This window comes from Notamacropus eugenii, chromosome 3 (genome assembly GCF_028372415.1).
Source record: "Notamacropus eugenii isolate mMacEug1 chromosome 3, mMacEug1.pri_v2, whole genome shotgun sequence".
NCBI lineage: Eukaryota > Metazoa > Chordata > Mammalia > Diprotodontia > Macropodidae > Notamacropus > Notamacropus eugenii.
The window spans coordinates 40,625,596-40,734,686 of NC_092874.1; the positions used below are offsets into that span (position 1 = coordinate 40,625,596).

Below are 109,091 nucleotides of genomic sequence, written 5' to 3' on the forward strand. Positions count from 1 at the left end.
CTGTTCCAAAAAAAAGAAAAAAAAAGGTTAATGCGTAATTCAAGGTTCACAGGATCTTAGATCCTGTACCTTCTGGTACATTTTGTACTGTGGAGCAGCAGGTCACTCCAATTCCCTAAACAAGTATTTTTAAACTCCAGCAAAGTTCAGACTCTCTGGAACCTGAGTTAGGATGAACATGTTGTGTTAACCAGTGGAATTTCTTCTTTCCATGTGGGCAGGAGGGCTAATGTGGAGGTTTTTCTTGTTATTATTGGTTAATAGGCACAAGGATTAGACCTGGGAAATCCATACTACAATTTATTGCTAGAACACAAGGAGGTTAAGTGATTCATCTGAGGTCATACAGAAGTGAGACTCAAACCCAGGTCTTCTTGGTTCATGCCTCTCTTTCTCTTGGAACAGCCATCATCAAACCATGCGAGCAACACTTCTGGGAAAAGGTGGGCCAGTTAACTTCTCTATGGTCCAGTCTATCACTGTGAATTTGGGGGTACAAAACACCCTGACCTGGCTATTGTTCCCCCTGTGTGTTCCAAACCCTTCTTCCAACTGAAATGTAAGCTTCTCAAGAGCAAACTCACTCACTTTTACATTTTTAATCTCAGCACTTAGAGCAATGCTAGGCAATGTTTAATAAATGTGTTTCACTCATGCATCCTCAAAAAAAATTGGTTTGGCTTTCAAAATGGGTTTCACATATTTCATTATTATAAGAAGAGTTTCATGACTCTTTTGTCCATGTATTACCCCTGGTAACAGAGGAAGAGCTGAAATAGGAGAGCAGACTTATGGACCATCCATTGTCCCCAACTCCACATAATTTCTCTTTTCTCTTTGACAATCTCTGATTTTTTATTTCTTTCTCCTTACATGAAGTGGTGGAATTGGGTGGAGTAGAGAGAGAGACTCCTATAAATATGGAGAACCAGGGGACAGTGGGAAGGGGAGAAAAGTCACAATTCTATTTAACACCTGTTATCACATGGAGTAATTCTTCCCCTCCCCTTCCATACAGTCAGAAAGAGGCAACACCAACAGCAAGAACTGCATTCCATGATGTCCCATCATCACACAATGAGCAGGCCAATGGGAGACTCTTCATCTCTACCTGCTTACTCAAGCATCAAAGCTTAGAAAGAAAGCTTCTGTCTTCACATAGCCTCACCTCCAGGAAGATCTGCACAAAAATTCTGCTACCACCCCTACTTTTCAGGCAATGGAAGTATGTTGTAGTTTCTTAAAATAATTACATTACCTCAAGGGTCAAGTTTCATTATTCTGGATTCTCCCCTTTCAAAGTCTCTCTTCTGAAATCATAGCTAGGGAAGGGAAACCTGACACACCCAGAGTGTGAGAATTGATAACTTGACAAGCTAAACCTTTGGCAGTTTCAGCCTCTCCAAAAACCTTTCCTTTCATGGAAGGAAAATGGCTCCCAATCTGTTTTTTGCAGTTGAGGGGATGTCCCCAGTTATTAACCTGGAGTCTGTGACCTTATTTTTAAAAACTATTTTGATGACTATTTCAATATACTTGCTTTCCTTCATAATCCCATGTGTTTTATTTTATGTATTTAAAAATATGATCCTAAGAAGGGGTTTGTAGGTTTCACCAAACTGCCAAAGGAGTCCATGATACAAAAATGGTTAGGAACTTCTGAACTACAGATGTCACAAAATCCTTAAAATCAAAGTAACTGAGATTCATTTGCATTTTAAAATAAATCAATAAACAGATCCATAAATAAGAATTCCAACACCTGGAGTAAATTATTTGAGGATGAAGTAGGGAGTATCAAATGAGAAGTTGCACTGGGGCAAAAGCAACCTGTACCCCACCCCCATTGTGTTTAAGTGGTCCCATGAGGGTGGGGAACCTGTGGCCTTGAGGGCACATAGGTCCTTGGATGCAGCCTTTTGATTGAGTCCAAGTTTTACAGAACAAATTCTTTTATTAAGGGATTTGCTCTGTGAAGTTTGGATTCAGTCAAAGGGCTGCTCTTGAGGACCTAGAGGGCAGAAGTTTCCCCACCCAGGGCTAGCCTGTCAAGACTATAGACCTGTTTATTGCATAGTAGCCTGGGACTTGCAACCACTCCAGTATCTCTGACAAGATAACCCCAAAAAGGGTCACAAAAAGTTGGACATGATTGATATGACTCAACCACCACATCTTCATGCCCCATGGTAAACTGGACAGCTTCTGGCATCATTCAATTGTTCATTCAACACTTTTCTAGCTGAGTTCCTACTATATTCAAAGTACTGTTCTAGGAACTGTGGAAAATAAACACAATGTAGCATTGCCCTTGAAGACTTTCTAATCCAGTAGGGGATTTGACTTTCTAAGATAAAGCAATACCGTGGAATGACTGATGGATCTAGAGTGGGGACATTGGGGCTGAGCACTGAGTTGGCCATACAGTATTGAGTTAAATTCTATAAAATAAAAGGGTTCAATTAGATGACTGCTGAAGTGCCTTCCAGTCCTAAATCTATGATCCTATGAATGCAGCCCATGTTGGCACCCCAGGGCCAAGCAGGCCCTGTTCAGGCTGAGCTAGTTACAGTTCCAGAAAGAAACAGAGATCATGTCCTTTCTGAATAAACTCCAATGGTTCCATCCTGATGCTAAGATTAAACAGCTTCTTTAGTTAGTTAGCATTTAAAGCCCTTCCTAATTTGGCCTGAATTTCCCTTTCTAATCATATTACTTGACTCCCCTTTCTCATATTCCAGGGTCCAGCAAAACTGGCCTCCTTGCTAATCCTCTCCCACAGCACCCCCCATGCCTTTGTCACTATGCCCTTGCACTGACTGTCCCCTCTGCCCAGAATGCACTCCTCCTCACCACCCCCTCTAAGAATCCTTTCTTTCTTTCTTTCAGAACTCTGCTCAAGCTCCATCTTCTATAGGAAGCTTTTCCAAAATCTGTTCCACCCTCATCTTCCATGGCCTCTCAGTAAAAAAATGTACCATCCATTTATTCTGGACACATTTTGAGTATACTTAATTATAGTTTTTTCCTTCTAAAGGAAGTCTTTCCAAGTCCCTCTTCATTCTAGTGCATTCTCTCCCTTAATTAATTTTTTCCAATTTTTCTGGTACACAGCTCATGTGTACATATTTGCTCCTTTGTAGTCTCCTCCATGATTAAGATTGTGAGCTCTATTAGAGGCGGGACCATCTTTTGCCTTTCAAAAAAAAATTTAATCTCCAGTGCTCAGGACAGTGCCTGTGGCAAGATATGCTCTTCAAGGTTTACTGATTGATTAACCCATAATACAAAAGCCTCTTGAGGGTAGGGATCTCAGCCTAGAACTTAATTAAAACTTGTTAAGTGAATATTGGATGTGACTTTCTCTTTTGAAATTAAACCAGTACGTGCGGCCAGTATGATGGAGTGGAGGGACACATATGCTCTGGTGCTTCCCCCATGGCCCACAAAGTGCCTGTGGAGGGTGACTCTCAGCAAATTCTGGAGCGGCAGAAGTCACAGAACAACAGAGTGAAGGAGGTTTCCGACCAGGGGTGACCTGGAAGGCCGACAGGAAAGGTCTATCCCATGGGACACTGAGCAGAGCAGAGCCCAGCCCTGGCCGCACAGCACTGGGAGGAACAGAACCTGACCAGACTTCCAGGGCAAAATTCTTAGCAGAGAAGGTCCCAGATCCCTCAACCCACAAGCAACAAAGAAAGCTCCAAAGGTCAGTGTGGGAGGGCTTTCCCAACTGGGTGAGAGGGGAACAGGGTTCCCCCAGCACTAGCCCCAGGAAGCGGCAGTAGCAGGAGGCAGGCAGCTACAGAGGCTGGTGGCTGAGGAAGCAGCCTGGGTCCATTGTCCAGACAGCTCAGCTTAAGGCCTCTGGCAGAATTGAGGAGCTGATCTGAACCTCAGCCCTCAATGGCAGCCCCACCTCCACCCAAAGCTCTGGGGAGCAGCTGATCTGAATCTCAGCCTTGTACTGGGGAGAGGAGAAGCACCAGGACCCTCCTCTTGACAAAGGATTCAAAAGTCAGGAAACTGGCTGGGAAAATGCCCAAAAAAGGGGAAAAAAATGAGACCATTGAAGGTTACTTTCTTGGTGAACAGGTGTCTCCTTCCATGCTTTCTGATGAGGAAGAACAAGGTATATCGTCAGAGGAAGTCAAGGCCTCTGCCTCCAGTATCCCCAAAATGAATATGAAATGGGCTCAGGCCATAGAAGAGCTTGAAAAGTGAGTCAGTAGCCTACTAAAGGAGAATCAAGGAAATGCTGAGGATAATAACACCTTTAAAACGAGGCTAACTCAATTGAAAAAAGAGGTCCAGGAGCTCAATGAGGAGAAGGAGGCTTTGGAAAGCAGAATTAGCCAAATGGAAAACAAGGTTCAGGAGCTCATTGAACAAAATAGTTCTTTAAAAGAGAGAATCAAGTTCAGGGAAGCTAATGACTATGAGATAAACCAAGCAGTTAGAAAACAAGACCAAAGGTTTGAGAAAGTGAAGATGATGTGAGACATCTCATGGGAAGAGCAACTGACCTGGAGAATAGATCCAGGAGAAACAATTTAGGGATTGTGGGACTGCCCGAAGGCCATGATCAGGAAAAGAGCCTGGACATTATATTCCATGAAATTGTCAAGGAGGGCTGCCCTAATGTTCTAGAATCAGAGGGCAAAATGAATATTGAAGGAATCCACCAATCACCTCCTGAGGGAGACCCAAAAGGAGAAACTCCTAGGAATATTGTGGTCAGATTTCAGAGTTCCCAGGTTGAGAAGAAGATACTGCAGGCAGCTAGAGAGAAACAGATTGAGTATTATGGAAATACAGTCAGGATGGCACGGGATCTGTCAGCTTCTACATTAAGGAAGTGAAGGGCTTGGAATGGGATGTTCCAGAGGTCAAAGGAACTGGAACTGAAACCAGGAGTGACCTACCAGCAAGGCTGAGTGTAATACTTCAAGGGAATAAGTGGTCATTCAGTGATATAGAGGACTTTCAGGCATTCATGATGGGAAGACCAGAGCTGAATGGAGGATTTGACTTTCAAGTGCAAGAATCAGGAGAGGCATGAGAGGGTAGACAGGAAAGAGAAAAGGCTGAACTGTTTGTATTCCTGCATGGAAGGAAAATATTTGTAACTCTTGAGACTTTTCTCTGTATTTGGGTAAGTGAAGGGATTGCGCACACACACACATACACATATATATAGGCAGAGAGTACAGGTTGAGTTGAATCAGAAGAGATGACATCCATAAAAAATAATAATAAAGTAAAAATCAAGGGGTGGGGAGTAGGATGCTGGGAGGAGAGGGGAGAAATGGAATGAGACAGGCTATAACTCATAAAAGTGATAAGAAAAATCCTGTGCAATGGAGGAAAAAGGGGAGAAGAAGATGAGAGAGGAAAAGTGAAGCTTATTCTCTTCACATTTGGCTTAAGGAGGGAATAACATGAAAATCTGTCGTGCACTGCAAGAGAGTGGGGGAAGAGGGGATTTGTGGGGTAGGGAGGGATGATGGAAGGGAGGGCAGATGGGAAAAGGGAGTAACTAGAGGTAAACACTTTTGGGAAGGGACAGGGTCAAATGAGAGAACAAAAAAAGGTGGGGATAGGGTAGGATAGAGGTCAATGTGGTTGGTATTACACAACATGATAATTATGGAGGTCTTTTGCAAGGCGACACATATATGGCCGGTATTGAGTTGCTTGCCTTCTCAGTGGGGATGGATGGGGAGGGAGAGAGGGAGAGAAGTTGGAATTCAAAATATTAGAAATGAAAGTTGGGAATTGTTGTTACATATAACTGAGAAATGAAGAAGGCAGGTGGTGGGGTATGGAAATTTGTCTTGCCCTGCAGGAAAAGAGAGAGAATGGGGATAGGGGAAGGGTGGAGTGTGATAGAAGGGAGTGTACGTTGAGGGAAGGGGTAATCTGAACGCAAGGTCTTGTGGGGAGAGGGGAGAGGAGAGATGGGGAGAGAAATTGGAGCTCGGAATTTTGTGGAAATGAGTGTCGGAATCTAAATAAATTAATTAAAAAAAAAAAAAAGTTAAACCAGTAGCAATCGTGTCCCCATGGCCCCTAAGAGTTGAGTAAGCTCTTGGTAAACGTTGATTGATTCATTCATTCATTGTCTTGTCCAACTCGGAAATGAAGGATCCTATGAAATTGTGCCTCTCCCAAATTCCAACATGCTTAGGAGACCTTAGTCAAGGGCTAACTCAAGAACTTCTTTCTCAGGGGACTGTTCACCAGGGAAAGAGAATGGAAGGGCGAGGTGGTGATGCTATTTCAGTTCAAGATTAGCAGGCTCCAACTGAATTCAAGGATCTCAAATTGGAAGATTCCAAAGCAAGGCCGGTGGGAGCCCTGGCTCCTCCCCCTGTTTAATATCCATGCCCCTGGCCCCGCCCCTTGCCATCTTCTCATTAAACAGCTCCCTAGCCAAGGCGGCTTGGTGCTCTAGAAGCTGCCGCGCACAGGTACTTTCCAGGATGAAGATGTCGGGCCTGGGACCCTGCCCTTCTCTGTTTGCCTTCGCGTCCTTACTTCTTGTCTGGCCCGGCCACGTCGCAGCAGCCAAGGAGCTAAAGTTCGCCTTAGTTGTGAGTAGATTTACCTCCCCATTTTACACCTTTGTCCCCGTGGGAGGGAGGGCAGGTGGGCCGCGGCGTCAGGTTTCATCTCTCGCTTGGATGGCCCTGGGACTCCCCCACGGCCCACGCCGCACACTCAATTTACCGCCGAAGTGAATGAGCAAGTTTCGCAAGTTTTTGTGCATGAAGGCCAAAACAAGTCCCGACACACTCGCAGACAGAAAGGTTTCTTCGACTCCCCACCCTCAGTTTTGCCCCCTCTTTGTTCCCCTCATCCCCTTTGCATCAAACCCGGGGGACCCCTGGTGGGTCACTTTTGACTACAGTGATTGGTTCTGAGAAGCACCCTGGTGGGGAGGCGGGAAAGCAGCCACCTAACTTCGGGGTCCTGCCCTGTTCAAAACCCCAGCTGGCTGAATGCAGGGACCTGGCCGTCTCAGGTAGCCAGGGGCAGTCCATAAACAAAGACCCATTTGGAATTCACCATCGAACCTTAAAATTCAATGGTTCAAGGATGCCATTCAAAACTTCAGGATTCCTTTGCCTTTGGAATAATTCACTTATTTTCCTGCATGAAGCATGTGAAAATATAAAGAAAATGAGTCATGGAATGAAAAGGTATAGAAAGTATATTACTTAAGGGATAGAGATCTCTGTGTCACCTGGATTAATACATGATAGGTACAGGAAACTCTTTCTTTACATATGGATCCTAATATAATCTCTCCTCTCCTTTCTTCCTCCCCTCTTCTTCCCTACCTATTAGAATCACTTTTTTTCTCCTTATGCTTTCCCTTTTCCTTTTCTCTCTCTCTCTCCTCTTTTTCTTCTTTCTCTTCTCTCTCCTCCATTCCTATCCTTTCTTCTCTTCCTCTCCTCCTTTCTTGTTGGGTTCTATCTCTCGCTTCTCACAGAGGCACAGCTGGTGCCTTACAGCTGATTGGAGCTTCTGTGGCTATCTCATCTAACTCCCCTCTCTCCCTTTTCAATTTTCTTCTCTTCACTCCACTCCTTTGCTTTCTTCTCTCTTTACCTCTCCTTCCTTGTTTTCATTTCCCCTCTTCTCCTCTCCCTCCACTCTTTTCTCTTTTCCCTCCTCTTCTCTTTTCTCCCTCCTACCTCCTCTTCTCTCCTTTTCTGTCTTCTCCCATCTCTCCTTCTTTACCTGGCCTCTCTCTGTGTTACCTGGTTTAATACATAACAGTCTTTTAATGCCATCTTTCTTTCTGCAAATGCTCCTTTTAAGAGTTTTCTCATTTAAAGGAGGTCAAAGATTTCATTTTACTTACAATGAAGCTCTTATTTTCTCACCTTACTAGATCATTGGTTCACTTCCTTCTGTAATATGACATAGTCAGGCACAATGTTTTGGTACAATGACCAGGTATGTAAATCTTGCTCCCTATTCCAGTAAGCCACCACTAGACCACAAGTTAACAATGTAGAGACACAGGCCAAAGTTCAAGTGTTCAAACATAATTTCTTGGCAACTTCCAGGCTTCCATTCCATAAACCTCTCTGATGCTAAGGTTGTGATATATGTAAGTTGGACTTTTTATTTAAAGCCTTTGAGTTTCTTAATTATAGTATATCCTCAGGTTGGCATTTGGACGGCACTTTTAAAAAAAGTTTTGTATTTGTATTTCTTAAGATTTCACAGTACTCACATCACCAACTGTGCGGAATCGGTTCATTCTTAGTTAACTGCATGTGGATTCTCCAGTTTGTGAATTATTTTTAGTAAATTTCTTATCCCAGACTGGTTTTCCCCTTATTTTTAAATCAGGTTAAGGTACTTTTCCCTATTGATTCATGTGGACATATGTTCAGGAAATGTAAAATAATGTGAATGTTACACAGATATTCAAATGGATGGCTGATCTCCTCAAAGTACATATTCACTCCAATGAAGATGATCAGTGTCTACACATGGTCGCATATCCTGGATGATTTTTAGCTGTTGCCTTACATAAGTTTAGCACAGGAGGCCCATCCAACATACTAGGGGGAAGAGGAACCCTTGCAAATTGGCCTGACCTGGCAAGGATACTACTGTTGGAACACAAAGACATCCATCAGGCTTTTCTCACTCTTGTTATATGACTAACTCCTTTTCCAGTCTTTTAAAATGGTATCTTCCTTTTATTACTCTACTTCTCCTTAGAAATTCATTTTCTTTAATGTTTTGCAACCTGCTTATGCCCACGCTATGCCATTCCATTGCCCTTTGGGTAATTTTCAATTTGGATAAATATCTATGCAAAATCACTGGGTCAGGGGACAGTAGATTTCTCTACTTAATTTTTGACTATGTTAACAAAAAGATGCCCCTGTTTGGATGTGACATGGTGCTGATTATAGATCCAGGATTGTGTTTGCCCTTCATTGCTGAAGAAGATCATGCCATCAGAGAAATGATGACATGAGTTGTACTTGACTTTGTTTTGAGTGAGGGAGGGCTGTGCAAGGTCACCAGCCTCACTTCTTCTCCAGAGCCATCTGAATCCAGTGACCAGATATTCATCAGGATGACTGGAGATGACCCAGGTTGCACTCAACATCTGATCATACTTCAAAGTAATAATACCTAACACTTATAGAGCTCTTTAAGGTTTGCAAAGCATTTTACTTACTGGAGTTAACAACCCTGTAAGACACTATAGATCCATCACACCATGAAAGATGGATAAGATTCTTGGATGAGATTCATAATGATTCAACGGAGCTTGATCCAACAGAAGAAAAACCAAGTAAATGAAGAAAGCTGTTGCACAGATTGTGATATACAACTAGATGGATGGACAGCCTATATTAGAGATACATAGATACAAAGAGATGTATAAAAATATCTTAGATGCCGAAAATAGAGAATGAGCCAGGTCTGGAATTCTTCGGATAGAGAATGTCCTGGATTGGTTTTGGGAAATTGCAAAGTTCTCTTAATGATGCCATATTTTTCCCTGAAACAAAGGTCCATCTTTTCAAAACCAATTTCTTTCTATGCTGTTGCATGACTAAAAGTCATGGAACACTACAGTTTCCCAAGAGTGGAAATGGAGGCAAGCCAAGAAAAATAAGTCTATACCACTATTCTTGGTAGGAAGAACAGAGAAACTTTTGCAGACCTGATTTTATATTGTAATCAGTCTTCACATTCTCATTAAAATATTTTCCTTAAAAGGACTAAGTGGGAAGCCAATCAATCACACCATTAGCAAGCATTTATTAATTGCCTACTATGTGTCAGGTACTATGGTAAGTACTGAGATATTAAGACAAAAATAACATTGTCCTTGTCCCTGAGTTTACATTCTTCAGAGATCTTTGGCGCATGTAAAGAATTCCCTGGTATCCCACTGTGGTTCTAAGATAACAAATCAAGCTGATGAACTAAGATATATACTTTAGTATAAGTTAGCCAGGTTAACTTCCACGATCTGCTGCAACTCTTAAGATTTTATAATTTATTCAGGTTTTCAATCTTGTTGGTGCAGAATTTCCATTTAAGGCACTCTTTGACCATAATACCCTCAGGATCTAACAAATCCACAAAACCTCTTGACCAGGTTTAATATACTTACATAAAGTAGCTGGGCAAACCCCAGTGATTCCAAGTCAAGAAGCAGTTTCCAGAGGTAATGAATACCTACCATTGTCTCCCTGTTCCAAGAAAAAACAACCCCCAAACCAAAAGCTCTCCCATTGGTGATGGTCCACAAGAGTAACCCAGTCTTGCTCTGATCCATTTCATTTCTCCATATTGTATTAGCTGACAAGAAAGAATCCAAGACTGCTTCCAAGACAGTCTGGCTGGTTAACTGGAACAACTACTTAACCATTAGGAATAAAAATGGGATCTTTCTCTGCTTTCAGATGAAATCTAAATTGTTACCAGTTATTCCTGGCTGCTATGAAAATAAACTATGTAATGTAACACAGGTGCAGTTTAAAGGGAGATATCAAGAAGAAAGCAAGGGATTATTAATGAAGAATCACCACTACTTTAGGCTAATCAAGCGATTCTTGCATATAATCATAAGGCTGATCAGGCTTTTGTCTCTAAGCCACAGATGCATTAAGTGGCCATATGAAGCACTCACATTTGAAACTTTAGGCAAAGTTTATTGCAAGGATCCATCGGACTCAGAGACCTTGCGTCTGGGTTATCTGTGTCAGGAGCCCTGACCTTTGGGGTATGTGGTATCATTCCTGCAGTAGAGGACAGTAACCTAGAGATGAGTAACCTACATTCTTTAGGTCTAAGATGCTTTGTTCAGGGAGGTATTAATAGAAAAATCCAATATGGACACGATTTTACTTTGTCTGAGACTTCACACATTATAATCAAAATTTAAGGCACTCTATCAATGCTGATTATATGGCAACTAGAAGACATAGTGCATATGGCACTGGACTTGAAATCAGGAAGACTGTGTTCAAACACTGCCTTAAATACTCTCTAGTTGTTTGACCACCCGCAAATCATTTAGCCTCCTGTGCCTCAGTTTCCTTATCTGTAAAATAGAACAAATAATCAATTAGGATAAACCTCTAAAGCACTGTATTAAGGTTTATTATTATTATACTTGTAAAATATACAATCAAATATACAATCAAAATTCAACTTCAGCCATACTTAGCCCTGTTTGGGGCAAACAACAAGTTATCCTCATTGATTTCTGCCTTCATAGAATGACAACAACAGATTATTTTTGGCAAGCCATGGCGTATCCGGCCTCAAAGTTCACATGTGCAGAGTGGAGAAGCAGGCCTCTTCCAGCTGCAAGTCTATGATCCTACAATCCTGTGTAATAATAGCGAATAATCACAATAACTGACATTCATATAGCACTGGCTAGATGCCAGGCACTGTGCCAAGCAGTTTGATTTCCATGCACCTTGTATTGTCTTTGCTGAAATCCATTCTGTCTCCTTCAGTCTAGTTTATACATGGATTTTAAACTTCTTAAGGCCTCCAGTTTTCTTCTGTTTTAGTAAAATTGCCTACCTTGCTCTGCATCTGATTTTTTCTGCATTCAATCTCATTTCTTTAGGCTCTGGCCCACGGAGGTAGAACCCCATTTGTGTAGCTATTTCATTTCCAGCTAAGCCATAGGACAAAAGAAGCTATTTTTACTATTCAAATGGATAAATAAGTCCCTACTATGTACTAGTAGGGGCAACAAAGTGGCGCAGTGGATAAAGCACCAGACCTGGAGGCAGAAAGACCCAAGTTCAAATTTGACCTCAGAAACTTCGGAGCTGTGTGGACCTAGGCAAATCATTTCATGCCTGTTTGCTTCAGTTTCCCCATCTGTAAAATGAGACAAAAATATCACCTATTTTGCAGGGTTGCTGTGAGGATCGAATCAGATCATTGTAAAATGCTAAGCCCAGTGTCTGGCCCGTAGTAAGCACTCTATAAATGTTTGCTGTTCCTGCAGTTACTACCACCAGGCACTATGCCAGGCGCTAGGGTGTAAAGATGAAAAAGAATCATACGTACATTCTGTTTCCATGCGGTCTCCCCGGTAGAGTATAAGTCATTTGGAGGTTGGAGGAGAAAGAAGTAACTTAGATATTAATGCTTTTCCCTCTAAACAAGACTAACTTGTTTGAAGTTCTGGTTGTGAAGATTTGAATTAGCATTTCACTTTGGGCTCTATGTAGTTTAATGTCAAGAAGAGTGTTCTTTCCAGGAAGTCCAGGACATCTCAAGTATTATGGCCCCATGTGAATGCCAGATCAGGAAGTCAATAATAATAAGGTAGCTTGATTGGAATGGGAGTCCAGAAGCTTACTTGCTAGTTCAAAATAAAAAGTAGGGTTGAGAGAAGATGGAGAAAGGTAAAAAATCAGCATATACAAATAAGGATAAAAATAGCCATAACTAACTGTGCCTGTGAAATGAGAATGAAATAGAAAGGAAAGTCATGGACCAGGAGAGGGTTGGCCCAGTTCAGAATGATGTTGACTTAAAGGATTCTGTCTGCGGATATGCATAAGTGATGCTTGACATGCCATTATATAATAGCTAGCTCTGAAACTGGGGTAGGAACAGTGGGGAAAGCAGGGCCTTGTGACTCCGTCCCTGTAACAAATGGAATCCTGCAGAGTCTTCATTTGTAAAGATACGAATCTGGAGTCAGGAGAAAATCCTCTTCAAATCCTGCTTCTCCTACTTATATCCTATGTGACATTGGGTAAGCCAGCTAACCTCTGGGCCTCAGTTTCCTTATCTGTAAAATGAGGGAATTGACCTGTATAGGCTCAGAGTGCTGTTCCACTTCTACAGTTGTGATCCTATAACCTTTACAAAGCCATTGGCTCCCAGTTCATAAGGATGGCTGGGTTTGTGTTTATTAAGTACTTTCTAAAAATGCCACAGCATGTTCAAGAGCTGCCTTTAAAAATCCTTCTAGCTCGCCAAACTCTAGGGTGTATCATTATCGATGCCTACTCATTACATCTGTGTAAAGCCTTCCATTTATATATTGCTTAATAATTTATATCTGGATAATGCTTTACTGTTCATACAGTGCCTAGCACATAGTAGGCATTTAAATATTCATTGGGGCAGCTAGGTAAGACAGTAGATAAAATGCTGGTCCTGAAGTCAGAAAGACTCATCTTCCTGAGTTCAAATCCAGCATCAGATACTTTCTAGCTGCGTCACCCTGGACAAGTCACTTAACACTGTTTACCGTAGTCCCTCATCTGTAAAATAAGCTGAAGAAGGAAATAGCAAACCACTCCAACTATTTTTGCCAAGAAAACCCCAAAGTGGGACCATGGAGAGAGGACCACAGCTGAAACAATGGAACAGATGTTTACTGACTATGGACAAAACATTTAGCATACGTTATCTCATTTGATCCTGTGCCACATCTCTGAAAGAAAGGTGGAGTGACTATGACTATCCCCACTTTACAAGTCAGGAAGTAGAGTCTCCTCAAGCTAAGTCAACTTACTCAAATGATCAGCTTAGGATTCTGATTCCCAAGCTAAGAGAGGTGGATTCTCTAGAATTCCGTGACAGAAACTTCGCCCACCTTTGCTGCCCCACTGTTTAAGCTGAAAATATTTGCATTCTGTCCCAGGGACTTCGGCATATTGTAAAGCCAGGACTTTTCTTTATACACACATGTCCAACCATTTTGGGAACCTACTCCTCATCTAAGGTATTGAGTTTTTTCCAGAACAGGAAAGAGGCAGGCGTCTTCACTGAATCTTCCTTAACTGGACTAATAGAACTCTAAAAGTAATGGTTTAGCCTAGAGGGACCACAACTCTCTAAATGACTAAGAAACAATATGAGCTCTTTTATTTTTATTTATATTTTTAAAATAAGTTCATGATGCTTTTGGTTTTTACATCAGTCATTTCTGGAAACATCCCTTCTCTACCAGTCCTCCCCTCTGAAAAGACATCCTGCCTTTTTGGCAAAGAAAAACACTTAAACAAAAATACCTAATATTGTAACAATGTCTGATAATCTATACATCTGACTGTAGTCCCTCACCCTTTGCCATGAAGGTAGAGATACATTTCACTATCCTTTCTCTGGAACTGTTATTGACTTTTTAATTTTTTTAGTTACTCAGAGCTCGTCTTCCTTACAGGGATCTTTTCGTTTACTCTGCTGCAGCTGTTACAATGTTCTTCTGGCTGTACCTCCTTCCCTTTGCATCTGTTCCAACAAGTTTTCCCATGTTTCTCTGGATTTCTCATAGTCATAGTTTCTTAAGGAACAGTAATATTACATTGTGCTCTTGTACTACAGTTAATATAAGCTATTTTATTAAAATTTCTCTCTTCTAATTTCTTTCCTCTTGTGTGGCAGCCACTTTTTTATTACTAGAACTGTGTAAAATGTCAGCAAGTCAAAGAGTTGGATCCAGGAAATTATTGTAGGAAGTGCCCTGAGATTAAAGGAAACATTCAACCATTTACTTCAATGCAAGTATTAGTTATTAACTAACTAGGAACATGGCAGAGTCTGTCCCACGCCTCAATCATCCATAATAGTCAGCGTTTGGGGAAGGACATATGTTCAGTCATCTAGGTCAGGAGGGGGTCATTTAGGGCCCTGTAGCTCTCATTTACTAAGTTCCCTTGGTAACCTCGAAAGGTTCATTCCAGCCCAGTGATTTCTATCTAACTGCATTGTCTACTGAGATGTAAATTTTGAATAATGCTTGGAAAATAAACAGATGAGTTTTATTTTACAAAGAAGAAACTAGCACAGATATTTCAGGCCCCCTTTCCTGCCCTTGCTACTTTCTTGTGCAGCCATGGGAACAGAGCTTCCAGATGATGAATGGTGAAAATTCTAATCACTTTATTCATGATGATAGTAACATTTGTGACCTAGATCATGTCACTTCACTTTGCTCAACTTTATTTTCCTTATCTATGAAATGAGGAGGCTGGAGATTTCCTCCCAAGTCCCTGCCCAGATTAAATCTATGATTGTGTGAGGCCAAGGTGGGGCTACGTGGTGGACTGATAAGAGTACTGGCTGTGGAGTCCGTAAGACTGTGGGTTCAAGTGCTGTCTCTGATACACATTAGCTGTGTGACCCCTAGCTAAGTCACTTGACAACTTAGAGCCCCGGGCCACTTTCTTGCTGGTCCACATGAAGGGCATTTCCACATTGATAATCACTTAAACTTATGCATCACAGACAAAAAACAAAATCCCATGTTACTTTCCAGTCACTTTTTATTAGGAACTTTCCTTACAACAAGCCTGTGAGGTAAGTGATGTAAATAACTCCATTTTACTGATGAGGAAACTGTGACCCAGAGACGGGATGATTAGATATGACCTGGAGGGTGATTCTGATGGAGCTCCAAAAAGAAGCCGTCCTTGGCCTTCTGCCATTCTGCATTGTAACGAAGGATGCTGATGCCCTAGCGATGTCATGTTTATCAAATTAACAGAATGCACAAAGCGGAGAGAGTTATTCAGAATGCACTGGGTGACAGAATCAGGAAAGATATGGAAGGATGTGCTAAATCTAATCAGATAAAATTTAAGAGAGATAAATCTAAAGTTCTATACTTCCAGTTTTAATGATCAACTGTAAAAGTACTGGTCTAAAGAAGCTTGGCCAAAATAATGATCATAAAAATAACGCGTTAATGTAGTACTTTGAAGTTTGCAAAATGCTTTACACATAACACCTCATTTGATTTTCACAACCATCCTGTAAGCTAGGTGATATTTTTTTAAGAAATTTTTATTTTATCATCAGAATTTCTTCTAGTTTCCTTTTCCTCTTCCCTCCCAGGAAGCCATCCATATAACAAATAATATAAAAAAAGAAGAGAAAAAAGTGGCAAAATATTGAAAAATCTGAAAGTATGTGCAATGGCAGGTGCTATGATACTCATTTTATAGATGAAGACACAGGCAGGCAGAGGTTAAATGCCTTGCCCAAGATGACACAGCTAGTAAGCATCTGGAGTAGGAGTTGGACTCAGGTCTTCCCTGACTCCAAGCCAATACTCAATCCACAACACCACCAAAGTACCTGAGAAAGAAAATGGTTCATGGGAAAAGATCTGACTGAGTTAGTGAACAGAATGCTCCATATAAGCTAATCCTGTTATAAAGCTGTCAAAAAAAAGCTAATGTGCAGTTAGGTGTATTACTACTAATGCAATAAGTCTACTTGCTACTATGCAGACTGCATTGGGAAGACCGTGTTCCATCCTGGGTGCCACTTTTAGGCAAGACACTGACAAGATGACCCTTTTTAGGGGATGACAATAAGACTATGGAATGACTTGGAAATGATCCCAGATGAGGGTCAGCTGTGGGATGGTTAGCCCTGGAGAAGAAAGGTTATAGGGGAGGAACATAAGTAGGTGCAGAACTGTAATGTGAAAGAAGGCTGAGATGGGTTTTATTTGACCCCATAAAACAGAAGTAATAGCAGTGAGTGACGCAGTAGCAAGACAGATTCAAGCTCTATATAGAGACAAACTTACTAGAAATTTATTGTGGTGGTGGTAGTTGTCTAGTCGTTTCAGTTACATTGGACTCTTCCTGACCCCATTTGGGGTTTTCTTGGCAAAGATCTTGGAGTGGTTTGCCATTTCCTTCTCCAGCTCATTTTACAGTTGAGAAAACTGAGGTTAAACAGGGTGAAGTGACTTGCCCAAGTTCACACAGCTATTGAGGAAGTGAAGCTGGATTTGAATTCAGGAAGATGCGTCTTTCTGACTTCAGGTCAGGCAGTATATCCTCTGCACCACATAGCTGCCTAACCTAGCAATTAGAGATGCCCCCAAATCCCAATCAAGTCAATAATTATTTTTTAAGCAGATACTATGTGCCAGGCACTGTGCCTGATAGAGCTCAGTGAAGATTTATCAAGGATGTTGTGTGAGGCATTCCTAGACAGGGATGGGTTGAACTAATTGGCCTCTTATGTCCTTTCCAGCTCTTTTGAGTCTATGATTCTAGGAACTGACTTCTAGGAAAATAACCTAGTGCTTAACACCATGCCTGGAACATAGCAAACAATAAAGGCTTGTTGACTGACTAATGGATGAATTTGCCCATAGTCATATAGCCAGTGAGTGGTGAAGCTGGCCTCAGACCCAAGTCCCCAGTCTTCTGACTCAGAGGCTGGTGTCCTTTCTCTTACATCGAGCTCCTCCCTCACCAACCGTCCTGTCATTTTGCATGATTTTATAAGTACAGTTTGGCACACTTGTCAAATGGGACTTATTCACACACCCAGTTAACACAGCATTTAGAGAAAACAGTCTGCATTGATACTGCATGGGGTATCTGGCATTCTGTTCTAAATAAAAAGCTTCCTTTCACCAGTGTAGACTTCAGCCAATTATCCCCTACTGTCATCTATTGCTTAAGCATATATGCTTCCTCACCTTTGATCATATCAAGCCTCTGTTCCTCATTTATGAGCCTTTGTGGAGTACACAATGGAATCGTGAAATCATGGGACTGTACGTAGCAATCGAAATACTCCCCACAAACACTGATCTCTACCCTGACAATGTTAGCTGGGAGCAACATTCCACCCTGACTTGTAGTGGATCGTTAAGGTACTGTATTGATTTCAGGGCTGTCAAAGTGGTTAACACAGCTTCCCAAAGTGCCTGACTTATTTGCAGAATGATAATAATTTTCATTAAGATGATCCTTTAAGGTTTCCAAAATGCTTTCCTCCAAGCAGACCCAGTTTCAAATCCTGCCTCTGCTGCATCCTAGCTGAGTGGCCACAGGACAGTCTCTTATCCCCTAGGTGACCTCTTCTGTATTCTGAGATTAGTAGAGTTGGTCCACATTGGTGAAGAGAATTTCCACTCGAAGAATTTGTCACATTAAACATCAAATGAAATCACACATCCAGACTCCCTCCTACCAACTAACCACCCTCATCCCCTCAAAGTCTCCATCAGCTTTTTCAACTGCCATGTCACCACAGTTGACATATCAAGCTTGCAGTTCACTGGTTTTCAGACCAACTGAGAGCAAGTCTATTATTTTGGATAGAACACCAGGCCTGGGGTCAGAAAGATCTGAGTTCAAATATGACCTCAGACACTTACCTGGGCAAGTCAGTTAACCCCTATCTGCCTCAGTTTCTGGGGGACACAGTGAAGAAGGAAATGGTAAACCACTCCAGCATCTTTGTCAAGAAAACCCTAAGGACAATGTCTGTGGGGTCATCACCAAATGACTGAACAACAACTAAATCTTTTTCTTTTCTTCCAAGCTATTGTGTTTTTAAACACAGGATGTGGCTTCTTCATTGTTTTCTAATTATAAAGACTTTGACAAGAAGACTCCATTGAAACCTGGAACATTCCAGTGAAGCCTAGTCTTGACAAAGAAGAACCAATCTGTTATTGTAACTTCTGCCAACCTTAGGACCTGTCTTGTCCTTTGCAGTTTTATAGAAGGGGGAAAAGACCTTCACTGATTGGCAGCAACTCCTACATTATGCAATGAGAAACATTTAGGGGATTCAGGTTTGAAGCAGGATCATCTGAGATATGGGATAAAAACTTATTAGCACATCATCCATTCTCACTGGGTTATGCAAAGCACCATACCAATGTAAACTATTCTTTTTATTATCATAAAGAATTTTTCTGACATGATAAATATGCCTACAGCTCCATCTCTGGAAGAAACCAACCATTCAGCTACTACTAGGCCTAACAGCACAAGATACATTGCAATGCATCTTAGAAGGCAGTGAACCTGAAAACATTTTATTAATGATAACAAGGTCCATTACCTATGAACAGATATTGCAAGTTAGCAAATGTGAAAATGTTACATTTCATTCTCAATGGTCCTCTAAGGTGAGTGTCTATGTACAAGAAATCCAGAATGCAAATAATATCTAAAATTCAATATTATTCAAATAAGTATAAAATACATAAATATATTCTAGATAAATCAACAATTTCCTGTAATTTTAGGTTTTAACAAAGTGATTTTAAAAAATCTCTTTAATTATTCAGCAATGGTGAGTCTTTCTAGGAAAACCGTAGCCTCTGAGTAGTGCTACAAATCTGAAGATCTGCCCCCTGAAGGTTCTGTAACTTTAGAGGCCAGGATCATGTGACAATTTAACTTCAGTACTACTTTGTCTCAGACACCATGGATAGTTGTTGAATGAATGAATGAACACGAAAGAAGGAATAGATGGACCCGAACACTCTTTTCCTCTGAGATAGAAACTATCCAGAATCTGTTCCTTTGTTTACACTCAAGGAGAAAAACACCCATTCAGGCAACATGTCTCTGGCTGAGCCAATGCAGTGTTCCACTGAGACCCACAAGAGCAATGTGGATAAGGGGGGGAGGCGGGAAGGTAGGTCCAAACCAGTGATTTAACCAGAATAATGAACTCTGTGTAGAAAATTCCACCACCATTTCTGAACCAGAGCTGACCTGAAACTTTAAAATTGCTTGGAGAACTGAGAAATTAAGTGACTTGACAAGGGTCTTGATCAGAAGCAAGTCTTGATGCCTGATCTTCCTGTTTCCCCATCCCCTACCCCTTCTATCTATTATACTCTACTGTATTTTTTTTAATTTCTTTTAATAAAACCTTAAACTACTCAAGGAGACCAGAGAATCCATGCCACACATATTGGCATGTGTTGTAGAAGTTATAGAAGATTTTGGAGAATTAAGGAAATTGAAACTACAGTTATTTGCTTTGAAATAAAAGGAAGCCCCGCTGCATCCTGGGTCATCTCCAGTTATCCTGATCTATATCTGGCTTCTGGATCCAGAAGACTCTGGAGGAGAAAGTGAGGCTGGTGACTTTACACAGCCATGCCTCACTTAAATCCAATTCACTTGCATGTCATGGCATCACCTCCCAGATGTCATGGTCCTCTTTTAGAATGAAGGACAAACAATTATGCTTATAAGCACATGCTATGACTGTATATGACTACACAGTCACTGTGTTAAATCCAAATAAAGATAAAGGGGGGCTGGGACATAAACGAGTAAGGGTTGGGGCTAGGACCAATGAGCAGGGGTTGCAGAGAGGCAGACAGCTTCTTGATGTGAAGGAAAACTTGATAAGAGAGCTGTCCAAAAATTGAGTGGGTTGCCCAAAGGGGAACAGCTTCTTCCTTGCTAGAGACCTTCAAGCAGAGGGGATTCTTGGATGTTATTAGTTGAGATACCAAATCTGAGAGTCTGTGATTGTAAACTTGGATCCAAGTGATCCATCCATAAATTTTAATAGTGCTGTTGAGTCATTTTCTGTATTACCTGAAGAACTGACAAGGGAACAGCTGGATTTACAATGTAATGTAGCAAGACAAGTAAATGAGAAGCACCAAGTGAAATGAACACCATTTATTTCCCTCTTGTTTTTTCAGCTATTTCGGCATGGAGACCGGAGTCCTATTGAAACCTTTCCTAATGATCCCCATCAAGAATCTGCTTGGCCTCAAGGATTTGGACAACTTAGCCAGGTTGGTTAGCTTTTCAGATAAGTATAATCAATGAAGTGCAAGAAGAAATGTTCATTAATTGTTCGGATTTACTTCCCCTCCCCCCATGAGTATATTAAGATTGGAAGATTATACATCATCAATCTATGTCTGTTATTAGAGATTAAACAAAAAAATGTACAAAATAGCATAGTAATGCCCATGATCAGTTATTAGATTCAAAAGAATTAAACACTAGTCTTTCAATTTATGAGGTGAGTCAACTGGGCTGGAAATACATGTTCTTATACTCAGTGCTAACAACCTACAGTGCAAAGAATACTGGCTGTGGAATCAAAGGACATGCTTTCAAATCCTGATTCTAATGCTTACTGTTGGTGTGATCTTGGACAAGTCGTTTTCCTACCTTGGGCCTTAATTTCCTCGATTGTCAAATGAGAGAATTAGGCTCAATGGCCTGAGGTCCTAGTCAGCCCAGATCTATGATCTTGTGATGCTACTTACCTTCTCGATGCCTCAGCTTCCTTTTCTGTAATAGGAGGGGACTGAACTCATGGTCCTTTCCAGCTGTCAACTTATGACCCTGTGATGTAGCTGAGATTCTCTGAGCTTTAACTGCTTGATCTTTAATATGAGAATAATACATGTAGTACCTTTCTGATGGGACTTCTAGAATGAGATCATTTAAGAAAGAGTTATATAGCATTTGAAGTGCTATATAAATAAATGTTAACTTGTTACAATTAGTATTATCTCTTATGTGGTTCATTCTTCTGTCCTGTAGCATTCCTTCCTTTTAATCTGAATCAGGTTAGAAAACCTCACCTTTACTTGTTAGTACTGGTATCTCCCCGAGCCTCCATGTTCCTGACCCCCCAAGTTAAAATAACCCCCTAGATAGAATAAGAGGGGATCATGTCCTGTGAGTTACTCTGACGTGGTCTGGGATCCTCAAGTTCATTTCCCAGCCCTGGACTGGCCACCCTTATTCCAAATCTTCAAAAGAGACAGGGTTGCCCAACCAGTTCTGCAGCTTGGGTTAAAAGGCCGTGATGATCAAAAGCAGCAGCCTTGGAGCGACATAAGAGCCACTAACGTTTATCTCTTTACTTCAAGGATTACCAACTGTTTCTTTCAAAACAAGTCCGTGAGTCATTTTTAGGGCCAACAGTATGACTCCTCCCATTTTACAGATGAGGAAACAGGTTCAGAGGGCTTAGGTGGCTTGACTACAAGCACCTGGATCTGAACCCAGATCTCCCATCTTTGGATCCAGCCCCTTTCCACCACTGATTAAAAAGCGGCTTAGAGTTCCTGCTTCCTCCAGCTTTACCAAGTCACCAGGCGATCCTACCATAAACATACATCCTACACTTCTCTTTTCACTAACTCTCAACCACGGAGCAGTTTAATTTCTAATGTCTCCTGTTAGGGAGTTGGCACGTGAGGGTGGAGGTGAAGGTGGAGGTGAATAGCAATATCCAGGACAACATTCTCTCTGGTTCTGCACCTATATTGGATAACTTCCAGGATCACCTGGCCCTCAGTACAGTCCTTCTCGGCTTTAAATTAAATTTGTAATGCTTTATTTACATATCATCCAACTTCCTCTTGCATCATTCTGTATAAATGAAGGGTACAGATGAAATAAACCAAACAAACAAATTCTGACTGGAGGCCTGTCATGTGTAAGGGGCTCTTCTAGATACCAGTGAAGTACCATGAGAGGCTTTACACTTCTTTGTAATCTTGATTCCTCACTTCTGCAGTCTGTTTCCAAGTCTTGTCCTTTCTCTCTTCACAGTATCTCCATGCACACCACCACCACGAGGCAGGCCATCTCTATCTCATGCCTAGGCTACTGAGACAGCCTGTTGGTTGGCCTCCCTGCCTTCACTGTCTCCCCATTCAATCTATCCTTAATTCAGCTGCCAAAGAGATTTTCCTAAAGCACAAATCATGCCACCCCTCACCCTACTCAAAAAATCTGAGTGGCTCCCTATCACCTTCAGAATCAGATGTCAAATTCTCTGTTTGACCCTGACAGCCCTTCACATCCTAGGCTCCTGCTACCTTTCCAGTCTTCTTATATCTTCTTCCCCTATACTTTAATCCCCTAGCTCCTCTGGCCTGTGTGTTGTTCTTTGAGCAGAGTGTTCCATCTCATGACTCCACGCCTCTGAAATGTCTGGAATACTCTTTCCCCATCCCCCTTACCTTCCCTGGCTGCCTTCAAGACTCATTTTCATCCTACTGCTAGCATGTTCCCTCTGAGATTCCTTCCCATGTATGTTGCATATCTGAGGAATACTCAAATTTTTCCCATGTTGTCTCCCCCAATTAAAATGGGGGTTGCTTGAGGACTTTTCTTGTATCCCCTAGTGGGTGCTTAATAAATGCCTGCTAAGTGACTGATTTAGAGTCACAGCTCAAGTTTCTTCTTTGCTTATTGTCACTGAAGTCTCTGGTACTGGACTACACCAGAACTGCTGCCATTTATAAAGAGCCAGATGATGCATCCAGACCATTTATCTTGACCTTCATCCCTTTGTTCCCACAGCTTGGAATGGAGCAGCACTATGAACTTGGAACATATCTAAAGAACAGATATTCCAACTTCCTGAATTCTACATACCACCGGAATAAGGCAAGTGGGACAGCTAGAGGGAGGGGAGAGAGTCCAAGGTAAAAATTGAGTTAAACATTACATTTGGAAAAGTGCTTGCCTTCTTTTTGTTGCTGTTTTAGTCATTTTAGTTGTGTCTGACTCTCCATCACCCTGTTTAGGGTTTTCTTAGGAGAGATCCTGGAATGGTTTGCCATTTCCTTCTCCAGCTCATTTGACAAATGAGGAAACTGAGGCAAACAGGGTTAAGGGACTTGCCCAGGGCACACAGTAAGTGTCCAAGGCCAGATTTGAAACCCAGGAAGAGGAGTCTTCTTGATTCCAGGCCTAGTGTTCCACAGGCTGTGCCACCTGTCTTCCTTTACAGGAATCCAATGCAAATTAACAGGACCTGTTATTTATACTGCTACAAGTACTATTTTTAGAGTCATTTCCCTCTTTCTTCACTGAGCCATTCTATTCAATAGTAACCATGTATCAATAATGACCATAAAGTCCAAGCTGTTCAGATTTCCCCCACAAACAAGACAAAATAATGCCTCAAGACCAGCGGTTAGAGTGGGTAAAAACAAACGAGAGTTGAGGAAAACAGTAACCAAAAAAATCCCAGGTTTGGTCCCTGTGAAGTATAAACATTAGTTCTGCTGAAACAGTCAGGGTGATCCCTGGGGCTATCTGGGTTGGAAGGTAGCCTTTGGCCAAGTCACAGGAATTTTTACCTCCTGGATAGTGTGGGTAGTCAGGTGTCTGAGCAGGGGAAGATTAAGGGAATTTTTGCTAAGGGATGCCAAGCCCATCTGTGCTGCCAAGACGCAGCCGTGGGTGTGAAGGAACCAGCAATACAGAAGGAGTGGGGCAGGGACATGCTAGTTGTGGACACTTACAGGCGGGCAGAGTTCTTGGCCTTGGTTCTAGACCAGACGGGAGAACTGAAGGAGGATGTGAGGCCAGAGACACTATTCCACATACTTCAGGACTACAGGTGATTGCAACAAGTTGTTATAAATTTAAAAAAAAATAAGATATAAGCAAGCAAAAAAAGAGAAAAACTCAACCATTAAAAGTTACTATGACAATAGAGAAAACCAGGGTTCATCTCCAGAGGAAGATAGTGAAACAAAAAAAGCCTCTCCAACTCCAAAGAATAATATCAAATAGTCACCTGCCCAAAAAGAATTCATAAAAGAACTTTAAAAAGACTTTTAAAATCAAATCAGAGAGACTGAGGAATTTTTTTTAAAAAAGAATAATCCAAAAAACCAAGGTTATGAAAAGAAAGTTCATCAACAAAAACAGAGATTCAGAATTCTGAAAAAACAGTTCCTTGAAAATTAGAATTGGGCATGGGGAAGCCAGCAAAGTTATTTGAGACCAAGAAATAATAAAACTAAATAGAAGAAAGAAAAATAAAAGAGAATGTGAATCATCTCACAAGAAAAACAACTGATCTGGAGAACAACTCAAGAAGAGAAGTGTAAAAATAATTGGACTACCTGAAAGCTGCAATCAAAAAAAGAATCTTGATATAATAATACAAGAAATAATTAAAGAAAATCATCCTGAAACATTAGAATAAGAGGAGAAAGTAGAAATAGAAAAAATATACCAGTCACGACCTGAAAGGGATCCTACAAGAAAAGTGTACAGGAATATCATAGCTAAATTCTAACACCTCTGGGTCAAGGAGAAAATATTATGAGAAACAAGACAAAACAATTCAAATATGGCAGAGCCACAGTTAGAATCACACAACACCTAATAGTGATGATACTAAAAGACCACAGGTTTTGGAACACTATATACCAAAGAGGAAAAGAACTGGGATTCTGGCCGAAAATATCATACCCAGCAAAACTAAGCATAATCCTGAACGAAAAAATAAAGGACATTCAGTGAACTGCTAGACTTTCAGAATTTTATTGCAAAAAGACCTGAAAATCTGACATACAAGATTCAAGAGAAATATAAAGTAAACATCAAAGACTAACTACAAAGGACTCAATAAGAATAGACTGCTTACTTTTTATGTGAGGAAATGTTAACTGTGTCTGTGTAATTAGTAATTCAGTAGCTCAAAAGAAATATTAGAGTAGAATAAATAAACATTAAAAAATAAATATTAGAGATAAATATGATATGAATCTAAAAAGTAAAACAGTTTAGGAAAAGGTAAAAAGAATAATTATACAAATGAGGTAGAAGAGGAAGAATTGACACAGAGGAATTAGACATGGGAGGCGGACTGGTGGTTCTGGAATCCTACTGTCATAGGGGATGGCTTAAAGAGGGAACAATATGTATATATTTAAAATTCTTCTAAATTTAGAGAGAAATAAAAGGCTAAGGGGATAAGGAGGGGAGAGGAAAACTTAACACATCAGATCTGGATTAAAGAGAGAATAATATATACATTTGAAAGGGAATAAAAGTCTTCCACATTAATAAAGAAATAAGAGGGTAAGGGAATAGGATAAGGCGGGTTATAGAAGGGTGTCTAGGTTAATGGGAATAGGATAAAGAGGAAACAACATGTGTATTTGGAAGGCTATAAGAGTCTTCCAAATTCAGTCAAAAACAAAAGGATAAGGGGAAAGGGTGGGGGGCAGGGATAGGATAAGGCAGGGATCCTTGAAGTGGGGAAGGTTAAATAATAGGAGGACAAGGTAGAAGTTAAGTAGAAGAGCCAGGAGGAATAGGAAATAAGAGATACAAATCTAAAGATCAGGAGTATAATTTATTAAAGGGAAAAAAAAAGAGGTAGTAACCATGATCTCAGATAAAATTAAAGCTAAAATAGATTTAATCAAAAGAGAAAAACAGGGAAACTATAATATACATCAGCCATATTAATCAATATAGTTTTAGATTATTTAAAATAACTAGACAGTATAAGAATAGAAATATTGCTGTGATGGAAGAAATGATGAATTGGTAGATTTAGAAAAATATGGAAAGACTTGGATTTATGAAAGAAAATGTTATCTACCTTCAGAGAAACAGAGCACAAGCAAGTATAGTTTTGTCTTACATAGATGCATATCCATGTATATGGGTATACATGTATATTATAGATATCTATGTACAAATATGTATATATAAGTATATGTGTGTATATATGTTTGTGTGTGCATATATACATATATACATGAATGCAAGTGTGTGTGTGTGTGCATGCATGTATGTGAGTGTGTATCTCCATGTTTAAATGTAGACTTCTTGGGAGAGGTGAGGAGGAAGGGAGGAAAAAAACACCTAAGTGAAAAGTGCACAGCAGAGAACAAATTAAAGCCTACAAGGAATTAAAGATGCACAGCTCTGAATATAGTGTGTAATATTTGTTATATAGGTTTTCTTGAAATAGAAATTTAGTGCTTTATATTTTGAATCCTCTCTTACATTAGGCTGTGCACATGGCAATGGTTTTTTTTTCTTATTTTTGTATTTGTTTGTTTCTTTTTTTCTTTTGTATTTAAGTTTAAATTTTTAAAAATTACCAAAAAAAAAAAAAAAGTAAGGATTGTTTCCTTTGCTGTCTTTGTATTCCCAGTGCCTAGAACAGTGCCTGTCACATAGTAGATGCTCATGAATACTTGTTGACTAACTTCCTCAATGGAAAGTGTTCCCTCCACTGCTGAAATCAGTCAGGACCAAAAATTCATTCAGTCATCAAACATTGACTATGGGTTTGCTGTGTGTCTGCCAGGTGCTGTGCTAAACCATGGGGATATAAAGAATGGGGAAGACATCTGAAACACTCAAGGAATGTCTATACATTCTAATGGGGAGACAATATGAAAATAACACCAGGTACATACAAAACACAGACAGAACAGATAGGAGGTCATGTCAATGGGAAAGCCCTCCTGCAGAAGGTGAGACTTGAATTAGGTCTTCAAAGGAGTCAGGGAAGCCAGAAAGTGAAGGGAGGGGGGGGAGCACCACAAACACTTAGGTCATCAGGTGATATAAGAAAATCATGAAAAATGAGTCAACAACTTGCTAAAGGAGATCCCCCCCCCAAATGCTGAAGAAAATAACACCTTTAAAAGTAGGCTAACTCAATGGGCAAAAGAGGTGCAAAAAGCCAGTGAGGAGAAGAATGCTTTAAAAAGCAGAATTAGCCAAATGGAAAAGGAGGTTCAAAAGCTCAATGAAGAAAATAGTTCTTCAAAAATTATAATGGAGCAGATGGAAGCTAATGACTTCATGAAAAACCAAGAAATTACAAAACAAAACCAAAAGAATGAAAAAATAGAAGACAATGTGAAATATCTCATTGGAAAAACAACTGACCTAGAAAACAGATCCAGGAGAGACAATTTTAGAATTATGGAACTACCTGAAAGCCATCATCAAAAAAAGAGCCTAGACATTATCATTCATGAAATTATCAAGGAAAACTGCCCTGATATTCTAGAACCAGAGGCCAAAATAAATATTGAAAGAATTTACCAATCGCCTCCAGAAAGAGATCTGAAAAGAGAAACTCCTAGGAATATTGTAGCCAAATTCCAGAGTTCCCAGGTCAAGGAGAAAATATTGCTAGCAGCTAGAAAAAAAACAATTCCAGTATTGTGGAAATACAATCAGGATAACACAAGATCTAGAAGCTTCCACATTAAGAGATCGAAGGGCTTGGAATGATATTCCAGAAGTCAAAGGAACTAGGATTAAAACTAAGAATCACCTACCCAGCAAAACTGAGTATAATACTTCAGGGGGGAAAATGGTCTTTCAATGACATAGAGGACTTTCAAGCATTCTTGATGAAAAGACCAGAGTTGAATAGATAATTTAACTTTCGAACACAAGAATCAAGAGAAGCATGAAAAGGAAAACAGGAAAAAGAAATCATAAGGAACTTACTAAAGTTGAACATTACTACATGAAAGATAATTTTTGTAATTCTTGAAACTTTTCTCAGTATTTGGGTAGTTGGAGGGATTATACACACACACACACACACACACACACACACATATAGACAGAGAGCATAGGATGAGTTGAATAGGAAGGGATGATATCTAAAAAAATAAAATTAAGGGGTGAGAGAGGATTATATTGGGAGGAGAAAGGGAGAAATGGAATGGGGCAAATTATCTCTTATAAAAGAGGCAAGAAAAAGCTTTCTCAGTGGAGGGGAAAAGGGGGGAGGTGAGAGAAAAAGTGAAGTTTACTCTCATCACATTTGGCTTAAGGAGGGAATAACATGCACACTCAATTTGGTATGAAAATCTGTATTACACTACAGGAAAGTAGGGGAGAAGGGGATAAGTGGGGTGAGGGGGATGATAGAAGGGAGGGCAAATGGGAGGAGGGAGCAATTAGAAGTCAACATTCTTGGGGAGGGACACAGTCAAAAGAGAGAATAGAATAAATGGGGGAAGAATAGGATGGAGGGAAATATAGTTAGTCTTACACAACATGACTATTACAAAAGTCTTTTGAAAAACTACATATATGTAGCCTATATTGAATTACTTGCCTTCTCATTGGGGATGGGTGGACAAGGAGGAAGGGAGAGAAGTTGGAACTCAAAGTTTTAGGAACGAATGTAGAGAATTGTTTTTGCATGTAACTGGGAAATAAGACATACAGGTAATGGGGTACAGAAATCTATCTTGCCCTACAAAAAAAGAGAGAAGATAAGGATAAGGAAAGGGAGGGGTGTGATAGAAGGGAGGGTGGATTGGGGGAAGAGGTAATAAGAATGCACGGTGTTTTGGGGTGGGGGGAGGAGAGATGAGGAGAAAATTTGGAACTCAAAAATTTTGTGGAAATGAATGTTGAAAACTAAAAATAAATAAATAAACATAAAAAAAGAAAATCTCAAAAAAACTTGCAGGGAGGGTCTTTTGTAATACAAATTATCTACAGATTCACATTTTTATAAATAAGACTGTCTGAAAGTGAGACACTTTTGTATTATTGCCTCTTTTTGTAAAAGAGTAAAATGATTCCAATAACTGACCATATCCTCCCCTTGCATAAACTTTGTATGATCTTTCTCCTAAGGGCTTGTTAGTTCCTTAGAAAACCCACAGTTCCCATAAATTGGTCTCTGCTTTGTTCTTTCTTGGGTACTACGTGTCCTAGGGGCACTTGGGAAAAGAACTTGTACTGATGACTGGTTCTAATGGCCAGGATTGTTTTGGTTTGTTTCTTTTCTCTTTTAGGTTTATGTCCGAAGCACAGATGTTGACCGGACCCTGATGAGTGCAATGACAAATCTTGCTGCTCTGTTTCCACCAGAGGGCTCAAGTATTTGGAACCCCAAAATCCTCTGGCAGCCGATTCCAGTTCATACAGTACCAACGTCTCAAGATCGGGTCAGTATGACGGGAAAGCTGGAAGTATCTCTCAGCTGGAGATTACAGAGAAATCTGAAGAAACCAGGATAAATGACTCATTAATTTCAAGTCATTTTAAAAGTTGAGGAAAAATTTGACTAAGTGCTGAGAGATACTCTAAATGCTGAAGAAGAAATGAATTTTATATAAGCCACAATCCCTGCCTTCATGCAGTTTACAGGCTAGTGTATACAGAATAATATCTGATAAGGGTTAGATCAGAGAGTATACACAAAGTGGCATGTGAGGTCAGAGGAGAGAAATGTTGTGACTTGCAAGGAGAATCAGTGAAGGCTTCATGAAAGAATGGGCTTCCAAGGCTGAATAGCAATTCAGTAGGTGAGGTGGGTAAGAGGACATGCCAAGTAAAGGAATGAAGGTTGGAAAGGGTAGATTGTTTGCAGAGCTCACCAAGCAGTGTATCAGAGAGCATAAAGTATGTGATAAGGAGGTGGTGTAGTTTGGTTGTATTCAACTCTTCAGGACCCCATTTGGGATTTTCTTGGGAAAGACACTAGAGTGGTTTGCCATTTTTCAGATGAGGAAACTGAGGCAAATAGAGTTAAGTGACCTGCCCAGGATCAAATAGCTAGGAAGTGTCTGAGGCCAGATTTGCACTCATGAAAATGAGTCTTTTGACTCCAGACCCAGCACTCTATGCACTATGGTGCCACTTATCTGCCATGAGAGGGAGTAGTATGAGCTAAGCCGAGTAAATGTTACCACGTAGGGCCCAAGAGGAGCTCTTTCTACTGGACAAAATATGACATTTCTGGCATGAGGTCCAGCTCTTGGATATGAGGCAGATTTTCTCTGTTCTTGGTATCTGTTGCTCTACTACCACCCCATCAGTCATGATGTTCATGACTAGTACATGTAACCTGAATTACATCCTTGGGCTTAACTCCTATGCACCTCCCAAGTGTGGAGAGCTAGCAAGTGGAAAAGGCTAGACAGTGCAGAGAAAGGAGCTGCACACAGATACAGACTCCCCTATCAGGAATCATTCAGCCACAAGCAGGACAGCAGCTGGAGGCAGCAGTGGAATGGACAAGAGACGTTAACCATATGGAAGCTGCAGGTACACAGCATAACAGCAATGTATTGACAACAACAAAATGAAAGGATTTTCTGAACCAACTGAAGAAGTTCTTGGACCAGGCAGAGGAATTCCTGGACATGCCAAAGACCTAATTCAAACCAAGAGTTAAAAAGGTACACACAAAGCCAAGAGCCATCAGTAGGAAGAGCAAGCCTGGACCTTGCTGTCACTAGTACTGTGAGTAATATGGATTGTAAAAAGTATTCCCCAGAGTAGGGATGTGACTATCTAATGATCCTACTGTCTCATACTCTAACTCTAGAGTGACTATATAAGGCCCTAGTAAAGATGGGGGCGCAATATGAGGATGGCTGACAATTTTCTAACAATCCCAAGTCCTTGCAAGGCACCTTACTCAGGATAACACTATAAGTCTGGAGTCATGTATCAGTCCTTAAGGAAGGCATGAATTCATCAGAGAGGGAAGAGAGGTGTCCCAAACTTTTAATGGCTTATGTTTAAGTCTCTGCCATTTTTTGTGGACTTAACCAAATCCTGACCTGTGTTTAATATCTTCTTAGCCTGAATGATTGCACTGAAATTGAGGTCCCATTTCTTTTTATGTGGTCAGTTAGACATAAGACAAATTATGATATTCCCAGTAGAAGCACTGGGTGAGAACTAAGGAGATTTTTAGATAGAAATCCCCAATATTGAACCTAATCCATGGGAGCTCAGAGTCTCAGTAATGGTGCATGGCTTATATAAGTATGGAGACCTGAATGCTGCCAGTTATTAAGGTCCATGATGGCCAGGCAAAGAAGGGTGAACTTTATTTAATGGCCAATAGGGAGTCATTGAAAATCTCTGAGCAGAAGCATCATATCCTCAGATCTATGTAGTCTGTAGATTAATCTGGCCATGGTATAAAGGAAGAGAGGACAAGGAGAGAGTCAAGGTGGAAGTCCTATTTTGAAGCTATTGTAACAGTCAAAGCAAGTGGTAATGAGGATCTTCAGATGATAAATGTAAGAAAAATATATTATCCTAAAAGAAGGTGATAGTTCCACTGGGGACTACCTTGGTCCGACCACAGGTACCCAGTTCTAGACAACACCTATTAAAAAAAAGATCTTGATAATATGGAGAATGTCTAGAGGGAGATTAACCAAGGTGTTAAAAGGGACTATGAGGGAAGAACTGAAGGTCTTTAGCACAGAGAAGAAAAGATTCAAGGGAGCCATAATGAAGGACCGTTATGTGGACAAGAAATTGGCCTGGAGGGCAGAACTAGGAGCAAAGGGAAGTATTTTCAATGAGGTCATTTTAGGCTTAATATGAGAAAAGATTTCCTAACAATCAGAACCAGCCCAAAGCAGAATGGACTGCCTCAGAAAGCCATGGGTTCCTCCTCATAGGTGGTTTTCAAGCAAAGACTGGATGGCCACTTGTCACAAACAACGTAGAGGGGACTCTTGCTCAGGATCAGGTTGGACTAGATGGTTTCTGAGGTCTCTTCCAACAGCTGGGCAGCTGTGATTCTGGAACACTGCCGAAGTGATATCAACAAAGCTTGCTAGCCAATTTCATATTAGAGATAAGGAGCAGAAACTGGAAAGGTGGAAACATCAATGAAAAGAAAATGGTCCCATGAGACTTCTGACCTGTGGAGACTCCAAGGTTATCTTTTCATCTCAGCCTCTGATCTCTCCCAGTTCAAACATGCAGAGGATAAATGTCCAGATAAGGCTAACCCTAGACAATAGAAGGTAGCTGACAAATCTTGTTGGGGGCCAACTTATGTATCATTTACTTGACCTCTTCTTCCTCCCTCCTAGTCTTCTCTTCCATATTTTCCCTTTCCCTGATGTTTACTAACCTCTAGCTGCCCAAATCTCCTTTCCTTAAGTCGAGCCTCTTCTGATAATTCCATGCTTCAGAATTACTTCTCCCTTCTTCCCTATCTCCCATCAGAATTCCCATAATTTGAGGTTTTCAGTAGATATTAAGGAAGAAAGTAATTGAGTTCAACTAATTCACATTTGGTTGTGAATAGCTGATATTCTCTTAGCCTTTCTAAGAGTATTTGCAGAAAGGTGAGAGGGGAGGAGACAGGAATTTCTAACCCAACTGAAGCTCCAAATGTTAGAATTTCAGGACCTATGGGAAGAGATTGTGCAGGCAGAGCACTCATTTAAATGACATCAGACAAAGCATCTAATGTAGGGGAGAAGCCTGCAGAAAGGCAGCTGAGCTCTCCACCAGAACTCCATAGAGACCTCAAAAATGCCTAGACCAAGTCCTGAGTGGGAAATCTGAGGGAATAAAATCACTGTAAGTCATTTTTCCAGTCCAGATCATCATAGAGAGACAGGCAGTGAGGTCTCTGGACACTGGGAATATGGTCTAGTCAGCATGGAGAAACTTCCAGTGCTGGTTCTGAATGAGGATCTGTCCACCACTATGCACCAGAACAAGAAATTCCAAACCCCCAAGGACGTGCCTGACTTTGCTCAGTGAAGAGAACAGGGGCCAGCTGGCAGCTCTGTTGTTCATTACCTCCTTCCAGGCCACAGATTCAGACTGAGAAGTTGACCTGCCCTAGGGATGAGGTGGAATGGAGCAGCTGGGAGCTATTATCTGTGTACTGAACAAGGACGAAGTCCAGAAGCAAGCAGCTCTGATCCCAGGAGTGAAGCAGGCTCTCCATTCCAGCCTTCATCCCAGTCTGAACAGGCCTCTTCAGGAACAGGCTGACTAGAGGTCTCTTCCAGCTGTGACATTCTATAATTCTCTGATCTCAGTGCTAATGTTTTAGAATGCCTACAGTTGTGGGACCAGCTTACACAAGAGCAATCGGGACTGCAGATGAACACTACTGTACAGAGAATCCTCAGCATAGGAAATCTTCAAAACAGGTGACAACAGAATCAACCTGAGCACAAATGAGCTGTAAACTATAAACACTTCTCAGTTAGCAGCCACAAGCTTTTATGGCAAATTGTGGCAGATGTACTAAAGAGAAGGCACTTATGTTATCAAGAGAATAGACGTCTTCAGATTTCCTCTGTCTCTATTAAGAAATATCTAGTCCCAACATCCCATGAGAGAAGCATTCACGTATGACTACAGGGCTGCCACTCTGGAGAAAGTAATGTTTCATTCCTCAGAACTCATTGCAGCTCTGGCTTCTGCACATGTGTGAGAAACAGACAAAATACAGCTCAGGGCTGACATCTAGGACATAGATACCATTAGCTGGGAAGCATCTAACAATTACTCTCCACAAAGTGCTTTTCATCTATCACCATGGCTTAGGCATCCCGTCATGATTAGCCAGGGAAGGATGAAGAGAAAAGGGCCAACTGGTTGACCTCTTTTAAGGTTCCTAATCATAGCTTCCTAGATGTAGAGCAGGAAGGGTAGCCTCACAGGTCACCTGGACCACCCCCTGCATTTTACAGGTGAGGAGACTGAAGTCTAGTTGATGCTGAGTGATGTGCCCAAAGCCACATGGGGGTAAATATCAGAGGCAGGATTTGAACCCAGATGAGTGCTCTTTCCACTCACTATATCACTGTTGTTATTGTTCAGTCATTTTCAGTCACATCCAACTCTTTGCGAACTCATTTTGGGTTTTCTTGTTAAATGTACTGGAGTGGTTTGCCATTTCCTTCTCCAGCTCATTTTACAGGTGAGGAATTGAGGCAAACAGGGTTAAGTGACTTGCCCAGTGTCACATAGCTGGTAGGTGGCTGAGGCCAGATTTGAACTCAGGTCTTCCTGACTCTAGGCCCAGTGCTCTATTCACTGTGCCCCCTACTTGCCCTATACTACTACCTGTACCAGTACCATGACTTAAAATGTTACCTTTGCAAAATATGGAAGTAGGAGAGACTAGCTATACATATAATCTGTGTTGGAAATGAGAGGTAAGGGGATAGAGTGATTTTTAGGTCATGTTTCAATTGAAGAAATAGGAAGTGACAAAGTATTTCATTACAGGTTTTTCATTTCTTCCTGGGAAGAATGAGATATTGCCTGGCCTTAATCTCTCCCCCTCTCCCTATTTAAGACTTTCAAGTACATTGGTCCCTTTAAAAAAAAAAAGAATCTAATTTCAAAGGTCCAGTTCAATTAAATTTTAGGGGTTTTTCTTCATGTTGGTTTCCCTAGCTGAAGTTTTTTTTTTTTTTATTTTGTAATGTTTAACAATCACTGCCATACAATTGTGATTTTATCCCCCCCACCTACCCCCCACTCCCCCCCTCCCTCCCCACGACTGCATACAATTCTGTATAGATTCTACATATACTTTCCTATTGAGTATATTTTCACTATAGTCATGCTATGTAGTCAGACTAAGATAAATGAAAGAAATCGTATAACAAATCATCCCTAGCTGAAGTTTGAAATGTGACTGTACCTTTTCTAGTATATCTATGTAATTTTATAGATTAGAAATGGAATTTGTCCCAATATTTCTGCCTAATGAATTTCTTCTTGGTTCCTATTCTTCCAGTTGCTGTACCTTTCAAGTAATACAAAATGCCCTCGACTTGAAAAGCTTCAGGAAGAAACTCTGATGTCAAAGGAATATCAAAACTTGGTGTCTCCATACAAGGTTAAGAAAAAAAAAGAACTTGGCTTTACTATTCTATATGTTGTTATATAGTAGGCTCAGGTTGGGAATAGGAAAGACCTCTCCCCAACCCTGCCTCTTGGGTTTGACTGAATATTTGGGACTTAAAAGAACCGACAAGGTCAGAATCACAGTTTTCATCACTGTTTGACCAGCTAGCTTGATACCATATCACAACCACAAATTACATCCCCAAACCTGATCTGCTCTCTTAAAAATGGACCTACTTAGAGCAAATGAGTTAAGTTGTGTCCAACTCTTCATGACCTATTTGGCGTTTTTTTGGCAAAGATACTAGAGTGGTTTGCAAAGGAGACAATTCCCTTAAAATGCTTTGAAAACTTTAAGGTGATCTCTAAATGCCCATCTGATGTTATTATTAAGGTATGCACATGATTCCATATAAATATATCTCATCTAGAAAATATAATCCAAGACATAAGCCTTACTGAGGACTATGGATAGATGTTTTCACCTTTATACATACAGCACAACTCATTATTATCTTTCCATTTTATGAATTCCATATCCTGTGATCAGGTTGTGGGAAGAGTTCAACAAGCTGATTACTTGGATAGAGATTCTATATTCCAGTCACAGGATTATGTTATCACACTTATCCCTGTGACTCTCCAAGTTATATTTGGAAACCTTAAAAGACACAAAATACACACTCATGTTTTCCCCTATTCCCACCATGCTACTTTTCCAGGTTTAGCTCAAGACTATTTGTCATGAGCTGCAGCTCCCCCTGCACCACTGCTCTCACTTCCCTTCCGGGGTTCTCCCTGTGGCTGCCCTTCTGCCACATTCACCATCCTCAGAATCCTCAGTAGATCCTACTCTCCTCTGAGATGAGAATAGCCACACTCTGCTCCCCTCCCTCAGTGTTAGAATAATAATTTTCCATAAGAAAAGTTGTACTCTTGGATGATGAATCCAAACCTCATCCTTGTCCCCTGAGCAGTCCAGAGTATAGAATGATTTTCTCACTCTGGACTAAGGATAACTTAGGGTATATCCTCCCATGTTATACAAATCACCTAGTACCTCTAGCACTGCACCAAACCTGACAGTAATATAGGCCAAGGAGGGAGAACCAGCTGTCCCTCAGATGCATGTTTGCATTTATACTTTATGTATCCCAGAAACAGCTGAAGAAACTGTGATGTCATCCATATAGGTAATTCCCAATATGGGAATTTCCTTCATCATGACAGTAGAGAATTCTTAGCTGGTTACCTGCAGTTCCTCATAGTATAGTGGAAAGATCATGGGATTTGAGATGAAGTGAGGCTGGTTCCAACCCTAGCTTAGTTACTTTGGAAGCAGTGTTACTTACATAGCCTACTTGACCTCAAATCAGAAAGACCTGATTTGAATCCAATCTCTCATTCTTATTAACTGGGTGACCCTGGGCAAGTCACTTAATCCCCTCAGGTCTCAGTTTCCTCATCTATAAAGTGGAGATAATAATAGCACCCACCTCTTTGGGGAGTAGTGAGGACCAAATGAGATTGTATCCATCTATAAAGATCTTCATAAACCTCAAAGTTCTATATAAACATTAGTTATTATTTTTACTAACTAGCTATGCAACCTTAGGCAAGTCACAGCTTCTCTGGGTCTCAGTCTTATCTACAAAATGAGGCAGTTGGACTAGAAGATATCTAAGATCCCTTATTCTTCTAAAGCCCCATGACATCAAGATTAAATGACTTGACCCAGGATGAGATCATTAATAAATATCTGAGGCAGGATCTGAACCCAGGTCTTCCTGACTCTAAGACCACTATTCTGTCTATTTACAGTAAGCTGCCTCTATACCTGCACTATTACAAAAATTATTCTTGTCTCCAAAAATCTGTAGGGTCATCTTATTCGTTATCATAGTTAATATCACACAATGTACTTTCCTGGCAAATAACTAATTTGTCATCATTTTTCTTTGTGTCAATTTGTATGTTTTTCAGGATTTTATAAATACTTTACCAAAGCTTTCAGGACTGCAAAGCAAGGACCTTAATGGAATCTGGACTAAAATCTATGATCCTTTATTTTGTGAGGTACAAGAAAAAAAAAAGATTAACCTCCTACAGTCTGATGCTTTGAAATATGCCTGTTTAGACTTCTGTAACATAGCCTCTGTTTTTTCCTTTCTAGATGTTTTGCTCTCACTTCTTTTAACAGTAGAACATAAATTAGTTCTCCTTCCATTATTATTGAAAATCCTCCCATCTTCCTTTTTCTCTTTTGTTATTAATATTGTTAGGAAACTACAGGCAAAATTGCTTTTTGTCCACCTTCTGCCAGGTACTGATTTTTCACTCACTCAAGAATTCTGGGCTCTTGGTATGTGTTTTAATTAAAAAAGAAATGCCTTTGTACTGGAGAAAAAAATTACTTGAATTTTATAGATATAAGGAAACAAGAAAATGTAGGGCATATGGATCAGCACTGACTTATCAGCAAAGACCCTTACCAAACATTTTCCTATGAAGGTCAAATACTCATTGTAATTCAACAAATTGTTACTCGTTTGTCAAGATGATATTTTCTTCCCTGGGTGAGGAATTCTGTCTGCCTTCTCCTGTGTCATCTCTGAATCACCGTGTTCTACCTTCTCACTAGGAGACGAGGAATAATATAATGAGTGCCTGTTTTCCATCAAGCTTATTCAATGAATGAGACAATCAGTGAGAATTTATTTATTAAACTCTTCCTGTTTGCCCAGCAAAGTACTTGAGATAAAAGATAAAAATAGAAGTCCTTATCCTCATGGAACTTCCAGTCTATTGGGGGAAATAACTCACACACATATAAATGTATACAAAAGATATTCCAGTTAATTTTGGCGAAAGGTCACCGGCCTCTAGAGGGATTAGAAGAAGCTTCTACATATGTGTAGAAGATAAGGAAACTAGAGATTCTACCAAACTAAGGCAAGGCCCAGGAGTGGGAGGGGGGGATGGAACATCTGGGTCCTCAAATTCGAGCCTTCTGAGTGAATCTAAACAGCAGGTTCCCCACCCCTGCCCTAGGGACTCCAGTCTGAGAGGATGTATGATGGGTAAGCTGTGGTTAGTGGTTTGCCTACATTCATTATAATTGGAAAACATCTTTGAGAAGTCTTGTGGGTGAGTGTTGCCTTCCACTATTCATCCCTGCTTCTCACTTTGAAATGATTACAAGCATAGAATTTCACCAGTTGGTATGGGGCAGAAGAATGTCCCCTGTGTTTGATGTTAATTGATCTGGGTCCAAATTCTAGCTCTGTTGCCTTTCTGGACCTCAATCTTCTTATCTGTAAGATGAGGAGGTTGGATTGGATCATCTCATTCCTGTGCCTTCCCTCTGTTAATTATTTCCTATTTATCCTGTATAGAGTTTGCTTTACATATATTTCTTTGCATATTGTCTCGCCCTTTGATTGTAAGCTCCTCCTGGACAGGGACTGTCTTCAGCTTCTTTTTGTATCCCCAGTGCTTAGCATATAGTGCCTGGAGTTTAATTGATGTTTCCTGATTGACTGAAGTCCCTCCCATTTTTACATCCTGTGATCCGGGAGTATAAATTGGTTCTCCAGTTATTGCCCTAGTGACAAATGACGTAGAGTTGCTTGGCTTCGATGTGTGTTATGTTTTGTATTTCTCCTTATCATCACCATTTGCTTTACCAAATATATCCAACCACCATTTTCCTTATACTCCTTTTGCCCGCATTGAGATCTTCTTGTTAATTTCCATTTTCCTGGGGCCATGCAGCCATGTGGGGCCATAACTTAGTTCTCTTTCCCCTATCTCTTTTACATTGCTTTGCAGAGCTTTGCTTTTCACTGGGTTTTGATCTCCACTTTTAGCAATTCAATTGTGCTTTTGCTTCTTGGGGAACCGATGGTCTTCTCTGACTGGAAGGTAATCCTAGCATGGGATCTCTACCTACTGAACTTTGGAGGTTGAAACTTGGCAACCACTTACACTTAATTTAAGAAATCGTTTAAGGACAGACTGCCGCAGGCTTCAGAGCATCCTCCCTTTACTTTCTCACCTTTCAGGCCACAAAGGTGTTTTGCATTGTTTTAAGCAATTTAATTCATTTTCTTCTAGTGGAATTTCTCTGCCAGTGCTTTTGCCTTTCCTATCAAAGGCAGAGGGAGGTTCCAAAACCTTCTGTAGGTTGGGTAGATTCTTATTCTAATATTCCCTACATCATTGTATATAAAATTCCCATTTGCCAGTGAGAATTGTAAGTCAAAAGCCCTGGCCACATACAAAGAGGGAGACAAATCAACCTCGGTGTGTGTCTCCTTGGGTGATTTGTACAGCTGCTTATCAGAATGGGTACAGTTCCTAGAAAGAGCCCATTTCTTGTATTTTGTACACCAAAACCAGTGAAGTCTGAACACAGTAGCATTTCTGAGATGATTAGGGAAGATAGATTGACAACAAACAAGCATGCTAGCCACAAGGAAAAACAAAAGAAACTCAATTCATTTTCTGTTTTCTCCTTTATTGCAGAGAATTCACAATTTTACTCTCCCGCCCTGGGCCACCACAGACACCATAGCAAAGCTGGAGGAGTTGGCTCAGTTATCTCTCTTGTCAACCTTTGCAGTATATAAGCAGAAAGAAAAAACTCGACTTCTGGGAGGTATGCTGCTGGTGGTGGTTGCTGTGTTTGTCCATTGTTCTCCAAGAGGACCATGATATCCAGACGATGACATGACTTGCAGTTGACTTTGACTTGAGTAAGGGTGGGCTGTGCAAGGTCACCAACCTCACTTTCTTCTCCTGAGCCATCTGGGTCCACTGGCCTGATATTCATCAGGATGGCTGGAGATGGCCCAGGATGCAATGTGTGACCCTGGTCCTTTCAGGCTAAGGTCTTATCACATTCTCACTTTGAGTGAGATACACCCATTCAGTGAATAAGTTTGTTTAAGTAGCTGCTCAAGGGATGGCCCCTTTAATCAAAAAAAAAAAAAATCAAACTGGGAGGAGAAGACCCTCAAGGTTCCCAGGTAAAAGAGAAACAATTACAATTTAGTATTTAAATCCACTCTGTGCTAGCTGGGCGGGGACTGGTTGTCCAATCTTAGAGCTCCAGAGTGAATTGGGTTTGAGGCCTGATCGTTGAGCACAAAATGTAGCCAGGAAACCCAGAGGAAAAAAGGCAACTAAAACACAGACAGACACACATATATATGCACATGCATATACATACACAAAGGCAGCTGTAGGTGGTGCAGTTGATAGAGCCCTGGACCTGGAGCAGGCCTGTACAACATATGGTCCACGGGCCTACGGCCTACCAAAGGATTTCAGGTAGCTCCTGAAAAATGTGGAGGATGTAAAAGAAAGTAAAGATGCAATGAGTGCTTTGTCCGTATCCTGCTTACCCCACCTTCCAGTGGTCATTATTGTGCCTGTTGTGAAACTTGGCAGGTGGGTTGTGCACTGTCTCCTGATCCTCACGTGACCTACAGCAACCAACTATCATCAGTCTATCTGTAGTCTGAGAGGAGGGATTTCATGATAAATAAAAATCTTAAGTGATAAGTATAACTAATTGATATTAATTGAAATTTCCCTTTTTAAACTATGGTTTATTTGCAAAATAGTGTAATCATCAATTATACCTTTACTTGGAAAATGAGCTGCTAAAACCTTATCTGTAGCCCAAAGAAATTTAGCCTATTTTAATTTTGGCCCCTACCTACTGTCAAGTTGTGCAGGTCTGGTCTAGAGTAAGGGGGACCTGAGTTCAAATCCACCCTTAGACACTTAATAGCTGTGTGACTCTCTGCAAGTCACTTATCCCTGTTAGCCTCAGTTTCCTCATCTGTAAAATGAAGAAAAGGCAAATTTTCTCCAAAAATGGAGAAGGAAATGGCAAACTACTCCAGTATCTTTGCCAAGAAAACTCCAAACAGGGTGACAAAGAGTCAGATGCTAAAAAAAAACGACTCAACAACCACATACGTATACATGTGTATCCATATATGTATCAGATTAGATAAGGCTTGATGATCTATGTAGGCTAGTCATGCTGTTGTAAACTGCAATCATCTCAGAATTCTGAAAAATGAACTCAGTGCCTATCCTGAGTAAGCCAGAGAGCACCTAAATATTAACTTGGTTGTTTATGAAATGACCTTTACTTTTTGCACATTGCTAAGGAAAAATGACTAAAGTGGCCTGCCACTCCAGAAGCTCTGGGAAAGAGCCTGACATTAATGGGAATTTGCCTGGCCCACTCCCAATGAGAAACTCAGTAGTTTTAGATTTGGGTAAAGGAGAGCAGTTGACAATCATCCTCATCTATAAAAAGGGGGCTAATAATTAATTGTGTGGCTCACCTCACAGGGTTGTGATGAGAATCAGTGGAATGATGCACAGAGAGCCCTTGGCAACCTTCAAGGTCAGTTATAATCATTATATCAGATATTTTTGCCCCATAGCTATTCAGTGAATTAGAACATAACCTCAAGACATAATGCAGCCCAGCAGATAAACTCATTACTCTATTAGGAAATGGAAGAGAATGCAGGAATCCAGACTGCTCCACACCAGCTGCATTCACTGACTCCACCCAACAGTGTCCAGTTAGCCCAATCCAGCACTGGGACAGCTGACCCTCAGGAGCAGGAAGGCAACAGCTGCTGCCCACAGAGTTAACGAGCTCATCCCCCCCATCTCAGAGGCTACCTATAAGCAGCATATGCCAATAAACAGGAGCCAAGTCTCTGGGCTGGCTCTCTCACTGAGGCTTGAGAGTTCAGTGTCTCAAACAGAGAGAGAATGAGGGAAGTCCGAAGAGAGGTCTCCTAGCAGGACATGTCAATGTTTCCATGTGTGGGATGACTTGAGCAGCTTCCCTTTTGTGTCTGTGCACGTCCTTCCACACAGCCAGGTCCTGAAAACAGCAGTTGCAGTGACAACACAGATAGTTCTTCACAGAGACAAGGGTGAGAAAATGGCTGAGAGGCATCTAACTTTTCACACAGGAACCATACCATCTTGTTCTCTTAATGGATGATTATTAGGGAAGAGAAGAAGGAAATAAACATTTATTAAGCACCTACTATGTGCCAGGTCCTGGACTACTAAGCACTTTATAAAGATTTTATCATCTTATTATCTCACTCTCAACAACCCTGTATTATCCCCATTTTGCAACTAAGAAAACTGAGGCAAAAAGAGCTTAAGTGACTTGCAGGATCACAAAACTAGGAAGTATCTAAAGTTGGACTTGAACTTACCTTCCTGATTTCAAGGTCCAGTGCTCTATCCATAGTGCCAGCTAGCTTACCTGGTAGACAGCATATTTGTAGTGGTATGCTGGCAAATGTGTAACAACTAGCTCTCAAAAAAAAGTGCTATGACACACTTTTAAGTTTAACTTGCATTATTAACATTTTCTCCTTCACTTCATTAAGTCTAGTCAATCCACAAAATAATAAATCAAGTCCTAATTTATATTATTTGCTCATTTCCATGGTACAAGTCGTCACAGTGAAAATTTAACAGTCACTTCTCATAAGGCAGGTAGAGATGGCTCTAGCATACCCCTGAATATTAGAATCACTAAATTGCAGACCCAGAAAGGACCTTAGAGGTCACTTAGTTCAAATCCTTCCTTCTTCCAAAGACAAAACTGTAGCCATGAGAAGTCAAGACCTACCCAAAGATCCCTAGTGAGTTCATCATAGCATCAGAACTCAAACCAAGATCTCTTCCTTCTTTCTACCACGCCATTAAGAACCATGAGAATAAAAAGAATTATAATAACAAGAGGTAATTAAATCCTGAAAAGTCATCTGAAAAGTCTAAATTACATCTGAATCTCAAAGCAGCTTATTAGAATATGAATACATGCAAGCATGGAAAATAGGGATAAAGAATGGAAAGGCAGAGAGGCACCCAACATCCCATTTTGTAAGCCTTTGCTTCGAAAAAAATGGCATTGAAAACAGTCCCAGATGATCCTAAAAGCCTCTTACAAGGTCTCAAATTCAGTGTTCTCCTAATTTGGGTTTTAAAACAAATCTCTTCCTCTCCTACTGGAGCTGCCACAGAATAACCTAATTGTGAACTGAGGGTTTAGCTCTAACCAGATGTTTGACTCATTTCCACCATTTTGTAATTTTTCCTTCAGGTGTTCTGGTGAAAAACATTGTTGATCATTTCAAGAATGTAGCCAACAAATCTAATGAGAAAAAACTCATCATCTATTCTGCAGTAAGTACGTTGATTTTCTCTGAGTTGGAGCAAAAATAAGATATAAAGGAAGACAACTTTATGTCCTAAATTGAAAGTTTTCCATAGCAAGTGAAGCCCAAATGTGTGGACTACGCAGATGCCCAACTATAGGGACATCCCTGAGGGGACTGAAACAGCTTAATCTCTGTAAACACTTTATGAGCTTTAGTTTATGAATGAAAGACACCCTGGAGTATACATTCATTTTGCTCAACATTTCAACAAACATTTATCAGTCACCTACTGTGTATCAAGCATTCCACTGACTCGCTTCAAGTCAGGGAAAAGCCCACCTTTCTCACTTCCCCTTAATGCCAGTGCCTTCCCTCTGTTGACTGCCATCTTGTTTGTACATGGTTATCTGCACATCTCCCCATTTAGACCATGAGCTAACAAAGAGCAGGAATTTTTGCCTTCCTTTGATATCTCCAGTATCAAAGGAGTAGTCACTTAAAAATGCGTATCAACTTGACTTGACTAGGCCCTGACAGAAAGGCAAAAATGGCAAAGTTTCTGCCCTCAAGAAGTTTCACATTCCTCTTAGTTCCCCATACTGATGGAATCAATGGACCAAAAGGAGGGAAAGGAAGGGTGATATCAGTCCAGCACAGGGCAGTGAACACAAGAATATAAAGTTAGGTCTTTGTGGTGTTACTATGTAATCTATTTCCAGTTTGCATGATCTTTAATAGACCACTCACCTACCCTTTTCTCCATTTGTTCATTCAAAAAGTGAATAGGATATTGTTCTAAATCGCAGCAGTACATGAAGCTAAACTAATAATTTCTAAGCACTCTGAAATATACTTCCCTCTATTTCAATAATTATGTAAGTAACCCTCTCTAATTCTTATGGAATTTTATCCCCAAATTTCTCAAGAAATTTTATCTCCAAATTGATGCCTCAGGTGGCACAAGAGCATTCAAAAGTGTTATTACTCTGTAGTTGTGTCACATCAATGGGTCCCCAAAAACCTTATGATTATTCGTTAAGCTAATGGAAAAAGGCAAACTACAAGCAAGCCTGGAAAATATCTTTTCTTTCTTTCAGCATGACATTACCGTTGCTGCCCTGCAGATAGGACTTGATGTTTTTAATGGAAAAGTCCCTCCTTATGCTTCCTGCCACATAATGGAACTATACCTTGAAAATGGGTAAGTATTTCTGAATCCTTTTCAAAATCAAAACCCTATCTATATCAAATTGCTTGCCTTCTCAAGTAGGAGGGAAGGGAGGGAAGGAAGGAGAGTATTGACAACTCAAAGTTTTTAAAAAATGAATGTTAAGAATTGTTTTTACAAGCAATTGAAAAAAATATATAAAAATTTTCCAGAATCAAAATCAATGGCAACTTAAGGTTGTAGAAGAAAAAAATAGTATGTTAATCCATCCATCACAACTTCTAAAAAATTTCTGTTTTTATTCTGAACTTAAATGCAAAAAAAAATCCCAAAAAACCCAGCATACACACAGCATAACACATAAAAAGAAGTCCATAGGAAACCGTGACTTTCCACCAGCCATGATTCTTTAAAGCACCCCTATATAGTGATCTGTGAAACCATGAGTTGATTCCATAAGCCATTTTGGAAGAGGGAGTATGGGAATGAAGAAAATAATCAGAGATGGATGTAATCCTGGGATGAGAAGAAACCTTTAAAAACTGATAGGCTTACTCTATCACTCACTGCTTGCTGGGAAAACTAGAAAATGTGACGAGTTCGTGACTGGAGAAGCAATAGAAAGGATCACAGAAGATAAAACAGTTTTTGTTAAAGGAAATTTAAAAGCGTTTGCACAAACATATCTAATACAGATAAAATTAAAAAAGAAACCTGTAATGGGGGTGGAGGGAGTCTTTGAAGAAAACTTTCGTGATAGAAATCTCATATCAAAGATATATAAGGAACTGATTCAAATTCATAACACTAAGAGCCATTCCGAAATAAATAAATGGTCAAAGGAAATGAAGAGGAAGTTTTCAAAAGAAGAAATCCAAGCTATCAAGCACCATGTGAAAAAAATGTTCCAAATCCCTAGTAACTAGAGAAATGCAAATAAAAGCAACTCTGAGGCTCTATCCTGCATCAGAATAAAGTTGACAAAACAGGAAAACAAAGAGGGCAGGCATATTGATACACCATTGATAGAGCGATGAATTGGTCCTATCATTCTGAAAATTTGGAACTGTGTCCAAAAAGTTTTTATACTGTTCATACATGCTCTTTGACTCAGTTATAACACTACTGGGCTTATATCCTAAAGAGATCAAAGAAAGAAGAAAAGGATCTAAATGTACAAAATATTTTCAGCAACTCTTTCTGTAGTTTCCAAAAACAGGAAACTAAGGGAGTGCCCTCCTATTGGGGAATGGCTACACAAACTGTCATTTGGAATACTGGAAAGGAATGGAATGTTATTGTGCCATAAGAAAAGACAAAATGGAGAATTTCAGAGGAAAGCAGGAAGACCTCTATGAAGAAGGGCAGAGTGAAGTGTGGAGAACTAGGAAAAACAACCAATATAAAGAAAGCTACATAGGAAGACAACTTTGAAAGGCTTTAGAACTCTGATCAATAAAATAAAAAGTCTCCTGTCCAGAGGACTGAAGGTAGAACACACCACTCACCTTGTGCCAGAGACAGAACTCACTTATAATGATGAATCCTACACACATTTTTGAAAATGGCCAATGTGGGAGTTTGTTTTACTGGACTATGCATATATGAGGGTTTATTTGGGAGCTTTTCTAATTGTTCAAAAAAATTAATGGACACAAACCAATTCTCTTTTCCTCAAACTACTGTGACCATCCACTGTCACTCTGTACCAAAATCAAACCCCTTGTGACTAGGAGTCAGTATTGTATTCAGTTCTAGGCATCTAGGAAGCATATTAACAACCACAATGAGTACAGATTGTAGAAGAAAAAAATAGGATGCTGATGCAGCTGTGGTGCGTTTGAGGACTGAGGATCACAAAGGGTCTGAAGACCAAATACATCATGCATTTTAAGGATTGCCATGTGGAAAGATTCAGTTTGTTCTGCTTGATGCTGGAGGGCAGAACTAGGAACAAGGGGTGGAGAGAAGCAGATTTTTTTCTTAATACAAGGAAACGGTTCCTACCAGAGCTGTCCAAGAGTGAAATGTGCTACTGTGGGAGATGGTTGGTTTGCCTGCTCTGGAAGTTCTTAAATCATTGGCTAGGTGACCATTTGTCAAACATCTGTCAGTCCAGTGGATGTTAGATTGGTGGTTTTGAAACGCTGTGATGCCATTCTCAGGCTTGGCCAACTGCTCCTTGAGCCCATTAGCTACACCAAGATCATTCCAAGAGCAGTCTCTCACTGGAGGAGGCTGCTAGGCTTTCAGCATGGAAGAAAAGGGGTAGCACTAAGTATATGTTCAGGCATGTAGTCAGGGGTCTTATGTCTCCTGAGATCCAAGGATCACAGATAGGATTGCAGGAAGACAGCAAAGAGAAGGAGAACCAACCCACTTCTTAGAGAAGGAAGTTAGACCATTTGTGCCAGACCTCTGCTTTGTTGCCCCTAAAAGTATCTGGGCAGTCAGAAGCACCTTGCTCCAGAGCATTCTCATGGTACTGCCCTAGCTACATTCTTCTGACTATGTATCTTCCAGTGGGGTGAGGAGCAACTAGCGAGGAAGTTCATCTCCTGCCTTGATGTCTCCCTGCCCCTCTTCAAGCAGGAAGCCTAGACAGTCACAATCCAGGAAGGATGGCACCCACCAGTGTTCAAGAAATCAACTAACAATATTAATTACTCAATTACCATGGGTAACTGTTCCAGTTAGGGGAGAGGGGAGATGAGAAACAAATAGGAATAATACACCATCAATGAAATCAAAGAATGTTAGAACGTGAAAGGACCTTCAATATCTTCTAGTCCAACCACCTCATTTGACGGAGAAGTCATGTGATAAGGTCATAACGTCAATGGCAACCCTAGGCAAATACAATTTGGTACCAAACTGGTGTGTGCATGTTGGTCCTTTGTTGCTGAAGAAGACCATGCCATCAGAGAAATAATGACATGACTTGCACTTGAGTTTGTTTTGAGTGAAGGAGGGTTGACATCACTCAGTACATAGAGCTGGACCTGGAAATCTTTTCAAAAATAAATTTCTATTGAAATCTTTTTTTAAAAATATCACCTACATGTCTCTCAGTACCCTTCCTCCTCCCTGCCTAGAAAGCTGTCTCATATAACAAAGAATATTTTTAAAGAAAACTTAAAAAGAAGAGGAAAAAAATCAAAACCAATCAATACATCAAAAAAAGTCTGCAAATATACACAGTGTTACACACCCAAGGACCTTCACCTCTGCAAATGAGTGAGAGGAGGTGTCATCTCCTACCTCTTCTTTGGGGCCTTGCTTTTTCTTTGTGATTCTACAACATTCATTTTTGGTTCTTTTGTTGTTGTTTTCCATTTACATTGTTGTAGTCACTGTGTATCACTTTCTTGGCTCTGCTGATTTCACTCTGCATCAATCCATGAAAGTCTTTCCATGCTTCTTTGTTTTCTTAATATTTGGTGCTTCTTAAACCAGAGTAATATTCAAGTATATTTATTTTCTACAATTTGTTCAGCCATTTCCCAATTGATGAGCATCTTCTTTGATGCCCCTGGACATCCTAAAAGAAAAATATATCTGCACGAGAGACAAGAATCTGATAGAAAGGGAGGCAATGTGCTACAAGGAAAAAAACTACTGTCTCTTGATTCAAAAGACCTGGATGGTCTTGGGCTAGTCATATAACCTCTTTAGGTCACTGTTTTTCCATAGGTAAAATGAAAGAGATGGACTGAAAATATAAAATACCACTTACCTCCTGCTATAGAGATAATACACTTAAAATGCAAGATACAACATACATTTTTGAAAATGGCTAATGTGGGAATTTGCTTTGCTGGATTATGTATATTTGTTATAAGGGTTTTATTTTGTTTTTTTAATTTTTAAAAAAAATCAGTGGGCACAAGCCAATTCTCTTCCCCAAACTAGTCTGGTCCTCCAGCTAGGTAGTATAGTAAATAAAGCACTGAGCCTGGAGTCAGAAAACCTGAATTCAAATCCAACCTCAGACACTTGCTAGCTATATGACCCTGGGCAAGTCCCTTTACCTCTATTGCCTCAGTTTTCGCATCTTCAAACTGGGGATAATAATAGCACCTACTTCCCAGGCATATTGTGAGGATCAAAAGGGAGACTATTTGTAAAGTGCTTATCACAATGCCTGCCACCTAGTAGGTGCTATGTAAATGTTAGCTATTATTATCAGTAAAATAGGAATAATAACAGCATCAACCTCCCAAGGCTGTTGTAAGGATCAAATGAGATGATAATTGTAAAGCACCTAACACAAAACCCAGCACATAGTAGGCATTCTATAAATGTTAGTTGTTATTAGTTATAATCACTAAGGTCCCCTTCCATCTCTATGAGTCTATGAAATTCTCAGAGATTCCTGATAATAATAATAACACTAGAGCATATCTCACACCACAGGTGATTAATAAATATTGAACTGAATTACATCGACATGGGGGTTTATAACTACACAGACCTCTACATACTGACAGACTGGAAAGAACATTGGATTTTTTCATGAGAGGACTTGGTTTTAAAGCCTGGTTTTTCCATTTACCAGTCGTGGGACCTTGGACAGCTCTCTTTCCCTCTCCAGGTCTCAGCTTCCTCCTTTCTAAAATGATGGGGGGAAATGGAGGGGGCAGCACTGGACTCAAGGTGATGTGGGCAGTCAGAATTGTACAATAGGCTGAGTGTCAGGTTTAGACAAGGAGTGAAACTGTGAGAAACCCTTCAGTTCACTCTGGCCAGTTAGGACTCAGTCTCAGCTTCCTTCCCATTCTGCTCCTTACTAACCTGGGATGTGCTGCCTCCCTTCCCCCTTCCAATACCCTGAATAAAACCAAGGATAGGAAACATTTTTCTCCTGAGAAGCAATGACTTGAAGGGAAAAACTAACCAAGGACCACAAGAGAAAAACTTATTTTTGGTTATGTTTGTTTCTGATTAAAGAAAAATCAGTTTTAAAAAAAAGCTAAATTCTTTTACTTTAGATGTAAGAACAAGGGACAAAAGCAATACACTATGATGGAAAAAGTTCTGAATTAGAGCCAGGGTCATAGGTTCAAATCCTAGCTTTTCCATTGTTCCCTGCATGACTTTGGGCATGACTTAACTCTTTGGGGCCTCAGTTTCCTCTTCTATAAAATGACAAGGATGGACTAGAAAGTCTCTAAGGTCCCTTCCAACTCTCAGCTATGACCCTATTAGCATACAGCATTGATATAACATTTATACATATTATATATTTACATATATGTGTGTGGGTATTAAACACAGACATCTGTAAAAAACATTTTAAACAGAAGTAGACAGCAGGTGCTGCTGGGGAGATATCAGGCAAGCTAGGCTGACACTCTCCCATGAAGCCTGTGGGCTCATTGAGCAAACTCTGGCAACTTGTTCCCCCTGTGTTCGGGTAGATGGAGCTTCCCTAGCAACTCAGTCCCTTTCAGGGCTTGGCTTTCACTTTCAAAGCAATTCATTAGTTTCCTTCCTTCACAAAATATATCTGGCTTTTCAAAGCCTAGAATGACAACTAGTCAAACCAAGAAAATGGAAAAGGAAAGGAACAGGAAAATGTTCTCATGTGGCTCCCTAGCAGCTTGCTGCCCTTACCAGCTCCTCATATAGAAGTATATGAATCCTGAATTCATTTGTCAGGCTGGCACTCTCCTGTTTGGTACCATTGTTCTAAATTATCCCCCAAGTCAACCTGTTCTGGTCACTCTGGGATAAGAAATCTACTATCTCTGTCCTTCTATTTATACACATACATACACATATATAAGTGTTTCTGTGTGTCCACAGCTCAGATTCTCATGATCAAAATTATCATGATCACATTTTCTTAAGAAACAAACATAAAATAAAGGTTAATGCTTCCCAGACTTAGAGGGAGGCATCAACTTCAAAGTAAGTGAATGACCTAATCACAGGATGCCTTAATCCAGAGAGAAGGAAAGGGGAAAGGAAAGGATGGTCACCCTATCTCCAGCTAAAACTAATATAGCTTTCCAGAACTCAGAAGTGAAGTTCTATATAATCATCAGATAAAGTAAAAAAGACATCTAAAGGAGAGGGAGGAAACCTCCCTTAGGAACGGAGGGGAGGAAGGGAAAAGGAGAAACATTTGGGGGAAAAGGGTCAGAAACATGATGATTGGGTCATAGGCTCATACATTTAGAGCTGGAAGGGACCATAGTGATTGATTCCCACCCTCCTCATTGGATAGAGGAAAAAAGTCAAGCCCACAAAGGTGAAGTGTCTTGCTCCAGTTCACATATGCTGATGACCACACTCCAACCCAGACACAAGCAAACATGCAAGAGACAGATATCTACATGGAGTTTTCTGGATTTACAGGAACTTTGAAGAAGCAGTACTATATAGCGGAAAGAGAACTAGATATGGAGTCAGAGAAACTGAGTAAATCCCAGCTCAGCCAGCTATTTAACCCTAGACAAGTCACAAAAGGAATGAGTGAAATATGAGACTGAGGGATAGGGAAAGACCAGTTCCTTGCTCATTCATTCTTTCATCAACTCCTGGTCTGCTCTCAAAACCTTAATCTGATTTGCCCTCCTATTCTGACAATTCTCTAAAAATTACTCCTTCCCACCCCTCTTCCCTGCAAAGGACAGACTCTTTCTCCATTGAGATATCCCTAATTCCTCCCTACTCTATATGGCCAACATTTTCCACCCATTCCCTTCAACACTTTTCTTCCTGGGTCTACCCTTCCCATCAAGGCCACAACACAGGTTCCTCCCATCCCCTCAACCCCAAGGTAGGCAAAGCATCCAATCTTTCACTTCCTGTGTTGCAGTACATCTAGGGAGGAGTTTAGAGGCACTTGAGCTATATAGGAACTAAAGCTGCTCTCTTTTATGTCCCACAAACCAGGCAATACAACGTTGAAATGTACTATCGGAATGACACAAAGCAGGATCCTTATTCCCTCACCCTACCAGGCTGCACATCCAGCTGTCCACTGAAGCAGTTTGTTGAGCTGGTCTCCCCTATAATGACAGAAGACTGGTCAAAGGAGTGTTTCAGCCTTAGTGAACACCAAGGTACTAAGGAAGTTAATAAAAGATATCAAAGAAGTTAATTCCTACTCAAGAAGCAACACCAAGAAGGCTAGGAATCATTCCCAGCTTTGAGATCATGCTTTGGCCATCACTCTCAGTGGCCGGGGGAAAATGGATTTGGGTGATGTGTTTCAGGGAACTCCCATTCTTATGAAGGCTAGACTTCTTCTACTACCTTCACTCACAACAAACTTTCCTTAACTTGTATACAAAGGTGATGTAATATCTATCAGACAGCTTCAAAAACTAACGGGATAAAACTGGAGAGAATGTTACAAGTTTTCTAAGTTTCATGGAACTCATCTAAGCCATGCATGTACAAGATTGGCCTCACCAGTCTTCATATTTCCTGAGAACACCTTGAATTCAGATTAACAGCACTAGGTGTAGACAGCCCTTTAAACACCAGGTAGAAGAATATGTCTTAGATGCAAACTCACTATCTTCAATTCTCAGGGGTCCTAGAGCAATGAATGATCAGATGCCAGTGAGGGAACAGATTTCTAATAAACAGAACCTGACAGCACCAGACTATACTAGCCCCAGCTCCTAAGAGTTCCCACCTTCCTAACAGAAGATGCCAAGATGATAGCTATAGAGAGGAAGAGTTGATAAATAAATGAATCACATGGGGACAATCTTCATATAAGATCAGCAGATAAAAGCAGCATAAAGGCAAAGATGGGGCTGACTAAGATACTGACAAATAGGACTGGGAGATGGGACTAAATCTTCACTTGAATTGTCCTATACTGGGGAGCAGGTTGTGTCTTGTTTTGAATTTGGTTATGGGTTTGTGGGGTTGATTTTTTTAATCCTAATTAGCAGAACTGAAAAAATAAAAATTTCCTTGATCCATCTGGCTCCTGAAAACCAATGAAAAACCAACCTTTCTTATTGATCCTGAGAAGTGAAAACAATCTGTGAGAGTACATTGTGTATATATCATATGTGCAGGCAGATAGATACATTGGATAGATGAGTAGATAGAGATTAGATGAATAGAGATAAAATTGGATAGGAATGAATAGATAGATTGTTACAGAGGAGAATTCAGGTGAGGAAAGTGGGAACTTGTATGCTGGCACAGAAAATATGCACAAAAGACATGAGAAATGTAAGTAAGTATTCTTTCGAGAAGCCACCAACCTGAGGGATGTAAAACCTGAAAGAGGTTTGGGAGAGGAGGCTTCATCATGTTTGATGAACTTGAGAAATTCAGGATATATAAGACCTTTCCAATGATATGCAAAATAAAAACTTCTTGGAGTGTAGATGGTGAATTCTCAGGACGCTGTGAAATTTAGACCATAGGAACCAAACTCTGTGCATGTATCTCTCAATTCAAAAGAAAGAGGAGCACAATGAAGTCCATGAGAGCAGCCAGGTGGGAAATGATGAGTTAGCTACCCTAAGCCTCCTCTTTAAATGGAGGATCTGGGAAGTTTTCTGATATCCTCCTACCCACATCCTTTTTAACCAAAGGGAGGGAGAGAACTCAGGGCACAGGGTACTGAGAAGGTATAAGCTGCAGAATCTTACAGGAGGATGAGTTTCTGGAGATCTTGATGAAGTTTAGGAGATCAGCCAAGTGGGAAATGTTAAGATGCCTGCTGTAGGCAGACTTCTGCCTCTAAGAAGTAACTTCAGAAATTGATGTTCCAGTGAGTGTGTCTACCCACAGGAGTCAGAGAATAAAAGCTGAGGTGGATTTAACATGTGAATGATGCAAAAATGCCTAGAGGCTATCATCTTGCAGACAAAATTCTGAAGGCAAAAGGGAGAGAATTCTAAGGAATGGTTCCCCCTGGATACTTACGTCACAAGCACAGCTTCTCCAAATTAAGTTGGCTTAATGTGAAGAGAAGTGGACAGCACCTTTCAGATGAGACCTTTTCAGCTCTCTCTTGCCAGATAAACAACAAATATGACAGTGATTAAGTAGAATGATATTATCAGGCCCAGATCCTATTTTTCAATGATACACAACTTTTCCCAGTCTCTCAATGAGTCATATATGAAATAGGAGGAGAAGGAAGAAGCCAGTATTAGGAAATTCAAAAAGTGACTTTTAAACAGGACTTTTCAAAGGAGTATGTGTACAGCAGTGTGTATTTCTTTAAATGGTTTTAAAGTCCTTCAGTACAGATTCCAGAAGGCCCAGATCTCATTATCTTACTGGAGGGAAAATAAATGTTGTAAGGGTTTTAAAAGAAATTTGGATTTCACTAATAATTTGTGATCATTCTGACAGGGTCTGGGCTTAAGTTGACTTCAGCATCATCTATTTCAAAAAAAAATGGAAATGAGTAGGGGAAGAGATCTGCTAGTCAAATACATAGTATAAGTAGTACTAGAAAGGAAATGTAGACTATTCAAGGACAAATTATTTTGAAAATACAATGATACATACTTAATCTAATTGGCATCTAAGCAGAAGTTAATACTGTTTTAGGTTAGCATGTTTATTATAAACTGTTCTTATCTTTTCACTAAAGCAGATCCTCTGCTAGTGAACATTTGGCAAGCCTATTTTCTTGATGTAATATTTGACAACAGTAAAACTTGATTTCTTTAAAAATATTCTGCAATTCAAAATTTTCACCAATTCTGATAGGGTTCCCCATTATCCTACTTCTTGTCCTAAAATTATTCCAAATTTGAGGATCTATTGGATGTGAAAATATTTTTTTGGCTTACCATTTTTTTAAACTGTAGACCCATTGGACATGTTGTTATTCCTTCATTCAGTTGTGTCCAACTCTCTGGGACCCCACAGACCATAGAGCAATGGCCCTTCTATCCTCCACTATCTTCCAAAGTCTGCTCATGTCCCATTGGACACACACATAAGACAAATGCTCACATAGTCCTTTAGTGCATAGTCCTGAAGTTCGCATACATAAACCTGGCACCTAGCTGGACAATAGTGAGGCAACATAGATTACTGATAATCTACAAAATGGACTGTCCATACATAGTATTCTAATTTGTCCTTTGCTATAACTTGAATCTTTACTTGGAGTGTTAATCGTTGTGGCAATATCTGTCTCATCATACCCACATCTTACCTATATTACTCCGTCTTAAAACCATAAAAACATATCTGATGAAACTAAATTCAAAAAATATATAAATCAGTCACAAAATAGGTTTTAAAAGTTATTACCTTTATCTCCAGTCCCAATTCTGTATGTATGTATGTAGATATATATATTTTCCTTCAAAATTTTGATTAGATCAGACTACATCTTCCATTGCCAATTATCCTCTTGTCTTCATCTCCCATAATTCTGCTGTTCACCTTATGATAGTATTTAAGAGACAGCACAAGATAATGGATGAAACACTGGACTACTTGAAAGGGAGCCTACTTCTAGTTCTAACTCTCTCAGATCACAGGAGAATCATTTCTTCATTCTTGGCCTCAGTTTCCTTGACCACACTATGAAAGGATTGGGTTTTCTCTAGGACCATAGGATGTAGAACTGAAAAAACCTTAGAGATCATCTTTTAGAGTCCATCTTCCTTATTTCACAGTTGAGATAACCAAGGCCTAATGACACATCAAGGTAGTAGCATGGAGATTTATGGATTAGAGCTAGAAGAGACTTTAAAGACCATCTAGAGTGACCAGGGGTGGGGAACCTGCAGCCTTGAGGCCACATGTAGTCCTCTAGGTCCTTAAGTGTGACCCTTTAACAGAATCCAATTTCACAAAACAAAGTAGTTGCACTTGAGGACCTAGAAGGATACATGTGGCCTGGAAGCTGCCCGTTCCCCACTCCTGATCTAGACTAAACCCTTCGTTTTGCAGTTACAACTCAACTTCTCTGTCTAAGGTCACCAAAGCAGAAACTTGACTCCAGTCCAGGCCTTTTGATTTCAGATCCAGTGTGCTCCCCAGACTTGACAGATCTATGAATCTAACACTTTTCATAAAAAACAAATAAGTTTATCCTCTATCTCCATAACACTGTATATTTAGGAAAGGAATAAATGGTTACATATGAGTGCGTTTTCCTTTATTTTCAAGGGTTTGTAGGCAAAAAAAAATTTAACTAGCAGTTAAGAAAGAAGTTCCTTTATTTAATTTATATTTCTTGATTGCCCAGCTCTTCATGGACTAGGTGGAAATGAGAGGACAGATTAGAAATAAAATATAGTTTGGCTGGAATTGCAGACTTTTATATTCTAAGGATGACTTAAGAGTTTCTCCAGAAATACAAATGCTCATAAAAATGAAAACTGCCTCCTGAAATCCCACCCAACCCAAAGTTTGGAAAGAAGAGTAAGGCCAGACTCCATTTCTTGTAGGCCCACTGCTTGACTTCATGCCTCGGTCTCTCGGGCCATTGTCCATTTCAAGGCTGACCATTAATTTCAAGGCATCTGACATTTAAAGGGAGGGCAGAAAACCAACACTGTTGCACAGCTCTAGGATCTTCTTAATAAAAACTGCTTACCTACCTTTTTCTCTTTTTCCAAGCTCTAAAGATAGCACTGACTGCCTTTTGCCTATCAGCTGCTGTTTTGACGGCGCTGCTGTTCATGCTGTTCCATTATGGACCCTGCAGAAAGAGGAACCCCTATCAATCTATTTAAAAGGATGGTTAAAGCGAGAACAGAGGAGCTTTGCAAGATTCCTGGTATGACATATCTGTTTGTGATGCAACCCTCAAACAAATGGCATTCAGAACATGGGGATATTTCTGCCTAACCAGTCTGGTCAGTTCTGTTTAGAGTTTGGAATGAAATCACAGCAGTTCAATAACTGCCTCCAGATTGACAGCTAAAGGCATACATACTTAAGATTCATTGGTCACCTCAGAGCTGTGAATTGAGATTGACTATTTCATCCGCCTAAGTAGAGAGATGGCTCCCTGACAAAGGATAGTTGTGTCTCGTACAGGAAACTTTACTATGTCATCTCACCAAGAGAGCAGAGTGGTCAGTGCAGGAAATAAAAGGAAATCAACTTCAGATCACTGGCTTTCCAAAAAGAGTAAAGAAATGTGTGGCTGGACAAAGATTAAAGTTAAAGGAAGCTCAATAAAGAAGAGAGATGGAAGACTAGTGTCTTAAAGGATAGTTTTCAAGAAATAAGAACCAACAGGAAATTGGAGATGACCTTTTTTTAAAAAAAAAAAATTAAGATGTAGCTAGGATATAGAAATGGAAAATATAGTTTGAGTTGTAGCAACAGACTTATTTCTAGAATGTTTTCAAAACCCCAAGAAGAAGATACTCAAATTCCTTAACTTGTAACATTAACCTTTTTAAATCTAGTTTCATTCAATATGATGTTAGAAAAGAACAAGTAGAATTAAGAATTGGAAATGTCTGCTACGAGAAAAACAACAAGAAAATTCATGGATCATGATTCCATTTGTAAAATTAATCGTTTGTGAGTTTGTTTTTAACATAAGAGGAAATGCCATAAGAATGATTAAGGATAACTATGATTAAATGGAAATATATTTCAACTTCTGTGAATTTTGTATCTTGCATTTCATACTACGTACCTAGATCCAGCCATTATTTTGTGGGGGACACATCTCAGGGCTTCAATTTTTTCATCTTTAAAATGAGGGGTTTGGACATAATGACCACCAATGTCCCTCCTAACTCTAAATTTTATGATCCTTTGATTTCATATTAAAAGATTAGCTTTGAAAGATGAATGGAATCAGTTCATGAATTGGCTAATAATTTTTCTGTGGTAGATATTAGGACATTTAGATAGAATGTCCTTCTTTGCTTGGGGATGATCATTGAAATCTTTATGTCTTTATTTTTCATTAGCGACAGTGGGATAGTTAAGAGAATGCGAGGCTTAAAGTCTGGAAGACTTGAGTTGAGTTTCAGCTTCTGAAACCTACTGGCTGTGTAACCCTCAGCTCCTTGGGCAAATCTCTAAGATTATAAAAGGAAGCAAAGGTGCTGGTCTGTGTTGTTCAAAGAAGCACCTCCTGGTAGCTCCCAATACTGATGAACTCACAGGTCCAATCCCTCCCTCGCCCCCCCCCCCCCAAAAGAAGTCCATAGCTGGAGTACTGGACCATAGCTGTAGTACAGGAAAATCTACATTCAAATTGATAACCAAAAATACATCCCTAGTACATGAGACATGCATTGCCCAGCTTGCTCTGTGACCCTGAGCAAACCACTGTCTACTTCAACAGTAAAATAAGTATAACTGTACTTACTGACTCACAAGGTTGTTTTGGGGATCAGATAAGAACTTATGTGTAACATGCTGAACACAAAGCCTGCTATGTAGTAGGTGCTTAAATAAATGTCTGTTTCCTTCCTCTTTCTCCCTTTCTCTTACTCTATTTTATTAATTTTTTTCACTTGTCAAGCTTTTTTTTCTCCCTCCCATCTCTCCCCACCACTGGAAAAGAATTTTAAAAAGCCCAAAGGCAGTAGGTTAATAGACTATTCAGATCTGAAAGGGATCTCAGAGATTATCTAGTACAACCTCTCCACTTCACCGAAACTAAGACCCTAAGAGGACAGTTAAGTGACTTGCCTAAGGCCACACAGCTAGTTAGTGGCAACTCTGGAACTTGAAGAAGCTATATGGCCCAGTGGATAGAACCCTAGACCTGGAACCAGGAAGACTTGATTTCAAAATCTAGCCTCAGATACTTGGGTGACCTTGGGCAAGTCACTTAGCCTCTGTTTCGGTTTGTTCCCCTGCAAGATGGACATAATAGCACCTACCTCCCAGGGTTATTGTGAGGATGAAATGAGACAATTTGATGGAGTGCTCTGCAAACCTTAAAGTATAAATGCGAGTCATTATCATTCTTAGATACTGGGGCTATGGGAGTGGTGATCTGTTTTCCACAACTCTCTCATTTCATTGATGAAAGAAAATTTACTTGCCATTTATTCCCTTTCCCAGAATCCAATTTAGCCTCCCAAAAATGAAAATGAGGTCTTCCCTGAGATGTTTCCTGGGAGTTACTATATTGACAAATACTATAATTATTTTTTAAGCTTCATAGCAGAATGAAAAACCAATGGTGACAAATGATTCATAACAATAAATCAGAGAGCACAAATGTGTCCTCTAACATTTGTCAGAACACAAATTCATCACGGGGCTTCAAGATCTCTGAGATCTCTCCAAGATTATCTAAATGGGTTGCACTCATAAAAGTGACTTTTCAGGTGTGGCCACCATGATAAGGTTCTTGGATATCAGTCTTCTATCTTTGCCATCACAATAAATACTACTTAGAATCCAATCCACACAACTTCAGCATAATCACCATTTTCTGGGCAGTCTAGATGGTGATTGAAACCAGAGTGTCAAGGGGGAGGTGGGGAGCTCTCACAGGAGGTTAGATGGCCTAAAGTAGAAATGTTAGGTACCTTCTAGGAGAAAAAGAACTAAGTGAGAACATTAGACAGTTAGTCCAAGATGGTGCTATTCAAGACCAGAATGGTTACTGATGGAAAAGAGAACCATTTGTCTCCTCATGTGTCCTAGGAAATAATTTTATCACACCTGATCATGCTTCACCTAACTCAGACTCTAACACAGCCCACATTTCTTCCCTTTTTTGCTAGCAGCTTCCCTCTTCTCTCTTCTTAGTGGTAGCTAGGTGGTGTAATGGATATAGCACTAGTTCTAAAGTCAGGATAGACCTGAGTTCAAATCCAGCTTCTGATATATGACCCTGTACAGGGTAGGTCACTGTCTCAGTTTTCTCACCTGTAAAATAAGGATAAATGTAAAATAAAACCTGCCTCTCAGGTTCATCTTGAGGATCAAATGGGATCGTATTTTTAAAGCTCAACACAATGGCTAGTACGTAGCAGCTTAATAAATCCTTGTGTCCTTCCTCTCTTTTAAAAATTAGTTATTGTTGTTTTTTAATGATCATGCATTTTTTTCTCCCTCTCATTTCTCCCCTCCCCTGGAAAAAAAGAAAAGTAAAAGAAAACCCTCATCACAAATAAGAGTTGTCAAACAAAACAATTCCCTTCTCTCTCCAAGCTGTCTGTCCTCTCTTTGCCTTTCTTTCCTAGCCCCAGATTTGCTTGTGTTTAGGGAAGTTTCCAAGTAGCAATAATAGCTAGAATGTATTTTGCACACATCCCTTGTCTCATCTGATATTCATGACCACCTTGGGAGATAGGTGCTCTTGAGCCCATTTTACTGGTGATAAAACTGAGACACAAAGAGGTTATGTGATTTTTCTGGAGTCACAAACTTAGTATCAGAAAAAAGGTCTTCCTCTTCAGAGAGTCCTGGAAAGACTTATATGATCTGATGCTGAGCGAAAGGAGCAGAACCAGGAGAACTTTGTACACAGCAACAACCACAGTGTGCGAGGATTTTTTCTGGTAGACTTGGATCTTCATAGCAATGCAATAACATAAAAAAATTCCCAATGGCCTTTTAAGGCAAAATGCCTTCTGCATCCAGAGAAAGAACTATGGAATTCAATCGCAGAATGTAGCAGATCATTTTTTTGTGTGTATTACATTTTGGTTTGTTATATGATTTCTCCCATTCATTTTAATTCTTCTAGGCAGCATGACTACAGTGAAAATGTATTTAATAGAAATGTATGTGTAGAACCTATATAAAATTGTATGCTATCTCAGAGAGGGAGGGAGGAGGGAGGGGAAATCTAAGCTATATAGTAGTGATTATAGAATACTGAAAATAAATAAAATTAATTTAAAAAAAAAGAAAACAGGTCTTCCTGACTCCAGGTTCCATAGGCTCTACTGCACCACCTTGCTGCCTCTACAAACAAATAAACCACTTGTGCCACAGAATCAGTGTCTTTGAAACAGTTTTCTCTTTGTAAAGAACCAAACTTTGTTAAATAAAATGTTCTATTGCATGTAAAATGCCACTTTCAGCTTACAGAATTGAAGAAATAAAATAGTATGTTTCTTTTATTATGTGTGTGAGTCTTTTTTGCTGAGTGATAGATGGGAACCTAATCTAAAACTCCTTGTTGGCCACCGGTCTCCTCCTTGCTTCACTTTACCAGAGGACTAGCAGTGCCTAATCACACTGAAGGATGCCACGGTGTGGGACGAGGAGAAAACAAGACCCACAGCCATGATTTCATCAGACTGAGAGACAGAATGAAGTAGCAAAGGCGAAAGACCGGGACAGAATGATGACCAATTCATTCTCTACTGTGGATGCCAAATTTGGGCTGCAGCCACTTTGGCATTTGCCTAAAAGCTTTCTGGCTTACAGCTGGAGACTTGGATGGATAAACTACAACTAAAAGGAGTTTCAGATCTATAGAAGCAGCAACTGAAGATGGTGGTAACTAGGATGAGAGGTCAATGCCAGATAAAATCTGCCTGCAAATGCTGTGTAATGCCAAGTGTGTGGGGTAGCCATATCCTCTAACACCTCATATCTGCATGTGTGTGTGTGTGTGTGTGTGTGTGTGTGTGTGTGTGTACACATACTTATTCCCTGAGCTATTTTCACAATGACAAGCCTAGGTTTCTAGAGTAAGATCACTACCACAGTGTTACACTTAAATTATTTTAGGGTCTAGGAGTAACCCTATTCAGAGGAAATACACTCTCCTTAGTCACTGCATTAGCTCTTGAGCTCCCAACTATGTGTTTCTATTTATACAACCAACAACTCACAATAATGACACTTCTAGATCTTAAAATAACCATTTACTCAACAATAAGACAAAGAAATTCTGACAGTATCACAGATACACACACACACTTGTGACTTGGGTTCACAATCCCACCAATGCACTTGGTATCTACAGGGGAAAGTGGATATACATTTATAAAAGAAACCTGTCAAGGAGGCACCTGGGTAAGGAAAACCCATGTACTCAGAATAACTCACAACTTTGGAAAGATAAACTTTGATCTCCTCTTGCCTTAGGAACTGTCCTTAAAGGTTCCCTGATGAATGTTGCTTCCATGTTGAACAGATTCTTCCACTGCCAAGGTATGGTGACCCACACTGTAACTGACTAACCCTGAATTGTGCATGGACATCTCAGCCAAGCTACTTAATCTGCAGAGCAACTTCTCTGGTTCTCTGCAATCTGTAACTCTCCTTAAATGGTCTCATCCATCAATACCAACTGTAATACCTACCATTTCTAACTTGAAACTTATGCCATTCTGAAATATAACTCCTTTTGTTTTATCCTCTCCTCTCTCTTTTCCCTGGGTTCATATTCTGGATCCTCTCTGCAAATGACCTCAGTTTATGATTAATAATTCAATTCTTATTTGTTTATAATCCATAACCATACAATAATAGTTCTTTAAGAGTGATAGCTGCCTGGTCTGAAGTTGATAACTTAAAGAGTTAACTTGTATTGAGTTTATGACTGTTGCCTAATTTATTCAGCTCTAAAATTCTAATTAAAATTTTATATGATATGCTATATAATGAGTCAATGAAGCACACAAGTCAGTGACATAATTAACAGGAGGAGCTAGGAAGATGAGGGCTGAGCTAATCGTTTCATTAGGTAATCTGACATAACCCTTAGACCAGAGATATCAAACACTTGACCCCCCTGCATATGATCTACAATATATCAGAGGGCCACTGGAATGAAATTAAAATATAAAAAATACTTAAAATAAATAAAAATGCAATAAACATAGATAATGTTAACATGTGGTTTTCTAAGTTAATATTCACCTGCAGTAATCCTTATGTTTGGTTTAGCTGCCCCTCACCCCTTTCTATTTGAGTTTAATTCCACTGCTTTAGACTAAGGAGATAAGCATTAACCAGTAAAAAAGGGTCAAAGATTAGGGAGAAGGACAGCCAGCTCTCTGAGAGTTTGACAACTAACCCAGAGCTTCTTCTGGTGATAGGTGGCACTCTAGCAGTTTGATAGAATATTAGATATAATGTTTGATATATAGTACCTGATCCATACCATACAGCTGAATAGGATTAAGAAAATACCCACAGCATCCCATGGGGACTGCATCAAGCCCTTCTTCTAAATTAACCTAAAATATGTAGTCAAATCTTCTTTGTAAATAATTCCTTTGAAAAATAATTTGATCATGGCTGCTGTTGGTGCTACACTGGATCAGGGTGTCTGGGCCCAGCATGGTACACGTGTACTTGAGCAAGGAGAGGATTCAAACTGTGCCACCATCAAGAGACCCTCTCTCAGCCAGGTCCTCAGTCATTTCCTGCCACCTTGGACCACTCCCTCCATTGAGTCTCCTTGACAACTCTTAGCCCTTTGCTCCTGCTTCCAGTTTTGTATTGCTGCTCTGACCTCCCTTCATAAAGAGCATCCTCATTACTCTTTTAGATTATAACTTGGACCACACCCCTGCCTACTCCAGATGTGTTTGTTCCCTCCATTGCTGCTAATTATGTTTAATCACAAGCGTCATTATTGATTCCTGTCTTCATATGAGCAAAGATCAGGCAATGTTGTTTCCAAACAAAAACTAACCCTCCTTCCACTCCCAGGCAATGGTGGAGTGGGCAGGCATCAAGAAATACTCAGCCTGAATGACAGTGGTGCTCTCTCCCTCCCTCCTTCCCTCCCTCTCTCTCTCTCTCTCTGTCTCTGTGTCTCTCTCTCTCTCTTTCTCTCTCTCTCTCTCACACACACACACACTTGTGATTGTTATTATGGTTCAGTCCTTTTTTCAGTCCTGTCCACCTCTTTGTGACCCTATTTGGGGTTTTCTTGGCAAAAATACTGGAGTGGTCGCCATTTCCTTCCCCAGATCATTTTGTGTTGTGGTTGTTGACCTTTTATTTTGGAGGACTAATGGCATCACCAATGATGTCTTGACTTGTGTGTGAATTGGATTTAAGTGAGGCAGAATTGTGCAAAGTCCTTGGTTTCACTTTCTATTCCAGAGTCATCAAATTCCAGTGGCAGGATAAAAGTCAAGATGACTGGCAATGGACAGGGATACAGTGGACGACCTTCACATCTTCAATGTATCATCAAGCTCTAAGTGCTCCACAGTGCCTGCCTCAGCTGCCTTTGTGGCCAGTTGTTCTCATCTGCCCACTTTGGTGGGGGAAGTCTTCCCGTGCTTGGGGGTAGATATCCCCTAAGTGTCTGACATGTTTGAGGCCTATCTGTTACCCTCCACCTGGTTTAGGTCATCTACTGAGACAGTTTTACCAGAGTGAGGACACTGCACATGCTACAACTGCTTGGAGCACCACTTGTACCTGTGGCTCCAGCTCATTTTACAGATGAGGAAACCAAGGCAAACAGGACTGGAATTGCATAATTCACCATTACTTGGGACACAGGAAATGGCACAGTCCAGTCTCCACACTGCTAGGGGCAAGGCCTCAAGTATGGGCTGCAGTCTACTCTATGGCAGGATACACATGATACACATGCACGTGAAGAAGCAGTGTGTGACTTATTCTTCACAGTTAAGAAGTTCATCACGTAGAATCACAGTTGATGCACATAGAATTTTTTGGCTGACAAAGCAGTTTACACATACACATGGTCACATTTTATCCTCACTACAACTCTGTGTTACAGGTACTGGATATATTAATAATAATAGCTAGCATGTACATAGCACTTTAAGAACTCTACAAACATTGTCTCGTTCCATTCTGGTAGGTAGATGTTGTTATTATCCCAATTCTACAAATGGAGAGATTGAAGCAGAAAGATTAAGTGACTTGCCTAGAGTCACTCTGAGGCTGGGTTTGAACTCAGGGCCTTCTGACTCTAGGCCCTGTGCTCTATCCACTGTGCCATTTAGCTCTTGTATCTTTATCTTCTTTTACAGGTAAAAAAAATAATTGTAACTCTATGCAATTTCTCCTCCCCTGAGATTAACTCCATTCATTTCTATAACCAACTACGAATCCTTGTTACTGTAATCTACTGACCTTCATTTCTCTAGGAGTACAATACCTGCTTCATAGTCTTCCCCCACACTGTTCTCATGCTTAGAGACATTAATAAATGTGTTGGTATGTGACCCTGGGTAAGTCACTTAACCTTGTTTGCCTCAGTTTCCTCATCTGTAAAATGAGCTGGGGAAGGAAATGGCAAACTACTCCAAGTACTTTACCAAGAAAACCCCAAAGTGGGGTCATGAAGAGTCAGACACGACTGAAATGACTGAACAATCCCCTCAAACACTTTGCCCTCCTAATTCATCAACCTCTAACTCCCACAGCCTTCATTCACCTTCATGCTACCTCAGCCACTCACATGAGAAGTGTAGACCATGACTTAAAACAGGGCTGCCTTCACAATCTTCATCTCTGAAATCCCCCTCAGGAATTGTGATCTCCTGTCCTAGGGAGGACACAGGGAGGGGATGAGGTGACCAGCACCTGGTCCCACTCACCAGGCAACAAGGAGTGCTTTGTTCTGCTTACTTTCAGGGATCTTATCTAGTCTAGGAATTTGATTTAATTATTAATCCCTTTGACTCAGCCTCTATCTATTTCCTTCTATGTTCTATGTGGATCTGCCTCTACCAAGGGTCTTAGTAAGCAAGTTAAGTGGACTAAGAAAAAGGTATGGGAACAAGCAACCATCTCAATTCCTCCCACACTCACAATATAGAATTTTACTATCATTAGCTCTCTCTGTAGGATGAAAAACAAAACAAAACACCAGTTCATGTGTTTAAGGCAAACCTCTGAATGTTGAGCAGGTGCAAGAGGTAGTTGGAGTCACTTATACAGCTCCCACAGCTACAGATCTCTCTCATGACTCTAACAACTGCAGAACCCTTGGGCTCACTCATATTGCCTCTCAATGCTGCTTGCTCATTGGCTCAGCTAAGTAAGACTCCACTCACTCCACTACACACACCAAGCTTTGGCTAACCTCCTAGGGATAGGAATAATATCTATCATGTGGGCCAAGCTAGCTTTATTTTTTTTCCTTTAAAAGGCATAAAAGCTATCCCTGAGACTTTATTGGTCCAAAGGTCTAAAGTTCATTGATACAGTTTCCTAAGGCATAAGAGGCCAGCCCACGAGGCCAGCCCCTTCAACTCCAATGGATGTTCCTCTACCATAGGAGTTACTACACTTCATCCATCCTGTTGACAGGACACACTTTTGGATAGAGATATCTGAACCAATCCTATAACCTGGACAAATATCTTTCCTATGCTATGGCTACATAAACCCTCTGTCTTAAGTGTTAGTCTACAAATCTAGTTTCATTGCAAATCCAAAGTTGGAGCACCAGAAAATCCTAAAAAGGAAGTTTCTTTGCCAAGCACAAAGGCAAGCCAAAACAGAGGAAATCTCTCTGTCTCTCTGTCTGTCTCTCTGAATCTCTCTCTTCTCTTCTCTTCTCTTCTCTTGAAAATCCACAAGTGAATGACATCCACGTATCCTCTCACAAAACCCCTGGAGAATTACTTGGATAAGTTTCCAGCATCCAAAGCTGTGCTATGTACTTTGTAATTATTTCATCTGATCCTCTCAATAGCTCTGGGAGGTAAATGCTGCTATTATCATTCCCATTTTACAGATGACAAAACCAAAACAGAGGATATGTGACTTTTCTATGGTCAAATAGGTCTCAAAGGTAAAATTCGAACCTAGGCCTATTCTAATTCCAAGGCCCATATTCTTTTTTATTGTTGTTCAGTCATTTCAGTCATGTTCACCTCCTCATGACCCCAACTGGGTTTTGTTTTTGTTTATAGAGTATTTTGCCATTTCCTTCTCCGATCCATTTTACAGATGAGGAAACTGAGGTCACCAGTCTTCCTGACTCCAGTCTGGTGCTCTCTCCTTTGCACCACCTCACTTCCATATAGTCTTAAAAATACATTATGCTGCCAAATCTGAAATTAAGGAAACAACTGAAAGAAAAATGGTACTTTTCATTAGCACTCTGCCTGCTGTGAAAGGTTATTTTTTTCTATTCGCTAGCATCTTCGTATGCTTCATCTTGAAATGATGACTACTGTAAAAATGTTAGGTGTTTAATTTGGCCAAGAAATAAAATCTAGAGAACTTATTAAAAATGTGACTTTGATTGAGAATTTCTTTTGACTACCAAATATTGATTGAGAATACTGAACTGAAATGACTTGATTTGAGAAAAACAATGGGATCTGTAAATTAAAGGTCAACTTTATGTGATGCTAAAATTAATTATATATCATTTAGAATGTATGAAGAGAAATTTTCTCATATGAAGTCAATGTAAGGTGTCACAGTTATTAGCAATTAAATGTGAGAATGGATCTAATGCCAAGAAGCAATTCAGTTTAATTTAATGAAGATAGATGTTAACAATAAAAAGTCTTTCACCTATAGAGTAATGATGCTGAATTTAGGTGGCAGCAAAGTTTATTGAGCTTGTTGTTATAAATTCCTTTGATGTCATTGGAAGTCTCCATGTCCTTCTTGATACTGTAGAATTCAATTACTCTCATTGTAACCAGGAGGGTTACTGTTTACTGTTTATAAACAGGTTTACTGTTTATAAAATAGGTGCCAATTGCCCATGATGCCAAGGCAGAACTGTAACTAGACAGATCTCTGCCCCACAGAAGACAGAGTAAGCAGCCTTAAAAGCATCATTCTGGTGTGTGCTCCCTCCTTAAACATCTGGTACTTAGAAGTGGCAGTGTCAGCAGCCTTGACCCAGAGTACACTTCCTCCATGACTGTCCCATCCCCAATGGAAACCATGGTAATGGCACAAAGGCTCCTCTCGCAACATGGTTCTGCCCCCTTCAAAAGCATCATGGACACTTTCTGTCGTCCTAGAGTGGGCTTCCTCTCCCGGTGGCTGTATTTCCAGGCTTCCTCACGCTCCTTCCTTCTACTTGCCTCAGGTGCAAAAATCATTAGTTATTGCTCTATACTGGGCAAGTGTGCAGAGTTTCTAGGGGTCACAGACCACCAACGATTCCTCTGCCCCATCCAACATCTTCTCATTGATTTCCAAAAGTGAATGTCTTCAACTTATTATTATAGTTCAAGTCTAGTCCTAGCAATATCAATCCTGAGTGTTAGTCAAGGTTTTCTTGGATCTTGGTTCTGGTATCCAATGTATTATCTATCCCTACCGGTTTTATGTCATTCTTAAAACTGATTTGTTGTTGTTTATTCTCTTGACCAAATTTGGGGTTTTCTAGTCAAAGATACTATGGTGGTTTGCCATTTTCTTCTCCAATTCATTTTACAGATGAGGAAACTGAGGCAAATAGGGTTAAGTGACTTGCCCAAAGTCACACTGCTACTAAGTGTCTGAGGCTGGATTTGAACCCAGAAAGATGATTCTTCCCAACTCTAAGCCTAGCACTCTATCCACTGAGCCATAGAACTTCTCTTAGCATTATTTCTCACAGCTTAATTTCATCTGAAAATATGAAAAGCAAACTATATATTTCTTTTTTTTTTTACCCAAAGTAAGCATACCCCACTTTAAAAGATATCCAGTATAGGTAAATCTTGATTTACAGCAAAACTAGTTTTACACTAATTGCATTACAATTAATCATATAAATTAGGTTATGAGAATTTGTTTTGACAACAGAAACTTTTAAACAAGCAAACACCTTTACAAAAAGCAAATGTACACACAACCTTTTAGGACCACATCTACTAGGAAAAGTGAAGTCCCCAATAGTGGTGTTGGATTTCTGCTGATTCATTCTTACTACTATGCCCCAAGGTCCTAGGGACAATAGCCCCACATCTGCTTGTGAGGCAACTGCCCCAGTGACCACAGACCTACCTTCCTCTTCCAAATTAATGCTGAATGTCCACGCCTGGCCTCATCTGCCACTGCTGCCAGCTGGTGGGTGAGGCAGGGTGTGGCAAGAGTTTGGGGTAAACACTACTAGGCCTATTCCTCAAAGAGATCAAAGAAAGAGGAAAAAGACTCATATGTACAAAAATATTTATAGCAACTCTTTCATGGAGGCAAAAAAATGGCAATGAGGGAGGTGCCCATCAGTTGGGAAGCAGCCGAACAAATCATGATATATTAACATAATATAATACTATTGTCGCATAAGAATGAAAATGGGGGTAATTTCAAATGAACCTGGGAGTAATTAAATGAAATGATGTATAGAGTGAGCTGACTAGAACTAGGAGAACAATTTGTATAATAACAATATTGTAAGACAACCTTGTAATTGTTTTAATAACAAAACTGTAATAACAGCTTTGAAAGATTTAAGAATCCTGATCAATGCAATGACCAATCATGATCTCAGAACATTCATGATCAAATATGCAGCTCACCTGCTGACGGAGAGATGACAGACTAAAGATGCAAATTGGGATATCTCTATTTTTTGACATGGATAATTGCAAGATTTGTTTTTCTTGACTATGAGTATTTGTTACCAGGATTTTGTTTTTGTTTTTTTCTAATGGGGTTAGGGAGAAGAGATGAGAGGGAAAGAAAACAGATGCTTGGTAATTGAAAAATAAAACATTTTTAGCAATGGAATCAATATGAGAGGGTGAGAAAATAGGAACCAGCATGAAAAAAGTACTAAGGAGGAAGAAGATTAGGATGCTTTCCAAGTTCAGAAGAAGATTTCTCCATAACAGGAGAGGGAAGGAACACAGGGAGAGAAGCACTAAGAAAGGAAACAACCAGGGGTATTACTGCTGAACTAAATCAGTACGGGACTTTGGAAACACACGAATTCAGAGGGATCAGAGGAGGGTCTGCAGATCCAGCAGCAAGAGAGTGAAGCTTTGAATGTTCTCAGAATGCTCTAAGTGGCCTCCTCTACAAGTCCACCCCACATGAGCACGACAGATCTAGACAGAATGTCCCCTAGTGCTGACACACACCAGAACTCGCATCTTTGACACAGCACAAAGCACTGAATTTCAGTAAATTTATACTGCAAGAAAACAATATTGTTACACTTTTAAATTATTAGGATTTTTTGCATATAGATTATCCCTAAGAAGTTAACTCTTTGCAAAAAGAAAATAATACTGTTAGCTAGTGTTTATATAAAACTTTAAAGTTTGCAAGGCACTTTACAAATATTATCTCATTTTATCTTCACAACAACCTGGGAGTCTGCCATTTTATATATAAAGAAATTGAGGAAGACAGAGATTAAGTGACATGCTTATGGTTACAGAACTACTAAGTGTCTCAGGTTGGATTTGAACTCAGGTCATTCCAATTCCAGGGCCAGTGCTCTAGTCACTGTGCTACCTACTCAATTAAAATACAGATTTAATATTGCATACTCTTGAGTCAGTAGGATCTGGGTTCATAACCCATCTCTCTTAAGCAGGTGACTTAACCTCCCTGGGCTTCATTTCCTGATCTGCAAAATGGCCACATGACTTCTGAGGTTTTTTCTAATTCTATGACATGAGGAAAAGGAAGAAACAATACCAGGAAAAAATAATAAAGTCATAGGAAGAAACCTCAGAAGTCATCTTGTCCAACCTATACCTGAGTAGGAATCCCCTCTATAGCTCTCTCTGGGCTAGCCTTAGTGCTTCCCTGGGCGAGCCTCAATATCACCTAGATGCCCTGATTGCTTACACTGTTTGTATTTCCTGGGCACTGGCAGAATTGAGAATGGGGTCTAGCACATGCAGTATAACAATGGTCAATGTCCTCATTGCATCAGTTCATGGATCTGGAGGTGGAAGGAACTTCGTCTGGTCCCACCTCATTTTCTTTTTAATAGATGAGGAAACTAGATCCCAGAGAGGTGAAAAGATCAGCCCCAAGGTCACAAAGAAGAGACAGGTCACACAGAATATTGGAGGTATGATTCGAGCCAAGGTTCCCTAATTCAGGAGCCCATTCTCTTTCCAGAAGGCTCTATGACGCCTTCTGATGGTGACATCTATGATAGTCAAAGAAGTCAAGAAAAAACACAAAAATACAACAGGAGTATGTGTAACCAAGCTTTGGACACCACTGTCAAGTCCATCCTGCTTTTATTTATAAGGGCCTTTTAATTTGGGGTCCAAAGGCTGTGCCACAGAGTCCCCCAAAATCTGGCTTCACGTGTTCTGATGGATAGTTACCTTGAAGGGTCTTCTAGGTAGTGGCTGCTCATCTAGAAAGATAACCTCTATACTCCAGTGCTAGGGCACCCATTTCACCTCTCCACAACTGTTTGCTTAGAACATCCAAAGTTATCTAATTTTATCCTCACAATAACCCTAAAAGGTAAGTGCTATATAATCCCAATTTTGCAGTTGAGGAAACTAAGAGAGACAGAGGTTAAGTGACTTGCCCAAGGTCACACAGCTAGTAAGTATCTGAGGCCAGATTTAAACTTGGGTCTTCCTGACTCCAAATCCACTGTTCTATCCACTGAGCCACTGAGTCATGCAGGTGGCACCTATAACTTTTTTTGCGAATGCTTCAAAAGGAAAATAACTTTCAAGAGGAAGCAGAATTAGGAGGAGTCTATGTCAGGAATAGAGTCCCTGCACACACAGCTGCCATTTTATACTGATGACCTCTTTGGATGAAGCTATTTTTGTCCTTCCATCAGATATGGGTCATGTCTATTTGGCCATGACAGAATTAAATGTAACTAAAATCTTGGCTTGCTAAGATGGCTCTCACTGCTTATAGGTCAATGTAGAAAGGTCCTGGAGTAACTAAATATTGAAGCAAAATCAAACTCTGCCACCATATCATAAGATGTGATCTTAGATGCTTTCTAAAGTGAAATGGAGACTTGGCCACATGTCTGGTGGGAGAGGTTTTGTTTTAGTTTTTATTTTTTTACTGAATTATACAGTTTAGTTAACTAAATTAATGAGTACTCCCAAATCTCACTTCACCAATCATCATGTTGTGTAGTCACTGCCTTAATATTTCTCTTTGAAGGCACTGGAATGTTTTAAGAGTACATCAGTAAAGTTTGTTCCAGAAACCAAAGCATGTGGCAGTGAAATTAATCAAGCTAAATGAGTTCAGTCTAAATAGAGAACTCATATTTCCAAATTAAATTGAGACACAGTTTTATATACTATCTTATTTCAATTAATTATTGTTTTCCAGAGAATAAGCTAAAAGAAAAATGTTAGTAACTTCATCAGATATTCAAATACATCAATGGATCTGTGATCTTATCAATATAAATGTTCCCTCCAGTGAAAGAGATCCCAACCCATTCATACTTGTCCATAGTTTTCTTTATTTTATGGATTGCCATGCCTAAAAAATTGATCACCAAATGACCAGCCTATTGATGATAAGCACCTCTGTATTTAGCTAGGCTAGTCATCAAAAAACAGACTCAGTCTTTTACCAGGCCCTTTCTCAAAGTTTTTCTATATGGTTGAACTTATGTTCCACTAGCAGAGCCTTGGAAAACCCAAGGTCCCCTTCACAACACCATGAGGTATCATGTCAATTGGTTTGGTGGCCTAAATAACACAAAGGATAAAGCCAGAAATAGAAGGACAAAAAACCACTAGATCTGTGGTACTCAGTCTCCATCTCTGACCTCTGTCTGAAACCCAGATCTACATCTGCATCTACGTACATGGTGTCCACCAGTATGTCCCATCAGTACTTCAAACCCAACATGTCTAAAATCAAGTTCATTATCTTTCCCCCTAAATCTGTTGCTCCTTCTGACTATATAATTTCTGATCTTCAATGTCACCATTAACATAGACTCCTATGCTGAAAATCTTGGGTTTAGTCTTTTCTTCTTCCTGCTATATCACTTCTCAGATTTAATTTATTAACAACTGTTATGGATTCTAGGCTTCCAACTACTCTCACATTCCTCCTCCTCTCCTCTATTCCTACTTCTACCCCACCAACACCCTGCAATATTGTCATAGTCTCCAAAAAGATCTTCCCATGTGTATTCCCTCCTTTCCCAATATGTCCTTAATGCCAGAGTAATCAACCACCTCCAGGGGATTCCTCTTGCTTCTGGAATAAAATATAAACCATTCTGTTTAGTTTTTAGGGCCTACACAACTTGGTCCCAACTTACCTTTACAATATCATTGGACATCACTTGCCCTCCCAAACTCTAAGATCCAGCCAAACCATCCTTTTCTCTTCCTCATTCACAATACTCTGTCTTACCAGAATTTGAACACAGATATTCTAATGCTAAAATCAATGCTCTTTCTGCTACATTAATCTGTCTCTTTTGACTCAATTACCACCTCCTCCATAAAATATTCCCTGTTCGATCTATCAGCAAAGGAATGTTTCATCTTTCTATATGTGGATCCCACCTTGAAAAGTTTAATTTGATGAATATTGCCACTATTGTCAACTGGTCTGTTATGTTAGCTTATCAAAGTGAAAAAACAAGGGAGGAGAGAAAAGGATCCAAATGGTGATAATATTCAGAGTTCTATAGACATGGCAGAATAAAAATTTCCTGTTCTTTCTGTTTGAAGATTGAACATTCTTTTGAGCTCTGGTCCTTTCATCAGGAAGGTCTGGAAATCCTTTATTTCATTGAATGTTCATCTCCTTGCCTGAAAAATTATTCTCAGTTTTGCTGGGTAATTGATCCTTGGTTGTAGTCCCAGCTCCTCTACCTTACAGAATATCGTATTCCAATCCCTCTGATCTTTTAATGTAGAAGCTGCAAGGTCCTGACTATAGTTCCTTGATATCTGAATTGTTTATTTCTGGCTGCCTGCAGTATTTTCTCCTTCATGTGATAGTTCTGGAATTTGGCAATGATATTCTTGGTATTTTCAGTTTGGGATCCCCTCAGGAGGTGAACAGTGGATTCTTTTGATGACTATTTTGTCCTCTGGGCAGTTTTCCTTGATGATTTCTTGGAAGATATTTCCAGGATTTTTTCATCATGGCTTTCTGATAGACCAATAATTCTTAGATTTTTCTTTCCTGGATCTATTTTCCAGGTCAGTTGTTTTTCCAATGAGATATTTTACATTTTCTTCTATCTTTTCATTCTTTAGATTCTGTTTGATTAATTCTTGATGTGTCATAGAGTCATTAGTTTCTACTTGCCCAATCCTAATTTTTATAAAATTATTTTCTTCAGTTAACTTTTGCATCTCCTTTTCCATCTGTCCAACTGTTCCTTTTAAGGAATTATTTTCTCCAGTTAGGTTTTGTGCTTCCTTTTCCATTAGTCCAATTTTTGTTTTAAATTCTTCTGTGATTTCTTTTTTTCATATTTTTAAAATCATTGGCTAGTTTTTCTTCTACTTCCCTAATTTGGCTTTTAAAATCCTTCTTGAGCTTTTCCAAGAATACTCTTTGGGCTTGAGACCAGTTCAAATTTCCTTCTGAAGTTTCAGATGGGAGTACAGTATCAATGCTGACCTCTTTGGTATTCATGTTTTGGTCCTTGTCACCATAGAAAGATTCTATGGTCTTATCTTTTCTGGTTTGCTTCTTGTTCAAGATGATCTCCCTTTTCCTGGCTTTTAAAGTGGATCTCTGCTTCTGGGGCACAGGGGACTCTTGTGTTTAGAACTTGAGGCTTTGTGAATTATGGCCTCTGGTTCTTTCAGCTAGAAGCTAGAATGCTGTAGCTTAACCTGGTACTGAGCTGGCTGGTGTGCCAAAGCAGAGGCCAGGTGAAATCTTTCTGAGTTTTCCTGGAGTTACCCTGGAGCTAGCTGTGTTAAGTATGGGAAGGGGTGGTCTGGCCACAGGAGGTCTCCTTTCTTGAGCACAGTCAGGTTCAGTGGTTGGTGAACCTCATTTGTGCTAGTGTCTTCCCAATTCCCCTGGCTATGCTGAGGCACACCTGGGGTCCTGGTGTTGACTATTACAGGTTCCACCCTGCTGGGGCTCAGGATCTTCTCTAGGTTCACTGAGGTGGGGCTATCTGGGACAGCTGGGTCCTGCACTGGTCCCCTTCAGCCACACAAAGAGGGACCACCCCCTTTGTGATTTTCCTAGCCTCACCAGCTAAGAGACTGTTTTCCCCTTCAACTGATCCCACTGTTCCAGAATTTTTCCTAGGGAAATATTATCTGCATTTTCCAAGGTCAACAAGGGAAGAGATAAAACATTTACTGATCACTCCACCATCTTGGTTCCAGGAAGCTCAAGTAGGTCACTTACAGACATTTAATATGTGGGCTGATAGTCTCAGGAGCCGCTGCTGCAGTTATCTAGGGTTCTACAGTTCTCTCTCATTCAGTTCCACTAGACTCCTGTACTGGGTTGATATGTTTGAGATCCTGAAGTGCTGCTGCTGCTTCAGACCACCCAGGGCTTCCTGCTTGGCTTTGCTATGGCAGAGTCTGCGCTGGTACAGCCTGTGTACTGTCTACTGTGTACTCCTCCAGCCCCATGCAGCAGATTCTTCATGTCAACCTTCCAGTCTGTCCTGGGTTGGAAATCTGCCACACTCTGTCTCCTATTGGATTCTGCCACTCTAAAATTTGCTCAGATTTTCTTTTTAGAGGTATCTGAAGGAGTTTGTCTTAGAGCTTAGGTGCTCTCACTCTGCCATTCTGGCTGGGGTTCCTGTTCTTTCTTTAAAAAAAAAATGTCACCAAGACTAGGAAAAGAGAGATAGAAAACCAGATCAGCTCCTAATTTTTGGTGCTTTCCCAAGAATTTCTTTGGAGCCTTCATCTCTGGCCTGGTCAATGAGTAGATCTGGCCAAGAAGAAATAATGTTCCCAGAAGTAGGCTAGTTGCACAATCATGTGACCTACATGGGCAACTTCTCTGATGCAATCATGCTGCAAACATTCTAACAGCACTAGTAATGAATGAGTAGGGAACTGTGTATTGGAGTCTAACAGGCAGCTGTGGCTGCCTGTTGATTATATCTGCTCTATATAATGTTTTCAGCAAATCTAACAGAGAATCTGTGAGTTTTCTTGAATCCTAAGCAATCATGGGGTCATGTAAGCAATGTTCAACTCTACCTTGAAGAAAGGTAAGATTATATTTAGCCTGAGCCCTTTTGCAAAATTTCCCTATTTGCGATATCAAGGATTTGTCCTCTGGAATTTGTCTATGGTCTGAAGTAGGCAACTCATTGATTTTTTTTTTTTTTTTTGGAATTCTAGGGGGAAGCATGAGATTTCTCTCTCTGGTCCAGTACCTAGACAATAGAGAATTCACAGAAGCCCTGAGCTTACTGTACATGTATGAGGCCCATAGTAACTGGAAATCTTATGTCTTGACCTCAAGATCTGGAGCAAGTGAGCTACAGGAAAAGCTATGGGAACTAGTCAGTCTGGAAACTTTATTCATGGTGGCATGCAAGCTGGTTCATGGGCAGACATGGTCTGAACCTGTTCCCTCTAACAGAAAAGACTCTTTCTGTTGTGCCAAGGCTGAACCCAAAGAATGCTGGAGGGCCCATCATAACTCTGATTCTGACTGAAGGAGGGACACAATCCACACAGATTACAACATAAACCACATACATCCTGGCTAATTCATTTTGAATGGACACAGTCAACACCTCCAAAGCTTGATTAATGGGCTATTACATGCCAAATCTTGACTTAAGGTTTAGAAGGAAATAACACATCTGGTCATTCTTGCCCCTATTGGAGCTAGTGAATTCATTGATTATAATCTCAGACATAAACCACATGTCAAAAGTCTCCTTCAGCTTCAGGGAGAACCTGTCTATGCTGCCCACTAGAAGGCATTATAAAATGTCCATTACTGAGCCTGTAACACTAGTTATGATGCAGTGAAGTCCCCTTGCCTCAGGGAAGTAGTTCTTAATATTTTCTCTTCTTAGAATGGTTTTAAATAAAGCAGATAGGATTACAAAGGAAATCAGTTCTGCTGAAATACAGTTTACAAAATACTTTTTAAAAAATAAAAGTAACTGCATGACTACACATACATAATCTTTATCAAATTGCTTGCCTTCTGGTGGGAAAGGAATTTGGAACTCCAAATTGTAAAAAATGAAGTTTAAAAATTGTTTTTACATGTAATTAAAAAACTAAAATATTAAAATTAGGCAGAAAAATAAAAGTCCATGGGCCCCAGGCCAAGAACTCCTGTCCAAGGGGATGTGTTGAATATCTAAGAGTAGAGATTCAGGAACAACCAGCCCTGAGCCAGAAATCCTGTGAGATTCTCTACCCTCCCAGTAAACACTGTGAGAATTAATGTGCTGAGTGCATGCTAAGTAACGACAGAGTAATTAACTCTGGCCATTCTGAAACCAATTGTTTATTTCCTGCCAAATACAAATGCCACTCTCTCTCAAAGTCCCCCCAGTGCCATCAGTTCTTCAGAAGTCTTCTCTAATGGCTCTTGACGCTCTGAGATCTTCTGTAACTCTTGGTTGGCCAACTTTCATGGTAATGTATAACTTGGGTCCTTGTGTGAGCCAGAGGAAGGAGGGAAAGGTATTTGGAAAAACATGAAACAATATTGTCAGATGCCTGCAAGGGCCAGTATGGTGAAGAGCAAGTTCAAGAACAAGACCTCCTGGGTAAAGGGGGCATATGATCCAAGCTACAGTCCAAAAGAAGGAGGAAGCCAAAGGCCAGGTCAAGAAAGAGCCAGAATGTCTAGGAATGGCAATGAGGGAACCAAAGATGGAGTCAGGAGCAGTTCAGGAAGTCAGCCTGGAATCAGAAGGTCTTCAGAGGTACCACCCAGCAAAATTATAGCTTGTCTGACTGCTACTCAAGGAGCCCTTCTGTCATGGAGGCAATAGAGGACCACTTTCTCTGCCTCCAGCTCTCATTGAAGGGTGCCCTTCCATCCCCATTCTGGCACTGCTACACTGGTAATGGGTGGAATAAGACAACAGGGAAAGTAGTGAATTGAGTAATGTCTGGGGTCTAAGGATAAGCATCAGTAATACCAGTCAAACTATCACTTGGTCCTCAATAGGAGACTTGGCTGGGGGGAGTGTCTGAATAACCTGGATAACTGGCATTATTTGTCTGTGTCATTTAATTTAAATTTATGTTTATAATGACTTACAGATAAATGGAATTTACTTATGACTATTAATTCAATCTGGGGGGGGTCAAAAGACCTCCTGCAGATATTGGATTGGAAAGACAGTATCTAAGAGAAAGAAAACCAAATTGTTGCATCCCTGTGTGACTGAACACTGGCAAAGAATTAGATGGGCATCTATGTACAAGTACTTTTTGATAGAATCAAAGGAAATTTCTGATTCTTTACTGAACACTAGAATTGATAATCCTATACTTGTAATTTCCAGCTTTGCCCAAATCCCTGGACTTCTAATTCATGCTATCAAGTTGTGGGTTCCTCATATGCCATCTTCCGGTCTCAAGAGATTCAATCTGTTGATTGAAATATCCCAACTATTGTCTCACCCTTATTCAACTCAAGTACCACTTGCTTCAAAATGTCTTTCCTGACTCTCCCAATTATTAGTGTTGCCATTAGCTCACTGTTCACATCATTTTTTATCTTCTATATATCCTGCCTTTGTTTAACTATTAACTTGTATCCTCCTCCAACCTGTCTTAGAATATAAGGTCCTCAAGATAGAGACTGTCTCACTTCTATTGTTTATTAAGCACCTAAAACAGTGCTGGGCACATACCAGTTGCTTAATAAATGTTTTTTGATTGATTGATGTTGGAGACATCTCTATCCTGTGCCATTCACTCCACCCCTCACTATTGTGTTCCCTTCCTTTTAGGGATCCAGTGACTACAACTTCAATTCCTTTTAACTACTTGACATAGGATTGGTATTTAGAAAGGGACGCAGACAAAATATAGCAAGAACAAATATAAACTTTTCACTCAGCAACTTGTGGCATCATCCTCCCTTCTATACTACATTGGTCTTTGGGGAGGCAAGAGGGATTAGCCCCACAATTTAGCTCAGTTTCTACATAGTCCCACCCAAGTTCAAGTCCAAAACCTTGCTGAGCTAATGTCCTGTCACATCTTTGATGCTGGACTGGTCTGGATTCCTGGACTCCTGGATCCCCCTGACTCAAGCTTCCTGGTGGGAGACTCCATTCCCTTTTCATATAATGGAAAAGCACAAATGAGAAGGGCCACCAAGTCTAAGGAGGGAAAGGGCAGGTAAGGGAAACCCTCCTGTCCTCTCTAACAAGACACCCCTTGGTGTCATTTCTGGTGAACAAAAGAACGTTTACCCTTTGACATGAACGCAGGAAAAGCTCTAATAGTATTCAGGCAGATTCAAAGATAAACAACATTTCTGGCCCCAAGGCCAGAGGAAAAGGCCACTCTCAACCCCTTGGTAGGCCAGCCCAAAATATCCAGCATGTTTCTATCCCCTCATTTCGCAGGAACAGGTTCCCAGACTCTTCCGTGTGAATGACTATGCTTTGGTGATCTAGACATGAACCAAACCCTCATCAGACATATATTATCTCACTTGATTCTCACAACTACCTTATTATTTTCTCCATTCATAGATGAGAAAACTGAAGAGGAGAGAGAGGTTAAGTGACTTGCCCAGGGAGACAGAGTTATTCGTCTCAAGAAGGAGTTGGACTGCTTTGTCCCAAATCTATTGATTTATCCACCACACCATGTTACCTCCATGCTGTCTACAGGAAAAAAGAGACTTTTGGTAATAAATGTTATATTTTGCCTTGCAGACATGGATACAGATCTATGTGCAGCCTCAAAAGAGAACATGAACAGAAATGCGGCAAGGGAGGCACATTCTTCCCAAATTTTCCCAGACACATTAGCCAGTCTCTTGGTGCTTTTGCTCACTGAATGCCAACTGTTTTCCTCTATCTTCAAGTGCCCTTCAAATAAGAATGTAATTCCTAGTTGTGGCTTTGACAGGGATTTGGTGGCTTCTCTAAAAATGGAAAGAACATAAGGGAGGTCCTTCTCTTCACCGTGGCCTGTTAGTTGTATTGTATTGTATTAGTTGTATTGCTCCCTGAGCTAGAAGGGAAAAACAGTAAATATTAACATTAAAAAGAGCTAGGCCTAAAGTGTCATGCTGGGAAAGGATCTGTAATGTCACTGGAAGATAATCCTCATGCCCCACCCTCCACCAAAGCAGCTCAGAGCCTCTCTATAACTCTATAGAAGCTTGGCATAAGAATTCATCATCACATGGCCAACCTGATAATGGACCTCTCTGAAATGAGCAAAGTTGGTCCTCAAACAATCCTTACACCTACAGTCCTAGTTTGTGGGCACATGCTCAAAGACATCATGGAAAGAATGCTAGATTTGAGCCAGAGAAGCTCGGTTCAAACCAGATCTCTGCTGCTAACTTCGGTGCAGCCTTGGGCCATTCACTTCAACCCTCTGGATTTCAGTTTCCTCATCTCTAAAATGAGAGGTTTAAACTTAATGCCCCTTCTAGCGTCTTCTAGTTCTCAATCTCTAGGACCCAAAGCCTTTCCAATTTGGTGGGAACAGCCACAGCCTCAAGGACCCCAATGTCTCCTCCATACTCCTAATGAAGCATCAACATAGTAATTTAGTGAAGATGACTTTAGAACGTCTTTATTCAAAACTGGAATGCCAATATTAATTACAATATTAAATGCAATAGAGAGGCAATGTGACATAGTAGATAAAAATTTAAGTGCTCAGAATGAAAACCATCCAAGTCCAAAACCCTCCTCTAACATATACTAGCTATGAGACTTTCTGCAGGTCACTTACCCTCTTAATAAGTCAGTCAGTAAACATTTATTTATGGCATATGCCATTATGTTATATGCCAGGCACTATGGTAAACACTGGAAACCCTTAGCTCTGGGAGTCCCAGGCAACTCTCTAAGACAAGATGTAATGTAACATTTATATAGTGCTGTTTATAAAGTATTTTACAAGTGTTTATTTCATTTGATTTTCATTACAACCCTGTGAGATAATTACCCATTTTACAGAAGAGGAAACTGAGGCTAGATGAAGTTAAGTGTCCTGCCCTGGGTCACACAGTCAATAAACGTCTCAGACATGATCTGAATACATGGCTTCCAAACTCCTTGACCAGTATCCTGTCTTCTGCAAGTGGAGCTCAAATTTCAGATGGACCTTGGTAAGTGAAGTTCCTCACCAGAAGATCCTTACACTAGCGAAATCACAGGTCTGGACACACACCAAAATTAAAATACAAGCTCAACATTAAGATTATTTGACTCTTTTAAGGAAAATGGCAATTTCATATGAACAAAAAAAAAGATGCATAATGTTTTGGGGGCTCAAATAACTTTTATAAAGAATTATTTTGAATTAAGCCTAACTTTGTCAGAATAAAATCCAATTGCAATTCTTCTATACTTCCTCTGAAATGGAACCAAGTTTAAATATTAAAGGACAGACTTGAGAACAAAACTTTCAAGTGTATGTAATGCCTTTTTCCCCCAAGGAACTCCAGAAGGACCTTTTCATTTATAATTCAATAAACATATGGAATTTTATCTTTTCAGAATGCTTCATCATCATGATTGTGTGGCTTCTCAAGACAGTCTGTGCAGCACAAGGTCACAGGTGTCTCCATCTTAAAGATGAGCAAATTAAAAAACAAATTCATGTACTGTACCCTGAAGTACTGCTTTCCTGGTTACATGTCACTTAAGTGAAGGTCTAAGACATTTGCCAACTTGGCATCTCTTGCAGCCTGGCATGAATACCCTCGAACCTATGTGCCCAGAATCAGAAGTCAGTCCAAAGAGTCCCTAAGGATGCACCCAGGAGCACCCAGGTCAGCACTAGAATGGACCTTAAGGGCCTTGTAGCTAGAGCCATAACTAGTATGAGGCACACAGAGCTTTGCTCCAAGGAATCACATTTAAAGAGTACCGGCAATATTTACAATCCTTCAGCAGCATAAAAACAAAATATTAGCTCCTAGACAGGAAGTATAAAGAGCTTCTCCTACAACTTTTCTCCCAAGTCTGCCTTCCTACCTCTCTCCACCAAATACAACTCAACTTTCTTGCCTCAGGCAGGATTTATGCTACTTCTATCAACTGCAAAAATTTCTAGTACAACCCTGTATTTGCCTTCAATCAATCAATTTATCAATCAGTAAACATTTATTAAGGTCCTACTATGTTCCAGGCATAAGCTGCCATGCCCAAAGTATTTTAATTTACAGGCAGTTACTGGTTGAGAGGCCTCTCAGGGTTCGGAGAGCTGCCAAGGATTCTAAGAAGGCAGAGAAGGCCATAGCTCATGAGATGGAAGAGCCCCCAAGGGCCATCTGGTCAACCCCTGCATTTTATGGAATAGTTGCAGAGACCCAGGGAAATTACATGACTTGCACACAGCCACTCACAGGGAAAATTGAATCCTTACATGAATGAGTTCGTCCTAAAGTCTGTCAAATTTTCTTTGAGTAGAGAACACTCTGGAACCAATTCCACAGTCATTCTGGAGGAGCTCCACCCAGAGCAGCAGCAGATCTCCTGGGCTTTTCCACTGAATTGAAGGCTAGAAACCAACGTTGGACACACCTTTGGTCTGGAAAGCCCCACTGAACAATACTTTCTGCCTTCTAGGTGCCCTTCTCTCTGAGGTTTGCCACCCCAAAAATACAGGGCACACTTCCACCTACTGAGCACATGCAATATGTCCAGGATGGTAGAGTATATAACTTTTATTTCAATCCTTCAAGAACCCATGATTTAATCTGTGTGAATCCTCCTTCCCCTGACGCAGATTATATCTCACCTTCATCTTAGTAGATGCTCAGCAAAAGTAGCTGTGGCCATAAAAAGAAAAAAGGTGAAATTCAATACATGACCATCTGTAAAATGGGGATAATAATGCCACCCTCCGGAGGTTGCTGTGAGGATGGAATGAGACAAACATATGAAGAGCTCTGCAAACCTTAAAAATTCTAGCTATGACTATCATTATTATTCATTTTAAAAAAAATTTCCAATTTGTTGATGGTTCTGCTCTTAATGGAAGCAGGGTGGCACAGTGAATAAAAAACCAGGAAGACCAGGGTTCAAATACCATCTCTGCCTGGCTGCGTAACCCTGGACAAATCACTTCCCCTCTCAGTGACAACTATATAAAACTACATGAATTGCAGAGATGACACTAACCTTCATTGACAGAGGATTTTCCTTACTTGGGAGTTTCTTATACCTAGGAAATCATAGATCCAGTATTAGGGCGTGCCAGTCATGAAACAAAATGGTGGTCAATACATGTTTCTAAATATCATATATATTCTGTAGTTTTTAAGCGCTGCCTTGGAATTTTGGCTGATAATAGAGATGGCAGAAGGTCTATAATGCACCCAACATCACAAGAACTTTTTTTATTACCTCATCACACTGTTACCTAATATTGAGCTTTCAGTATATTGAGACCCCTGAATCAACCCCTCCCAAATCTCACCATCTTTCTGCAGCTGATTATTTCTAACCTAAATATCTACTCCACAGCAAGGCACTTTGCTGGGAGCTAGTAATGCAAAAGATGATAAACAACTCACTCGTCTCCTAAAGAAGTTTACAGTCTAATAGGGACACTTCAGAGAATGGGTTTGGGCATCAGGTGTGGGGGTTGACCCAGATGCCCATGACATCTATGCTCCCTTCCAGCTCCAAAATTTGATGCTGTTAATTGCTTCCCTTTGCCAGGCTGTCAGTCTCAAACTCTCTGACTCTCCCTTTGATGTTCTTACCAAATGACTGAAATGACTTTCCTAATAAGTCTACCCTTAATCTTTCACACTTGCATAATAAGCATCTTCTGTCAGTGATTTTAAAAAATGTCTCAAGGACAACAAGAAAAGCCTGCCCAGAGGAAGTCTTTCTGTTGCTGGAGGCTCTGCAGGATTAGTTAGCTCAGGCAGACTTGGGATAAGCAACCACGCTTTTGCCTGCTTTTCTAATTCTAGTCTAACTTTTTATTTTCCCCCAGGAAGCTCGCTAACATTGATGTCAATCAGGAGGCTCATGTTGCTTGCAATAATCCTCAGCCATCAAGGCTTGGTGGGTCCCTTCATCCTAAACTGTTCAGCACCATGATCAGCTTCCAGCTTTGAGGATACTTACCAGTTATCTGCGTTTACTTCAGTGGCCCTAAGCTTTGTTTACTGCCAGGGAGTGATTTAGGCAAATCAAAGGTAAATCATTCTTATCCAGGCACTAGACTGACCTAAACATTCTCTAACAATAAGCAAAGGTGCCTGCTTTCCTCCTAGTGAATTTCAGTTGCTAGGTGAGAAAAGTGACAGACTCATCTGCTAGTTCCCAGGCAGAGGCCGCCATCTACTGGCCATATTTGCTTGCTTGTTTTTAGTCAATGTCTTTTATTCCATTGAAAAATTCTAAAATAAGGGAGCGGAACTGTGATTTTATTGGTATGGTCCAGGAATGCCCTATTTAGGAAACTCTCTATACCAATGCAGGTTCACAGGTTCAGCCTCCAACACGTGTCAGACGCAGGACTCAAATCCAAGTCTTCCAGGCTCTGAGGCCTTTCTCTAGCCTCTCATGCAAAATAGGGAGCATTATCCTGTAAGGAAAAGAGAAGGCATATATAGAATCATCTCTACACTCAAGACTATTGCTCAGTCATGTCTGACTCTTCGTGACCCCATGGACCATACCACGCCAATGCTGTCCATGGAATTTTCTTAGCAAAGATACAGGAGTGGTTTGCCACTTTCTTCTCCAGCTTATTTTACAGATGAGGTAACTTAGGCAAACAGTGTTAAGTGACTTGCCCAGGGTCACACAGCGAGTAGGTATCTGAGGCCAGATTTAAACTCAGGTCTTCTTGACTCCAGGCCTGGCACTCTATGCACTGGGCAGCTGCACTGCCTCCAACACCGAAGATTTGAGTTCCATTTGAAATTTAGTATCTCTTAAAAGTCATTCATTCTTACAAAACTGATCATATCTTTTGATTCGATGCTTCCGTTGCTAGGACATTCTTCCAGACTGAGGCCTACAAAGTGAATTGTCCAAGGTCAGATAAGCATTAAAAAGGGGGGAAAGAGGCCTATCTGTAAAAAATTAAAAGACGAGCTATTTGTAATAGCCAAAACCAGAAAAAACCTGCATGTCCAACAAACAGAATGACTGAACAAATTGAAGTACATTAATAAAACTTAATGCTAATTATATAACACGTGTAAAAATTATGGAAAAGCAATGCAGAATGAAATCAGAATCCCTAGAATTATGTATACATTGAATACATATGTATATATAGATACATACATTATATACACATACATATATATAGTCATACATACAAGCATGCATTTTTAAAGAAAGGAAGCAATGTTATACAATGGAAAGAGCACTATGCCTACAGTCAGAGGACCTGGGTTCAAATTCTACCTGTGACACTGTATCAGCAAGGACCCCGAATACACAGGTTCTTAGATCTGCTTTTCTAAAAGGCAAGCAACTTTTGAGGGGTCAACAACCACTTTAATCAAACACATGTATCATTCACTTAGTTCAGGAGGAAAAGTCAGCACCCTAAACTTCAGAGAAAATACAAAGAAATAATAATCAATAGACAAGGCTTCCAACTGTCTGACCGTAAGCAATATATACATCACAGATCAAGAGACAGATTCAATTGTCTGACCATACATACATAGCTACCAGAGAGGGAAGCACCAACATCTGGGTTTTCAAAGGGGGAGGGGGACACACTCCTCAGCAGCTGCCCAGAGTCTCCTCTGGCCAAACAAACACTTCCAGTGAGTAAGCCTCAAAATAAAGCCTCACCTCAGAATATTTATACACTTTTCAGACCTGAAGGGCAGGACCCTCTGACCCAGTGCCTCAATAGAAATTAACAAAAGGTACTTGAGGCTTGTTAATGGGCAGGGAAGGTCTAATTAATATTACAAACACTTACTATCTCTATAATTTTGGGCAGATGACCTTAACCTCATCTTATTTTCATCATCTGTAGAATGAGAGGGTTAGACAAGATGACCTCTGAGACCCCTTCCACTCTAGATCTATGGCTGTGAAATACAGGAAGAAAAATTGGCCCATTTCAGATAGGCAGAGACCAAAAGCATCTTATTTGGTGTTTATTATTTCTTTGCAAAAGGCTAAGCAGAATTTCACTCCTCATTTAGTATGTCTGTTTGATTACTTTTGTTGATGATACAACTGGAGTTTTAATAAGGCATGCACAGAGCTGTCCTGCCTGCTTCTAGCCAGTCATATGTGCAAGCTCAACATTTGAGTATTCTGGGAAAGATGAACCACCTGGCTGCTTCTAGCTCATCACCTGTGATTCAATTGTCAAGCACTTTGGGGGTGACTAAACAATCCCTTTATTAGTCACTCAACCAGTCACGTGTTCCCATGGGCATTCAATGGCTCTTTGAAAAGGGAATAATGTTATCCATGACTCTCTCTTCCATCAACCTTCTAGGTGGCATCATGTAACACATAGTATTAACTTTTCCAACATGACAGCTAGAGCTAGGGGTCAGTGTAATGATCTTGAGCCCCCGCCTCAGGCTGCCTCTTATGTTTAATGATTTTGAGGGTATTTTTGCCTGATCGTAGGTGACTGAAAAGCAATGCCAAGATGGAGATGTCTTGCCTTGGAGGCAGCCTTCTGAATGGGAAAGGTCTGGAGATGCCAGGTTCCTTGATCAGCACTGAGCAATGGCAAGGGGAGTTTTTACAGTGGAGGAGAAAACTCCTGGCAAGAAGACCTGGACTTGAAGTTGTTTGGACAGTGGAGAGGAAATAGAACGTCTACTCAGCGGTCCTGCAAACAGTTTCATTTTCTGATTTTCAAGTTTCAGTTTCCTGGCAGAGCACTGTTGTGGTTCAAATGCCTTTTAGTCATGTCTGACTCTTCTTGACCCCTTTTGGGGTTTTCTTGGCAAAGACACTGGAGTAGTTTGCCATTTACTTCTCTAGCTCATTTTACAGATGAGGAATTGGGACAAATAGGGTTAAATGATTTGCTTGTCACATAGCTTGTAACTGTCTGAAACCACATTTGAACTTGGAAAGATAGTCTTCCTCATTCCTGGACCAGCACTATATCCACTGTGCCACCTAGCTGCCCAGTAACAGATTATAACAGTATTTATAACATTAAGTTCTGCTTGATAGATTTTCTGTCACTGAAGCTCTTAAGATAATTTGTATTAAGCATTTCTTTTGTATGTAGGAAATAGCTCTCCCCTATCTCATTTTATGGGTAGCTAGGTGGTACAATGGATAGAGTCCCATTTGTGGAGTCAGGAATACCTGAGTTCAAACCCAGCTTCAGACACTTACTAGCTCTGTGGCCTTGGGCAAGTCACTCAACCCCAACTGTCTCAAAAAACAACCCAACTTTATGCAAATCTTAAAACATTCTATAAAAGCTAGATGACTTACTGAGTACCTTGTAGGAGACTCTTGTTTAGACACATGTCAGATCAGGAGAGTGGGCTCACAGGTTTTAAATTGGAAAGGATCATCTTGTAGAACCTTCTTGTTTTATAGATGGGGAAACTGAGGGCCAAAACATTATTTGCCCACAGTCAGAAAGTGGCAGAGTCACCATTTGAACCCAAGCCCTCTGACTTCAGATCCAGCACTCTTTCACAATAGATAGTGACATGAATCACAATATTCTGATACCGTGAACTGAAATGGACTCTACTTAACACAGCATAGCCTGAAAACAGTATAGAAAGCCAAGGGCCTGATTCCTACTGCTAGTATCTAGAAAAGCAGCATGTTCACAAAGACTATCAATAAATATGAATGAATGGGTAGACAGATGGATGAAGTGCTGATCTGACAGGTTTCTCTGGGACAAGCCTGATTTCAAGAAAAGACAGCATATTTTTACCAAAACTTTGCAAAAGGATTAGGTTTTGTCAACCCACATGTCTCATTATGTGTTTGGAAAATACAGTCCCTGCATATAGCTTCACCTCTAGGGATCTGGAGGCAACCTTGGACATTTTCCCATCTGTTTTCTCACCTCACTTTCAACTCTTGGAACCTTCTCTCCTCCAATCAAGATTCAGCTCAAGCCATTGAATCCCCATGGAACATGTGACTGGTTCAGTGTCTAATATAGGGATTGTTTAGTCACCCTGAAAGTGCTTAAGAACTGAATCACAGGTGGTGAGCTAGAAGCAGTTAGGCAGTTCATCATCCTCAGAATGCCCAAATATTGAGCTATTTTTTTATTTTTAATAATATTTTATTTTCCCAATTACTTGTAAAGACAATTTTTAATATCCTTTTTTATTCTGAGTACCAAATTATCTCTCCCTCCCTCACTTCCCCTCTTCCTGAGATGCTAAGTAGTTTGATATAGGTTACACATGCACAATCACGCAAAACATATTTCCATATTAGTCATGTTGGGAAAGAAGACACAGGCCAAAAAGGAAAAGAATATGAAAAAAATAAAGAAATTGAAAATAGTATGCTTCAATCTGTATTCAGATTCTATCAGCACTTTTTCTGCAAGTGGATAGCATTTTCCATCCTTTGGAATTGCCTTGGATCATCGTATTGCGGAGAATAGATAAGTCATTCACAGTTGATCACTGTACAATATTGCTGTTCTGGTGGGCAGCTAGGTGGGCACAGTGCATGGAGCACCAGCCCTAGAGTCAGGAGGACTTTGAGTTCAAACATTTAACACTTACTAACTGTGTGACTCTGGGCAAGTCACTTAACCCCAATTGCCTCAACAACAAACCCAATCAATATTGCTGTTAAGGTGCTAAGTAGTTTTAAAATATCCTGTATTAACTTGCTTATAAATATGTTGTATAATCACCACTGCTGCCTTAAAATGTAAGCTCCTTAAGGGCAGAAATTGCTTCACTTTTTGCATTCATGCCCTTTGCATGCTGCCTGGCACATTGTAAGTACTTAAATGCTTGTTGACTGATTGGTTAATTGGTTAATTAAAGACAATCTTACTACATACTCAAGAAAGCAAAAACAAGCCTCCTTCAAATATGTGCTTCCACAACCTGCGTGATTCCCTTTAACTCACAGAGAGGAGAGAATTCAATTCTATACTATTCACCAAGCACTTATTAAGCACTTTCTCTGTACCCAGCATGGTACTAAGTAGTAGGGATTAAAAGAAACACTTTCTGTCCTCAAGGAGCTTACATTCCATTGGGAGGAACGCAGCATATTTATATATAAGGAAGTCAAAATATATACAAAGTCATTTTCAGAATTTCCGATGGGGAATGGGGTAGTCACAGATCTAATATGAAGGAAGCAGTCATTTGTTAACAGAACCCAGGTTCTAGAGGGCACAACAGAAGGTTCAGAGGGATAGGTCTGAGATAGATGGGCATAGCAGAGCAAGGAATTGTAGAGAAGAGAGCTTTGGTCTTGGTGATTTATGACTCAAAGGTATGAAACCTTGAATGGAGCCATCCTCTAATGGCTTATGTTCATAAAATGGTTCACCCTATTCTCCTTAGTCCAAACAATGTTTTATGGTCTTCCCAGATGTGGAAGTGAACATGGCCTCTATTCTAGCCCCTTACACCTGCTTATGTCAGGTGAGGAGGGGGAATCAGGCAATGGCCTTTTATAAAGAGTTTTGGTCCATTTGTGTGGAGCAGGCATCATCTTTTGGGTTTGGGTTTTAATCTGACCAGTCTAACAGACAGTCTTCTAAGAATGACGCAGTGATTGGTTTTGCTCTGCTCCCACTTGCCCCGTGGTGGCTAACATCCTTTGTCAAGGTGCATAGCTCATGGTATGTGTAAACAGAGAAGTAGCACTTAGCACTTCAGTTGTGTGGTTGAGGGAAACACTGATTTGACTCCCACCAGTAGTAAGCCTGTGTTAGGCATTCTGTCAGGTAAATATGCTCCAGGTGAGCAGAGAATGGAGCTAATTATGTTTAAATCCTTATGTGCCTTTGTTTGGTAGAGAGGCTTCCAGGTCTTAGAATTTGGAAGACTCTAAGTAAGACTTTTGAAAGCAAAGTGCCAAACAAAAAAAGAAAGGAAAAAGAAATGGATAAGGCACCAACGAAGGCAAGGAACAAGGGCAAGAGATGTGTCCTTTAAGGCAGTTCCTTTGATCCACATATATAGTCAAATTAAATACAAGTTTGTTGGGTTCTGCCTTAAATTATCTGATTGTACTGTCTTTATTAATAGATACAGTAAAAGTTGGAATCAAGATGAACTGGATTCAAGTTCTACCTCTCAGGGCAAATCATTGAACCTCAGAGACTCTTAATTGCAGAATATTCACTGATCAACATTAGTGGAGACAGCATTTGAATGAGAATTTACTACACCAATAAAATCACAGACAGGGTTTTGTTTTTTTTTAAAATAGTCAAGTACTCGATGATAACCCAATCTCCACCCTCATGGTCCAATGGAAACAGAGCTAAATGGGTCCCTCTCCCTTTACAGATGCTGATGAAGAGCTCTTTTTCATATTTTGACTCCTCCCTTCACTTTTCTTGACACATCCATCAAGTGACAAGGTAAAGTCACTTTTAATCCACAGCATTAAACATAGGATATGATGCAAAATTCCTGCTTTCAGGGAATTTGTAAGAAGCTCCAGTCTGAAGGTATCTAATGAGAGATAGGATTAAGAGGCTTGGTTATGTTTAAAAAGAGTGTATAATGAGACACATAAAAGAAAGAGTGGGTAAGGAGATACTTAAGTGAAAGTATTATAATGAGTTGTATGGAGTAAAGTAAGGAGGGTAAGGAGAGCCCAGAAACATGGATGTAAAAATCGGGAAGGGATCTCAAGGCAGAATCTGGCCATCCTTAGGCAACTAAAGTATCATGTATGAACGTAAAGGAGTAACGAAAAATGTGTTTTTAAGGATTCTACTGACATGCACAAAGAATTAAACACAGCCTTTTTTGAGAAATGTGTCCAAATTTTCTTTCCACATATTAAGAGGGACAAGAAAAATATGAAGATGGAGAAAGTAAAGAGAAGAGTTGCTAAGAAATTAGGCACTGGAGAGTTAAATTAATACTGAAAGACTGAAGTATCCAGGGTATTTAGTCTGTTGAAGAAAAGAAAACCTTTGGGTACTCTGGGCAACTCTATCCTAAATGGTTTTTTAATGACCTCTGAGACTAAATGCATAACCTTATGCCCCCAACATTCCAAGGGAATGATTTAGATATGGAAGAGCTTAGGTGAGATGGAGAAGGAAACAGCAAAGCACTCCCATGTCTTTGCCAAGAAAACTTCAAACAGGATCACAAAGAGTCGGACATGACTGAAATGACTACACAGCAATTTTGGAAAACGACACTAGCAGGTAGGGATGGAATGGAATGGGGATCAGTAAAGGCTCCAGATAGATAGTAACACTTGATCTGTCTTAAACAAAGCCAGGCAGCTTGGCATACTGTCACAGGAGGGCCTGGGCTCAGGATGTTGACTCCACAGTCTCTAAAGTTCTTTTGATTTTTCAGTTCATGATACTATGATCCCACTGTCAATACTTGCTCCATGATCATGGCTAAATACTTGGACATCTCTGAACTTCTCAGTTTTCTCTTCTGTAAAACAGAGATAATAATACATGTAGTGTGTGTATGTGTGTGTGTGTGTGTGCATGTGTGTGTTCATTCGTGTCTGGCTTTTTGTGCCCTCATTTGGTGATTGTTTAGCAAAGATACTGTAGTGGTTTGCCTTTTCCTCCTCTAGCCCATTTTACAGATGAAGAAACTGAGGCAAACAGGGATAAGTGACTTGCCCAGGGTCATGTAGCTGCTAAGTGTCTGAGGCAAGATTTGAACTCAGACCATCCTGTCTCTAGGTCCAGTGCCCTATCCACTGCACCATCTTATTGCCCCAATACCTGTAATAACTATGGCCAAAAGAATTGTGAAGTGGAAATAAGGAAATACTCTGTACGGAAAGCATCTGGAAAGAGCCAACACCTTGGAGTTAGAGCACCTGACTTTAAATCAAACATCTAAGACTTGCCACCTATGGAAACTTGGACATATCACTTTGTCTTCTGAGGTTTCACTTTCTTCATCTATAAAATGGAGGAGATGACCTGTAGGGTACCTTCTAGCCTAGGTTCTATGGTCCTATGATAAGGAGCTTTTAGCTTCCTTCTCTATAAAACAGAGAAAAGAATATTTGTAGTACCTGTTGATATCAAGTGAAATAACATCTATAGTGTTTTATAAACCTTAAAGTGATATATAAATGTTAATTACTATTACCTATGGAGCAGAGGTATTGTGAGACACAAATAATAATAATACTAAATTATTGTTTATTAATAATAAATGTTAATTATTATTTTAGAGGGCTGTGTGACCTTGGACAAGTCTCTAGGCAACTCTCTAAGACTCTAAGTCTCAAAGAAGGTGCCATTCTGCCCTGGAAGAGCTAGTTCTTTACCAGATCTGGTCCCCAAAAAATTTGATCGAGGGTTAGTATCTAGCAAATTGTCTTAGTTCCCCAAAGCTTTGTGGGGTGATCTAAAGGGAGATGAAACAAGGCAACAGAAACCTGTTCTATGAGTGTACTGAAAGCAGAGGCCCATCTGAAAAACAAACTAAAAGAGAATCACATCTTACCTTCTATTCTTTGACTTCAACCCAGTTTATACTTTCATGAGTTAACTGGAATTTAATAACAGATGCCCATGAGGAACTGATGACTTTCTATGCCAGATGTCAATTTCTCTTGTGGGCTACCCTCTTCTTTCACTCAGGGAAATTGTTTTAGGCAAGTTGTTGGATTTTTTTTTTTTATCATGGATTTGACTAACATCAACAAACAGGAATATTTCCATATACAAAGAATCGTCAATTAAAAAAACTATGGAGTTCCAGCACCTGCCTTTGAATTCTCCTCCTTCTTCCACTTTTTACCTGGGTGACATTGGGCAAGTTACTTTATCTCTTTGGGTCATAGTTTCTTCATCTATAAAATATTGTTGGATGAGGACTGTAACTGAAACTGTGGATCTCTTTTTGGGGGAGAGGGATATGTATTATATTTAATCCAAAAGGGACAACACTGCCCTGCTTGTCTGTGAACCCTACTGAACTTTCTTCTGCTCTCTGGTACACAATCTGGATGTTTCACTGACAAGTTTTTCTCTTTTTGCAACATTATCACTACTCCTTCATCTGCATCTCCTGCATCTTTCTTTTTTTAAATATGTTATTTTTCCCAAATACATGTAAAGACAATTTTTAGCCTTCATTTAAAAATTTTTCTTTGAGTTCTAGATTGTCTCCTTCCCTCATTTCCCCACTCCCTGAGACAGTAAATAATTTGATGTTATGCATGTACAACCATGCAAAATATATTTCTGTATTAGTCATATTATAAAAGAAGACACAGAACAAAAGAATAAGTATCACAAAAAAGTAAAAAAAAAAAAAAAAAAAAAAGGATACTTGGATCTGCATTCAGACTCCATCAGTTCTTCCTCTGGAGGCAGACAGTATTTTTCAGCATGAGTGGCAGAATTGTCTTACATCCTGTATCCCTAAGAATAGCTAAGTCATTCACAGCTGATCATTGTACAATATTGCTGCTACTATGTACAATATTCTCTTAGTTCTGTTCACTTCGCTTTGCATCAGTTTGTGTCTTTCTAGGTTTTTCTGAAAGCATTATGTTCATCGTTTCTTTTTTATTACTGTTATTATTTTAAATATTATTTATTTTTCAGTTTTCCATATTCACTTCCACAAGAATTTGAATTCAAAATTTTCTATCTCTCCCCACCCCCACCCTGACAAAATGCACCCCATCCACCTGTTCCTCCAGTCTGTCATCCCTTCTAGTATCCCCCCTTCTTCCATCCCTTTCCCCTCTATTCTCCTGTAGGGCAAAATAGATTTCTATACCCTATTGCCTGTAAATCTTATTTCCCAGTTGCATGCAAAAACAATTTTTAACATTCATTATTAAAGCTTTGAGTTCCATATTCTCTCCCTTCCTCCCTCCCCACCCACCCTCACTGAGAAACCAAGCAATTCAATATAGGTCATATATGTGTAGCCATGCAAAACACTTCCATAATGGTTATGTTGCAAAAGACTAACCATATTTCCCTCTGTCCTATCCTGCCCTCCATTTATTCCATTCTCTCCCTTGACTCATCCTCCCACAACAGTGTTTGCTTCTGATTATCCTTTTCCCCAATTTGCTGTCCCTTCTATTATCTTCCCTCTCCTAGCCCTTTCCCCCATGCCTTCCTGCAGGGTAAAATAGATTTTCATACCCCATTGAGTGTGTGTTATTCCCTCCGTAAGCCAAATCCCATGAGAGAATGGTTCACTTATTCCCTTTTGTCTCCCCCCTCTTCCACTCCACTGTAAAAGCTCTTCCTTGCCTCTTTTATGTGAGATGATTTGCTACATTCTACCTCTCCCTTTCTCTTACTCGTAGTACATTCCACTCAACAGTAAATTCTATTTTTTAGGTATTCTTCCTTCATATTCAGCTCACCTTGTGCCTTCTGTCTATGTATATGTATATGTATATAGATATATATCTATATATTCACACACATATAAGTCTATGTATATATATATATACACATACATATACCCATTTACATATACATACCTACACATATATAATATATTCATCCATACCCATATACACCTACACACACATACACACACACATATATACACATACATATTCTCTCTAACTACCCTAATACAGAAAAAGTTCTCATGAGTTACAAATATCATCTTTCCATGTAGAAATGTAAACAGTTCAAATTTAATAAGTCCCTTATGGATTTTCTTTCCTGTTTACCTTTTCAGGTTTCTCTTCATTCCCATATTTGACAGTCAAATTTTCTATTCAGCTCTGGTCTTTTCAACAAGAATGTTTGGAAGTCCTCTATTTCATTGAAATTCCATTTTTTCCTCTGAAGTATTATACTCAGTTTTGCTGGGTAGGTGATGCTTGGTTTTAATCCTATCTCCTTTGACCTCTGGAATATCATATTCCAAGCCTTTTGATCCCTTATGGTAGAAGCTGCTAAATCCTGTATTATCCTGACTGTATTTCCACAATACTTGAATTGTTTCTTTCTGCCTGCTTGTAATGTTTCTTCTTGACCTGGGAACTCTGGAATTTGGCTACAATATTCCTAGGAGTTTTCCTTTTGGGTTCTCTTTCCCGAGGTGAATGGTGAATTCTTTCCATTTATATTTTACCCTTTGGTCTAGAACATCAGGGCAGTTTTCCTTGATAATTTCTTGGAAGATGATATTTAAGCTTTTTTTGATCATGGTTTTCAGGTAGACCAATAATTTTTAAATTCTCTCTTTTGGATCTATTTTCCAGGTCAGTTGTTTTCCCAATGAGATATTTCACACTGTCTTCTATTTTTTCATTCTTTTGGTTTTGTTTTATAATTTCTTGATTTCCCATAAAGTCATTAGCTTCTATGTGCTCCATTCTAATTTTTGAAGAACTATTTTCTTCAGTGAGCATTTGGACTCCCTTTTCCATTTGGCCAATTCTGCTTTTTAAAGCACTCTTCTCCTTCTTGGATTTTCAGACTTCTTTTGCCATTTGGGTTAGTCGGTTTTTAAAGGTGTTATTTCTTCAGCATTTTTGAGGTCTCTTTTAGCAAGCTGTTGACTTATTTTTCATGATTTTCTTGTATTGCTCTCATTTCTCTTCCCAATTTTTCCTCTACCTCTTTTACTTTTCATAATCCTTTTTGAGCTCTTCCACGGTCGGACACCACTGCATATGTTTTTTGGTGGATTTGGATATAGGAGCCTTAAGCTTGCTGTCTTCCTCCAGTTATATGCTTAGCTCCTCCTCATTTGAAAAAATGGAAGAAAATTCCTTTTCACCAAGAAATTAACCTTCTATAGTCTTATTTTTCCCCCTTTTGGGGCATTTTTCCAGCCAATTACTTGACTTTTGAGTTCTTTGTCAAGTGGAGGGCATACTACCCCAGGCTTCAGAGGTTTTGTGCAACTGTTCTTCAAGATATCTCTAGGGACTTGTAAGTTTTCAGTTCCTCCAAAGTGGCATAGGCAAGGGAGAGGCCTGTGGTCTTGTCTGTGAGCAACCAAAAGCATTCTTTTCTGCCCTGAAACTGCAAATAGGATTCCCTCTCCACAGCTACCACCAGCTCCGCCATTCCAGAGCTCCTCCTGACCCCAGGACCACCACTCAGGACTGAGACCCAGATCAGCCACTCGATTCCCCTAGGGTCAGTAGGCTGAGAGCTCCAGAAGTGACCACTGCTGTGCCTGCTCCCCTTTCACCCAGGTGAAAGAGCTTTCTCACTGATCTTTGAAGCTGTCTTTGGCATTTGTGGGTTGAGAAATCTAGAAAACACAGCAGCTGCCCATGATTCAACACCCTGAAGCCTGTTCCAGTCCTATCTGTGCCAGCATGGCCCATGCTGGGCTGTGCTCCATTCTAAGCCCCATGTGATAGACCCTTCCTATTGGCCTTCCAGGCTATCTTGACCTGGAAATCTGTTTCACTCTCATTTTGTGGCTTCTGCTGCTCTAGAATTTGTTTACAGTCATTTATTACATGTATTTTAAGGGTTTTGGGTAGAAAGCTTGAGCAGATCCATGCTTCAACTCTGCCATCTTCCATCCCCTGCATCTTTCCCCATAAAAAATTAAATCCCTCCCTTGTAACAAGGATAGTCAAGAAAAACACATTCGTGCATTGGCTGTCTCTGAGAATATATGTTCTTTCTGCACTTATATCATTCATTGATTTGATCTGTGTCTCATTCTTTGTGATCCCTTTTGGGGTTTTCTTGGTAGAGATACTGGAGTGTTTTGCTATTTCCTTCTCCAGCTCATTCACAGATGAAGAACTGAGGTCAACAGGGTGAAGTGATTTGCCCAGGGTCACATGGCTGATGTCTGAGGCCAGATTTGAGCTCATGAAGTCGAGTCTTCCTGATTCCAGGCCCAGCATTCTATCCACTGTGCCACCTAGCTGCCCCAAACTAAGTCCTTACCATAAGATTTTGTGGAGATTCACAGACCCTTTCACTTGGAACGACTTGAGAATCATGCAATTTAGTTTCCCTCTTGATGTTAGTATTGACCAACAAAGATCATTGTGACTAGCTCAAGTAATGACCTTTTTTTATGTCTATGTGACTCTCTCTTGAGGGTCTCTATCCCCCTCCCTCCTTCTTCAGGGGGTGATGGAAAACTCAAAAGTACTTAGAGATCATGAGATTAGCTTCTGAGAATTTTAGTCTAAAGTTTATTTCTTTTCTTCTTAAAGTTTAAAAAAAACACAAATTGCAAATAGATTTTATAAAGTGGTTTGAGACCCCAGGCAACCCACTGATTGTCAAGAAGGGAGGGTGAAATTAGCTAATCAAATATACACAGATTTCCCTTTCCTCTCCAAAAATTAAAATTTTGCTTGAAATTTAAATTATCTTATCCTTATCTAACAAACCTAACTGTAAGTAACTAGTAAGCAATGCTTTTAGGTAGCAAAGAGACTCAGAATCACCTTTGTTGGACAATTACTGGGGCAATAAAAAAAAATAAAGGCAACTGAGAAAAATTCACCATTACTCCAGTGGTTTCTCAGAGAGGCCAGGATTCAGTCACTCTTGGCTAAACTGTCTTAAGAAACCACTGGGAACCAGGAAAGGAGAAAGGCTACAGCCCTCCCCATCTTAGAATCAGTCTCATGAGAAGAGACATCAGTCTGCCACTCTACTCCTAAGGTGCTCTCTCTGAAATACCCATCTGGTTCCTCTCCAGAAAGGGCCTGAACTCCTAAAGTACCTGAAGACTCAGCTCTCCAGTTGCAACTCCCAGGGTCTTAGAGTCCAGCCTTCCCAGAAGGTCAGTACAGAAGAATTTTCTCTACCATATCTGTCTAACAGATGATCATGAGGTGGCTGTGTTCAGAGTGAAAAAAAAAAAAAAGGAATGATTAAAAGATTAGGACAGCTTTCTCCATATATAAAAGATACACAATTGCACTTACTAAGTCACCTATCACTTAGCAGGTTAATAAGTTCACGGGAGCTGAGACACAGAAAAGCTAAGTGACTTACCCAAAGTCACACAACTTACAAAAAGTAACTCTCAGAGATGGACTTTATAACTATGTCTTCCTGATTTCAAAAACCATGCCAACACAGGATTTCACTGAAAAATGAATTTAGCTTAGTAGCTGCTAGATGGCCAGCTCCAGAACTCAATCATGATGATGACCATTACCTGTCCTGCTTTGCCCTCAAAAGATTTCAACAGGGCTTAGATGCATTTTCTCTATTTTTGGAGGGACACAAGCGGGCGAAAAATACCTGCTCTGCTTAGAAGAAAATCTAGAGTGATGAGAAGTAGAAGGTAAACAAGGTCTATGAGTCAAGGGAACTCAGATCACAGTGTTAGAGATGGATGGGACCTCAGTGATCTTCTCTAGGGTTGGGGAATCTGAAGCCTTGAGGTCATATGTGGCCCTCTATGCCCTGAAGTGTGTGGCTCTTCAACTGAATCCAAACTTCACAGAATCCCCTTAATAAAAGGATTTGTTCTGTAAGCAACCCTCCTTTCATCCTTTGACAAATAAGGAAACTTAAGCCCAGAGAGCTTACGTGACTTCCCCAGGTCACAGTGATAGGTACAGAACTGGGATTTAAACTTCGGTTCCTAGACTCCAAATCCATCATTTTCCTAGCTAATAGAGTATTTTAAGTTCCAGAGTTGTTATTCAGTCATCTTTTCAGTTGTATCCAACTCTTTGTGACCCTGTTTGGGGTTTTCTTGGCAAAGATACTGGAGTGGTTTGCCATTTCCTTCTCCAATTCATTTCATAGATGAGGAACTGAGGCAAACCAGGTTAAGTGACTTGTTCAGGGTCACACAGCTGATAAGTGTCTGAGGGCAGATTTGAACTCAAGAAGATGAGTCATCCCGACTCTAGGCCCAGCACTCTGTCCACTTCACCACCTAAGTTTTGGCAAGTGCTTTACATATCTCATTTTATCTTCACAACAATCCTGGGAGTTATTATTATTATGCCCATTTTCCAGATGAGGAAACTGAGGCAAACAGAAGTTAAGCAACTCGCCCAGAATCACAAAGCTAGTATCTAAAGCAATGATTTTAACTCAAGTCCTCAGGATTCCATGTCTTGGGCTCCACCCATCGCACCACCTAGCTGGCTCTGATTTGTGTCAAAAAAGAAATGATTGAGATAGACTGGAAATGGGATAGGACACTCAGGTCCCAAAAGGCCACTTTCTGTGACTGAAGCACAATGGATGGGATTACCTGTCTATAGGAAACCTTCACAGTTACTTATTTAACTTATACTTCAATGTTTCTAGGACCTCTGCTTTCATTAATGTAAGTACTCTCTACACTGACTCAGAAAGAGACCCCTTATAACTTTGTTTATCCCCCTGTCGTCAATCTGGTGAATGGGCTGGTCCTTGGATGGCAGACATAATCAGGCTCATTCTTTAAGCCATTCCAGACTGGTGTCCTGCAGAGACTGCCCTGGTCAGCCCACCTCAGAAACATTAGGTTCAGCTCTGGACACTGTGCCTGGAAAAAAACATGCTAATATGGCAAGCATCCAGAGGGTGGCCAGATTGGCCTTTGAGATAATGCCTTACTACAGGGGTTCTCAAAGTATGCTCTGGGGGTGGCTATGAGTTCCAGAAACATTTTCAAGGGGTCTATGAGATCATAACTATTTTCATAATAGTGCTAATATGTTTTAATTTCTGATATGGTAAATATCAATAGACATAACCCACATGAACCCATATGGTTCTTTTGGAGAAATTATCTTCAATAATTTTTTAGAGTATAAAAGGATCCCAAGACCAAAAAGTTTGAAAACCATATGCCGTACAAAAATCAGTTGAAGGAAATGGGGTTTAAACTGGAAAAGGGGGTGTTATATACCATTTGTCTTCAAAATATTCAAAAGGCTGTCATATAAAAGAGAGATTAGTTTTCCAGGCAATGATACCACAGGGCCAAGCTAGGAACCTTGGATGAAAGTTATAAAGAGGCAAGTTCAGGCACTCTGCAAGGACAGACTTCCTAAGATCTGTCCCATAGTAGATCTTAATGCTTTGGAAAATAGTGGATCCCCCTCATAAGAGGCCTTTAAGATACAGCTGGGTGACTACTTATTTACTGAGAATGTTATAGAAAGCATTCTTGTTCAGGTATAGGTTGGACAAGATGACTTCTGAAATCAAGTTCCAATGCTGAGATTTTGTGATCTCACTCCTAGGGGCATGACCTTTAAAAAATCAGAATCACTTCCATGCATCAGTGTAGATTCTAATAAAATTATCACCCTTTAAAAAAAAATTTCTGCCTCAGTTTCCATATATGGGCTCTTTCAACCTAGCTTCCAGAACTATTCCTAATGGCCAGGTATAATATGTCAGTTTGTTGTAAAGAGAAGAATAACTGGATAAAATGAAACATGATAAATAAAGGACTCCTGGTCCTTTGTCCCTCACCCTCAAAACATGAAAGACCGTCTAAGATAAGAGAAATAAGGTTCTTCTGCTTGTTTAAACATCCTTAGTGAGAGATGAGTTCAATTCCACCCCCACCCAAGTAATTTTGTCAACTACATTGATTCAAATCATAGTGTCAAATTATTTGTAGAAATCCAGTCATTTTCTGCCATCATAAAGACATCTATGTATCACAAGATTTCTATGTAGAACAAAAATTAACCAATTAACTCAGACTTCTACCCTGCCAAGTTTAGGATGAAAATGATAACCTTGTCTGAGTGGTTAAGAAAAGTACAAAAGAAGTTTTGATTGATTTTAATCTTAACTGTCACTTCTTTTTAAATGTCCAGTAAGAAGCCAAGAGCCAACACCACTGCCACCATGGACAAAGTCCTGGATTGTTCTTTGGACATGCTGGGTTCTGGCCCAAAGGCCCCTGCTCCATTCAGATGACCACATGCCTATCACTCCAACCCAACCAACTTCCAGGGCAATTCTTCTAAGGCAGAGTTCTGATCATGTCACCTCCTGCTCAGCGAGCTCCCCAGTATCAAATAGGAAGTCCTTTGTCATTTAAAGCTCTTCATAACCTGTGCCTTTATGACATTTCTAGTCTTATTACACCATCCTGCCCCTCCTCCCCACATTCTATGTTTCAGCTACAATGACAGTATAGCAAACATAACACTCCTCCCACTTCTCTGGTTCTGGACTGGTGATGCCTCATACTAGGACGCTCCACCCCCTCACCTCTCCCTCTTGGTTTCCCTGGCTTCCTTCAAGACTCTGCTTATGTCCCAGTTTCTGCAAAAGACCTTTCCCAAATTTTTACAACTAGTGTCTGCGAAAAAGGCCTCATTTCTAAAATATATAGAGAACGGAGTCAAATTTACAGGAATACAAGTCATTCCCCAGTTGATAAATGGTCAAAGGATATGAACAGGGAGTTTTCAGAGGAGGAAGTTAAAGCTATGTATAGTCATATGAAAAAAATGCTCTAAATCACTATTTTGAGAGGTGTAAATCAAAACAACTCTGATGTACCACATCACACTTATCAGATTGGCCAACATGACAAAATAGGAAGATGATAAATGTTGGAAAAGATGTGGGAGAGTTGGAACACTAATTCACTGTTGGTGGAGTTGTGAGCTCATCCAATCATTCTGGAGAGCTATTTGGAACTATGCTCAAAGGGCTATAAAAATGTACATACCCTCTGACCCAGCAATTTCTAGGACTGCATCCCCAAGAGATCATAAAAATGGGAAAAGAACCCACATGTTCAAAAATATTTATAGCAGCTCTTTTTATGGTGGCCAAGAACTGGAAATTGAGGGGATGTCTATCAACTGAGGAATGGCTGAACAAGTTGTGGCATATGAATGCAATGGAATACTATTGTGCTATAAGAAATGATGAGCAGGCAGACTTCAGAAAAACCTGGGAAGACTTGTATTTACTGATGCTGAGTGAAATGAGCAGAACCAGGAGAATATTATACACAGGAACAGCCACAGTGTGTGAGGACTGTTTCTGAAAGACTTAGCACTTCACAGCAAGGCAAAGACCTAAAACATTTCCAAAGGGCTCTTGATGCAAAATGCTATCCACATCCAGACAAAGAACTATGGAATCAGAATGCAGAAAGAAGCAGACTATTTTCTCTTGTGTTATGTTTTGTTTTGGTTTTTTTTTTCCTCATGGTTTCTCCCATTCATTTTAATTCTTCTATGCAACATGACTAATATGAAAATATGGTTAATGGGAATGTATGTGTAGAGCCTATATAAGATTGCATGCCCTCTTGGGGAGGAAGGGGGGAAAAATTTAAAACATGGAAACGATTGTTGAATACTGAAAACAAATAAATTAATTTTTTTTAAAAAAGACCTTTCCCAGGCCCACCACCTGCTGGTGCTTTCTCTGTCCCATACCTTCCATCTACTCTGTGTATATCTTGCATTTACCAAGTTATTTGCATGTTGTCCCCCCTCCTTTGTATCCTCAATGCTTTGCGCAATGCCTAGCACGCCAAGCCCAGCAGTTGCTGGCTGAATCTGTCACTGTGGGTCTGTGGGTAGTAACAGACGGTGAGAACACAGAGGCTCTTGGGAGGATTAGCATGGTCAATGAGTGACCAGAATTTTGCTCTTGGTAGAGACATTGTACCCATTATAGCTTGGTTTTCTTTGCCTTAGAAGAGTTTTAAATGGCCCTGTTAATAGCAAATGAGGGAATCGAGTAATTCTAAAAAGATAAATGAAAATATTAGTAGAGAAGATAAAAGGGAGGTAGCAATGACAAAGATGGCCCCAGAAGTGACAGGGGAAGGATTTCAGAGGCTTAAATAGAAGGCAGAGAGGAAATCAAAGTGATGGCTCTATCTGGCATAAGTTGGGGGAAAGAAGTGAACAATGAAGCCCTTTCATATTTTTTCCCTCAGTTTAGGCAAGTTAATGATGAGCCTACAAAGCATAGTTCTAACAACAGCAGCCTTGGGAACTTCCTTTGGAAGAGAGGAGATTGCCCCATCCCCTGGGAATATCTCAAACCCTTCCAGTGAAAAGATGAGCCGACCCAACTAGAAATTCTAACCTTTGTTCTAATAATTCACATGGTTTGGATTTCTTTTGAACAGACTAGATCATCGTGGCTCTCAACAATCATACCACTAACTATGTTAAAAGAAACAGACTGTCATGCTATCTTTCGTCTTCTTCCAGTGAAAAGATGAGCTGACCCAACTAGAAATTCTAACCTTTGTTCTAATAATTCACATGGTTTGGATTTCTTTTGAACAGACTAGATCATCGTGGCTCTCAACAATCATACCACTAACTATGTTAAAAGAAACAGACTGTCATGCTATCTATCGTCTCCTTAAAGGCCAGGGTTTATCCCTGACGATCAGATGAGGAATCTGGAGCAGAAAGAATTGAATGACTTCTTGGAAATGATGAATTCTGTCAGTAGTTGAGACAGAAAAAGAAAAAAAAAAGGTGAAGAGGGAACCTCTGTCTAAGGGTGCCAGGCTCTATCATCACCAAGAAAACCTCTATCACTGATGAAAAACAGCGTTTTCCAGGAGCAGAGAATCATGGTGAGGAAAAGTGTGAGAGAAAACAGAAGGAGAAGGTAATGTTTCCTATTCTTGGGAGGAAAATAGCCTTTCTCTTACCTAATCTTAGCCTTGCTGCTATGCTTGGACCTGCCTCCCACCAGCATTACTCTCACACAGTGAACACTCTCCTTCCAGTCCTGCACCAAATTAGAAGGCCATGTAGGCACAGGAGCACCAGAGAGCCACAGAGGACTACCACGGTGGGAACAGGTGAGGACCATGAACTGCAGAGAAAAAAAAGCAAAGCTACCTGGAGTTTCGGGGCTTCTGCTGGCAGGACAGAACATGCTCAGTGAATTCCCCTGAAGCAGAATCTTCAGCAAGGGAAGGCCTTATTTTATCCTATTTCTGCTTTTTATCGGTAAACATTACATGCTGCTTTTGTTTGCTAGTTGAGCCGAAAAGGATTCAGGATTTCTATTAAACAACTTATTATCTGCTGGCCAAGTGCTGAGTCAGCAGCCCCAGCTCCTGTAACATCTTGTATTAATCATCTTACATAGTTTCTAGCTAAGTCAGGAAATAGTTACAATGCTCTGGGCCACAAGGAGGAGGGAGGATGGACTGGCTACTATCGAAGGACCTCGGGGCCTCCTGGGGACACACTTCCAAGGCTGTGTAATGGTCAGTGTATACAGGAGACACCGATGAACTTTCACTGAATGGAAGGTAAAGCTTTTATCTCTGACCAGCAGAGATTACACCTTCTGACATGTTCAGGGAAGTAGAATGCCCACTGAGAGTCATCTAAAGAATACAGAGTTAGCATCTGATCATACTTCAAAGTAATAATACCTAACATTTATAGAGCTCCTTAAGGTTTGCAAAGCATTTTACTTACTTGAGTTAACAACCCTGTCAGATGCTATTATTGTCCCCATTTTACAGATGAGGAAACGGAGGTTCAGAGAGATAAAGGTACAGTGACTTGCTCAGGGTAACACAGTTAAGTGTCAACTCTGCAGATCCAACACTGTTATCTAATGTGCGACCTTATGTTAGCTAGCCTTGCTGGGGCCACTAGATGGCGCCGTGAATAGAGTGCTGGGCTTCCTTGCTCTAGGCAAGGAAGACAGGAGTTAAAATCCAACCCTTGGACACTTACTTTCTGGAGGATCCTGAGCAAGTCGCTTAACTCCTTTCTGCCTCAGTTTCTTCAACTGTAAAATGGGGATAGTAATAGCACATATTTTCTAGGATTGTTGTAAGGATCAAATGAGATAGTATTTTTGAAATACTTGGCACTGAGTTGACATTTAATAAATGTTTATTTCCTCCTTTATCCCCCCAATGAGATTAATACTGAAGCAATACTACCCAAATATATAAACACGTTATTATTAATAATTACTATGATTATCTGTATTTGTGGCAAATTATTTATTTTATATTTTTAGTAAGATTTTGAGGGTTCAGTTCAGATACCAATTCTCTATGTGACTGACCCTAGGCAAAGCATTTAACCACTGGGTGTCTCAGATAACTCCCAAAAACTGATCTACTATCAAAGATGGGTCACAAACTCTGTTGTTGAGGGATGGGCCACCCTGGGAGTTCCCAAAGCCATGGATCCGTTGTATTGCACTTCCCCAACACTGGGCACATAAGGGTTCAATAAACACTAATTCACTATGGAGTGCAGCATTTCAAATGTAGTATGACTCAATGGGAAAGAGCATTGGACCCTAAACCTAAAGCTGGAAGGGGCCCCAGAGGCCAACTAGTCCAGTTCCCTTTACTGATAGGGAACCTGAGGGTTGGAACAATGAAGTGATTTACAGAAGGTTACTTAGGGAGTTAGGAGGCACAACTGAATTCAAACTTAAACCATGGATTTGGAGGCCAGTGAGCTTTCTGTTACACCAGGCTGCAATTAACAGGCATCTAATCTGTTTGTGTGAAGGAAAATCATCCTGCTACCCTAGCCCATTGCAGGGCTAGAATTTAAAATCTGCTATAGAAAATGTGACTTACAAAAAAGCTGAGGTTTCTAGGTGGCACAATACATAGAATGATGGACTCCCAATTAGGAAAACCTGAGTTTGAAGCTTGACTCAGACACTTGATAAGAACTGTGTTACTGTGGCCAAGTTATTTAACTTCTCTCATCATCAGTTTCCTCATCTGTAAAATGGGGATTATAATAGCACACACTCCACAAGTTTGTCGTAGGAATCAAATGAAATAAAGCATGCAAAGCCATACATTTTACAATTTTATTAAGCCTCTACTATGTGCCTGGCACTGAGCGAAGTCCTTGACAAATCTCATGTGATCCTTAAACCAACCCTGGGAGGCAGGTGCTATTATTATCCTCATTTTACAGATGAGGAAACTGAGGCAGGCAGAAGTTAAGTGACTTGCCCAAAAATCACACAGCTAGTAAATATCTATTAAAGCATCTGAGTCCAACATTCTATTCAACCCCAATCTCCAGCTGTGCCCTACAGATGAGGAGTTCCTTCAGATACTCATTTTTGTAGATGGTTTGCTGTACAAAACCTGAACATATTCCAGAGCCTTCTTCAAGGAGATCCATGTTCACCCAAAAGAGTTAGGCTTTAAAACAAAAAAAAATTTGGCTCCAAGTGGATAAGGATTAATGTCCAGACTATGATATAATAAGGCAACTTCGACAGGCGTTCAACTAATATGTTTTGTCTTGGTATTCTGATGAGCTCCACCAAAAAACTGAACAGGAGAAAAGCAGTCTGGATTGTTTTGGGGAAATTACAAATGACCCCAAAGTTCTTCTGGACAGAAAGGCCTATCTTTTTAACACTAATATTCTTCCGGCTAACTATATACAAGAAACACACAAAGAAGATACAAAAATCTTAGATGGAAAGGCAATAGAAGAACTGTCCCTGACACCGACATTCCACTGGTGGGTAAAAGATAAAATTGATTCTGTGTCTAAATATAACAATCCAATCTCAATAAAGGTTGGATAACAAGCATGCATTACTAGTCCTCAGATTTCTGTAATGAAAAAAAGGCAGTACACTAAGTAATTTTTGTTTGTCTATAAATGCTGGCCATGATAATGGCTTCATAGCATTTCTAATTTCCTATTAATTATCCTTTGTTTCTTAATACTCAGTGGGAAGAGACTTCAGCAAGCATCTAATCTGCCTCTCATTTTACAGATGGGGAAACTGAGACCCAGAGAGGTGTAATAACTTGCCCAAGGCTACCCCGGTAGTAAGCTAAAGAGTGGTTACTTGTATCCAGTTCTTCTGATTCTAGTATAATACTAAAAAAAAGTCACAACATGGTCTTAAAAACCTATAATTTCCCACCTTAACTGAGCTTGCAATATGACTCTATTAAATTTGTTTTCCTGTGAACCAAGGAAGTGGTTGCAATCACTTTTACTGCTGTCCGCAAAGGGGGAAGAAAAAGATGGCAGTTTTGATATTTTTCTTCCTGAGATAAGCAGTTAAAATTATATAATAAGATTTTAGCTACATATCCTCTGCAAGCGCTGAATATTCTTTCATTTCCCACCAGGCTACCCTCCTCTGAATTTCAAACTCCCCATCCTGGAAGATCCATTCAGCCCTGGAACTCACATCTCAGAACCCTGTGCCCCTGGGGCCCCTCCTCTGACTGGAGAGTCAGAGGCTCTTCCCAGAACATCCATTTAAGGAGGGCACCCAAGCAAGTCACTGCTTCATTTTCACCAGACTGCCCTTCTCCGTATCAAATACCACAAACAATGCTGATCTCATGTTAACTATGTTAAAGGATGTCTCCTCCTCAACAATAACTACTGAGAGTAGAGGTGGCATGAGATGTTGGTGATCATCACATTGTTAGGGGCTTTGGCTTAATTGTTGTCAAGGAACATAATTTGGAGAGAAATTCTCCAGGGTTTGTTGGAAGTGTCTGTTATATCAAAATAAAATGTGTTAGTTATTTAAAAAAAAACAAAGTAACTGGATGGATGTTAGATCAATATCAGATTCAGCAGATACTGAGTTTCAATGGCTCTAACAGAGAGTAAGTTGTAGCATGCATTTACTGCTTCCCTCGAGAAGACAGGGCTTGGGTTCGAATCCTTCCTGTGACTTTAGGCAAGTCACTTAAACTCCCTGGGTCTGTAAACTGTGGGGATTAGACTAGATGTTCTCTGAGGTTTCTCTATGAACCTTAAGAAGAGATTATTCACTCCCCTCTATACTCCAGGCCTTAGAGTAGCCCTTGTGCTTGATCAATTTTCAATTCATTATATCTAAAAGTATGGTAATATCTTCAAGCATACCTCTAAGTTTGGTGACATCTCTTTGTCATCAGAGGACCAGCCCAATTAAGAAGCATCTGAAAGGTTTGTAGTCAGAGTTCTGACTGCCAGGTGAGGAATTGTTTGAGGCCTGTAACTACAATTATTGAAAACTGTCTAATAAGGTCTGGAGGAATTGCAGCCTACATTGGTGGAGGAAATAACCAGTTGAAATGTGTAATTTTGATATGTGGAAGAAAGTCTGTCTTAAAATGCTGTGCTATAGCTGGTTTTCTGAAGACAGGAAGAATGATACCTTTTTGGTCATGAGGCACTTAGAGCTCTGAGATGAAAGGACCCTTAGCATATAGAGTACTGAGTTATGGCATGAATGTAAGCCTCAGGGATAAACCTTGGTAACCCTGCCCTTTTTGTTGTGAGAGATAGCATAAATACCTGTTATTTTTGTCATAGCAGCTCTTGCGATCACTGAGAAACACAGAAATAAGATCTTTTCCAGCTCTAAATCCGTGATTCTATCATCCGACCACATCAATTGTTGTTAAAGATTGAGGCTGTAGTTGAGGGTCAGTTAAAAAATAACCAATGACATATTTCTAGTTTTCAGACACACTTAAAGGATTTTAGATGCAAGAATTGCTGCTGTGGACAGAAATAGTCGTACACCACCTTAATAATTTAGTAGCAGACTGGAAATCTTGGTTGCCTCCAAATTCTAGACATTGTAAGCTGAGAAGTTTCATCTTATTCTGGAAATATCTAGAATCTGACAGGACAAAGTATTTTAACTGACAAGAGTCAACATTCAAATTTGAAAATTCTCACAATGTAACAAAAAAGGCACATCTGTAAAATTTCACTGTGGAGATTTAAGAAAAATAATAATAAATAAATTAAATAATAGAAAAAAAGACAGTGAAAGATCTTTGTTTAGTCATGAGCTTTTACACTTCCTCCCACTCTTGGCCCCAGGATAGTCTCTTGATTCCCTACATTCCTGAATCGTAGAAAAGTGAACCTCTTTAGTTTGCTTCTCAATAAAATAGGAAAGGCTGTGTTATTTAGTATACTCTTGGGGTCAGGAGGACCTGTGTTAAGGTCCCACCTCTGGACACACAAGGCAAATTACTTAATCTCTCCTTGCCCTAGGCAACTATCTACGGATACAAATTGCAGAGCAGCTTCAGACCTGTATTGATAGGGTGGAGTGCTCCCTATCGATATCAATGAAATCAAGAGGGCAGTCCAAGATAACCATGAAGATAAGAATACTCTTCCTACCTACCTCATAGGATTATGGTAAGGAATCAAAGGGGTAACGTACGTGAAAGGCTTTGTAAATGCTACATAAACAAAAACTACAGTCTCCTAATTTGTAATCTCTATGAAAGCTTGGAACGGATTTAGGATCATAGGATTTAGGGATGTGAGAGATTTTGGGATAAATCTGGTCCTTAGTTGGCTGACACTCCAGGTGTAATCTGAGGCAAGGAATCTCTGTCCTTTGTTTTTCAAAGAAGACCATGCCATCAGAGAAATAATGACATGACATGCACTTGACTTTGTTTCGAGTGAGGGAGGGCTGCGCAGGTCACCAGCCTCACTTTTCCCTCCTGAGCCATCTGGATCCAATGACCAGATATTCATCAGGATGACTGGAGACGGCCCAGGAT

General features: G+C 40.1%; 1 protein-coding gene across 2 annotated transcripts; it reads left to right on the top strand.

Moving 5' to 3' along the window:
* The first annotated feature begins 6,371 nt into the window (after nt 1-6,371).
* On the top strand, nt 6,372-60,625 carry ACP3 (acid phosphatase 3). Of its 2 annotated transcripts, XM_072651324.1 has the most exons (11): nt 6,372-6,596; nt 20,486-20,581; nt 23,121-23,207; nt 29,363-29,515; nt 35,101-35,202; nt 37,194-37,286; nt 39,738-39,870; nt 43,378-43,460; nt 44,533-44,636; nt 51,507-51,676; nt 56,184-60,625. In XM_072651324.1, the coding sequence occupies exons 1-11, from the start codon at nt 6,387-6,389 to the stop codon at nt 56,297-56,299; spliced, it is 1,347 nt and encodes a 448-aa protein (XP_072507425.1). In that variant the 5' UTR covers nt 6,372-6,386; the 3' UTR covers nt 56,300-60,625. The 2 variants fall into 2 exon arrangements, with proteins under 2 accessions (XP_072507425.1, XP_072507426.1); XM_072651325.1 differs by lacking the exon at nt 51,507-51,676 and having other exon boundaries at nt 6,424-6,596.
* The last annotated feature ends 48,466 nt before the right edge of the window (nt 60,626-109,091 follow it).

Coding starts and splice junctions, on each gene's coding strand:
- ACP3 (XM_072651324.1), top strand. CDS start 6,387: ATGCCCCTGGCCCCGCCCCTTGCCATCTTCTCATTAAACAGCTCCCTA. Junction 44,637..51,506: donor GAACTATACCTTGAAAATGG/GTAAGTATTTCT, acceptor CCCACAAACCAG/GCAATACAACGTTGAAATGT. Junction 51,677..56,183: donor CAGCCTTAGTGAACACCAAG/GTACTAAGGAAG, acceptor TCTTTTTCCAAG/CTCTAAAGATAGCACTGACT.